The 115644-nt window shown below is 48.0% G+C and overlaps 29 protein-coding genes across 29 annotated transcripts; 12 read left to right on the top strand and 17 right to left on the bottom strand.

Moving 5' to 3' along the window:
* Positions 1-3893: 3893 nt before the first annotated feature.
* On the bottom strand, positions 3894-4376 carry N7508_007318 (uncharacterized protein; the record flags this gene model as incomplete). The annotated part of the gene is made up of 1 exon (XM_058465382.1): positions 3894-4376. One exon carries the CDS (start codon positions 4374-4376, stop codon positions 3894-3896), a length of 483 nt encoding a protein of 160 aa, XP_058317784.1.
* A 616-nt stretch (positions 4377-4992) lies between these two features.
* N7508_007317 (BCS1 and AAA domain-containing protein) lies at positions 4993-6406 on the top strand (the record flags this gene model as incomplete). The annotated part of the gene is made up of 2 exons (XM_058465381.1): positions 4993-5209; positions 5256-6406. The coding sequence occupies 2 exons, from the start codon at positions 4993-4995 to the stop codon at positions 6404-6406; spliced, it is 1368 nt and encodes a 455-aa protein (XP_058317783.1).
* A 286-nt stretch (positions 6407-6692) lies between these two features.
* Positions 6693-8948, bottom strand: N7508_007316 (uncharacterized protein; the record flags this gene model as incomplete). The annotated part of the gene is made up of 1 exon (XM_058465380.1): positions 6693-8948. The coding sequence occupies one exon, from the start codon at positions 8946-8948 to the stop codon at positions 6693-6695; it is 2256 nt and encodes a 751-aa protein (XP_058317782.1).
* A 1490-nt stretch (positions 8949-10438) lies between these two features.
* On the bottom strand, positions 10439-12325 carry N7508_007315 (uncharacterized protein; the record flags this gene model as incomplete). The annotated part of the gene is made up of 3 exons (XM_058465379.1): positions 10439-12078; positions 12130-12154; positions 12200-12325. The coding sequence occupies 3 exons, from the start codon at positions 12323-12325 to the stop codon at positions 10439-10441; spliced, it is 1791 nt and encodes a 596-aa protein (XP_058317781.1).
* A 1042-nt stretch (positions 12326-13367) lies between these two features.
* N7508_007314 (uncharacterized protein) lies at positions 13368-15182 on the bottom strand (the record flags this gene model as incomplete). The annotated part of the gene is made up of 1 exon (XM_058465378.1): positions 13368-15182. One exon carries the CDS (start codon positions 15180-15182, stop codon positions 13368-13370), a length of 1815 nt encoding a protein of 604 aa, XP_058317780.1.
* Positions 15183-22031: 6849 nt separating this feature from the next.
* On the top strand, positions 22032-22517 carry N7508_007313 (uncharacterized protein; the record flags this gene model as incomplete). The annotated part of the gene is made up of 1 exon (XM_058465377.1): positions 22032-22517. The coding sequence occupies one exon, from the start codon at positions 22032-22034 to the stop codon at positions 22515-22517; it is 486 nt and encodes a 161-aa protein (XP_058317779.1).
* Positions 22518-23414: 897 nt separating this feature from the next.
* N7508_007312 (tyrosinase family protein) lies at positions 23415-24667 on the bottom strand (the record flags this gene model as incomplete). Its single annotated transcript, XM_058465376.1, has 4 exons — positions 23415-23699; positions 23800-24121; positions 24179-24264; positions 24317-24667. The coding sequence occupies 4 exons, from the start codon at positions 24665-24667 to the stop codon at positions 23415-23417; spliced, it is 1044 nt and encodes a 347-aa protein (XP_058317778.1).
* A 2131-nt stretch (positions 24668-26798) lies between these two features.
* On the bottom strand, positions 26799-28211 carry N7508_007311 (HAT dimerization; the record flags this gene model as incomplete). Its single annotated transcript, XM_058465375.1, has 1 exon — positions 26799-28211. The coding sequence occupies one exon, from the start codon at positions 28209-28211 to the stop codon at positions 26799-26801; it is 1413 nt and encodes a 470-aa protein (XP_058317777.1).
* A 6316-nt stretch (positions 28212-34527) lies between these two features.
* N7508_007310 (uncharacterized protein) lies at positions 34528-36236 on the bottom strand (the record flags this gene model as incomplete). Its single annotated transcript, XM_058465374.1, has 5 exons — positions 34528-34614; positions 34688-35611; positions 35661-35787; positions 35838-35980; positions 36033-36236. 5 exons carry the CDS (start codon positions 36234-36236, stop codon positions 34528-34530), a joined length of 1485 nt encoding a protein of 494 aa, XP_058317776.1.
* A 2791-nt stretch (positions 36237-39027) lies between these two features.
* Positions 39028-40803, top strand: N7508_007309 (uncharacterized protein; the record flags this gene model as incomplete). Its single annotated transcript, XM_058465373.1, has 1 exon — positions 39028-40803. The coding sequence occupies one exon, from the start codon at positions 39028-39030 to the stop codon at positions 40801-40803; it is 1776 nt and encodes a 591-aa protein (XP_058317775.1).
* A 1555-nt stretch (positions 40804-42358) lies between these two features.
* N7508_007308 (uncharacterized protein) lies at positions 42359-42790 on the top strand (the record flags this gene model as incomplete). The annotated part of the gene is made up of 1 exon (XM_058465372.1): positions 42359-42790. One exon carries the CDS (start codon positions 42359-42361, stop codon positions 42788-42790), a length of 432 nt encoding a protein of 143 aa, XP_058317774.1.
* A 2053-nt stretch (positions 42791-44843) lies between these two features.
* Positions 44844-45824, top strand: N7508_007307 (PLP-dependent cysteine synthase family protein; the record flags this gene model as incomplete). Its single annotated transcript, XM_058465371.1, has 1 exon — positions 44844-45824. The coding sequence occupies one exon, from the start codon at positions 44844-44846 to the stop codon at positions 45822-45824; it is 981 nt and encodes a 326-aa protein (XP_058317773.1).
* Positions 45825-46746: 922 nt separating this feature from the next.
* On the bottom strand, positions 46747-48741 carry N7508_007306 (uncharacterized protein; the record flags this gene model as incomplete). The annotated part of the gene is made up of 1 exon (XM_058465370.1): positions 46747-48741. The coding sequence occupies one exon, from the start codon at positions 48739-48741 to the stop codon at positions 46747-46749; it is 1995 nt and encodes a 664-aa protein (XP_058317772.1).
* Positions 48742-53959: 5218 nt separating this feature from the next.
* On the bottom strand, positions 53960-55616 carry N7508_007305 (Clavaminate synthase-like protein; the record flags this gene model as incomplete). The annotated part of the gene is made up of 3 exons (XM_058465369.1): positions 53960-54708; positions 54762-55391; positions 55475-55616. The coding sequence occupies 3 exons, from the start codon at positions 55614-55616 to the stop codon at positions 53960-53962; spliced, it is 1521 nt and encodes a 506-aa protein (XP_058317771.1).
* Positions 55617-56280: 664 nt separating this feature from the next.
* On the top strand, positions 56281-57351 carry N7508_007304 (uncharacterized protein; the record flags this gene model as incomplete). The annotated part of the gene is made up of 5 exons (XM_058465368.1): positions 56281-56520; positions 56576-56654; positions 56713-56906; positions 56955-57012; positions 57071-57351. The coding sequence occupies 5 exons, from the start codon at positions 56281-56283 to the stop codon at positions 57349-57351; spliced, it is 852 nt and encodes a 283-aa protein (XP_058317770.1).
* A 2393-nt stretch (positions 57352-59744) lies between these two features.
* Positions 59745-60788, top strand: N7508_007303 (uncharacterized protein; the record flags this gene model as incomplete). The annotated part of the gene is made up of 1 exon (XM_058465367.1): positions 59745-60788. The coding sequence occupies one exon, from the start codon at positions 59745-59747 to the stop codon at positions 60786-60788; it is 1044 nt and encodes a 347-aa protein (XP_058317769.1).
* Positions 60789-66266: 5478 nt separating this feature from the next.
* Positions 66267-67034, bottom strand: N7508_007302 (C2H2-type zinc finger protein; the record flags this gene model as incomplete). Its single annotated transcript, XM_058465366.1, has 1 exon — positions 66267-67034. The coding sequence occupies one exon, from the start codon at positions 67032-67034 to the stop codon at positions 66267-66269; it is 768 nt and encodes a 255-aa protein (XP_058317768.1).
* Positions 67035-71259: 4225 nt separating this feature from the next.
* N7508_007301 (uncharacterized protein) lies at positions 71260-71655 on the bottom strand (the record flags this gene model as incomplete). Its single annotated transcript, XM_058465365.1, has 2 exons — positions 71260-71313; positions 71353-71655. The coding sequence occupies 2 exons, from the start codon at positions 71653-71655 to the stop codon at positions 71260-71262; spliced, it is 357 nt and encodes a 118-aa protein (XP_058317767.1).
* A 4827-nt stretch (positions 71656-76482) lies between these two features.
* On the top strand, positions 76483-76886 carry N7508_007300 (uncharacterized protein; the record flags this gene model as incomplete). Its single annotated transcript, XM_058465364.1, has 2 exons — positions 76483-76600; positions 76651-76886. 2 exons carry the CDS (start codon positions 76483-76485, stop codon positions 76884-76886), a joined length of 354 nt encoding a protein of 117 aa, XP_058317766.1.
* A 782-nt stretch (positions 76887-77668) lies between these two features.
* On the bottom strand, positions 77669-79458 carry N7508_007299 (Succinate--hydroxymethylglutarate CoA-transferase; the record flags this gene model as incomplete). Its single annotated transcript, XM_058465363.1, has 2 exons — positions 77669-78454; positions 78523-79458. 2 exons carry the CDS (start codon positions 79456-79458, stop codon positions 77669-77671), a joined length of 1722 nt encoding a protein of 573 aa, XP_058317765.1.
* Positions 79459-81647: 2189 nt separating this feature from the next.
* Positions 81648-82079, bottom strand: N7508_007298 (uncharacterized protein; the record flags this gene model as incomplete). The annotated part of the gene is made up of 1 exon (XM_058465362.1): positions 81648-82079. The coding sequence occupies one exon, from the start codon at positions 82077-82079 to the stop codon at positions 81648-81650; it is 432 nt and encodes a 143-aa protein (XP_058317764.1).
* Positions 82080-89634: 7555 nt separating this feature from the next.
* On the top strand, positions 89635-90080 carry N7508_007297 (uncharacterized protein; the record flags this gene model as incomplete). The annotated part of the gene is made up of 2 exons (XM_058465361.1): positions 89635-89742; positions 89778-90080. 2 exons carry the CDS (start codon positions 89635-89637, stop codon positions 90078-90080), a joined length of 411 nt encoding a protein of 136 aa, XP_058317763.1.
* A 291-nt stretch (positions 90081-90371) lies between these two features.
* Positions 90372-91576, bottom strand: N7508_007296 (zinc-binding alcohol dehydrogenase family protein; the record flags this gene model as incomplete). The annotated part of the gene is made up of 4 exons (XM_058465360.1): positions 90372-90753; positions 90807-91308; positions 91359-91426; positions 91476-91576. 4 exons carry the CDS (start codon positions 91574-91576, stop codon positions 90372-90374), a joined length of 1053 nt encoding a protein of 350 aa, XP_058317762.1.
* Positions 91577-92357: 781 nt separating this feature from the next.
* N7508_007295 (uncharacterized protein) lies at positions 92358-93712 on the top strand (the record flags this gene model as incomplete). The annotated part of the gene is made up of 4 exons (XM_058465359.1): positions 92358-92745; positions 92787-93051; positions 93107-93272; positions 93374-93712. 4 exons carry the CDS (start codon positions 92358-92360, stop codon positions 93710-93712), a joined length of 1158 nt encoding a protein of 385 aa, XP_058317761.1.
* A 456-nt stretch (positions 93713-94168) lies between these two features.
* Positions 94169-96090, bottom strand: N7508_007294 (exonuclease/endonuclease/phosphatase family protein; the record flags this gene model as incomplete). The annotated part of the gene is made up of 2 exons (XM_058465358.1): positions 94169-95914; positions 95962-96090. The coding sequence occupies 2 exons, from the start codon at positions 96088-96090 to the stop codon at positions 94169-94171; spliced, it is 1875 nt and encodes a 624-aa protein (XP_058317760.1).
* A 1304-nt stretch (positions 96091-97394) lies between these two features.
* Positions 97395-97681, top strand: N7508_007293 (uncharacterized protein; the record flags this gene model as incomplete). The annotated part of the gene is made up of 2 exons (XM_058465357.1): positions 97395-97527; positions 97599-97681. The coding sequence occupies 2 exons, from the start codon at positions 97395-97397 to the stop codon at positions 97679-97681; spliced, it is 216 nt and encodes a 71-aa protein (XP_058317759.1).
* A 7502-nt stretch (positions 97682-105183) lies between these two features.
* On the bottom strand, positions 105184-106889 carry N7508_007292 (uncharacterized protein; the record flags this gene model as incomplete). The annotated part of the gene is made up of 3 exons (XM_058465356.1): positions 105184-105378; positions 105442-105545; positions 105629-106889. The coding sequence occupies 3 exons, from the start codon at positions 106887-106889 to the stop codon at positions 105184-105186; spliced, it is 1560 nt and encodes a 519-aa protein (XP_058317758.1).
* Positions 106890-109616: 2727 nt separating this feature from the next.
* N7508_007291 (uncharacterized protein) lies at positions 109617-110417 on the top strand (the record flags this gene model as incomplete). Its single annotated transcript, XM_058465355.1, has 2 exons — positions 109617-109782; positions 109831-110417. The coding sequence occupies 2 exons, from the start codon at positions 109617-109619 to the stop codon at positions 110415-110417; spliced, it is 753 nt and encodes a 250-aa protein (XP_058317757.1).
* A 489-nt stretch (positions 110418-110906) lies between these two features.
* N7508_007290 (uncharacterized protein) lies at positions 110907-111213 on the bottom strand (the record flags this gene model as incomplete). The annotated part of the gene is made up of 2 exons (XM_058465354.1): positions 110907-111035; positions 111097-111213. The coding sequence occupies 2 exons, from the start codon at positions 111211-111213 to the stop codon at positions 110907-110909; spliced, it is 246 nt and encodes an 81-aa protein (XP_058317756.1).
* Positions 111214-115644: the final 4431 nt, after the last annotated feature.

Below are 115644 nucleotides of genomic sequence, written 5' to 3'. Positions count from 1 at the left end.
ATACGCTTGAGAGAAGCGGTTCAGAGAAGTGGTTTTCAACGATCAAGGTTTGAGAATCCAAATCCAATAGAGACCGTGCAGAGTAGGTAGTCTGTTGACCAGATATTATAGGAAACAAAGCCACGAGAGTGATTCTTGAGAAATTCAAGGGACAATCGTTACTTTCGCACTCTCTTTATACAACAAGAAAGCGGGGTAATAGACATGACAGGTCACCTGGGCATAACATCAGGCGAGTTCATTATATTAAGTGTAGTGTTGTGAGCATCAGATTGTTTCTGACGGGTCTATAATGCATATGGGATTACTGAGGCTGCCTCCCTGTAAACTCGAGGGTGACGGCCCCTACATTTGGCGCTAATTATGGCTCACGAGCACCAATCAATCGATATTACTGAGTGGCTTTGTTGATCATTAGGCTTCGGCGAAACCCAATCTGGGTCCAAGGCCCCTATCCGTGCGCTGTGGATGCGAAAAGCATGGATCAGCCCCACCGAGGGCGTTTCCTCCTTGTTCAGAGCATCTGTGAAGATGAATGGCAGCGTGCATGCGGCTGAGTGCGTCGAATCTCGTCAGTTGAAGAGGGGAACCCTGTCATTTACCAGGTCAGTGAGGTTCTTAACCTACTATGTATCACACTAGCTGACGTGGTTTCCAGCTTGCAGTTGAAAGTCCGTGGAGGAATGTGACTTAGAAATCTCATTAGCGCTGTGATAATTTATGCACTAGCCTATTTCCATCCGTTTCTGGAAGACCATCATCAGGGCTTGAAAACGCAGCAAACATGCGGTTGAGTGCATCAAAATCTGCTTAGTTGAAGAGGGGTACCCTGTCACTGGCTGTCATTTACTGGGTCTGTGCAGAGAATTCGAAGGGAGAAAAGGACGGATAGATGCGTCGCATTTTACGGACAGGGGGTCCTCGGGCAAAATACCTAACTTTCGAGCAACATTGACCAGAGCGGGTACATGGCGGGCGTCCAATAGATGGAGTTGCATACGACCCGGACGGCTGCACCGTGAAGGCATAAGCACATGAGGCCTTTGTTCTAGGTATTTTTTCAGAGGCAGCCTCAAAGTATAAAATGTGAGCAATTGGCTCTCCTACTTCTTTGCTGCATTTTAATAAGTGACGATAGTCTTGAATTTCTCTTATGTGACACAGACGTATCCTTTGTTGTAGACTTTCGCACGCTACTCTATATTCTGGTCTTATTGTTGAACGTGTCCATGCGAAAGTAAGACTTCCATACTGCGTTCCGGGGCTCGGAAGAGGTAGAATGAAACTGCCGCCTTTCTTAGGCTTATTGTAGCAATCTGGAGCTATGGAGCATGTAAGTAGCATATGATGATGAACTAGTCAAAGGCACGTACCGTCACAATCTGAGTCTGCAGGTTAGTTTTTATACAGGCAAGGATTGTCAAGCCTAATAAAACGAGAAGTAGGCCCATTGAACCAATGGAAGCTCCCCACAAGGCTCGTTGGTGCTTGGCAGTTTTGAGGTCCGGACTTCGCCAAAACAATTTGAAAATACTTGTTTGCATATGCCATGGCCTCAAGCAAATGACCCAGGCTCGAATGATTTGGGCATGGACGAAGCTGAGACTAGCCAAGCTGATGACCATATATGAAGAAAACAAAGCATTGTGGTGCTCCTGCATTTTTGGTCAATTAAGCACGCACGGTAGGAATTATCAGTCGAATCGCACCGGAAAATACAATGAAAGTGATAGAATAGTAATTGTTCCCATCAATAATAAGGCATATTATATAGGTTAACGAGGATTGCAAAGTAGAAACACTTAGGTACTGGAGAGGTCAGTGTCACTCTCTTTCAGATTCAATGCACTTACCTCATTTAAAATGAGGAGAAGAAATACACTGCCAATTTCCTGCTGTAGTATTGGCCAAGATAGGCCTGGAATAGAGTTAGGTACGATAGGAATTGAGAAAAGGGAGATTGGATTTTTACCCTTCGTCCACTTCAATTCAAACAATACGAGCGGAATAGATCCGATCAGCCCCAAAAAGGCGGCACTGCCTATAATAAGTTGGCTGGAGATGAGAAAATCTCTGCTCAATCTTGGTAGGCTGAAGGCCTTGATAGACAGGAGCCAAACAAGAAGACTCGTTCCACAACAGAAAGATGCTGTTGCGGATGTAGCCAGTTGGAAAATCACCTCGAAAGACATCTTTTCCTGAATTTTTGATATTTGCGTTGTTTCGAATAGGAAAAACCATACCTTTCTTTTCCTGAGCCTGGCTTAAGTAGGGATTTATACATTTGCTAGGCTTGCATTAATCACTTTGGCTCTGTCTTATTTAATTCAAGAGCCACCGAGGAGGAACAGGACAATGGGGTGGGTTACATGTTGCGGAGAAGGAAATTTTGGGGCAAAATGCCTAGCCTTCGAGGAAACTTGACTGGAGCGGCATACAAGATCCGCATAGCATTCTAGCTCATGCTCATGATGCATGCAGCCCTTGTCTCGGTCATTTTGCCATGGTTTTGGAGGAGTTCTGGCCATCAATTTCGGTCGTAATGCGAACTATCCTCTTTTACCGGATACCGCATTGTTGTTAGACTGCCGACATCCGCAGTTCCTACTCTTGCAGGCTTACGTATATCAGACCAGATAGAAACATTGACATCGAATGAAATGTCTCGCAGAGACATCTGACGGCTGATTTATGACTTAGCATTCTCTGGTTCAAGATGAAGCGCGAAGTATGGATGCCTAACTTGGGGCAGTAACGGGCAGTATCGGGCAGTCTTAGTAATCATGTCGTCTTCGACACTTTCTGCCCCTCAGTCAAGCCCAAACGACCAACGTCCTGATATTCTCGCCGCGGCCAGCCGACGACATCAATTTTAACGACATCTCACAATTACTAGCGACAATCCATACGTTTTTAGTGAACGCAGCCGGTCACCTTTATCCCCGAAGAACGCACGTTTCGACATTCGATCGTTTTGGGCAACCGCGCGGTGCACTAGTCTTGGTGCCCTGATTCTATCGGATGGCAAATGAAGCGAAGGTGACAAAGTCCGACTTGGTATGGCACATGTCCTTGTGTTTATGATACTCTTTCTGACCTGAGCAGGCGAGCCGCTGGCAAGATTTCACCACCGCCACATTTCAAGAGTCGGATAAGAGAGCCGCTCACCAGATCGATGCGTCCCTGACCGAAGAACAATTTTTTGCATGCGAATCTTGCGAGGAGATACTGTTTCAGGATGGGGATGGCTCGACCCTATTTCGAGCAGAGGGGAGTGGACAGATGAAGCTACCACCAGGCATACGGGTCAGGGCGAAGGGGGTTTCGGCGAAATCACGACCGGTAGATTGAATTTACAAAATTGTAACATGATGTCCAGCCAACCGTCAAACTGATCATCATGAGTTGTGCTGGATATATATCTGCCTTCACACACCTAGTCTCAATCTCCCCGGTTTCCTGACTCCAGGCTTGACTGCTTGTAATAGCTTCGAAAACATCATCTCCGAACGCCACAGCTATCTGATTCTTCACAGCGCAACCGACGGAAAACCGCTCTGCTCTAAGTCAGTACTAGCCAAGTGCGATCTGGAAGTCACTTACCAGCAGCCATTGTGTCGCTCTCTGCACAGCCGAATAGATTTTGAAGGAGGCTCTGATCAAACATAATCATTACTCTGATTAATCCATCCGTAGATCCCTCGGATGGGAGAAAAGTTGTGACGTAGCCGCGGACAGCTTTAATAAGCAACCGAGGGAATGCAGTCTGCATAGACTCCGGCTTGATGATCGTAGTATAGCACCAGGACGGTCCTCCGCAGAGAGAGTATTGAAGACTTGGGCGTATAGTGCCATTAACGATTCGTCTCAGACTGATATAATCTATGACCACGTTAGCTATGTGTTGCAAGATACGGACGATAGAACTTGCTTTTTAGAAAATCTTCGTCGGCCGATGAGCTCAGGACTACCTTGTTTATTTCATCACTCTTGGCGATAATCTTCACAGTTGTTTGAGAAGCGATCACAGCTTGTTCGAGCAAGATATCGAAGAGTTCTTTCCGCATAACCTCGATGGCTTTTTGGGTAAGACTCAGCCCACAAATGATCAAAGACACAGAGTCCAATTCCCTAAGAGCTGCCAGTTTCGGTTCGTGCTGCTTATCAGGCCTAAACACCAAATTCAGTAAATGAGATAGTCTCCCCAATGCAACACGACTGAAAGAGGTCTCCTTCGCAGGCAACAATAGTTTCGCAGCCTCCGTTTTCAGCAGCTGCTGCTTCAGAGATGTTAAAGTTGTCTCCAAATCTTCGGGGGCCAAAGCCTGAGGATCAAAGTCGTCCAAGGAGCTGATCATTCGAATGTAGGTATCCATGATATGCGAGGATTTGCTGCTGAAGACTGTTGGGAAAAAAGGACTGATCACTGGGAGGTACACCTAGTCGGGGTTATGTGGGCAAATTGCCCAGCTTTTAAGTCACTTTGGACCAGAGCGGGGTACTCAGCTGCTCCCAGTCAACAGGGGTGTGGATCCTGCAATGCAAGGCCACTGCATGGAGATGGGGCCAGAACTTGTGATGGGGCGCGTGTCTCGAGCATTTTGCCTCCCTTTTCAGGATATTTTGACATTGGTTTGATCTTACACCTCCTTCACACCGCAAGATTTGCGGGGACAGCACCTCGTTAGAGGCAACACTATCCGGATTCGAGATTGTGACTGTGATAGATCTTTCCCAAGATAGTTGGTGCAGCCATACGCACGTTGTTTTTTGTGAGAATGATGAATGAACGAGGGGCGAGGCGGTCGAGATTGGCGCTGTTGCATGTACAAGGTCTGTATAAGAGCCATTCATTCTTCCCTGATCCCCAACATATAAAGGAACCCGATACTGTCGAGTAACTTTGAGTTGAATATTTCGCAATCATCTTCTCAAGAAACGTTATAGCTGCACCTATATAATCATTCTCGGAAACTGTTGTCATTCTTTACAATGAACACCATCAACGGTGGTTCCTACCACAGCTCCTCCCAAATGTCTCCGATAGATATCATCTTTCCCGGTTTCAGTATGGTCTCTGCCTCCGCACGCCAGCTGCTTGCTGGCGACCCGGACAGCTACACACGACTTCTTTGTACTTTCGGGATTTTTATCCTCTTCGCCCGCTATGCAGTCCGCTATGTTTGGGAGATAGTGAGAAGTTACTTCAGTTCGTATACCTCCTGTCATTGTCGGATGGGACTGACAATTTGAAGCATCGACAATTTATGTCTCATATTACGACGAAGCATACGATATGCTAGTTGATTGGATAGCTGACCAACCATTTGTCCACAATGCCCACTCATTGATTGCTCGCGTAAGATCTCCACAGCGGGCAAACAACCAATGTTCGACAAAGAAAAAGCCGTTGACCTTTTCTCCTTGGGATGGATCTTTTTTGTTTTGGTATAAAGGGCATTTGCTTGTCCTTCGCTGCGCGGTCAAAGAGCATCGAGAAGATCTCTATATCTCTTCCATTGGTCTTAATGCAAATATTTTGAAGGATCTCATCGAAGAGTGTCGCGAGAAGTATCTCAAGGATACGCAGAGAAAAGTCTCTGTCTTTGAACACCGCGAGGGAGAGTGGAAGAAAGCCAGAGTGAGACCGGTCCGACCCATCTCCACAGTCATCATGGATAAGCAGGTAAAGGACGATGTTTTAAGAGACGTGGACGAGTTTCTCGACCAAGATATGCAAGACTGGTACGCAGAACGTGGCATTCCGTATAAACGAGGTTACCTTCTGTTTGGACCCCCTGGAACTGGAAAATCCAGCTTCAGTCTATCACTCGCGGGGAAGCACGAACTGGATATTTATATGCTTCAATTATCGAATATTTCGGACAGCAAGCTCATGAAGCTATTTGCTGAGCTTCCGCCGCGCTGTATTGTTCTCTTAGAGGACGTCGATACCGCTGGGGTGGGACGCAGGGACAGCGTTGACGCAGACCAAGAAACCGAGTCAAAGTCAGCAGTCACCCTATCCGGCCTTTTGAATGTGCTTGACGGTGTATCATCTCAAGAAGGCCGGATACTAATCATGACGACCAATCATATTGAACATCTGGACGAAGCACTTATTCGGCCTGGGCGCTCAGACAAGAAAGTGCATTTCAAGCTTGCCGATCAGAACATCTCGACTCAGCTCTTCCACACGGTCTTCAAGCAGTCGCCGAACCAAAAGCAATGCAATGAGGAATATGATGACAAGACGATCGAGGGACTTGCTCGTGACTTCGCCAGCAAGATGCCGGAGCAAGTATTCAGCCCAGCAGAAGTCCTATCGTTCCTTTTGGAGCGAAAGAAGTCACCTTCAGATGCTGTCTCTTGCGTGGAGAGCTGGGTGACGAAAGCAAGGTATTGAGGAGAAGGAGGAGAAGGAGGGGCCGGAACAACTGAAACGTGAAACGCTTAGGGAGAAGAGCGGTCGAGAAAGTCGTAGCAAGGAAAATATGTTTGACGTCGCCAAATAATTAGTCTTTTCAGAGCTTTCATCACATATATTCAGAATACCTTCCACAATTGGCGCAAATTGTTTTTATGACCAGTAACAGAACGTGCGATCACTTATCAAAACTTCCTTCCGACTCATTATCGGAAGCCGAGAACATGAATCGCCTCAAATGAGTTCTGGCCGTGGGCCTGGGGCGTCATGTGCAAACAGCGGTTGAGCTGGACAAGAACTTTTGCCCGGATTTTCCCACCTTCGCGCGATGACCATGCCGTGCATTCCCAGAAGTTGGTGCAAGGGTACGAGGGCGCTTCAACCATTTCATGTCCTCCAAGTCAATAACAATCAGACGGCTACCTAGGTCATCCCACAACATATTGCGCCACTCACTGTCGCCATGGACCACTCCATGCGACTGGAGCACGGTCAGAGCCTTGTCGCGCTCCTGTTGAAAGAATCCAAAATTCTCATCGTTGATGATATGCTGAAGCCGGGTTCCAGACCAGCTCAGTAGTATCATCTGCGCCATTAATTTGCCATGGTACCAATACGCAACGCGGGGTGTAAAGGCCCCAAGGCAGACGGGGATCTGGTGTCCCTGCAAGCTCCTGAGGTAGCGATAATTGTCCACTTCCGCTTGAAGGAGATGCTGCTTCTCCATCGTGGTAGCCTTAATGATCACAGTGTATCCGTGTAATAGAAGAGTAGCTTTGATGAGGTAACCCGTCCGACCACAGACATGGAGTTGTTCAAACCCGTGGTTTCGGTTTCGGACAAGTTGACGGTGAAGCTGACGTGTGAACTCCTGCGGTCCCATGGAGTGTCTCTGGCCACCGTGGAGTTTCCAGTTAGGGCATTCTTTATCCAGAGGGCCTCGGCTGACTATGCCGCGGATGCAGGAAATTGTGCAGTAGGGTCGTGTGGACTGCCCGTCTTTCCGAGAGGTCTGTTTGTTGTCCCGACCGGCTCCTGTGCTTTCGCTTTCCTTAGTTGATTTGTGCTTGTTGCCTCGGCCCCGGCTCGACCGGCTGCGCGCCGCTGCTGCGATGGATGGGGAATGCGATTCTGCATCACTGCCGCTGCCTTCAGTCGAAGAATGCTTCGGAGTAGACATGTTTGGTTGGCAACGAGCACGGGATCGTGTATTGTGTGTCTTCGGCTCTAGTTTCCAGTGCGAGGGTCGATAATTGGAGGCTGGGGGGTCTTTACGGAGCGTTTCTGGGATTTTTCTCAGCACGTCCAGGTATTCGACCTTCCAGGTCTTTAGCTCATCGCGTGCCGTATCATGCCACTCTTGAGACGGAGCTTCGGCGGCTAGCGCTTGAAGGGTGAATGCAAGCACCTGACCGATGGCGGTCCGGTGGAGGCGCCATTCATCGTCCGCCTGCACGTCCTGATTCGGGATACACAAGAAATATTGAGCAACTGTGGGATCATCCTTCGGGATATGGAGAAAAACAAAAGCCTCCCCTGTACAGATGTAACCGTATTGAACCCCACTGTCGATCATATATGAGAATATTTGAGTGACCACAGCGGCGACGAGGCAGGTGGCATAAAACTCAAACGTGTCACCTTCCTGGTCTATGACATCGCGAGCCAGATCTATCTGATGTAAACCCGCCACCAGCTCGGGGACTGTCACCTTGTGCGGCGCTTTGAACTCCACCGCATACACTGGGAGTTGTCGTTCGTCGGCCACAAGGTGCACGCAGAACTGGTCTGCACGACGATTGCGTCTTCGTGCAGTGCCATCCCTCTTCTTTCCCTGTGCCGCTCCTCTTCCCCTTCCTCTGCCTCTCCCAGGTCTAGTGTTCGCGAGTCGTTGGGGCGTTCGCACGTCCTGGAGATTCATTTGCTCCAAGCTGTCCTTCAGCGAAGTTTCCGATGGGTTTGCGCGGTCGTAAAAGGTGACCTGGCCCTGGATTCCAAGCTCACGTCGAAAGACTTCATCATCTCGCAACGCCTTGATAATCAATTCAACAAAATTATCCACCGTGTCACGCTCAAAATTTCGAAGGGACGCTTCCGAATAAATCGGCCTGTTCTGGATATTCGTAACGACATAATCTATTTGGGTATCAGAAGGGAAGAGGGGGCGCGAGGTAAAGGCAGCCGTGCGGTCGAATTTCCTCCAAACTTGCTCCTGGAGCTGGGGGAAGTCAAGCCAAGGGATTATGCGCTTGGGGTAAAGTCGGTTCACTGGGTCGGTCGCGTCGCCCTGAGTCGTGAGGGTCGCATCCGTCTCGATTCGGATCGCTTGAGACAGAGAGTCATGGCAGCGATCGAGAAGGCGAAATAGGGTGTTGGGTTGGAGACGCCGTTCTGCTTCTTCTCGCGCCCGTCTCTCTTCCTCCTCACGGCGCTCTGCTTCTTCTCGTGCCTGTCTCTCTTCCTCTCGTGCCTGTCTCTCCTCCTCAAGCTGACGTCGTAGCTCGGCGATTGTTTCTTCCATCGCTTGTTGAAATCAGTATTCAGCAAATAATCGAAGGATGCAAATCGAAGTCAACATGGTAGGGGGTTCGCTGTCTGGCGCGGGGGAGTGGCCCGTCAGGGCGGAATGCGTCCAGATGTTTACCAGCTTACTCACCCCCTAGGCACGAGTCAATTTCACGCCTCAGGCACCAAGGCATCAACACACTTGGCCATGATACGCTAGCGACCAGTGTCCTTTGTTTCCGGAATATACGTCGATTTGATGGTTTCGGGTTACTAGACTGGCCTCATCAGTAAATAGGTAAATTCAGTCCAACTTCATATTCCTCAGCAAGGACCGTGGCGAGGTCATTAGCTCGATCACATCACTCACGAGACCACCGTTTCCGTTCTTCAATTAAAGCCTCCTGCTGTGAAGGATATATTGTGTGATCTCCTGTGAGTAAGGCATTCGACAAAGCTTGTAATCAGCGAAAGTTCTTCTGATATAGAACGAATGGGCTAACCTTTCTCAATCCGTCTGTTCTGCGGAACACGGTTCTGTATGCCCTAATTTTGGGGATTAGACGTCACGCAGTCAATCGCCATATGGACCTCATGGAAAGCAAAGAGACGTACCTTTCCTATCTGGGCACTTGAATCTCTCGTCAAGAATAGTCTCTATGGGCGAGACAAATTGAACTGCCTTCACTGCCAGGAGAGCCGACGTCTGACGAGGTATTTATACGTGCGAGGCTTGCTTGATGACTGAATCGTCCGTTTTGAGCTGACATTGATGGAAAAATGGATGGGTAGAATCAAGCATCCCCGCAGAAAAAAAAGTTGGGCCCCGATGGGATAATCGCCCACATCAGAAAAAGTGCGGTCTAAAACGTATTTTGAACGGAGATATGTCTCATCTGGCAGATCAGCCCATCTCCTCAGCTTTCCCATGATCCGTCAACCCTGAAAAAATTGAGGTAACTAGCGTCTCATCATATGCCTCAACATTTCCTTGATGCGTTGACTATCTCGTTCTGCTGTTGACTACCGTTCACTAGATGCCCATGATAGTTTCGCTATGGCCTTATTCAGTTTACGACCATTGCCTTTTTTTCCGATGAATTCACGGAACTGTATCCTTCCTTGAGCAGAAGGAGACGCCGGTCTAGATGTCAACATTACCCTACGAATACTGCATGAAACCGGAGATACTATAGATCCGATGCCAAGGAATTAGTCATTATACTAGGCATAAATAGCTTCGTAATAGGGGTAATACAACTCAGAGTCATTGATATCTCCAATTGGTCGGATACAGTACAGGGATTCCGAAGATTCGACACTAGAACTTGGCCTGAGTGTCCTATTTCGGGAACAAGCTAGAATGCATGATTGGCCCTTACTTATATCTCCACTTCCAGGTGGCACTGTCCCCGGGCCAATTGCACCTATTTCAAATATGCGACCCATGTCAATGCCTAGCTACTGGAGACCTTTCCCCTCACATATTTATTGATTAGCTCCGAGTCATTCGGTACTTGGATGTCCATGCTTCATAAATCCCCTTTTGGCGTAAACTGCCGACTGATGCAAAAGGTATTGTTCTTTCCGGTGAGCAGCTCGAATGATCTCTTCGAATGATCTTATCGCCCGGACCGCCCGAACTGCCACTTTCCACATTAGACAGGATTTTTCTCCCTTTCGATCTTCAAACAGCTCCCAATCAAGGCGTACATTCGAATCATCCCCAGGGCGCGATACTCCCATAAGATTGAGGGTCCCAGTGACTGTAGAATAATCCAACCAAAGATTCTCCTTTGGTCCAGGAATACCATACGTATCGTTGCAGCGCCCCGAATAGCGAATCATTCCAGCAAAAGTTCCTAGGAAATCCCCTTCCTGGACTGCAATGATGGAGCAAACCGAAAAGAAAGCCTTCTCTTTGGGTAATATGGTAACAAAAATGGACTTGTTTCTCATTGTATCTGACCCCGGACGCAAGTCAAAATACCCACCAAGCTGTGCGGTGGACGGCTCATGCGGCCCACTGAATCGAAAAGCGATTGCCTCTTGATAAGAAAACCAGGGGTTGCCTGCATTGTTCCATGCAGCCATTGGAATATTTAGTCTCTCTGCCACATGCGGCTGTGTCAAACACAGTCTTCCAGCGAAGTCACCCATACTCTCCTGGATCACCCGACTTTCTAGCTGCTTGATTTGCATACCGTACTTGTCTTCCCAACGCCGAACTCTCTCTGAGAGGGGCATCTCTGCTTCTGACGGATAAGACTTGCAAAAGCGATCGAACTCTTTGGTCCGATACAAAAGAATCTTTTCAACGCCGGTTCTGCGCATTTCCCATAGTCTCTTCCAGAAAAGGCGGCACTGCCGCTGATTAGCAAGGCTGAGTCCATAACCAGCTTCTCTCATGAAACCCTCGGTTGCAATCTTCTCCGCCATTGTGAACTCATCGAGAGGCCCTTTAGGAATTGGAAGACTCTTCGGATCAAGTAGGTCTGCGCCTTTCTTGATGATATCCCAATAGACGGTTTCGTTACACCGGGTCTGTATACTTTTGCTCGTAGAAAAGGCGTTGTCTTGCTTGATTGCTCGAACCGCATCGGAGTATTGTAGCCGGACAATTCCATCCACAGAGCTTTGGATATCCTCGACCCTGATTGTAACAGCAGTCTGCTTTGATCGATTTCCGTACCTTCCAAGCGGATCGTTCAGCCGCACGCAGTTGATAAGTATATTCTCCATAATACTATCCGGCACTGTGTTCGAACCCGTTTCAATTCTGGAGGCGTCTGCAAGTTCGGAGACAGATTCAAGCTGAAGAGAGGGAGGAGCTGCCGCCTGTTCCTCAATGGTCGCGGGACGTGGGACAGTCTTATCGCTTTCCCGAATTGCCGCATCGTTATTGTTCTTTTGCACAACATCCTTGGCCGTATCATCACCCTTAGCTCTGTCTTTGCGTTTTCTTTTCCTCTTCGTGGACCGCCCATCTAGCCCCGTATAGTCCGCTCTGTCTCGTTTATCAGATGTCGACAGAAACCGGTATGAGCCACGTAATTCATTCGCCGCTGCGTCGGATTTCGGGCTGCCTCGGGGTGTAGGTGGAGGCGGTGGCGCTTTGATTCCTACCTGTAGCCTCGTTTCACGAACTTAAATGCGTTAGTAAACAATCTCTCCCAAACTTCGAGTCGACATCTCACCAAAGTTCGAAATGCCAAGGATGTGCTGTTTGATAGGCTCATTGTTACAGTCACCGATCCCGCAACTTACTAGCAGTTCATGGATTTTCCCGGCTGTCAAAGATTGAAAATCTTCCTCCATTGCTGCGTTGCGCGGTGGAAGTCGGGAAGGAACAGTCGTGGGGTACTGGGCTGACGCTATTTTTGTTGCGGACATTGCGCTAAGCCAGAACGGGTAAGACGGAGCCTAGAACCTGCCTCCCAGAACAAGATCGAAACAAAGCGAAACCCCATACTGTAGTTCAACACACAGAAGGAAGTAAATGGAATCAGCACGCTTACTCAAGCATAAATCAAATTCCGTTTACGTAATATCGCTGAAAATCTGAGATAATGCTATTGTTTAGATGTAGCGCGAGTAAGCCTAAGTAAGATATATCATCGAGCATATGATGTGTACTTGTGGACGGAAGCTGAGGTGGACCACGCAAGGCTAACAAGTGCGCAGACACAGAGCTGCCAGAGAGACCATTAGTAGGGTAATTGGCAGGAGCAGGTGAGGAAGTGATTCCCGGCATGATGTTTATCTTCCCAAAGCTAGAGCCTACAGTGCCAACGAAGACACAGTATTACCGGCGGCAACAAGGCGGATCTTAAGTATCTCCATTCTGAGATGGTCATTTGAGAAAGTTTAGTAAATCTAAAAGAGTGAAAAGCGCGCATCGATGGCCTTGTAATAGCTTCAGGAAAGAGACTTTGCTGGAGCTTTCCGTGTCTCGGGATGCTGCAGTACCCTTTATTGTGTACATTATCAACGGATTTTGTTAAGAATTGACAGAAGTCAGAACTAGCTTTAAATCTTCAAGACAATCCCAATCCTACAGTATTTTTATTTGTCTCTAAGTTGTCGGCGACGCGGCGACCATTGCATTCTCTACACGTCCCCTGTTACAAAGGGTGGAGTCACATTCATGCTGCGGTATTACAGTGTCGGAGATTTCATTCTTGATTAACACAGTCCGAGAAAGTGCAAAGGGAATGAAGAAATATATTTCAACAAATGTATTTGGTTTTTTTGGCAAAAAGAATTCAGGCTCAACAAATTGGCCAAGTAGACTAGCCCTCATCAATGACCAGGAGAACAAGAAAGAAAGAAAGATCAAAGTGCATGTCTTGATCAGATTGAAGCATTGTTTGCTCTTAAGAATTCAGCAGCTAACCCGCCCGCGGGTCAGTATCTTCTCAAATAACGATGTCAGTTAGGCCGTCTCTTCCATAGCACCGCCTTCTTCCATTTTTCGCTTATAGAGATCGTATTGCGCCAGTGCAAGAGTGCGCATTTCCATTTGTTTTTCCAGCCCAAGAATATTAAAATCATCAATCATACCCAAGATGTCGCTCAAAAACTTCTTTCGGTTAAAGGTTTGCTGAAGAGAGCTTTCGGATTTCTTTTCGTAGGCCACTGGGTTTTCATTCGAAAACTGAGGAGGATTCGTAGAACTTGTTGCATTGCCCTGGTTTTGGGTGCTTTTATTCCCACGGTTGTGGGCTTGGCTGTGCTCGCGTTCGCTGGTTTGGCTCCGGGTGCTCTGACTCTGGCTGTTCTCGTGTTCCATGCTTTGGCCTTGAGTTCTCTGGTCCTGGTAGCTTTCGCTTTTTTTGTTTTGGCCTTGGTGGTCCTGCCCACGAAGCAAAACCTGTTCTGTCTCTAATGTTTCTGGAAATGGAGTAGGGCTTTGTTCTAAGCCTAATCTTCTCTCTCCTGTCCACTTGTTGTCAAGTCGCTTTCCTGCCCAGTTCCTGTAGTTCTTCACTTGAACTAAAGCTACCGCGTAGATTCTTCGATCTGTTCTTAGACTTTCTTTTTTAGCTGAACTGCTGAGTCTCTTGTAGTTTGAGCGGCTAACCCAAAGAGGCGGCAGATTGACCCCCTGCTTCCAGTCAACAAGTACGGTAGTGAATGGGAACACATATTTTGGGTTTGTTTTCTTGACTTCAGGATTCAGCTCCTCCACCGACTCCAGTAAATCCAGCATCGTACTCCCTTCCCGCCTGGGTTGCCAGGCAACTTTCTTAATGTTGCGAATCATGCCCTTGTACAAGACCTTTCCGGTTTCATCTTCGAGCATAGCTTTGTTATGAGGATCACCTTTGAGGTACGTGCATCCTTGCACTTCATTAGAAGCCGCGCTCGAGCTCCAAATGGTCATCGCACTATTCAAGGGTCCATATGAATTAAGGTAATCAAATCCGCTCCGAGCGTTCTTCTTCAAAGTGACTGTGCCGTTCTCAAAGAGTTGCTCACTTGGGCCATCGTCGTTGTCCAAAGTCAGGTCAACAAAGATATAATCTTTATAATCTTTGGGTCTTTCGTATTTCTGTTGGCTTGCACCCTGGATCTCAGTAGGTGGCTCAGTCTGGCCAACAAACAATTCGCTGGAATTCACCTCGGCATCAGGGAGTGGCTGGCTATCAGGTGGGGGCTGCTGACTTGCCAAGTCATCGTGGCTGTTATTGGTGTCATTGATGTCCCTGTGTTTAGGGTCCGCGGTACCAGACAAGCTCGAACCATATGAAATTACGTCGGTTTCTGGTTGGTCTGCAAGTTCGGTTTGCTGATGTCGCTCTAAACTCCCATTGCTTTCATTTTCGTTATCTGGTCCATCCCTGCTGTTTTCATCTTCGGTGCCATCGACATCTATTGGCCCGCCTTGGTCAATTTTTTTAAGGTCTGTGTCAATGTCCATGATATCCGATTCGATGGCCGCCAAATTCCTTTTGATCTGGTCGTAGCTCGAGAGCAATTCTTTCAATAATACTTCAACCTGACCCTGTTTTTCCTCATCTTCTTCCTCATCCATGAGGGCTTTTGTCGTATTGATCTTTTTCTGGATATCCTTTAGCTGTTTTCTTTGCGAATCTCGATCTTGAGATTGAGCGGTCTTCTTCTGGTTCAATTGGTTCTTCCGCTCTATGGTCGCTTTTCTGCTAGTTGACTTGGAAACGCCATTTTCCTTTCGCTTTTCTTTTGCTTCTTTCTTGTTCGTGTCTCCTTTTGCCGCGTTTGGCGCCATATTTGGTCGTGGAATTCAGAATGGTGGATTGGCTTTGCTGCAGGTGATGCCCTTGTACTTGTGTCCGCAATCCTAGCGAAGAATATTTGTATAGGTTTCTGAATAGAAAGTACTTTGTATTGAACTCGAGAGGTTCTCAGGGTATGAAACCTAGATGAGGGAACCTTGATCAATTTATAGAACACAAGAAGCTGGTAAATCCAACCATGCTCTTCAAAGATACCAGCGGTTTCCTAATTTAATATAATAAGACCGCTCATTATTCAGAGGTTCAATACGTTGCTGGATAGATCCCAGGCAGAAAGTTGAGCTGAACGGCTTTTCAAGTCGTAAACCTTAAAATGCGCATCGCATCAGGCACTAAATGCCTCTCCGATATTCTGAATTTCCATACTTAGTTACAACCATCCTGATTAACATATGAGCCTTGTGGCCTATAATATGCGGGCAATATTCACTGGTGATTCAATGCATTAATGGTTAAAGCATGAAGGTCAACCGGCAAGAGAGTATTTGCAGCTGGTAATTAAATTATTGTGTTATCTCAGAATCCGACTACAGTATGGATGGATGGATGGATGGATGATTTCATTTACGCTGACCCCTCGCGAACGATATGCAGCCTACCACTACTATATATATCTTCCTATGTACATAGACCGTGTACCACTTCCTAAGCGAACTTTGAGCCTCGCCGAGGCCTGCCGTGGCCTCTGTGCCGTCATTATATTCATGCTGCCCTCATGGCGCGCGGCTTTGAAACCGTTGCGATGCTTCAGCAAAATCCAAGACGGCCTCCACTGTTTTGGACCGCGAAGCACTATCAATCTTACCTCTTCCTTCCTCACCAGGTCCTCCTAACAGAGTCGAGATGCTGTTAAACGCGTCACCAACCTTTTCTCGAAGCTTTTTCCTTAATCCTCCCAGTCCTGGTCCGACTACAGTATGTGTGTGTGTGTGTGTAATTCATTTACGCTGACCTCTCGTCGAACGATATGCAGCCTACCACTACTATATATATCTTCCTATGTACATAGACCGTGTACCACTTCCTAAGCGAACTATGAGCCTCGCCGAGGCCTGCCGTGGCCTCTGTGCCGTCATTATATTTATGCTGCCCTCATGGCGCGCGGCTTTGAAACCGTTGCGATGCTTCAGCAAAATCCAAGACGGCCTCCACCGTTTTGGACCGCGAAGCACTATCAATCTTACCTCTTCCTTCCTCACCAGGTCCTCCTAACAGAGTCGAGATGCTGTTAAACGCGTCACTAACCTTTTCTCGAAGCTTTCTCCTTAATCCTCCCAGTCCTGGACAATCCAACAACACGTGGTGGACACTCTCCCGTTCGCCACAGACGCACCGGTCATCATCTCGGAATCGGAACGCCTTGGCGTATGTTGACAACCAGCTGTGTCCAGTTCGCAGCTGTGTCAGCAGGTACGCTCGGTTTCTAGGCAGAGATCCGTAGAGCCGTCTGGTGTACTTGGCCGGCAGTGTGTTGTCGATCTGGCGGAGATGGATGCCGGTGCCTGACTCGCTCCATTCCTTCTTCCATTGGGTGTGGATCCCTTGCCTAATGCGTGCTCTCTCGCGTGACAGCAAGGAGCAGAATGGGTGTGTTTTTCCCGGTATAGCCGCCTCTTTGGCTAGCTGATCTGCAGTGTCGTTCCCAGGTATTTCGCAATGTCCGGGGATCCACTGTAGTCGAATCGATGTGCCGTGAGTCTTGGTGTTCCTGGCTGCTTGTAGAATGGCGTGGATGATCTGTTGTCCCGACTTGTTCCCGGGGTTCTGAACTGCTTGCAGGGCCGACTTGCTGTCACTGAGAATAGTGGCAATTCGCACCCGCGTATGGGAGGTCCTCCAGTGACGGAGAGCAATCTTGTTGATGATGTTGATGGCGTACAGGATCCCAATGAGCTCGGCGGCGTGAACCGACCATCGCTCCATAGGTCCAACCTGAACTTGCATGCTGTCGGTTGTTTCCAGCGATTCATCGAGCACGGTAGCTGCGGCACCTAGGTGACCTTCTCGTCCCGAGGCGTCCGAGTACACCACGATGTCCGCGGTTGACCGTGCAGCCTCGGCTCTTTCTAGCGCGGTCTCTCTGTCCGATTCAATCTCGATTTCTGAGAAGGCTTCTATTCGCCACGGTGGTAGCGGGGTTGGGTCAATCATTTCGATTTCCTTTAGTCTCTCCAGGTTCATTGTTTTTAAGGCTTCTGATAGTGGGAACCGGGCGAATGATCCACGATTGTTGCGTCTTCTCTGGGCCCGACGTAGGGCGCTCCATATAGGGTGTTTTTGTGGTAGGGTATGCAGTCTAGTGATGGTATTTTGTGCGCGGTAGCGCAGACGGAGATGAGTTGGCAGTACATGTGCTTCTACGTCGAGTGTGGTTGTTGCCACTGTTCGAAAGGCTGATAGGACCCGGATGAGAGCCGCTCGTTGCACGGTGCGGAGGTGACGTAGATGGGTCTTATCTCGAAGTGGATCATGCCAGACGGTTGAGGCGTAGTCGACAACCGGTGTGACGCACGCTTCGTAGAGCTGTCGCATCTGCTCTGGGCGGAGCTGTCGCAATCCGCCAAGCGCGATGTTGACCTTAGTGGCTCGTTTAACGGCTTGCTGTACGTGTTCCTTCCACCGAAGCTCATGATCGAAGATTACCCCTAAGAGCTTGGCCGTTGTAGATGGCTTGATGACATTGCCATTCATGATAAGCTGGCCCTGGCTCTGTTCTTTTCTTTTTCGGGTAATGTGAATGAGTTCGGTCTTTTCTGCAGCGAAGCAGGACCCAGTTCTCTGAGCCCAGGCTTCAATCCGGGGTATGTCTTCGGACTGGATTTTGGCCAGATTCTCTGCGGCACTCCAGCCAACTCGCCAGCGGAAGTAGTCATCGATGAAGGCAGATGCCCCACCGTGAAAATCGACCGGCTGGTCGACTAGATCGCAGTTGAAGAATGCAAAGAGGATAGGTGACAGCGGAGAGCCTTGTGCGAGCCCGGCATTTTCTAGCGGTACCACCTCGGTTTGGTAATCGTCGAACCCAATGCTAGCCTGGCGCCCGCTCATGAAGCTCGTGATCCACCTTCGGGCCACCGAGGGGATACCCTTGGACTGGAGGCGAATATCCAGGCTTGTCTTATTAACCCCATTAAAGGCTCCCTTCAGGTCAAAGGCCACCAGTGTGACGACCTTCTGCCTGTACCATGCCCGGTCGATTGCGTTAGCAAGCATCAGGAGGGCTTGCTCGGTTGTTCGTCCCGGGCGCCCTCCGAACTGGGTATCCGGTAGAAGCCCGTAATGCTCCGCGAAGAAGGACAGCCGCCGGGCCATCACTGCTTCCAGCAATTTTCCGAGTGTGTTAAGTAGCGAGATTGGGCGGTACGCTCCCGGTAGCGAGTAGTCTGGTTTCCCGGGCTTCCGCAGGACTACGATTCGCGCGCTTCTCCATCGCTGTGGGTGGTATCCTAGTTCGATCGACGCCGTGAAAATCCGAGTGATGATGTTTCCGAGGTATTTCCAGAGACGTTTCCAGATCAACGTGGGTAGACCGTCCTCGCCTGGCGCTGTTGTGCCTTTGGCAGCCTTGAGCGATCGGTAGACTTCAACCTCGGAGATTGGATGCCATCGGATCTCGGTTGGGGCGTGAGTGGGTGCTTCCTCTTGCGCAGGCGCCATCGAAGGGAAGAACGATCCCATGAACGCCTGAGCTTTCTCCGCGTTGTCAACTAGCTCCCTGTCGCCAACCTTGAGGGCGGGAATGCATCCCCAGGAGTCTCGTGGTTTCATGTACGTCGCTGCCTTCCACAGTTTCCCTTCACCTGCTTCGTCTAGGAACTGCTTCCAATGTGATGTCTTAGCCTTCTCAATGGTTCGAGTCCATGCCCGCCGTGACTGGCGCATGTCCTCGAACATGGCCATGGTGCGGGAGTCGGCTCGTCCGACTTCAGCGCAGCTCTCTTGCCACTTGCGTCGTAGGCGGTTCACATCATTCTGTTGGGCTTTAAGGTCGGCAGTGAACCACCGCTTGGAGTACGGGGACGGTCTCAGATCGGGCGTGTGCTTGTCAACTGCCCTTGCGGTCGTTCTTGTAAGTCTATCTACGACCGTGTCTAGCGCCTTGGTTGAGTCTAGCTCTCCGGGTCGCTCGAAGAGATCCTGGATTTCCTTTCCAATCTTCTCCCAGTCCGCTCGGTCGTACGCTTTTCTCGGTTTAGTGGTGAGGTTGCGCCGCGCTTGGAGGTACCATTCTGAATAAGTGCCTCGGTGGTCCGAGCCATAGTTGTCGTGGTAGAGATGGCATTTGATGAGTAGATCTGGTCTGTTTGTCACTGTCTGGTCGATCGTAGAATTTCTTCCCGGGTGGCTCAACGACCAGAAGGTCGCAGTTCCCCGAGGGAGACAGCTCTGGAGGCCATGATCATGAAAGAAATTGGTCAGTTCGCCGGCGTCCTCGATGAATCGAGGTTGAATGTGGTTGCTCCCCCACGCTGGGTGGTGGCGATTGAAGTCCCCGGCCAAAATAAGGCTAAAGGTTCTGCCATCGTCTCGTATGACGTCTTGAATCGTGTCGTGGATTGCCGATAAGGTAGCCTCCGCCGATGCCCCATCAGGCGTGTGCATCGGTACGGGCGGAATGTAGACTGAGAAGATCAGGATCTGGGAGTCGGCCGTCCAGATCTTGACCGCCGTCAGATCCGGGTGATTGCACCTCACTTGTCGGTGAGAGGAGGTTGAGAGTTTGCGATTGACATAGATAAGGCTACGGAATCGAACCGAATCGCTCTCTACTGTAGGTTGGTATAGTCGCCACGCGCTGTGGTTCACGTGTGTTCGGTAGGCAGTAATCGACGGTTCCTGGATTAGGAGCACGTCCAGTTTCTGGCTTTGATGGTCGTTGATGAGAGCTTCCATGCCCGCCTTCGACTTCATGGTGTTTAGTTGTAGAATTCGGAGGTTGTTCTCTAACATTGCGATGGGGGTGCCGTGGCTGGCGTCGGGCACAGCAAGTCTCCAGTCGGATGTTCCCCGCTGCATTCCAGGCAGCGCGCTCTGATTCCCGGAGGACATCTTTCTCGCTCATGTTGGCCGCCACAGTGGCCGCATCGAGGCGTCTCTTTGCACGACCACGCTAGATGGCCGAATCCTTGGCATCGGAAGCACCGTTTCTTTTTGATCTCACACTTTTCCACTCTTCCAATGTACCGTTGATCGATCAACAGGCCATTGTTCAGCATCCACTCTGCTGCCTCTAATGAATCAAACCAGATTCCCATCGAGGCGAACGTTCCCAACTCTTTGTCTCTTTTCTTCAGCCAGGCAATGTCCTCAATTCGGAAGCCGTGGTCTGTGAGGTCGTTCTCGTTTGCGATCTTTTCAATGGCTTCGGTTTTCCTGTTTTCGAGGTCCAACCCAAAGGTCGGGATATGGTGGACAGCTACTCCGAAACGTGGTTTCACCAATCTAGTGTCGTTGCCCAGCTCGGTCAGCCACTCAGTGTTGTTGCGGGCCATTTCGGCCGACGTCTGGTTTTTGAATCGGATCACATATCCGGTCTTGGTAGTACCAATCCCTGCAACCTATGCGTCCTGGGTAGATGGCGTCTTCAACAGTGCCGTCCTGATGTGGGTATTCGCAGCCGGGGTGGGGAGGTAGCGACCGAACGCGTCTCCGTTATTCTCTGCGCCCAGCGCTTCAGTGACAGATCGCTGAGTGCTGATTCGGACGCAATTCTTGTCTTTGTCAGTTTGTCGCCGGGTCTCCCGGGGTTGCGAGTTGTCTGTGGCGGCTGCAACGGCCGCCAATGATCGTGTCGGGGATGGTGTGTTCAGCCCGTCTACCTGCGACCGTAGCGCTAGGATCTCCTCCTGTAGCTTCTCATTCTGAGTTTGAAGCTCGTTCTGGTTATCTTTCACTTCTCTCAGTTCGCTCCGGGTGGCGTGAATGAGCGTGGTTTGTTCTTCAATGGTGTGTTGCAGGCGTACAATGATCTGCCAAATCTCTCTGGTTGTCACTCGTCCAGTGCCGGTTCCGGTATTGGTGAGCTCCACGGGTTCCGGGGCCGCGTGGGTCTGCTCGCTTTCCACTCGTGTATGTCTCCTGGTGCGGACCGTGGTCGTTGGTGTACGGTTTTCCGGTGCGTCGATCCCTGTGCCTCTTCGCGTGGTTGTGGTGGCAAGGGGCGCGGGAGCCCCCATGGGTGGGTCCGCCATCCGTCTGGTGTTAGTTCCCGCTCGGCACACAACACAATAATGTTATATCGCAGTGCTCAAGAAACAGTCCCAAAAAACAGTCCCCAAGTCAGTGAGTCGTACACTATATGGAGCACGGTATTAATTCCCGCTTTTCTTCTCGATTCAGACTTGAGCGAAGTTCCTCAAAGTACAGTGCCTACCGACAGCATTTGTCGGAATCAGTGGTCTCCGTAATAACAGGTCATCCAATAGAAAAATAGAATAACGGTTCTTCTCGTTTTCTACCACTTCCCCTACACAATTTATGGGGAAACTTTGTCGAACTGAGGGGTGGTATTTTACCACTAAGAACAGGGATATTCATCAAGTACCCATTCTGTCTCTGTCTCTGTATGGTAAACGGGGTACGCTCGGCATACCAGCGTCGTAACACGCTAGGAACGACTCCTGAGATCTGTGAACGCTTCAACAGCAAGATCCAGATAGAACAACATCAATGCATCTCAATGGGACACCTCAATACTAGCACATACCAGTATCTGTCAATCCGACAGCAGCACTGGTCTTTATGCCGCGGTAATGGGCGGTAACGGTATGCTAGCCGACGGCTGGCCAGGTATTGAACAAGGGGTTGACTCTTTTGAAGCCATGTTTCAGAATAACAAGGCCATCATGTCTGCCAGTTGCTCCCAATGGGGCTTACCCAATAACTCGGAAGATGAGATCAATATTATCAAAGATGCCATCCATCAAGTGGAGACATCGAGTGGCGTCGACGCACACTTCATCTTGTCGATAGTCATGCAAGAAAGCAAGAGATGCGTTCGTGTTCAGACCACTGACAGCGGTGTGATCAATCCTGGAATGATGCAAAGCCATGAGGGCTCTGGTTCCTGCAACAAGGATGGAAGCATCCAGAACCCTTGTCCCCAAAGCGAGATTCATCAAATGATCATGGCTGGCGTCGAGGGGTTCCCGGCCGGGCCTGGCCTGAAGGCACTGATAGCCCAGATGGTGGTTCAACAGATGTGGTTTCATTCTACAAGGCCGCCCGTGCTTACAATTCCGGCGCTGTTGCCTCAAGTGGCGACCTGGGTCAGCCAATCGCCTTTTGGGCTGGAGCAATGGCCCTAGCTTGTGCGCTCCTAATGTGATCGGCATGTTGTCTGCTGCGCATTGGGACGGCAAGAGTGTCAGTGCTTGCGGCGGCACTCCGACTACCACAAGTTCTCGATTTGCCATCCCATCGCACGTATACTGGTTGTCATCCAATACAAAATCAGGCTCGCTTCATTCACCGTCTATTCCGGCATTTGCCACTACAACTTCTAGGCTGCTCTCTCCTAGAACGGCCTCATGTGCTTGTAGCAGGAGGCGCCTTCAGTACACGCAAGCTCTTGGCAAATGAGGTATTTCAAATACAAACATTCGCCGTGGGCGCCTCGGAAATTCACATCTTGCTTTTGTAGCTCGATTGGTCCTTATTCGGGTTAGAGCGCGCCAACGAAGAAGGAAGGAAGGAAATACATTTTACGTAGCGAACGAGATCGGGTCCGATTGGCCCATCTAGTCAAGTCGGGACGTACAACTCCCAAAAAACACATTCTTGCACAGGAATGATCGACAAAGCGCCCAAAACACAGCTCGAATGATCATTTCGACTTATCTTCTCTGTTCTAAAAGAGTAAGAAGCTTGCCTTGCAGTTCCTTGTAATCCGCTTCTCCTTTTCTTCCCTTCCCTTCTGTTCGGCTTCTCACTTCCCTTCCCGTAGCTTTTGTTGTTCTAATTGAGCTAGGAGTTTCTCTTCTCTTTTCTTCTGCTCTGCTTCTCTTTCCTTCTGTTCCGCTTCTCGTTTCTCTTCCCTTAGTTTTTACTGTTCTAGCTCTGCGAGAAGTTTCTCTTCTTTTTCCTTCTGTTCCGCGTCGCGCTTCTCTTCTCTATCCTTCTGTTCTGCCAGCTGCTGTTTTAATGTTTGTACCATCATACTTAGCTCTGTAGACCACAACGTAATCTTGTGGCTTATTACCACATCACTCGGAATCATAGCCATAGCAGAGGTAACCCCCCTGAGGGTTCATCACTTTGCCAATGGTCGTATTCGGCATGATGTTGAAGGAAGAAAGCTCGTAGTGCAATGTGGCATTTTGCCAACCACCTGCAGGCTCTACGTTGGCAGTCTCGTTCACGGTAGGACCGCTAACATCGTAGAGTCGGTTGGCAGGATCCTGCTTCTGCCACAGCCACCAAACACGGTCAATGTACATGTGGTGCATGAAGAAAACGGGGTCTCCAGGGCTGCTCTTAATGTCTGACATCTGATGGGAACTCGGGGTTAGTTGGATCAGGACAGCGGTGAAGAGGAGAATGGTAGGCATATAAAGGGGAATCGCAGCCGTGAAAGGGGGTATCACTTACAACACCACCGATATATGTATGGACACCCTTGTGTGGAATGTTGGAAATGCAGTTCCACCAGGGGGAGTAGGTGTTGTAAGAGTTGCACATCTTTAGGACCGTGCTATTAGCGTTGGCGATCGCCTGCTCACTTTCGAATGCGCGTCGGAGGCAGTAATCGGTATCTTTATCTCCAGGTCCGATATGCAGAGAATAATTGGCAAAACGGCCATCCTGGACGCAGTTTCCAGATCCAGTTCCATTCCCTCCAAAGGCATCGGCCCCCCACATGGAAGACCCCCACATATCTCCACTGTCTGCGTCCTTCACTTCATCCCACCAGCTAAAGAAGTTTGAACGTCAGAATGATGAACTTACTCGGGCCGGGAGAATCTCTCACGGGATGGAACCTGTGTAGCCGCACTCGTCACGGAGAAGAGTCTCATAGATATGCATGTAGTAGCGGTGCCAGGGAAGAAATTGACCCTGGTTGATTTGTGTCAGTTTTGGTTACGAAGCACGACTAAACATGACCCACCACATGGTGAATGATGTCTGCATAAGCCGTGTTGGTCATTCCACGGTGGAGTGCCTGAAGATCGCTGAAGCGACTAGTAGTGGCAGTCAAACCCGACTTGGCGGGCTTGTCCATCAAACACTGAACGGCGTCGAGAAAATCGTTCTGTTGCACCTTAGACAGATGACGCCACTCCTTCCTGATAGTCATCTTGTCCTTTGTGCAACTGCCTGAGAAGTAGCCCGGAATAGCCTCTTCAGTACTCGCATGGCCGTTGGCAGTGCGTACATGATTGGAGTGAGGGTGAGGGAGCGACGAAGCCGCCGCACTAGCAACAAAGCTGAGTGCGGCCCCGAAAAGGGCGAGGCGCATGTTTATAAAAATGAACGAATGATCACAGAAAATTTTGTTGGAGTATGGCTTCTAAGGAGAGGGGAGTCCAATTCAGGAAACCAGAGAATTTGAACTTCAAAGGAATGAACTATCCGAGCCTTCAAGAAACCAAATGCTTTTATACTGGACTCTAATACCCGCCCCATCTTGCTTTCCAAGGTTGCCACCACGGAACACGCTGACCATACTACGTGGTGAAACGCAGTATCTAGTATCCATTTGCTCCACTGAGCCTTCGTCCTCCCGGCCGTGAATACTTTGGTATTCTAGAAAGGAGCCACGGCGTTCTATTTCTGGGTCCTGTCGTGCCGATCATGCATTATTCCAATTCCAGAAATAGCTTATTTCTTTGCCTAAAGATTTCGCAAGCTTCATCTTCCTCAGACACCTCTCTTTCTGAATTTGTGTTCCTAAAAAGGGCAGCTGTGGGCAGGCTGTCGTAGGGCATTTAGTTACATTCTAATGCTTTTTATTACATCAAACGGCAAGCCTGCGAAGCCGCGCAAATTATTTACTCGCAGGGTCATGTGAAATTAAATATATGCCAAGGTTTAATTATCGAGTCGGGTAGGGCTGACGTGGCAAGCGATTCCTGGATCGTATTTACAAATTTGACCTGGGCCTCGTGGAGTTGTGGCTTGTCGTGCCAGCGACTAGTGCTGGATGCTTCGAAAGCTGGATGACGCGGCCGCTTTCTTGTCCTTGGCAACAAAAAGCCCCCTTTCCAGCGGGGCCACGGCAGACTTTTTTCATAATGTTTATCTACGCCTAACCTGCGCATCTGTCTGGTATGCCTTTCCATCTGCGTTTTGTATCGCTCTGGAATACCAAGTGCTCTGTGCTTCTACCTCTTCTAATTGGCCCCACATCATCCCTTGGGGATTTAGCATGAGTAGTAATTCTGCAATATTTTGGTCCCATTTGCATGGGAAGCCCACAGGAATTTTAGCATGTTTCCATTTCAGCCGCCAACCCACATCTATTCCAACGCCACTTCCAAAAGAACGTGGATGGCAACCAAGCCTTGTCTATTAGGTTCTGGAAAGAAATAAATACAAAATATCACTTCTATACCTTCCCTTTTGGCTCTTGAGAAGATGGAATACAAGTACAAGTCACCGTCGTACTCAAGGGCGCCGCTCATCCTAGGCCGCATCGCTAAGTGGCCACCCCTGAGGTGTCAGCTGCCCACGGAAGCAAGGGTTGTAGATTGAACTTGTCTTGTCTAGGGTGGCCACATAGCGATTGCGTCCTCCATATCTTCCATGCATGGTGTGATGCGCGTTGAGGTTGTCGCTATGCGAGAAGCTGCGTTGACATCCAGGAACCCAGCAGACATGGAGCCGCTCCCCTATATGTTTTTCTAGATGACGATCGAGGTTCTTTTGGCGCTTGAAAAACGGTTTGCAAGCTGGATATTTGTATTTGAAAGATGGTTGAAGAATGTTGGTCGTTCCGGCACCGAGGCTCAATGTGGAGGGGTTCAACGTGTCGTCCAGTAGTCCGCGACATTGATCTTGGTCATTGCAGGACTTTGTGGCAAAAAGTTCTTGATCGGCGTGCTCTGGCCCTCTAGGGCACTGCAGGCAGGAGGTATCGGTGTTTTGTGGTAAGCAGCATCTAGCATTGGAAGTCGCATGCTCCGAGCAACCGGCAGATCCTCCTTGCAGAGCCCCTTCTAGAAGCTCTGCATTTGGGGCACATGTGAACCAGCAGATAACGGCCCAGCATTGGGAGGCATTGAAAAGTCGGCCCACAGCGCAACCTGGGTATTGGCAAGAATGACCTTGAAGCCCGCTCGTTATGCTCGGCATTGGATACCTTGGGTCTAGATACCGCTCCGCACGAATTTTCGAACTGTTCGAAGTTCGCGAATCTCGGCGAATCGAATCGAATTCGAACCTTGGTTTCGGGGCCTCGAATCTATGGCCGATTCGATTCGTCAAAATTCGCGAATTTCGAACAGGTTCGCGAACTAATATCTAGCCCTTTTAGGAAAAAGGGTTTGTGGAATGATTTTTCGAGATGCCCGGCCCCTACAAGAATACTTCTGCAAATAAGGTCTAGAATATCAAACACCTGTATGCCCAAAAAAACTATTACTGTATAACTATGAAGACTTCCAACGTGCAGCATCTTTCAGCCTTAATAAGGTCCCAAGGGTCTTACCTTTCATGGAGAAACGTCGAATCCCCAGCACATCTCTCCCACCATTGAACAATCTCTCGATATCTACCTCTGCTGCCGGTATAGCAAGGTGATCTTGTGCTACCTTTGCCATACAACTAAATTCAAACATGTTTGCCTTCCACCAGTTTCGTATAAACTCGGACTGGCTCTGGCTTACATCGAAACCAGTGCAGATTGTCGGAGTATCGAAATACTTGTCGATATCAGACTCAGCGACATTATACTGTGTAGGCTGAAAGGCTTCCAGAAATCGATATTCGAAGCTCTTCCAATTGGTGCTTGGAGTAGTCGATATAGGCTGTTTTGTAGTGGAATATGCTTTCTTCAGGAACCCCCGGATTCGGTCAATGATCTTCTCTCCATCTGGTAGCGTTTTGAGCCACTTGGTCTTGATTCGAGGATCCAGAACGCTTGCGATATAGTATATGTCGTTTTCTTTGACGCAGTCGTGGTACTTCTCCAGGAGTGAAATTCCATCGGAAATAGGAACAGTTATTGCTGGTGAGATCTTTTGCCACTCACCTCGTCGTTCTTTGATAGCGAGGAGTATAGAACGGAGCTCTCCAAACATACGCGCCGCCATATGAATTGATGGGCTATCCCGAGAGACGTACTCGGTATATTCGTTGAAGGGAGCCAGGATCTTCTTGATATCCGAGAGCTGTCTCCAGTCGTTAGGTGTCAGACGTAAGGCCTCGATATCTGGATCATCGTTGACTGTATCTTCGAGCTGACGGCGACACTCTTCAGCTCTCACAATCATAACAAAGGTAGAGTTCCACCGAGTATCAACATCGTAGTTGATAGCTTTTGTACAGCCAGGTCGATTGTCCCACTTCTGTATCCGCTGAGGAGATCGCGCAATCCAAAGGACAAGTAGTCGAAGCTTTGCAATAGGCGAAGTAGGAGCGTTGACCGTCTTCCAGCTCCTCTTAGCAACATCATCAAGGAGATCACAGGCTTCCTTATGCGAACTAGCGCGTAGAGACCTCAGTATAGTTTTCATAACCAAGTTCAAGATGTGAGCAAAGCAGCGGATTTGGGAGTTATGAGTAAATTTCATTGTCCCTTCTCGAATGATAGTCTCGGCCAGGTACTCATCGTACCGCTGAGACAGCTTTTGGTAGAGATATCGGTGTAGGGAATCGTTATTCGATGCGTTGTCAGCTGTTATTGTCATAACTTTATCAGATATATGAAACCTCTCGAGAACCGTCGCAACGATATTAGCAAGGTTCTCTCCAGAGTGGCTGCCTTCAATTTCAACGAACTCAATACAAGCTCGATATTGCTGGAAGGCAGAGGACATCCAGTGAGCATTAATGGCTAGCATTGGCAATGAATTCTGACTTGTCCAACCATCTAAAGATAGCGCAATTGAGGATGCTGAAGACATTAAGATTCGAAGCTCACTGTCAAGAGCATCAAGCCGAAGACATAATCGGCGCGACACAGTATCCGCACTTGGTACGGAGTCCTGAAAGCCTGCAGACCTCAACATAGCCTTAAATGAAGGCTGTTCAACGCATGTAAACGGTTGGCAGGTTGATACAATCCAATTCAAGACAGTTTCTTCGAATGGGAGCTTCTTTTCCGTAGAGATCCATGAGCTTAACGGACCTTGGCACCCTGAATGGCCGTCCTGGAAGAGCTTGTGGGTTTGCTGCAGGTGCTGTTTCAACGCTGTGGTTGAAGATCGCAGTTTCGATGCAAATCGAAAGAATCGGCAGGTGGATGGCGACACAATACACAGGTGTTTGAGCTCGGACCGCTCCTTATTTCCTAATCTCCAGGTACCAGATTCAGGTGTAGTAAGGTAGTGTTTCCAAACCCAGCTCCGTTCTTTCGACCTAGTTTCATCTTTCTGCTTGATTTCGACCCTATCTACCTCGCATTCGACCTGAGATATTGATTGTGAAGGACGTATATCCGTATCAAGATTCGATAAACCCATAGAGACATTGCTAGGAGCTGTAGGGGAGGTTGAAATCGGAGGAGTCGGTGACTTAACGGCGGACCGGACCGCCATCTTCTTTCGGGGAGGCGGAAGTGGTATATCCTCTGCGAGGAGGCCATATTTATTAAGCGCCGCATAATCGCGTTTATTTTTCCTAGTATTCGGACAGTCAAATGTTGTAGTAAGTGGAGAAGTCATCTGTAACGTTATATTAGTATGTCAAGCTTGCGTCTTGATCGATCGCTTACCCTCGGGCACCCTGGAGTGACGGTTTTTAGTAGCTTTCGAACCCAATTTGGATGTTGTTCTTGGTAAAAGCACGTATGCGCGAAGACACGTTCTTGTGGAGTCTCCGCTAACCCGATTAGACTATCTATCTACTCTTCATCAAATGCAATGTGCAGCTATTCATATTATGACTCTATATTGATATATTACGTGTATCTCAGTACGATCTATAGGCTAGTATAATTTGAAGCAAAAACAGACCATATATGAGATTATCGATTTGCGGAGAAACCTTAGGAGTCGAATGATATATATTTGGATGAAGGCTGTGACCGAAATTTGTATCTATTGGTACTGCCCTACAGATTCTTAATCTTAAGGCCAGATTGTTCAATTTTGAGATCAAACTGAATCTAGCTTACTTATCTCTGTATCCAACTATTAGTAACTAATTATTAGACTACCTGTATGAGGTGTTGATTGCTGGCTATCGTATTGAACAACAGGAGTGATTGACCGCCTTCCCAATGAAGCTTTAGAACAAAAAAGTTCGCGAACTTCGAATCGAATTCGAATCGTTCTTGAATTCGAATTCGTACGAATCATTATTTTCAATATTAATTCGAATCGAATCGAATCTGCCAAAAGTTCGATTCGATTCGATTCGTGCGGAGCGGTAGGTCTAGAGCATCAGTTCCACCCCCATCCCGGTCATTCTGTATGTGAATTGTGTCCAAATCTCTGGTACATTCAGTGTATGGGAGAGTGTGACTCGCCGCTGCCACCGTAGAGCATGTCTATGGCCTTTGAGAATAAAGCACTGTCATCGCATGTGTCTACCTCTGAGGATGCGGTTGGCTGATTGTAGCTCACTGACTGTGCAGCACATCCTAGCGGCATATTTCACGGGATAGGTTGCAACCTGAAATGGTTCTGTAGAAGTCCCTTGATCCCTATTACCTAGTCCAATGTAGTAGCGAACCACTTTATGTATATAAATAAAGTGAGCCCATAAAAAAAGTCGAATAAGTTATTAATTAAAAGATTCATAAACTGTAAGTTGTAATAAACTTCGTTATAATATGGAAATACTCTTTAAGATGACTTATAAGTTGTATAGGTGATTTTTTCTATTTATATCATGTAGGTAGCACAGCAAGCTCTCCTCTTTTGTGCAAGCTTAGAATTGCAAGCTTATATACGCGCGGATGACCACCTTGAAACCACTCGAAGCCAGTGACTTTGATGAGGAGCAGGTGTTGTCTAGGCCTCGTAATGGAACCTCAAGAACCGCGGTGCAGTTCTGATATTTTTGGACCCGAACCGCACCTCCGCGGTTCGAACCGCAGGTTCCACAAACAGGACAAACTCAAGAAATTCCATATTATGCATGTTTTGTGCATATTCTGACTGTGTTTTTGAGTATTTCGCTTACGGAAGGAATAGTTCAAAGGTCAAGGGTCAAATCAAAAATCTTTCATTCTAAATTCTAAATTCTACTAAGTCTATGGTCTTTCATACACAAAATCTTCATCTTGCCTTGCACGCTTTGAAAGCCGTCCTGACGAACGCCTCTGAGTACCGCCTGTGTGTGGATATTGTCAGGCAGAGGAGCTTCATACCCTTCATCTAATTCAATCACATGCTCTTGATCTTCTGTGGTGTTTTCTGCTGTTGGTCTTTTAACAAGCGCAGGCTCACTGGCCGTTTGGACGATTTGTGATACGACTGCTGAACGCTCATCCTCGCTGTCACTGATGAGATTAAATTCACACTCTGCGTTCCGAGCATCCTTTTCCTCCTTCGCTGTTTGCGTCTCTTGGGTGGTGAGATAATCATTCATCAAGGAAAGCTGTTCAGATTCCATGTTTAACTTTGTTGTACACATAAACAACATAAGATCCTGGATTGTTTTGGATTTCAGCGAGCCTCGACGGTAGTGACAAATATCACGAGCCGAGTTGAATAAACGTTCAACGCCAGAGCCACTAGCAGGGGTTGTGAGAACATCGCGTGCTAGGCTTGCGAGTATGGGAAACTCCTGCTGATGCTCCTTCCAGTAAATCCGTGGGTTCACTAGTTGGGTACCTATGATGATCAGCAAGAGATTTTTGAGACAAAAGGGTTGGTAGTATGGCGTACTACTTCCTAGATCACGCGAAAGCTCGTCATAAGCGTTCGTTTGTGGTCGGAGAGATGCGGTGGACGTCACGAGGATATCAACATCAGAGATCCCCCCTATGAAGGATTGGCTACTCGATATGGACTGTGTCTCTCAATATCGCTGTTGGTAGGGTACCAAATAATTTTCCAAGCTCTTGCGGTACTGGACACGCCAGTGGGGTTCCCAGTCCCTGCCAGAAAATAATTCCAGCTTATTTTGTGGCGCCAGGACCGTACCGATTGCATATAGATCACCATCAATATCATTGGTCAGCTTATAGTACTCCGAGAGCTTCAATGTCGCCGCGTGAATGCCACATAGCATCACTTTCTTCCAGTGAACCATCTTTCGCGCAAGTTGGGCTCTAGACTTCTCTAGATGAGAGAAAAGTGTGTTGTAGATTGCGAAGACACTGTGGATGGTGATTTCCTTGGTTTTGGAAAGGGATGTAGTGAAGGTAAAGAAAGGTTGCGTGATTGAAAGAAGATAGCCAATCTGTCCCCATTCATCAAGACTTGGTTGTAGCTCTTGGTTGTCGTATTGCGAGCAGAATTCGTTGAGAACAGACTGTAGGCGTTTTGCACGCCGGAGCATCAAGAATGTTGAATTCCAACGTGTCCGCACATCTTGTATTGGAACAAGCTTTGGCTCCTTGGTCTGAAGTTCTAAGAGATTCTCTCGGCGTTGGGGGCTTTTGTTGACAAGATCGCAATTCGCCGAATCTAGTGACTGGTTAGTAATGATACTATTAAAAAGCGTTTATACTTACCTTAGAGAGGGCCTGCACGATTCCACGGTTTTCTCGGCGCGTTCCATCATCTCTCTTAGTCCATTCCATCTCTTCTCTTTCGTTCTTGGATTTGCTTCCATCTGACCAAGCAGCTCCTTGAGACTGAGTTGAATGACGTGCGCGATGCATGGCATACGGATGATTGGCACATGATTAGGTAGCTCAAGTGATTGTAGTGTCCCCGGATGCTATCCACCAACGTTGAATTATTAGACGCATTATCTGTGGTTACCGTCAAGATCCTGTCTTGAAACTCATGCTTTTGCAGTAGTTCCAGCAGAACAGTGTTCAGATAAGATCCAGTATGCGCTCCATGCAGCGGTTCAAAGCCAAGTAATACCTCCCGATAATTCCAATCATTATCGAGGAAGTAGCCTGTCACTGCCATAATGGCCTGTCGAAAGGGCGAAGTCCAACAATCTAGTGCAATGGAAAGTTTAGCATCCATGGGAAGCATCCGAAGAAGAGTTTGTTGTCTTTCTTCAACTAATTCTTGAAGTTGACGGCGAACCATGTATGCAGATGGTATTTCCGGAAAAGACGGAGCAAGCCGGGCCATTTCAATCAGGGCGCGAATTTGTCGATTATCAACAAGCTGGAAAGGTAACCGTGAGGCAGTCATGAAAGTGATTATCCTCTCTATCCACGCTTGATGGGTAAAGATGCCTTTTTGAGGGGTGGTCTTAGCCTAGACAGATTGAATTGTTTTAGTACAGATCTAGAGAAACAGGAGACATAGATAGTTCAACGTACCCCATTATGTGTTACAGGGTGTGTGTGTGTGTGTGTGTGTGTTTCATTTGCCCTGAAACGAAGGAACGGAGTGAAAGGGGTCACAAACCGCGCGGCTGCGCGAGGCTGAGTTAACGCTGCTTAGAACACTGCGATTCACACAGCCTACGCCTCCCTATCATTGGTTGTTGGTTGGATTCATGATCACGTGTTCCTTCTCGTCTTTGTTATGCCTCCTTTGATGGGACTGGTCTCGAGTGGTCTCTCGGCCTGCCTGTTTCACAAGGAACATCCTAGTATGTTGTCCCTATCAACCCCTTCCTGTCCGCTGTTACGATAATCTGCCAACTTCCGTGTTACCATCTCGCCATATTATTGTTTCTCTGCACTCTTCTTCCTATTCGCCCCTTCCTTTCCCTTTATCCTTGCCGTTCTTTCCCCGCGCCCGCCCATCTAATACTTATACCAGTGCTTTCCCATGCGCTTATTATTATAATTGTGTTTTGCAGTATAAGGTGAACACTTTTGTCTATTCCCCAGGTTCTATCCAGACTACAACCGATGATGAAAATTGCATACTGTCCTCCACGCCTATAATTTGGACCGTCGGTTGTTTTATCTGCTAAAAAACCAATCTTCTACAATCTAGTCTTCCGGGCAATGAAGAAGATTCCGACACGTATTTCATGCACTTTCCCAAGGCTGCCCAGCCAATAGTGACATTACTCGGTGTCGCTATTGGTTAATTGAAGGGTGGGCCCACTCTTCTCTGCCGTCTCCAGACCACTGTTTACAACAATTCAACCCGAACCCATGACACCTTGCCTGTCACCGCAAACTCCAAAAATGGTCAGCGTTGGGCCAACTTTCCGCCACTGAGCGTAATCACCCATGATTCCTTGACCGGTCGTATTTTCGGCCTCACAAAAGAACATCGCCAGTTAGCTGTTGTTACGGATGATATACACTTTCTCCCAACACCAAATAACCATTTGCCCGCAACTACCCCTTCCTCGACTGGTAAGCGGAAGCGCGTGGACCGTTGGTCTCAGAGAGCCCGCTCACAAACGCCACCAAATCGGCTACAAGGTCACAGTAGAATCACTTCCTATGATACACCAGTCCCAGGAATCCCCTGGAGTTACTGCACCTGAGCACCTGGTGACGACGATGAGGAAGCCACGCAAATTACATGGCAGACACGCCCGACGAAACCAAGCCTCGCCGCGTCCCACCACGACAGTTCCAGAGGTACTCTAACAGACCACGAAAAAAATTATTTGCCGATATTCTTACACAAACGAATTACGATAGTTGATTAACAGATTACTGATTTCTCGGTTTTCCAAGATGTCAACAAAAGAGGGTCGCCAGTTGAATAGTGCGCCCGAGGAATATTCAGCACCCCCTCTGCCTGATGATCGTAAGGCTCTCAACGACCTTACTAAGCTCATCCCCTATTTATTCTGCACTTTCTATAGTATATAGAAAAAACACTCTCAAGTACTCAATTGGCTATGCCCGTACTAGTCCGTACTGTAACGACCACGTTCCGACATTATATCCTCTCGCGCACCCCAGATGACTAACTACACTGACTATCCGCGGAAAATTCCACCCAGTCCTTCTTTGTAGGAAAGCGCGTGTCGACCCAGAAGCGCAATGGGCTTGAAGGGTAGGAAAGAGATTAAATCCGTTTTAGGATCGGTATATTGCTGGATTGGACATCATTATCAGCTTCGTGGTCCGTTGAGTGAATGAGTCGTTCTTTGCCCTGTTCAGGATCTGAGTCCATTATCTGCACAAGTGAAGGCAGAAACAATACTATCTTCCTTGTAACTCGAAATAACGGATTCAACGGAAGCCTACGTACCATGATTAGTTGCCGAAATCATCAACCTGAATAAATGGGAATTGGAGAGGAGGATCAGAACTTACGTATGTTCCGGGGCCTAAAAAGAGAAGGCCAATCAAAATCACGCTAACGTTCAGAATGAACTCTACCCAGCCACGTAGGCCCCGTTTCTTGTAGAAGTTTGGCCCGTAATCGGAGTGGCTCATGCGAATATGGGCGACTCCCCAAAATATAAAGCCGAAGAATGAACCAAAAACCGCGCCTATGATTGACAGTAGACCAGTAAAAAAAGGAATGACCTCCGCGATGATCCAGGCCAAGATCCATAAACCAAGTAAAATCCCACTCCAAACAGCCCAACCCGCAACCGTATGATTGCTCTTGTGTCGGGTGCCTTCGAAGAGGCGGAAGAAAATAAAGCGGGCCGAGACTGAAGCATAAAGGACCCCCAAGAAGATAATTGTCGGTACCATAAAAGAGAAAGAAACTTTCATATAAAGCTCATTACCAATTGAACCAAAGGCAGGTGCAGTCATATACTGGTTCCCAGTATAGAGATAGATAATAGCACCAATAATCGTAAAGACGACGACTTCAGCTATAGTCACAGCGGTAAGAGATTTCCAGAATTCCTTTGGCTCCTTCATTTCCGCAATGAAGCTGGGAACAGTAATCTGGCCGATAAATGTAAAGCTGATGTTGAGAAAAGCATTGAGTCCCTGTACAAATGTGGTATCAGGTGAGGGGATTAAAAGAAAAATAGGGCTCCCTTTTTCTGCATCCCATTCATACGGATGCTCTTCAATACCAGCGAAGATAGTCGCAAGTATCACAGAGATGAAGGTAGCGAGGGCTGAAAAGGTTGCTAGTTTGGACAGCCCGCTGAAAGTCCGTGGCAACGAAAATAAAAGGGAAACCGCCGCCACAATAGCGGAGAATGCAACGGTGCAAATCGCGTGGTGAGACATCGTGTTTAGGTATTGGGAACCGATCAAGCAATGCAAAGACTAAGCCAGTGGTGAGGACGATGCTTCGATGTGAAAGCTGTATGCGTACCTGGATAAAGGTGTTGTTCAACAAGAACATCGCCGCGGTCAAATACCACGCTATTTTGGAGTTCCAAAATAGGTACTGCCCAATGTCACAAACATCGCGGACCTCGGGATGTCGCAAGCAGAATCGCCTATTGTCCGCTGTCAGTTATGCCAAATCTCCGGAGTCCAATGTAAATACCAAATAGTAAGGGATGTATAGAAGGCAATCATTGCCACCGTCACTGTTAAGATGACGCCTGGAATGAGACCAAGAACGGAGAATGACCAGGGAAACGACATGATAGCAAGGCAGATATACTCCGAAAAAAGCAATGCAGCGGTCTAAAAATCAGTGGATAATCGAGGATCGTGCTTGGAGACTGGAATTACCCACCTTTTGCCAGCTGCAGGTTCGATATTTGATGGTGTTGTGCGATTCGGTTTCGATCGCTAGGCCAACAGTACCACTGTTCAAAGAGTTTGTCTCGTCCACAGCGGGGGTTCTACACCCCTGGCCTTCGAGATCATGGTCAATTTTCTTCAAGTATATATCGGGGTCTCTGTGAAGAGACCCGGAAGAGTGGCCAGCTGTATCCATCGCGCGGTTCCAATAAATGCGGCTTTATTGAAAAGCAGTGGTGAAAATGGACTTGAAAAAACCGCCGTCGAGGATTTCGTTTGGTCTCTGGAGTAAAAGACGATGTTAGCGACGTGCGGTCAAAGGCAGCCTGTACTTCCATTAGAGGATGCCAGGCCATCCATTACCTCTTTCATTGTATGTAAATAGCTCACATACTTTAGTGAAGTAAATAACTCACTCTGGGTAGCGATTATGGTAGGGTGATCTGAATGTGCACATTACCTCAGGCGAGAATAAAAAGAAGAGAACTTTAAGCTCAGGATGTGTGGGAGGGAAGGAAGACATATATACTCAACATTTTTAGGGTGCTGATGGCCTTTCGACTATCAGCTATAGGTTTCCAAGTAGGTGGTTGTAGTAGGGCCACCTACAATAAACCCTAAATGGGTACACGACGACAGGCACTCTGAAGCAATGAATTCAACGTTGTTAGCGTGTACTTCTGTAATCGGTAAACCTTTCCCGTTGTGGACACTCTCGCTCATGGGCTACTTTTGGGGTTTTGATCTTTTGGTGCGGGGAAGCGTAAAGGTACGGTGTTGTCTCATCAGTCATCAGTCGAGCATCGTGTCTATGGTACATCGCCGGTATTTGTTCAGTAATTTACTAGCGCCGAATGATAATCAGGGCATGTCCAGAAGAAACCCTGAGTGTTGATTGTGTTAGTGGGTCTCAGTGAAATCTAGGAGTCTACTGAGTACATATGCATGAAGCAGATCCCAAATTGCAAGTAAAGTAATCGCTACATAGTTGTCTGTGCGAGTTGGTCACAGAGCGTCGCTGCCGAAGGCAAAACAGTGCAAGGGTTGTTATCGGTCAATATATGAATAGCCTTGTTAGCAAGATAGGTTGGCTTAGGCAAATAATGAGAAGGGGAGTCATCATGTGAAATTGGGCGAGCATAGCAAGGATCGTGAATTAGCACTCATGGATGTCCTTTCCTGGCTAATCCGATTTGCTTCCTAGAGTAACACTAGGAGAATTCAAACATCTTTACCTTCCAATTAGCCAATCATGACCAGAGAACCACATTTGAGAGGATCTGGATCGTCCTGGCCCTCGATTTCAATAATAAATGAATATTTCTGCATTCTCTACGGAGTACGCATTAACAAGTTGCATCCTGTGGAAAGTTTGAAAACTATGATGCATAGACAGCAACAGGTCGGGTAAAGAGTACTAATCAAGGCATATAGTACATGATGTGCTCTTTCATCCTAGCAAGGTACATATATCCTGGCAATGCGCCTTCCTGTATCCGGTGAAACGACCCCAAACGGTAATGCTGCAGACCTGGCTGTGTAGAGTACCCAGAGTGCAGTTCTAGGACAATGGGTTGCGGAGTTAACCAAATCGCAAGTCAGCCGTCGTGACCAACCCTCGGCCATTTCCGTGAACTGGAGGCAAAGGAGTCCCGTTAAGTCACGCGCACTCGAGAAACGGTAGTGTCTAGACCTGACCATCATCATCCATCCTCCTGAACACATTCAATAGTTTGAGGGTCTCTTACCAACTGGTTATCACTGCATGCAGGATCCTATGTTTTCGGACAAAAGACCTGTCGCGAGACCTGCATGATCGCCAACTGTACTGTAAAGCACCGAGTTCAGAGGAGAGTCGATATCTAAGACAGAAGATTGGGTGGTGAGTTAAGGAAATGGATGCAGAAATTAGTACCTTCACTAGCTGCAAATGAAACGGCACGGGGGATATCAAACTCTATTTCATTGGGTGCTATGGCCATGAATCACTCCGGTGGAGTATTAGGTTTTCTTGGGATTGTCACTAGGAATTTACACTGAACTTTCAAGATAATCATTCACTTTGATAACTTGATGCCTCCACCTGATAGCATCTGATAGCACAAGAAGCTTATGACTGTGTATCCGCTCAACAATCAAGCTTTAATTTGTTGAGTGAAGAATTTGAGGCAATCTGAACGTCGTAGGCGAAACGGTTGATTGTGTGGCCAAAATTACAGTTTTAGTGGGTAACGAATACGTGTGGACACGCGTACTGAAGCTTCGTAGAGCGCAACTCGGTTTGCCGCCTTAGGTCGCAATAAGCTTTGAAGATAATGGATTCAGTAACCAGCTCGAGCAACAGAATCCATTCTCTCTGGTCCTCATGGTGCTCTATGGCACGCACCGGGTTTGCCACTTAGTCTTCTTCAGTTCTATAACCCTATTCGTATACCGAGTGTTTGCGAGTAATTTTCTTCGATATAGTAAAGGTAATCTGAATACAGGCAGCTCTTATCAAACAGGAAACTCCATCACCCACCACATTTCTATTCACACACCATCGCGCGCCGCTGAATGCGCTGGACGCACGTCCTGTTGAGCCAAAACAGAATCTACGAAAAGCCGCTGATCAATTTTTAGTAGTACTGTTTATTGCTATAGCCTAATTAATCTTGGTATAGCGAGGGGATGATATGCTTTCTCGCATGGTCAGTACAGAAAGCGAGGCAGGGCCAGTATGATGTATGAGATACGGGATTATTACCCCGGTACTATTACTGTAAACCCCCCTTTATCTTTCCATAGGCCTACCCAGGTACTTGCTAGTCATTTTGTTACTCTATATTGTAGGTCGTCCCTTTCGCTCAATGTCTCGCCTGCATGTACCACACCATTCCTGACTTCAGTTATTTAAAAACCCCGCCACCCCCTCTTCGTTCACTCATTATTACTTCCACAATCCAGTGTTCCCATCTTTAAAGGTTAACTCTTTCATCGCAACCATTATGGCGGAAAAAAAGCCCAACATATTGTACATTATGGCCGACCAGATGGCGGCACCCTTGTTATCTTTGCACGACAGGGAATCCCCCATCAAAACTCCTAACCTGGACAGGTTGGCAGATGAGGGTGTTGTTTTTGACTCGGCCTACTGCAATGCTCCCCTATGTGCCCCTTCGCGTTTTGTCATGGTCAGTGGCCAGCTGCCCTCGAGAATTGGAGCCTACGACAACGCGGCGGATCTGCCCGCTGACGTCCCCACCTATGCCCATTATCTGCGCCGCGAGGGATACCACACGGCCCTCGCCGGTAAGATGCATTTCTGTGGGCCGGACCAGCTACACGGTTACGAGCAGCGTCTCACCAGCGATATATATCCTGGTGATTACGGTTGGTCCGTGAATTGGGACGAGCCCGAGGTTCGCCTTGACTTCTACCATAACATGTCCTCGGTCATGGAGGCCGGTCCTGTTGTCCGCACCAACCAGCTTGACTTCGATGAAGAGGTTATCTACAAATCTGAACAGTACTTATATGACCACGTGCGCTCTCGCACTAATCAACCTTTCTGTCTGACCGTGTCTATGACCCACCCCCACGACCCCTACGCCATGACCAAGGAATTCTGGGACATGTACGAGGATGTCGACATTCCTTTGCCTAAGAATGGCCCCATTCCCCATGACCAGCAGGACCCCCACTCTCAACGTGTGCTGCAGTGCATCGACCTCTGGGGTAAAGTAGTGCCCGAGGAGAACATCAAGAGAGCTCGCCGGGCATACTATGCCGCCTGCACATACGTCGACACCAACATCGGAAAGCTTCTAAAGGTCCTAAAGGACACTGGCCTCGATGAGGACACTATCATCGTCTTTAGCGGCGACCACGGTGACATGCTCGGTGAACGCGGTCTTTGGTACAAGATGACCTGGTTTGAAAACTCAGCTCGTGTGCCTATGCTCATACATGCTCCTAAACGCTTTTCTCCCAAGCGCATCTCCGAGAATGTTTCGACCATAGATCTGCTGCCCACTTTCGCGGAGATGGCCGGTGCTCAGCTAGTGAAGGAGCTTCCTCTCGACGGCGTTTCACTCGTGCCATACTTGACCGGCGGAGAAGGTCTCCGCACTGATACCGTGTACGGCGAGTACATGGGCGAGGGTACCCAGGCCCCTCTAGTCATGATCCGCCGCGGCCGCTGGAAGTTCGTGTACTCAACCATCGACCCTCCCATGCTTTTCGATCTTGTTGCCGATCCTGAGGAGAAGGTCAATCTGGTTGCCGGTCTCCCAGTCCCATCTATCAGAGGGAGCGCTGCTGTCAAGTCACCCGTCAACCGTCTGAATCTGCAGACCAATCTTCCCACTCCGAGTGACACTCCCAGTGGGTCTCCCACCCCGAAGTTCGCTGATGAGAAGGACTCTTACCCCTTCCCAAGCCCGAGTCCTCCCCGCAGCCCCAGCTCCAGCCGGGTCCCTCCACCCATGCCCGAGACCACTGACCCTGTCAAGCTGCTGGCCTGGTTCATCGATGAAACCAACAACTGCTGGGATCTCGAAAAGATTCGCGACGATGTTCTGCACTCCCAGCGCCGCCGCCGCTTGGTATACGCTGCCCTAATCCAGGGAACCACTCACGTGTGGGACTGGGAGCCCCGTGTGGACCCCAGTACTCAGTACGTGCGCAACCGGGGCAAGGGTGTCCTCGACGATGTCGAGCTCATCTCGCGTTGGCCCCGAGTGCTGATGCAGTCTTCCCTTGATAGCGGCATACAAGTTTAAACCTGATTCAGCTGCGAAATGCTACCTGAATATGAGAGCACACATGTGTTAGCGTTCCTCCAGCATGCAGGCGTTACTGAGTGTTGTGGCTTTCGTGTTCTGCGTCTCAGAACCATAGTGGCTTTCCCTCCTTAACTTTATCCAGGATACTTGTCCATTCTTTGCATGTACTCGGCGAAGTGCTATACTCGAATTCGTTCCATATTTGTATTCCAGTCCCTATTTGCATCGGCGGCGAACTTCGCTGTATCTTTTCTTGTAAAGACTTCGCTGAGGATTCTTTCTATTCCTGTGTGTCGCACAATGTCGTTGTATTTGCAGTGGGTAGGACTGAATATACTTTGCATAAGTAAAATGACTTCTATCTACCTTGGTATATGTCTTACTTATTAAATTCTGTCACAAGCAGCCCAACTATCCAATACTTAACAGACCTGTCAGTCGAATACAAAAGGGTGAATCATGATTCAAATCGTCTGGTATTGCTCAAAGTTGACTCATCTTTTCCCTCGGAATTGTGAGACACGCAAGTCTATCCTGTCCCCACTGAAGATTACATACTTACAACATACCTACAAGAAAAACATGGCTTGGCTAATCATCTCCTAAATACAGCAAACTTAGAGGGTAACTGGAATATTATGTCTATTTAATACATTCAACAAGCATTGCCACTTGAACCATCGCCAGCTGAACAATACGAAAGCAAGAATTGTTGGAAATCCAAAGGAAGGGCTCCAATACTGTACTAGCTCCCAGAGGCAACAGAACAGTTCTACCCGCTGACTAGTTATAACAGGGTTTGGCAGAGCGGGCTCAATGGGGCGAAGAAAATGAGCGAGAAGACCTAGAAGAAGCAGGGCATGGCGGCGGATAACAGGAGGGGTAGGTTGGGCAGCCCAGGGAACACTCGTCCCGCAAGCGAAACCGAGGATAGAGTCCTGCATGTAAATGTACGGAACTACTTACTTAAAACAAGAAACGCTAACTAAGTAATAATGCTCGGAGAGGTTTTGTACGGACTATATTTATTGGTGGCGTGCGCTAGCGTGGAACGGAGTGCTTGGCATTGCCAGTGATTGGTTAGGGTGTCCGTGGATCAAGATAGTTTCTGCCTTTTTTGTAGTTGCCTTGAGAGAATCATTTTGAGGGGGCAGTGGATCGTAACCCTAGAGCCCCTAAAATTTGCAGTACAAAATAGATGGAATAACGGGTATGCGCTGAGCTGCAAGACGCCTATCGTAGTTTGCCACCGCCCAATTCAGGCCAACGCGCCGTCGACCCTCGTCCATACAAATACCAATGATAAGCCTATTCAGGACTTATTAAATGTGTACGCATTTTGTAATTCTGCGCCTATTATTAAGCTTAGTTCTAGATCGGGAACGTTTTTCTGCTTCAGGAAACCAGTCCCTTCCCCGACACCGAATCCTGCCTACAACGGGGATCCAACCAGCCAATATCATCTCCAGTGGATCTTTGAAACAGCCTATAAGACTTTGATTCTCTTCGACCTCTTCTACATCTGACCAGTGCAAGAGCAAACTCAGTCGAAATGACGGCATCAATCAACGGAACCAAAGCTATCGTCATTCCTCCAGAGTATACATTGATCACACCCTCCGAATCTTTCACGGATGATTCTTACGGCGTTGTATCTTGGCACATCCTCTTCTCGCGATCTCGAACACCTAGCTCGGATCTGTGTGCTGGTATCGCAGTCTGTCCTCCGGCAAATGGACATCTTTGTGGCCATCGCCACGAGCAAGCCGAAATTTACTATATCATCGAGGGATATGGGGAGATGACTATTGACGGCGTGAAGAGTCATGTTGCAAAGGGTTGTTCTGTGTTTATTCCCCCCAATGCCGAGCATGGGATTGAGAACACAGGTATTGAGAATTTGAAGTGGTTTTATGTCTTTCCAACCAGTGCGTTTAGTGATGTTGTATATCGCTTCACCCAGGATGAGAAGCCGAGGTTCTGAATTCGCTACATTATTCTGCTGTCAAGATATCAATTAGTTTGCCACCTTGTCCTCAGATACATTATACAGTTTATAAAGCCTAGCCTGTACCGTGGGCTTTATATACGGCATTGTGCCATGTTCTATTTGCAGCTTCCTAAGAGATAGTGACCAGTACTTGGTCTATAACTTCCCACTAAGGGTTAGCAATGGCCCCTAGGAGTCCTCGATTACGCGGTTATCTAGCCCTCCACTTGTTGTGCTCACCACCAGACCTTAGGTTCGTTCGTTCCCTAATACCCTTCCACCCCCCAGGACCGCCACTTTATTTTTCCCACCTACTTCTGATATGATGCTCTGGGCTATGAGGACAATGACTTAAATACACCTTGCTTTGCCTGAAAGTATGGATGTGAGAACCTAGCGCCATTAGATCTCCACCTCTGTGATAATAACCGAGAAATCCCCATAACGTGGTTACGATAACTGGTGGTTCTCTAGGTAGCCGTACTATGATAGCAACCGGCGTGGGGGAAGGACATAATCAAATCAATACAATTACTTCAAGGAGCAATTTGGTAGCGACATGGCGAATCACCCCTGGACACACGAAGTAGACTGACAAACGGTCAGATACCATTAGGGCCCTTCGGCAGAGGCTTATTCATCGTTCACCCAACTCCCCTTAGTATTTGTACGGTATTCCGGGCACATTCGGAAGTACGGTGTTGTAACACGCCGACACTTTATTTTGAGACTTACAATCAATCATCAGAGTCTATTGAATATGTTCAGTACTAGCCTCATCTTGACATAAATGTTCCTAAAACAAAAGTGGAAAAGTAATAAGAGATTAGAGGATCTAACTTGTGATTGATTCCCGGCTTACTCCTTGCTCCACCTTGGAGAAACCCCACTCGGTCCACTCAGACCATTTAGTCTTCCTACGGAGTTGTCAGTGCTGCATTCATGAATACGGATTGAGAACCGGAATTATAGTAACTCCGAATGAGCGGATTACTAAGGATGAGCATAGCATAAATAGCAAGAAATAGCAAGTAATAAATGACAGAGATTTCAATGCCCTCATTGGCTGAGCAAGTTACGGAAGACAGCAAGTTCCGACAGGAGTTGACTGCCTGGTCTTCTCAAACCACTAACCACTTGGACCACTTAATCTCCCATCCTTCCGGGCGTAGTACCGCGGATGGCAAGAGGGTAGCCGGAAATGGTGTCCTCTTGGTAGAATTTCTATTGCTTTTTCGGGTTCTCGTGGGTATACCCACGACCCGCCAAGAACCCATGGGCGGGTATATTACGGAATTCACATGTAATACAGACAACACCACATATAGGGAAGAGTTTTATTGGGGTTGCCTCACGTGATGCCCGCACAGAGCCGACAGGCCTACGGAGGGGTTTCTTCCGTCCTGCAACTGCCTCACGGGAGTCAATTGCTCGCCTCTGCTGGTAGCTCGTCATCTCTCACGCAGTCAAGACTCGTTTTGTCCCTCCTACCTTCCCTCTGTACATAAAAACCATTGCAAATATACAGACACATTGCCTCCCTACAAGGAGCGCGGATGGGCTCTATCTGACGCTACGATCTAAGACCGCAGCGACAGGTGACCCATCACGGCCAAACTATACACGTTCCTGATCCCTCTTGACTGGGTGAGGTCACCAATAAAATAGTATGTAAAAATCACAATCGCAAGTACTTAATTGGCTATGCCCGTACTAGTACGTACTGTAACGACCACGTTCCGAAAATATCCACTCTATCTTTATTCCGTTTCAAAAATGACGTTCCGGGTTCGGGCTCTGAGATTCGGCCTTTGAGATTCGGCCTTTGAAGTTCAATCGCCGAAGATGTCTGTTTCATGACTCATGCTGCTGACTTCCTTTACAGTTATTACTCACTTTCTGCTGGCCCACTCACTTACCTACTGCTTTGGTATTGCACAATTTTGGTTTGCTTTTCTGGCATCCCTCCAGCACCAAGCCCCCCGAAGCCATCCTTCAGCCCAAATACCGAGTTTGAACTTCAAGCCAAATCAGCAAAGCTTACACCATGGCTTTACCCCCGTTGCCTGTTGACTCCGCATTGGATGCTATTGGAAATACGCCTGTCGTGCGTCTCCATCGCGTGGTTCCGGAAGGCCATGCTAAGGTCTTTCTGAAGCTAGAATACTTGAACCCGACCGGTTCGTATAAGGATCGTATGGCGAAGTCCATGATTGAGCAAGCCGAGAGAAAAGGGAAGCTTCAGCCAGGTATGACGGTTGTGGAAGCCAGTGGTGGCAGTACGGGCTCTTCTTTGGCATTCGTCTGTTCCATCAAGGGATACCAATTCAGAGTGGCTTCTTCCAATGCCTTTGCAGTCGAAAAGCTACGGACTATGCGTGCCCTGGGTGCCACTGTGGATATAATTCACAGTCCATCCGACTGCGTCACAGCAGACCTTATCCCCTCTATGATACGCCATGCACGAGGCGTTGCCAGCCAGGAAGGACACCTCCTCATCGACCAGTTCAATAATACAGATAGTCTTCCGGGGTATGACTTAATCGGCGAAGAACTGATTGAACAATTCCCAAATGGAATTGATGCCTTCTGTGGCACGTTTGGTGGGGCTGGCATGGTCACGGGGGTGTCTCGAGTGCTTAAATCGAGGTGGCCAGAGACACGGTTTATAGTGATAGAGCCGGAATCTTCACCCGTCCTCACGAAGGGTCATGCCGGCTCCCATAGTGTGGAGGGTGTTGGGGTGGGTTTTATCCCACCTCACCTCAATCGCAGCTTATATGATGAGGCATGGGGTATTTCAGAAGAGGAGGGGCGTACTATGTGTCGGCGACTTGCCCGGGAAGAGGGGCTGCTTGTGGGAACTTCCACGGGTCTCAATGTCGTCGCTGCCATTGCCCTAGCCAAGGAGCTAGGTCCTAACAAGACGGTGGTTACCGTTGCTGCTGACACCGGACTTAAATACATGAACGGAGACCTCTTCGCCGATAACGGAAAGAATCAGGATAGAATCTATGTACCAAATTGAACAAACACTTAAATCGTACCACTTCGGTTACTTGCTGTTGAAAACTTGTTCTTGCCCACGATACTTTAGCATTGGGCCGGCTTTCAATCATTGCCGTTAATTTCCATTTCTCTTATCGGCCCGATTCTTAATCTGCTCGAGTCTTTCGAGGTTGCATAGTTTGTATCACAAGGACACGATCAACCTTCCGCGCATGGTTAGATAGAATAGAATTTATCGGCGGGCTCCGTTCACTACTCCATTAGACAAGCCTAGAGTCAGGAGTTGACTACGCGGGATCCCGAATCCCGGCATTAGTCCAGCGACCAACGCAAGGACGAAATCCTCGACACATAAACCCGCGCCCGCTCGCTATTTCCACCTCCATCAATGAAGACTTGGGTGTCAGGTGTCTTCCACCTCTGTGTTACAAGGCTGGGAAACCGTCTCAAAACCCCCACGAACACTAAAGGTTAACTATTTATAATTCTGTCTCAAAATTACTAAGAACACATTATCCTTGGAGATATGAACGCGCATCACCCGAGATGGGGAGGACCGCCTACCAACACCAAATGGCGCCACCCTTATTTTATTCCGGCTGATTTCAGCTTAATGATCAAACATCGCCGGGCAAATCTATACAGACAAACTCGAGTACTTGCTGGCTCAAAATAGCACGATTGACGCGGGAGTCGATAGCCATTTAACCACCTTTTCATAGGCCCAGGTATTATTCTCGTCCACGACAAATGAATCTAACCCGGAAACCTCAACACTCTTGCCCAGCGAAGTTCACGCCACTAGTTTCCATTGGAACGAGCAAACAAAAAATTGGTTCATTGACAGGCAACCCTCTAGTTAAATTAGCATGCTAATGATAATATTTCAAGGGGAAAAGGCTCCCGGGCTCCTCAGTTGGACACCGATAGTTGAGCAAAATTTACCACAATGTTACTACTAGGCCTTTTTTGCGCATCATGTCCAACCAATGGACAATGCTGGAACTATCTGCGTTCCGGCTATCATACTCCTCCCATATGGCTTTCACAAATTGTAGCGTGTCGTCCATTCGTCGATGAGGCAGTGTCTGTTGGAGGCTACTGAGTCGCGTGAGGACAAGGTCTCTCGCCCTGGACGTTTCCAGAGTTGATCGCGGAATGACTGTATCCGTAGTATCTCTGATATCGAATGTGGAGGGACTAGTTATTTCGGGTACATTCAAAGTCGGTAGACCAGACGAAAATGGATCCATCCCGAGGGAACCCCACGTGGTGCCCGAGGATAGCCGCCCGGCTCCTTCGCCGTTCCCGTCGGAGATGTCCCCCGACTGAAAAAGGACTTCAAATTTGAGGCCCGTGGCTGCGGAAAGATATAATATCAAATGGATAGACCTTGAGCCCGATTGAGGAGGGATTTGCTCGAGTGTAGCAACAAGGTCTAGGGTCAGTGAAAGGAGATACTCTCTTCGAGACGCCCGATGCTCAGAAATATTGTCTATCGCTTCGGCAGGCAATCTTCCGGTCAAGCCTTGAGGCGCCCCTCGTGGCACCCTTTCAAGGTCACTAAAAGCGAGATGTAGCTGTAGCAAGGCTGCTTGACGGTATGCTTCGGCAGTTTGCACCAGATGAGCGATGGGGGTATTGTCGTCCTGCGTCTGCACGGGAAACCCTTGAATTTCATCCATGAGAACCAGGGTCTCGAAGTCCATGGCCAGTAGCTCTCTTTGAAGGTCGTGTGCCAGAGAAAAGTTGGAAAGTATTTCGCACGCTAGTAAGGTCGTGAAGCCTGCCGTATTCTTCCTTTGATGACTAACATTATAGCACAGGGCCAATACCTGCCCGGAAACATCTACAACCTCATTTGAAATGCCAGACCATGAGTTAGGCCTGGTCCCCAAAAGGCTCTGCCCCAGATCACATGGCAGTGACTCAATGGGAACCGCATTCGCATTGCACCCTGAAATTCCCATTGCCTGCCAAAGCCTCACATTGTAAGATTGTCGCCTTTTCTCCAACCTTGCAGGGATTGAACCACGCCCGGCTGCCGCCATTAGCATTTCCCAGTAGCCCAATGCTTGGCAGAAGTACGCATGGAGTGGCACGTTTGAAGTTGGTAGCTCCACTCCCCAGATTGAAAGTAACTCGCGAGCAGATTCCAGCCAACGATATTCTGAGCGAGACGCTAGCGTGCAATCCAACGAATTGCCCAACGTGAATACCGCGTAGACAAGGTCGGGCTGGACTTTTGGTGACTGCGAACGGCGTGCTAGGTAGATGGCTTCATCGATGGCTGCGACTGCTTGGGATCGCAAGGCTGCCTCGATGCCCCAGAGCCGGGGCGTACTGACCGAAAGGCGGGCGGCGGACATCGTTTGGATGGTATAAAAAACCGCCCTCGACGTGCTCCATGAACTCCAAGCCAGTTGACGATTGTAGCTGATCTCAGAATCATATGTGGACCACAGTGGGCAAATGTGGCCAAACCAGTGTTCAATCAGCATAGTTGGAAGATCGATAGGAGCCTGCAAAATCCTTGGGCTCAGTGGAGCATCCTCTTGATACTCTTCATACGCTTCTAAGAAGTCAGGCTCTATGGGGAAGGATGTCTTGCCCCACGTGTCACTGGAGTCTAGACACACGCTGGGATCAAGGGCCGTGGATTGCACCCTTATGGGAAAATCAGGCGGCCAGGGGGGACTAGTGCTCACGGCCACGTTGAGTCCATTACATGAGGTATCGGAGACGCTTGAAATATCAGTTTCGCGGTTTGTTCTGAAGCTGAGCTTATCATCATTCGGTTGGCCTTGGTATTGCAGAGTGTCAACCTCGTTTGACTGGCTGCTGGTTGTATCTGCCGAGGTTGTCTTCTGGGGCCGCTCGTATTTCGTTGACCAGCGCAATGTCTGCTGGAACCCGGGGCACTGATAACCAAGCATCCAGCAGTTTTGACAGGCCGGGTGGCTCTCATCGCATTTGATCTGTTGGCGTCAGGATTCCCAATCGGGCATTTCTCGCGCCCATGCCAGGACTCACCCGCCGGCTCTTGCATCTAGGCTGCGGCAAAACCGTGGTTTTGGGTATCATAGTCAAAACCACAACCGCAAGTTTGCGGTATTGGATATCAACTTGAAAACCGCAACCACAACCGCAGATTTGCGGTTTAACCGCGGTTATCCATGGACAACCGCAAGGAAACCGCACTAGCATAGCTCTCGCCTCATTAACCGATTCCAGCCTATCAGGTGATACTTATACAGTTTTCCAAACTCTTTAACCTAATTTTGAAGATACGCCTCTTCTCGTAAAACAGTACAACGCTATAGATTTTATTGCTCATGCCATCGGTTTATAAGAAATAATTACCTTCTTGTTCAATAAATGGCCGAATATTGATATATAGTCTCTTATCGCTTGACCAGTAAGCGATGGTTGTCTGGAATTTGCCAAAATATATATAGTATAGGGGGAGAACAAAATATACCTTCTACGTGAAATATAAAATATTTCGCAGTTGACGAAATCAAGCTAGGATAGATCTGATTCCTACTGAACAATACAGAATTTTCATTTGTATTTTAACTTATACTAAAACATTTACTCGGAAAGATTCAGAGAAAATCTGGGTTCGATTTCAAATTCCGCGGACTTAGTGAATTTTTCCTGTGTGGATATTCTGCGGTTTTGGTGTGGTTATCCAATGGATAACCGCACCAAAACCGCACTACCATCGCTAGTCATTCAATTAACATACAGGATGGGTTTTAAACAGGTCAAACCCCTGGTCGCGAGCCGTTTGTCTCCCAAAAAGTTCGGGAAATTTCTGTACATTCCTCTCTTCCGCCTTCTCTTGATATCTCTTCCTCACTTCTAGTTTCTAGTCTTTGGAGACTTACTATAATGCCTCAGTCCCAAGTGTCCTTTTACTCTGATTCCTTTATCGATCCCGATCTTCGTCAATCAGATGACCTTCCTGATTTACCAAGCAGTCAATCGACCGAGACTTCTAATTCTTTCACTCCCCTTCCCCAATTGTCATATGCGCCGAAATCACTTGAGCGCGTCGGATCTACACTTCGAAAATTCTGGATTCTCTACGCTAGTGAGCCCGAGATGGAAGACTCCCGGAAGCAGTTTGTGGAATGGTGGTTAAACACTTTGTTTGGATCAAACCCGCAATGCCGCGATAGCTTACACTGGGATGGGAAAAAAACCTCGGGTACTTTGGGAACAATTTGAACAGGTTGCAAACGAGAAGACTGGCGAGCCTAGGGTTATGTGTAAGCGGTGTTGTACAACCCTTACTCATCCAGGTCATAAGCGTACAGGGACCTCTGCGCTTAAAGCACATCTGAAAGGAGGTACCTGTCGCTTAGAGGAAAGGAAGCGAGGAATCGACCAATTATTCCGTAATTTAGTAGGTGTTTCATAGCTTCATGAAGAGATAGAGAGAAATCGCTAATGTCATTATGATCTAGCCGCGGGTACCAACAAAAGTCTTCACCAATGATTTTCTCCAGCGAAAAATTCTCAATTTTCTTACCACCGCCCGTCTCCCATTTCGGATCATTGAACACCCTGAGTTCAAAGACCTCCTTGAAGCTGCCCAGCTCTCTGAATCCCGGCTTGATATTCCTTCTGCGCGGACTATCAGACGGCTTTTAGACGACACTGTCCGGGAACAGCAAAAAAATGTGCTTAGTAAACTTCCAAAAGGAAGCCATCTCTCAATTGCACTTGACTGCTGGACATCTCCCTTTTCCCAGGCATTCATGGCAATAACTGGATATTTTCTTGATCAAGAATGGAATTACTGCGAGGTTCTTCTTGGGTTTGAGCATCTCCAAGGATCGCATACCGGTGCCCATCTAAGTCAGAAGGTGATTCAAATACTCCAGGAGCATAATATCAATGATCGGGTATTATCCATTACCACGGATAATGCATCGAATAACAACACCATGATGCTAGGTGTCCAAGAGATGGTTCAATCGCATGTTCTCAGTGAGACGTCTGTCTTCCGGATTCCATGTATTGCGCATGTTATCCAGCTGAGCCTAAAGGATCTACTTGGAAAGATAAAAGCGCATCCAACCAATAAGGAAGCGGAGTCTGAGTGGCCTGATGCACGTATGCAGTCACTACAGACTAACTCCCGGCGGCCAATAAGAGATATTGTGATAACCTTAAAGAAGGTGAGTATATCGCCGCACTCTCTCTATGATGATACTAACAGATTATCGTTAGATTCGAGAGCTCGCTGTCTTTATCAATGCTAGTCCGCAGCGCAGAGAAGCTTTTCTTACTCTTCAGACTACTGAGCCTAAGCTTGTTCCGATCCAGGATGTTCGCACACGCTGGAATTCCACCTTCCTCATGCTCAATCGTGCCAGGGAATTACAATCCGTCTTCGATCGGTACTGCATAGCATATCAGCACGTTCAGTTCAAGCTTGATCAAGAGGAATGGCGCCAAGTCGAATATTTGCTTCTGGTCACTAAGCCTTTCTATGATTTTACTAGTGTATTATCAAAGACCAGAGACGTTACTGTTCACCATGTCTTCAGTATCTACAATCGGCTGTTTACCCATCTTGATGACGCTGAGAAGAAACTGAAACGTAAAGCTGTCCCATGGAAAATGAGAATGCTTCAGGCGCTTCGATCGGCAAAGAGAAAGCTCTTAAAATACTACACTGCAACGGACTATGAGTCATATGGCATAGTCTATGCGATTGCAACTATCCTTTGTCCGTCAAAAAAGCTTCGATACTTTGAAAGTGCGGATTGGAGGGGGAACAATTGGAAAGGGGAGGAAGTCGATTTTACGAAGCATTACCGGGAGGTTCTACAGAAGGAGTTCAAGCGATATCAGCAGCAATTTAGCCAGCAAACAGTACCGGCTGATAGCCAAGAAACTGTGGATGCCGCTCAAAATGAGCTTGAGCTATTATGTGAACCAGAGACTGCGCTCCGAGCTGAAGTGGATCGGCGGGAAGATGAGTTGACACGTTATTTGGCGAAAGGCAAATATTCTCCCATTACTTATACCGTGCGAAAGCTAATTGATGCTACAGGGCTCACAAAGGGTAACCCTCGGCTCTTCTGGAAGGAACATGAGCACGAGTATCCGATCCTTGCAAAGATTGCACGAGATATCCTCTCAGTTCCTGCGAGCGGTGCTGGTGTCGAGCGACTCTTTAATTGTGCTCGGGATGTCTGTCACTATCGTCGGGGACAGTTGAAGCCAGACACAATAAAAGGCCTAATGCTTCATCTCTTCTCATCCAAATTTGATCTTGAACAAACCGAACTAGAGATGATCAAAGGTTATTTGTCGGTCGGAGAGGTTGCAATGCTTGATCAGACAAGGAAATCTATTCCGCCGCTCAATGAAGTCGAACCGATCAGTGACAACGAAGACGAGGGTTGCGAAGCAGAGAGTACATTTGAGGATGACACAGATGAATCTGATAATGAGGCAGAAGAGGAGTCATCTGCCACGCAGTCCGTAGCTCAAACGAGGCAGATACAGCGGAAGCGGCGTCGAAGTAAGACCTCTGAGGCTCTAGATGATGCTGATAATGGTCTCCCACTTCCGGTGATTCCAATTGAGGAGAAGACGCAGGCTAGGCCAGGAAGGGTTCGGAAGAAACCTAAGCTACCGGAGGGATTTGAGATTGATAAGTTGTAATATTCGAAACTCATAAAAGAGATCGAAATTTGGTTCAAATATTTATTCTAGAGATTTTATATGAGGATACGCCAAAATACTACGAAAAGTTCACGATCTATGCAGTCAGAGATAAACCACAATGTTTAAATATCCATGGATAACCGCAAAAACCGCGGTTTTCCAAAGTGAAAACCACAGCCGCCCGCAGTGCGGTTTGCGGTTTTCAGATCAGGTCCAAAACCGCAAATTTGCGGTTGCGGTTTTGGTTATCCGCGGTTACCTATGGTTTTGCCGCAGCCTACTTGCATCGCGAACAGCCCTTTCGAGATTTCGGCGCTTTCCTCCGAGTTCGCTCGCTTGTGCGGTTCATGGGGACTCTGTCGCCCACAGACTGGCCCAGGGACGCCCTTGTCGTGCTGATATCGGAGACGCTGTGCGGCTTATGAACCCCGCATTATCTCACTTCCCCAACCCACAACGGGAGGCACCACGTGACGAGGGAATGAGTGCACATAGGCCGCGCCAAAACCCGCCCAAAACCCCAACCTGTTGATTATAAGTGATGCTTCAGTGTTCATATTTCTAAGGAGAGTTAATTATGTGTTATGTTGCATGTTGTCTAAGATACAAGTAGGCTGGTGAACAGGTATATATGTATGCACGTGATCCCAGCCTCATTATTGTCTCAGCGACCGGGATATTTTGTCAAGTATAGTGGACCACATTCTTACTAGTGCGCTTGGAGATATTCAGCTATCATGTATGCCTGATTTGTGCCTGTGTTTGTGAGGCTAGTAAGCCCCAAACCCCTTTTATTCTGCACCTACTATAGTATCAAGTATCACACTCTCAAGTACTTTGCTGTACTAGTCCGTACTGTCCCGCTCGAAGTTCGACATATTTCAACAGGGTTTATAAAGACCAAAACCCCCGGTGGGTTACCCATGGGCGGGTAAAGAAATTGTAAACCCGACCCAAACCCGCGCATAGCGAGGTCTAAGTGCAGATAAGGCCGACAGCTACCAAAAGGACGAAGTGTTGTTGTTCAGAGGAATGGATTGACTTATTCTTCCAGAGGGATACATGAGCCTATATATACAGCAATGAGCCTAGTTGATTGGAAATCAACTTGGGTTGTCCATATTGATACCTCGGACTTAATTCCGACGGTGCGGCTTGGTTCCTGATCTGCACCAGCCTCATGTCGCAACACGATGAAAAGATCAATGAAGACACCCATCATGCCTCTCAGATTGTGGGCACCCGGGTCCCGCTGTGTACAGGTAATTTCAGGATTCTCTCGAATTGGCTGGGGGAAATCCGTCAATTCGGCCAAGGTCGAGCGTACCATCAGAGCATAGATATACTACATAGTTAGCTCCTACAATACCAACTGTCCCTAATAGCAAGTCAAAAGATCTTATGCTACGCTCTGGATCAATTCTTTACAGACTTCGTTATCGTTGCTCTAATCCCTTCCCACTACCGAAACTGGTTCTGTAACACACGCAGCTTGCTCAGATAGGGATCTTTGTCCACGTAGGTTCCCCTCAACCATCTGGGCACTCCCACATCTGCCATGTCGAAGGCTCGTCGCGAGTGCAGTGTCCGTGTATTGTCAAACAACACACACTCCCCGGGGTTCATCTTGCGCTCATACAAATACTCTGGTCGTTGTAAGAGAGCATTGAATTTCGACGCGGCCCAGTGCCATTCGTCAGCTTTGCTGTTTAACGCCGAGAGAGCGGAATTTCCCGGATCCATTGGAGATTCGTGGTTGGAAAAGGGTGCGAGGAATGGAGGGCCCCAATTGACTTTCTGCAGACTTTCAACTAGCTCGGCTGTCTGCCATTCAACCCCCGCGTCTCCGGCATGGAGGGATTTCATCGCATTCAGATAATCCTGAAACCGGGTGTAAACGGTATCTCCGATACGAAGGGGACTCAGATCAATGACTGGTTTGGTCGTGTGATACACATTTGAATCCGGATGGTTGTAATGGTAGTTCACAGGGACAGTGGCCAGGGTATTGAAGGCGTCCGTGTCCGAGTGAAACAGGTCGACCGCTGCCTTGAACGCATCAGCGAATACGCTGGCTCCGCCTGAAGAGGCAGACTGGATGCAGTGCAGAAGTTGGATATGCGGGGGGTGCTGGAAATACAGCAAATCCGTGTGGAAATCCAAATCGTGCGAGGTGTAAGCGGCATTGATTGCTGCCGGAACTGTTCGGACTGTGTCAAACGCATTAGATGAGGATCAAGGATGTCGGTGTCAAGAGGCGTACCATCCCAAGTTTGGCCATAGAAGGTATCCTTGATCGGTCCAATCCGAGTCGCAATGGTAGCGAGAGATTCCTCCCGACCAGGGATACTGGTCACAAAGGCCAGGCCTTCGGTGCGTAGCTGTCTGATGAGTTGATACAGCATATGATCATCTTTCATGTACGCGTCGTAGTCGTAGTCTGGCAGATTAAGAGGCTCTTGGCTCCACAAAACCGGAGGCAGGAACGAGTCTTGGTGGGACCCAGGAGCCTGGCCCGACTGCACTATACCCCGAAGAGCTTCCATGCTCAGCTCCGTAACGTGCTCCTTACTATGTCCTGGAACATCGTTCTCCCATGTGATCGACGCAGATTCCGATGAAGCGTCGACCTCCACTGCTCGGGCATGAACATTAGAGGGTATGTCCGCAGTAGAAAATAGCCTCTGCTTGGTAGACTCGTGCACGCATGCTGGGCAGGAGCATGCGTCACGCAGCAGTACAGCTGAAAATTCAACAGACTCCCCGTCTAAAGGGATGGATACCCGTGAAGGTAGTCTTTCTGCCAAGGACGCCTTCTCAGTTGGTAAATTTCCATCAGCAACCTTTCTGGTATGTGTTACAGAATAAGGCTGACGGAAGTGGTTGCCCCCCACTGAGCCTGTCACTCGGGACAATGGCTTTCTCAGAGCCTGTCAGTCTTGGTCTAAGCCGGTAAATGCGAATCCAAGCACTCACTCACATTCAGGGAGTCCGGTCTATGGTTCCTTGCGTTCAGGAGCTGAAACGGTGATACATACTGGGATCTTGAGAATCGGCGACACAATGGTGTTCCCAGTACCAAAACTTTCACGGCTTGGAGTTTGCGAGCGGCTTGCATTTTGGGGAAGCACGTCAGTACGGCTACTACCAAAAACAAGGATACCGGAAGATATTGGAGCTACGACACTTGAAAGAGGCGATCCATTTTATAAATGGACAATGATGTGCCTCGACATTGATATAGATGCATCTCACAACCGCGAATGGATGATGGCTCTAACCTATTTAGGAAAACGTGTACGAGCCGCAGCAAATACATCATCGACCTCACAATTTATGCACGTTCTGAGGGTTCTCGGGGTGTGTGGGTCATGGAGTGCATCAGCTGGGCTGTTTACAGCACTGTGGACATTGGCTATGGATGATGTTCTTCGTACGGACTTGCCGAATGGGGATTTTACAGCGGGGGGGGGGCTTCATTGATAGCCGCTGGAGCTAAACTGCTTTTGGAATAACAATACGCTTTTCTTGGCAAGCAAAATGCAGCCTGACGCCGATTGGCGCACGGCCCACATTTGCATCGCAGCGTTGGTATAATTCACGTGCTTCACGCAGGGATTGGGTCTGGCAACAAGCTGAATTCAGAATATTTGAGGAGCCATGTACGCAATCTTCTGGACAGTTGTTAGGACGACTGATCTGCCTCAACTTCGTCTTCAAGGACGTTGTGCTATCGCAGAACCTGGGAAAGAATGTCCGGCATCCAAACTAGAACGTTGAATATGGCCTCGAACACGAAGCAAGAGTCCCCCGAGAATGCCGCGCAGACCCCTCTGCAATTGATCTCTCAGGGAGTTTGCCTTCCAGGAATTCCTCAGCATCCAACTTTCACTGCCCAAAGGCAATGGATCCTGGAGCAGATGGCACTTGCCTTTCGCGTCTTCGCACGAAAGGATTATACGGACGGTATGGCCGGCCACATTTCGGTTCGGGACCCAGAGAACCCGCACACATTTTGGACAGTAAGAAACACTTCAGCCGACCAAGACCAATGAGTAGGCCATCTAAAATTCTCAGAACCCACTAGCAGTGCACTTTGGGGTATTGAAGGCGAGTGACATGATCCTGGTCAACTATGAGGGCATGCCGATCGGTGGTAAGACGCCTTTTCCCAGACCTGGTACTATCAATCCTAAATCAACACTTTTTTTTAGGAAACACGAGACGGCCAGCAAACGCTGCGGGGTTTATAATCCACAGTGCTGTACACAAGGCTCGACCGGATGTCGAAGCTGCCTGTCACACTCATAGTCCGCATGGAATGGCATGGAGCGCTTTCGGAAGACCTCTGGAAATGTTGACCCAAGACGCTGCGTACCTCTATGGCGACGCACAAGCCGTCTATCAGGTATTGTCCTTGCCCCAATTCCATATGTTCTTAGCTGACGAATTGTAGGATTTCGGAGGTGTTGTACTCACCGAGGAAGAAGGCAATCGGATTGGTGCTGCTCTAGGTACATCGGCCGTTAACTGAATTTATGTCGTGTGTACTGACACACGTCGAATCTATAGGCGCAAAGGGCAAGGGCATGGTACTACAAAATCATGGCCTTTTGACGGTTGGCTCGACCGTCTCGGAGGCATGCTTCTTGATGACCTTGATGGAGCGCGCCTGTCAGTGTCAGTTACTCGCTGAGGCGGCGGCAGCGAATGGGCTGCCAAAGGTCTTTATACCAGACGAGAGCGCAAAGTATACATTTGAGAACTCGAGCGACCCTGAAACGCTCTTTTGGGAGGGGCAGCCAGACTTAGAATTCGAGGCATACATGTGCAAAGGCGAGCATCGAAATTGATATACTTGGCCAGTCGCTATGGATATTTGAGCAAAGCTTTTATTAAACATGAATGCGGTTTCAATTTGTACCTATTGCAGCAAGCTAATACAGGATGGCATTGTATAGAGAGGGAATTAGGCATAGTACGTCCTATAGAAGAGCCCCAGCGATATAGAAGGGAAAACGTCATATGAGCTGGCTCTTGCTACTACTCCTCTCCTAGCCCAATTATTCTAGGTTTAATTCAGTCTCAGGATAGTCTAGAGGCGACTAGGAAATGGCACGACGGTTCTGAGCCAGATACCCACGCTGTCCCAGTAAGGACTGTTGTAATTGGCTTATCGGCTGAAGGGCGGGCCCACGCAGTGGCCCTTCCAGGCGGCGATCGAGGATGGCACTAACACTATATTTATGACACTCGGCGACGATCTGGTTGTGAGTGAAGAGGCGGTGGATTCGATCACACGATCACTCAAAAGTCGATAGTGATCATGGTCGGCCGATAAGACGCCGGCAGTAGGTGATGAATAATGCACTTAAGACCTAGATCATAATACCTGTGACCTATATATGCATGGAGACGCCAGTTGGCAGCCAGATGGCTTGTCAGGACCATGGGCCATAGTCGAACGACCCATGAGCCCCAGGAAGAAGATGTGGGGCTGCGGGAGCGCCGATCGAGCTCCCGGAACCAACCACAGCCCAGGAACGCCAGACGCGCTCCTAGGTAGGGATCAAGTGATCCCAGAAACACCTCAAGAACAAAGTGTCCTCTAGGAACTCTAAGTTTGATCCCCAGCAGCTACCAAGAGCGTGCCTAGGAACCATACTATAGATCCTAGAATGGAGTCCTAGTAACTGGGTCTAGGATATATACCTATAAGCAATTTTAGAAATACAAATTTTAGAACGCCGGCAATAAGAGCGGCAACAGAAAGAAGGGCTAATCGTTGAATATTTTTAGCCAAGCGGCACGCACTGAAATCATCTCGGGAAGGACTGACTAGGGTACTCGACGGCTGGAACCACCCTTCCAGAACTCAACCTGACAGAGACCCCGGACATTGCAAGAAAAGGATGAGGGTTTGCCTATTCCGTGCTCTCCTGTTCGTCTTTCCTGTAAACACAGGTACTACAATTGGTATCTCAATCCAAGGAATATATTCCATGTAAAGCAACCTCTACGGTTAAGTCCGAGTACTTTTGATAATAAGCGTATAGGATAGTCACCGGTTCAAGTTTAACATGTTCCCTAAGCGTTGGCCAACACTTCCGCGTGTTTAAATTAACGTTATTTGTAATTACCGGATATATTATGTACAAAATTCAGTGTGTACAGGGATAGCGTTGGGGGCACCGCAGTTAGCGAAGAATGACTCGAGAGACACAAATATGGGAGAGATTCTGTACGAGGCCAAAGATACGGCCGCAAGCTAGTGCTTGTTGCACTGGCAGCATGCCAGGTGGCTGTGTCTAGCAGCTGTCTGCGTATCCGACAGAGATTTCCCAGGGCCGTTTCAACCCGCGGCAGGAAGAACAGTTCCTCCGATATAGTCTCACCAGATACCCGGACAAATTGTACAAATCGTAACTCCATCCAGTGCACCTCTTTAGGGAAAAGGAGCGCTAGCATGTGGAGAAAAACGTCGCTAGCCTAAGTAGCGTTGGACAGCGGATCCGGACCTGTCCACTATGCAGTTCCTGAATGGCTCACCTTTCTCCAGGGTCAGCTTTTGTGGTGTTTACCAAAACCAAGGTTGGTGGATATTTACACAGAGCAGATCGTCAATCCTTACTGATCTTTTGTATTGAGCCACACAAGCATGAGCGTTAATATTGGGAATATTGCCCCAGGCGCAGGTTGAATTATGATGATGTTTCAATTATTGCAGATGTAGAGACGCCAACGACAAAATATTCTGCGGCATTCATGATCATCCAGGCGGCACCACCAGCAAAAAGCGGAATTTGGACTTTCAGCCCCAGGTCTAGGTCCATATTTGTGCTGGTTTTGAATAGTACACAATATTTACGACGAAGCGATGATTAAACAATCCTCTGTCCTTCAACTACTGTAGGCAGGTTTGGTTTTTTCTCGCACGTTTCTTGTGTGGTCAACGCCGCCTCAGATTTCGGTGGCTATGCAAACCTGGAACACACCTTCTGGACTCAAGATTCTACCTCTTTGAAAACGAATGTCAACGCCATAGGATAAGAACATATTCTAGAAAGACCAAAAAAATATTATAGAGGCACTTGGACCAAGCCGCAAAATACCTCCTTCAGCAGGGGAACATAGTTGGACTCCGCTGACATTTCGGCATATAAATATCTCGAAGTATCTCTATCAGAACATGAATAACTTGCACCTTGTTAATATTTCACAAAGACCCTCATAGAAGATCCACGTTATGGTCTCCAATGCTGGTGTGAAGAAAATTCCCAAGACTGAGCGCAGGGCTACAAAACATCGCCAGGAAACGCTGGAAAATCTTCTTGGAGAAGTACAAACAGAGGAAAACTCCAACGGAGAGGGTCCAGGTGCTGGCGAACAAGGTGCTGCTGCACCAGGACCCGTGGACGACCGACCATCCGCCGACAGGGAGCAGCCAGATCAACCAAACTCAAGTCAACGTTCTGATATTTCTGGAGACCCACACGATGAAAGAGGGCCTGCAGATGAGACCCCGGTGAGGGACGAGGAAATGTCGGACGCTGAACCTAAACTCACCGACGAGTCAACCTCTGATAGCACGGCGGGAGCACAAACACGTGGAATGAATGATTCAAGCGTTGGCCCGCAACTCTTTGTGGACTTCGAGAAGTTGAACATAAATGAATGCCGTCGTGAAAAGAAAGAACGCCACGAAGACCCCCAACCAGGCGACATAGCCTGGCTTGGCGGCACAGGGAAAAGTCGGTTCTTCATTTTTCGGGTTGGTCCCGCCCAATCCCCTAGGCACGTGTTTCGAAGAACAAGCGCGTATAGCACCGAAGGTTTCGAAAATTTGTCCCACAATCGGATTTCCCTGCTTAGATACAATGCCCCAAACGGGGATCGACATTGGCAATATACGAGAAGAAATATGGCCGGTTTTAGAGGCATCGCCATTGATGAAACGGAGAGCAACCTTAAGTGTCCACGAACATGGATCAATGTCGAATGGAAGGGTATCAAGGAAGAGCACCGGTACTTGTTGGTTGACGAATGCAACTGGACCCCTAGGACGGATGTGATTCGGTTGTCGGGCAGGAAGGTGGCCAGCATTGGAATCCGCGCAATCTGGAACTTGCAAGAGACTCTGCATATTAAGGCGATCAAAAAAGAGGGTATACGGATTTCACATTTGCCATTTGCTTTTGCTACCTTCGAGGTGGAGAAAATCAAGCCAGAAAGATCTCGCACACCGGCTCAATTGGGGTCTTTTTTCATCGAACCCAAAGAGCCGATCTAGCATCTCAGGAGAAACATGGCTAATGTTTTCAAACAAGAGCAAGAGCAGGAGACAAGTAGTGTCGAGTAGTCCCGTTCCGCCACTCAGAACGCTCCTGGATCGAATGTTGTCGAAGTCGAAAGCGGTGGGAGCAGCCAAAGCAAGAACTAGGCGCCTAAAAAATTAAATGTTCTAGCTAACATGGCAATTGTGGAAAAGACGGGGAAGTGGAACGCCATGAGCAAAGGCGAGAGCGAAAAGAGATACAGAATAGCCATGGCAAATTACGATCACTACAAGGAGGCTGAACAAGGGTGATGTGGAGGTTGAGGAAGAACTTTGAGGCGAAAGTGAAGAAGCTAGAAATCAATTCCCGCATTAAAGGTGTTATAGACTTGGTTCTTTTGCTTTTCTTTTCTTCTCTTTTGGCAAAGCTTTGACTATCTATATATCAAGAAACCAGATGTTATCTTGGAATTACCGTCTTTGCCACTGAATAATCGACATTTCTAAAATGTGTTTCCTTGGTTATTATGTCTGACCAGATTGTTAAATTCAGACCATTTTTGTTTTTAGTCAGATAATTTTACCATTGTAGATCTTACCAGTAGCTTGCCATACCTTGGTTCCTGTCACAACCGAATCAAACTGATCATGTTGGATCCCCTGGTACTTTATCTTGGGAAAAGTCCCTCTGCATTAATCAACCGCCACATATCGCGGGTCAATTCCAATGTTTCTTCATCCCAGCTGCCTTTTGAATGGCTGGAGTTCTGCTACGTCTGTAAGCCACATAGAAGCAGCAGGAACGACAAGATCCCCCGAATCACCAGTGGCAGGATGGCGACGAAGGGCAAAATGAATATTGCGCCTCAATTGTTTGGTTTGGAAATTTGATTGATGTGCTGGCTGGCGCCCAGCCCTCGTTACTGCCAAGGACCTAGAATCTAGTGCCTCCTGGGCTAGAGTTCATGTGAGTGTCAATCTGATGATCGAATTCTGCCAACTCTATATCTAGCAGACATGATGGTATAAGCAAATAAAGATATTTGTGACCAGTGAAAGAGTTACAAGTAATCACTGACTACCTACAAGCTGCAGGGCATCCTCTCGTCGCAACCACATTTTTATGACCGTCGCAACAAGACTGACAGTGCTAAAGGTGAGAATTGTAATATTGACTGTCCTATGTACGCGCTTTCCACAGAATCGATTAATATGATGCATTCTCCGTTGGAACGATTTATTGTGATATAACGACAACGAATTTGTACTGCGGATAGGTAAAGGCTGGGCTGGATTCTAGCAAACAAATGCTGGAGAAGAATGATCACACACCCTGCTAGATCACTGTCATCTGCCGGAGAATCTTCTTCGAAGGCTATCTTTCTTGTCAAGAACATGGGGGGTATTCTCAAAACAGGCGTTATTTCGTTGCCATCTGACGGGTCGACTCAAACATTGACGTGTGATATTGGGCGCACATTTTTAACAGTTTCCCCTTCTGGGGAGCCTGTGATGTTTTCGATATACCGCCGAAGGCAGATCTGAATGGCCTGTACTGTGCCAGTAACCCCAACAAAAATGTGGGGGGACAGGTGCCGGAAAGTAGTATGGTAGGCCTTGGCTTCGTGACGCAACCATTCACGGTGGCGCTCGAACGCCTGGACCTCCACTTCGAGGCGCGCTTCAATGGCTCGCAGCCTCACCGCCCCGTTGAGGTGGGCTCCACCAAGGGGTGGATATCCGCCGTAATAGGTTTGGCGAATAGACAATCGGGACGCTGAAGGTCGCCCGACACTACGTCCCAGACCTGCCTTGCTTTGAGATAGGAGGTCATGAGGCGTTTCCAGGTTGCGAAATTGTCGCTATCTGTCAGAGGCTCGATGGCCGTGACCGCTCAGTCAGGCGAGTCATGGACCAGAGCAGACATAGTAAAGATAATGAAAGCGGGGTAGATATATAATCAAGATAGTCAAGATGATTCTCAGATGAGTAGAAACGGCACCCGAGTGTTTGCTCCCGGGCTGATAACCTGTTGTAGTTCAGAGGTACATTTTGTATTTTTTTCTAGAGGGAAAGATGAGGCTATATATACAACACGGAGCCAAGTAGATTGTAAATCAACTTGGTTGTCTGTATAGACATTTCGGAGCTAATCCCGATGGTGCGGCTACCTTCCTGATCTGCACTAGCCTCATATCACAACAATTATCGTTATCAATATCATGGAATTTTGGCGGAGGTTTAACGTGGTTCCCGGCGGGTTCGTCATCCCTGCCGGTCCGTCACCCCATCAAATCTTCAAATTTTGTACATTTTTCAAACGCCATTCAAACAACCAAAACACCATTAAATTGACGATTTAAAACTTCTGCAGGCATGTAGTAAACCTATGCCCTTTTCCTCCGCATTTAGAACATGTATTTTGCCGACGTACAGGGGGCAAAATAGGAAGTGTAGGTTCAACCTGGGATTCTAGAGTAGGTGTATGATCAGATATATATCTTACACCAACACCTCCCTCACCACCAACATTGGTAGTAGGATCCAAAACCTCTGTTAAACTACCTATATTAGGCATTCGCTTCTTCGATCTCTCCCTCTTTTTCGTCTGTTTTCTATTTCCCTCCCGTAAACGCTTGATTTCATCCCGCATTAAGATGTGCTCGTGAACTAGCTTAACCGACATATCGTAGAACTGTTGAAGATCACGTTTTGTAGGGGAAGAGATCTTATCAGCAGCTGAACTAAGACCAGAATTGAGCCTAGATTTGCGTTTTTCTAGCTGCTTAGTCGTCCTAGGGATGCCGGTAGAGATATTACTGCCTGATGTTGAACCTTGTGAAACTGGTCGCTCTTGTAGAGGCGGAGATTGAAGACGAATGTTGAGCTTTGATAACACTCGATCGGGGTCTAATGGTACTAAACCAGTAGCTGCGAAGGCATTCTGAACGATAAACTCTTTGAATGAGTCGTCACGAGCCGCTGGAAAGATATCAAGGAAGTCATCTTTTTCGATAGAATCGATGCCTAATCGGGTATATTCCGCAACCCGCGTTCCGTAAGAGCGCTTTAACACAGCAAAACAACCAACATCAAGAGGCTGTAAAAGATGAGAGGCATGCGGAGGCATACAGATTGGTATAATGTTGTTCTCCTGACAAATCTTATCGAATGTTGCTGTAAGATGACTGTCGTGGCCATCGAGGACCAAAAGACGATGTTTCCCTTTAGTCTGACTTATTGTATGCGGAATAAAGTGTTTTTGGAGCCAATCAACGCCAATTTCATTGCTTGTCCAGCCGTTCGGACTAACGTTAAGAGCCCAATGCTTTGGAAGGTCGTCAAACCATCGTACCATAAAGTGTTTCCCTTTAAAGATAACGTATGGTGGGAGCGCCCGTCCGGAGGCACAAATTGATTCAATAACAGTCACCCATTCACGATTGCCAGGTTGTAAAACGCCCCTCCGACCGGTGTAAAATGACTGCGTAATAACCTTCGTCGTCGCACTGATTCCCATTGCAAACCCCGATTCATCAAAGTTATAGATATCATCCGAAGTGATACCATATTGAGCAATCGTTTTTTCGACAAGGTTAAACCACTCAATAATAGTATTTGGGTCTTCCATTAGGGCGCGTTTGTAGTCATATTTGCGAGAGAATCGAGTAGTGAGCTCAGGATGTCGTTTAATATATTGTGTTGGCCAATTTTTGCCAACGGTCTGGGGGGCATTGTCTCCGCGGTGCTCAAGCAGTAAATTAGCCATATCTCTCAACATCGCGATTGTAAGCGCGGCGCCTCTCTGATCCATAGAGATTAACCAATCCTGAATTGATTCCTCTTCTAGTTGCGTGAATTTATGGCCTGTACCCCTTGCTTCATACAGATTAGGAATGCCTTTCATCCGATCTGCAAGAGTTGTACGGGGGACATCAAAAGAGCGAGCAGCAGCAGCGATCGTGGTAATTCTGCCATTCTGAATAGCCTTGATAGCTAGCGAGATCCTGCCTTCCTGCTCGATGGATTTTTGAGCTTTTTGACTTCGTTTGGGGGGCATAATAGGCGTTTAAAGATCGGTGGTTGGGTAGGGGCAGAAGATTTGAGGTGGGATGACGGATCGGCAGGGATGACGAACCCGCTGGGAACCACGTTAGCGACCAGCGCAATATTATGTAATTAGGGGGTATGGAGCTGGTGTTCTAAAATTTTTTGCGTAGTCACTGTATGATCATGCATGGAGATTTATAAACATTTGCGAATATGACTATGTTGTGATAAGTGATTGTATTGTGTTTATGTTGGGGTAACTATCAGAAGTGGGAACCCTATTTATTTAAACGTCCATCGCTAGTCCCGCCAAAGGCAATACGGCCGCCGTCATTTAACGGAGGTATTGACAAGCCCAAGAGGACTTAGACCTTCATTATGACGCGAATAGATAAAGTCGTTAACTATTTTATCAATAGTTCATCATATTATATCGGTAAAGCCAATCAATGTTCGGGTTTGAGCGCAGTATGCTGTATATATAACTGAGAAACTTGGCAGTGGCCGAGAGTGATAGAAAGTGCATAGATTCATGCATTCATAGAGGAGAACTACAAAGTTCGAGATGAAGCAGCTGTATATGAACTTGAGAATAAACGATACGCCAATGATGTACAAAAGAGCAGCCGAAGTAATGTTTCCAAAGCGGATATAGCCCCTCGAATGATCGGCTGCACCTATGTTGTGTATCAGGTATCAAATATTACCCCTGACGTCATCCCGCATCCTTGGTGTCATGAAATTTTAAATCACCCAGCCCGCAAATGCAGATGATTATGATTCTTCATTATTTTACATCTACTTTCCTCCAAAAGATGCACACAGACAGACAAATATCCAAAACTGCCCGGGATTAAGATTTATGGAAAGTAAAAAATGGCTCTACGGATACCCTTCGGGGTTTCCCAGTCGCTCACGATTCGACCAACACGGTGCTCGGGATCTCATTGGATGCAGAACTGGTTGCACATAATTTCCCATGACAATTTCCCATGAGAATCCCCGAAGAGAAGCTGGGCAGTATTGGCTATAGGACACAGCGCCTCTGACAATGTATCCACCATCACACGTGATACGAGAATCTTAACATGGGTACACGACGGGTATAAAACAAGAAAACAATAAAGACATATAGTAACACCCGTAGTAGGCCTAGGTGTCTCGACATTTGCAGGCTGCAAATGATCGATGAGGTATGAAAAGAAAAGAACACAAATTGAGGGTCAGGATTGACAGTCAAATAGAAGATAAAAAGGGACAAGATGGACAGAACCAAATCGCACCGCATGCAGTGGCCAACCAGCTGAGCATTGGAAGGAAGTGGTGTAACCAACAAAAAATAGAGTGGACGACCGGAGGCCAGGCTGGGGCCCCTTAGGGCAACTGAGGACCAGCCCCTGAAACAGGCCGTATACCTGCCTCCATAGGTTGACTGATATTGTGCTAGTGGGAAGCCGAGGCATATGGCGAGCCGGGATGAGCCATCTCCCATCCGGCACCAGACTCTGGCTCCGAAGTGGAGCGCATCTCATCCGAGTGCGTGCGGTGAGTCCGGATGTGCTGTTTCATATTGTCTTTCCTAGTAAAGGCTTTATTACAAATTGGACAGAACGCACTTTTTTCGCCAGTGTGTCTCTTTCCGTGGCGCGCAGCATGGCCCGAAGTCGTAAAGTTGGAAGAGCATCCATGGCTCACGGCATAGGGACACGGGTACTTATTCTTTCGCCCTGTGCCGCGTGTCGCTCCAGTCTGAGAAGAAGCCTTTTCGGATGTGCTTGAACGTGTCTCAGGTGGTATTCGGGGAGCTGCTGGACCACGAGCAGGGAATCGGTATGGTTCCCGTCGCGGATCCTGTCGGGCATACGGGTGATAAGGTGATGGCTGACTGGTGATATAGTCATAAGCTGATCCGTCGGATGACCCGGGCGAAACGGGCTGGGCGACTTCCGACATCGCGTCCGAGTGATGCCTAGTCCCCTGTGGCGATGATGCTGGAGATTCGGATGAAGCTTGGGGACGGGTGTACTGTGGGTCGCTAATGGTCGGGGGTAGTGTCTCTGAATGATGTGGATAAAATGATGGTGATGTGTGATTCCGACTAAGTCGAGGAGCGGAACGGACCGCAAAAGATGGGTTATCATCATTATTCAGAATGGACACAATGTTCATTCTACAGCTGGACATCCCCTCAATGCCCCGATGTGCGGCCATTGGGGCTAGAAGACTATACTAGAAGGCAGAATCCAAGTTAGTCTAAACTGTTGGCAACCGGCTCAGCTGGCCTCTGGATGCTCCTAGGAACTCGAGAGATTAGCGATATAAGGGGATAAAGGGGAGGAAGGTGTTGAAGAAAACAAAAAACCTCTCGCTCATTTCTTGCCCCCCAGAGGACACGAAAACGCACCAGCGGCTCTGGAAAGATGTTTTGTCTTCTGTCTCGTGTAACACGTCGACAACATTAGACCCTAAATCGGCCCTCGCCTGCAGACGTGAATAGAGACCCGATGACTCGAGCTTGTGCCGGGCTCCGTATGTACTTTTTGAGGTGAGGTTCACGAAAAAGTACCCAAAGCTTGCTGAATACTGGAGATAGGACAAGGTGAGGTCTGACAAATCTCCTTCCGTCACAGTAGACTTGTACCGATGCTCAAATATTTTTTTTTTCTTTTTTCTTTTTTTTTTAATTCTTTCCCTGGGATTCCTTTTTTCCCTTGGGCGTGGGGTACAAAGTTGCAAACTGGCCTGGGGATGTTGCAGAATGTTGAGATTCAACGCCGGTTGTCTAACCGCGCAAAGCAACAATTCGTCCAGATAAGTGCTAGGCCGTCTGAGAATATGTAGAAATGGAATGCACTCTGCGCGTGTCCGTGGTAGAGGTCGGAGTGAAAGTGGTGGAAATGGATAAGATTGCGAGGGGGAATTGACAAGAATGAGGTGAGAAATATGGTGAGATAAGAACTCAAATATGAATAAAGACCAAGTAGAAAGGGAGAGAAACCGAGCCAACCATGGTAGTTGGTAATTACTTGTACTTGAAAAGAGCAAAAGAAGCTAAGCTCCGGGTCTGCCGAGGCTCAGTACACCCCTGTGAGCACGCTAATTAGTTTAGTGGAGAATCAAAAAGAAGAAAAAGATAATGTAAAAATTCTTCAAAAGCAGAAAGGTAAGACACGATGCAATACATACCGAGACCCCTAATCCACCTGGACCTGTTTTACTCCTTTTCTTTCGACTCCGGAGTGGAGGTCAGTGGAGGCCTGTAGTTTTGTAGGTTATTTTGTTGTTTTCCAGTATTTTTTTTTTTTTTTGATATGAAAAAAAAAAGGGTCGGACGCAGTGCCCTCTTACTATTATGATGAGACTTGTTAGGCGTTCCCAATTGCATAGCTTCGTTATGATCATTACCCTAATTTACCACCGCACCCGCCGCTTTCTTTGGGCCACGCGGCCTTTTATATGCTTACGTGTTTCAACCCTCTCACGGAGTACGAATTATAGAGGCGTAAAAATTGAACCGAGTAACTACCATGGATTTATTGAATGCCTCAAGTCGGAGGTTCTATGCCCTATGTCCGATAAAAAACCCAGGTCAATCCTCCCGCCCAGCTCCACCATCAATGGCATTCATCTTCTCATCTTCGAATCAGCAAATGATTGTCGGCATTCAGCCACGATTCCATTAAACTGTCGCGGTTGGTTTTCGGACGCTGAGTAACATACCCAGCCCCACCCCACTTCCCTCAGCAGATCTTCAGCCAAGCCGGGTGATACTTTAGCCGGAACGCCTCCACAGGCCTCACGAGGGAGGGCCTCCTAGGCAGTTGGTTCACCCGAAATCTAGCAACACTTAAATTGCCCAATTTCATAAGGGATACAGACAACTCCACTATGCCCTGATCGAGTCCTTCATTGGTTCGACTCCCAAAGTGTATGATCCAGTTTGACGATGCCAGGGCCTTGCTTCCGTGAAAAGTCTGGCGCGTCCGAAGCAGCAGAGGCGTAATTCTTCCTGGCTGATTCAAACGACACCAATCCTTTTCTCGATTCGAAATGCCTGATATTATGCCTGGTCCGTGTCGGCTCAGGAGCTGCCACAGGGCCAGGGCCAGGGCCTACAACTTCTGTGTCGCATGGAGCAATGTACACGAAGCGGTCAATGCCATGAATTCCCCCCGCCAATCTTTGTCGCTAATGACCCGCAACTACCTGCCAACTCATATTACAGAAAGCAATGCATACCGGCAAAGGCTTGTCGCCGATTGGAGTTATGTTTTCAAGCTATGCAACATCACTCTGCCTATCAGGCATTGCTTATGACGACAAGCTGCAGTGATTCAAGTTCCGATCCTCCATATCACACCATGTGTGCATCAAGGATCTGAAAGGTTTAGTACTCTGTCGAAAATCTGTGGGCAGCATCACAGCTATACAAGTCGAAATTGGACAAAATTGGAGTCAGCGGTATGGACAGCCGCAAAGTGCCTGCAGTGATGTCGAACTGGAATGAGAAAGTCAGAACAAGATGTTAATCATACTGATATGAGTTCTGGAGAACTTCAAGTTGGCTATGCCTGACCTTGATAGATATCATCTTGGAGAATTTCAGATGTCGGTGCCAAATAGCATTACCACAGATCAACTAGCTTTGACTGAGTGGACGGCGACCACTAATGTAGTCTCATTCATCGCCGGCCTGGATCATAAGTACTAATGGGTACTGTAACTCGGCAGCGAAAATGAGTATGGATTACTTCAAGCGGCAATATCAGCTAGTGGCGCAAAATATATCCGGCAAGGTTCCTTCCTTCCTCTTTTGTACAGTGTTTTCTGTGTCGTGTGTGTGCCCTGGGACAAAGGACCGGAGTGAAATGTCTTAGAAGTTGAGTCCGAGTCCCCCTCAGGAATATTGTCTCTCGTCGTAACGAGGAAATATGGGCGACAATAAATTATCTTAAGGTTGCTCTAACATCTTAATCCCTTGATTATTGATCGCACACCAGTCACCAGTCTTCTCATTTCAATAATGACGCTTATATGGTATACTGACACCGTTGGCTTTATATGCTTCCTTGTTAAAACTGGGGTGTTTGTTTCTCTAAAGCTCGGAAGCCTACGTGAGAACACTATGGTGTGTCATCTAATGGGACATTGCGTAAGTGGTCAGCGAATTTAGAGCGTGAAGAACAGAGAGGTGCATGCTAATTCCATGTGCTCAGTGAAATCGTCAGTCGTTGGCACAAAGGACGAAAGCAAAGCATTGGACCGCCAGACGAGAACGCGACTCACGTGTCGAGGAGATGAGAGGGATGAACTCAGACATGCATGCGGCTTGTTTGTATTTTTAAAAGCCAAAAACTTCAGGCCAAATTTCCTGTCAGCTTTAGTTACAAGCCCAGTTTTTTTACCAACTCCTCTTCGATCAGATACAAATGCATGATTCCTCAGCGCCAATCAAGTATTGGATTAGAAAGCGACCTTGTCATTTCATGACCAATTACAACCTAGACGCTTCTATCCGACCTTCGCAGGTATAACCGTCGACTATACCACGGGTATACAGATTCGAAGTAGCCTTGCCAGAACACGGTCGATCTCCCACGCGAAAGGTACATTGGATCCATATAGAAAATTTGAGGAAACAGAGATAGTCCTCAGTAAACGCTGCCGTAGATCAAAGGGAAATAGAATTGATATTATTATATGACAGGGAACAAATGAGGCTATATACAACGAGAATATCAGGTTGATTTAAAACCAACTTTATTTTCCGTAAAGACGATGGAAGAATTATTTCCGCTGGGGCGGCTTGGTTCGTGACCTGCACCAGCCTCATATTATAAGAAAACCTTCTTCGGAAGGGCCCGAGCAAGTGGGGTCCCGGAAGTCTATTTTCAAAGCACCCAGCACATCTTTACCATGACTCTGACCACAGATCATATTTTTAATACGGTCTGGTCTCTTACAATATCCTATACCTCAAAAGGCCGCCCGCAAGGGTTATATGAATAGTATGGATGGATGGATTATATCATTTAACCTGGCCTCTCGCTTTTAGTTGATTTTGTTGTGACATGAGGCTGGTGCAGATCAGGAACCAAGCCGCACCGTCGGAATTAAGTCCGAGGTATCAATATGGACAACCCAAGTTGATTTCCAATCAACTAGGCTCATTGCCGTATATATAGGCTCATGTATCCCTCTGGAAGAATAAGTCAATCCATTCCTCTGAACTACAACAATGGGTAATGCGGTACGTCAGTGGCTCTGCGGTCGTGGCTAGTGATGGTGGAAAAAACGGTACTTGGGTAGAATCTGAGGCCTCCAGGATAGGCTTCAAGTGGTGCGGTACTTCTTTGGCGCTTGTGCTGTTATTTCCGTCGGTCATGGGCCGATAAGTATGAAGGGCTTGCCTCATCTGAGGAATGGCAGTATGTAATCAGCTCAGTTCCACAATGGGACAATCGTATTGGTAAAACAGTAAACGACTTACCTGTGAAAGGGTCCATGGGCTGCTATCACCATCCTTCACAGCTAAGCCCTCCATGGCGTAGAGGACTGTCGGTGGCAGGACGATACCGTCAAAGCTCCCCTTACGCTTAAGTATCTGCAAGTAGGCAAGTCGGTCGCTATGGACCTGTACCTGGCGCTCGAACATCTTGCGATTGACCCTGCGTACATTCATCTTTCTGAATTTTTCAATGGACATACACAAGATCTCAACTGCGTTTTGATAAACTTTGATTGCCTGGTCATATTCTCCCTCGCGTTCGAGTATGAAGGGACGTGCAGTGAGTCTGTATATGTCATTGCTGGTGTCGATATTTCCGGCCATGACGAGATATGCTTGGAGATGCTTTCACAACGCAAGTGTAGATTAGACCATGTGGGTAGAAACCTGGCGGAGTGTAAAGATATTCGATCTTTCCGATCGTATTGAACGGTTTCTGAGCGCTTTATACTTCTACCTTTGTAAGTGATAATATGCCCAACCAATAACTTTCGTCGCCAACCCAGCCACGCCGGAAGCTGCCTTGCCAAGAAACAAGTCAACTAGTGAAGAAAGTCCAAAATCTGCTCTAACAGATGTTTTCAGATTAAACCATCTCGTTCGCCTTTCGCTGTCGTTTACCGCCGTGCCGGTGTTGTGGTGGCTTGGTCTCTGAGACATCAAATTTAGCGAGAGAATCGCTTAGCTTTACTCTTTAGGATATAGTCTAGCCAACCTAAAAAGAGGTACTTGACCTCCCATACTTCAGGCACGATTTTATGGCCTGGACTTTCAGATCGTCTACCAGATAATTATACTAAAACCTCGCACGTTTCAACACGCTAGTATATACACGCTGTAAATCAGCTTTCGGCAGAACGTGATTGAGGTTTTGCATGGTAAATCAACATTAGTATAGACGAAAGACCCTCTCAAAAGAGGCCTAACAGTTCAATCAATAGATTTATATGGTAACCCCAATACCAGCGCCTGCGGGTTTCCTGCGATGACTCAATCGCCTCGATAATCGCCTCTTGTTCGCATGATTCATGTACTTCAGCATGACCTCGTATCTGCCGGACCCAAGCAAAGCCACAATTTCATTGACCCCCTAAGTAAATTGCCAAGGAAACTTAGCTCCGAGGCGTGAAGCTATAAGCGTGAACTATACCTAGCAGAGTTAACCTTAGCTCATGTGTCTTGGTAGTGATTTTATCATGTACTGCAACACGAAAATGCGAAGATCCAAGCCTGTATCAATGCACGAAGTCGAAGAATGCGACTTGGTGCTGAGAGCGCTCTAGTGTGCGTATCACAAGATGGACAAATATCGTCTCAGATATTTTGATCCGTTATCAGAGACGCACCTGCTCTTTCTTTGAGACTTGATATAATTTCTTTCCCACTTTATTATTGCGAGAATTGAAATTATAATTTCCACAAGAGCTTACACATGTTCTTATTGCATCACCTTGAGCGCAATAATGCAAGTTTCCTTTTACCATGAGGAACTTCAAAGGGCTAAAGGCAACTCTTTCTTGGCAGATGGCCAAGGTAGGGATCCGAAAGGAATATGATTGTTCATATTTATTCATATTATAAGATAAATCCATCAACCACACTCATATACTCTGTTCCATAGCGAATTACATGCCAGTCTTTGATTTTGAAGTAATGGCGAGAAATTAGCGCCGAGCCGCGCCGGCTTACTTATACGGCAGCACATTATCCGATGGAGGACCTGCAGCGTGCCTTTCAAACTAACCCGGCGAGGAATATGGAAGTGCGACTTATCTCGAGAACAGGTTACAAAAGCCTCACCCCAGATCATGTGCGAAGGTCGCTTTCCCCAAACGCTCAAAAGGGGCCGTTGATTGATGCCTCATTTGTGAGCAGCCGTTCTCCACAATGTAACGCTCGCATTGCCTCAAAGGACGACAAGCGGGACGATGAGTAGGTAATCATGCAATCACTCCACATGATGACCCCGGCCGTCTTTTCAAGAGTCCCACCGTTGATTTCGATTTGTCCACAAGCCCGACTTCTCGTCGACATCACCTCCTGATCAAAAATCGTGTCGATAATTGGTTGTCGCTGCCCTCGGCTTCTCCAAGCCTCAACAAAGGGAAGAATATGAGCTCGCCAATAACACCTGCCCACATCTCCATGGATCGCATGCAGCATATCCGAGGAAGCCAGCAATGTCATCGGTCACAACAACGACAACAAATTTCCCCGAACAAGCAACACATTTTCCCTTCACTGCCCCACGACGGCCTTCATTCGCAGGCCTGCGAATACCATGCTGGGATGATCCTCGATATCTTTGTTGGTGCATCTAGCCAGCCGAATCCTTTCTCCAATTGGGAACCCGAATAATTTTGTGTGCGACAAATGGGCAGACTTGCATCCTTCAAATTATGTCTCTATTGCCGGTTCAGACGATGGTCCCTCGGATGACATGCAAAAAGTCAATTTCCTTGATTCCAATTTCAATCATTTCAATTTCAGCGAATTCGGCATTCTAGGTTCCGGATTATCCAGCTCCTCAGCTCCTCACATAGACCCATTTCATATGGGCACCAAAAACAAGTTGGGTGGTCAAGAGCATGCCAGCCAACAGGCAATCTCCTCACCTATGGCTAGCCTGAAGTGTATTGAAGTCTTTCCCAATTTTTGACCAATTATGTTCTATGTTCTGCTTGAGATTTCAATCCCCTGTATGATTTGCTGTTGGCTCATTATCAACATGAGATAGGCAAATCCGTTGAGTCGACTCAGCTAGATGTTGGCTCATAAAAAGGTTCACTTTGGTCTCGAGTGTCATTTAGCCACCACGTCTTATAAATCCAGGCAGTGTTCTCGTCTACCTACAGATGAATCTTACTCAAAAAAATAGATACCGGAGCCAACTCGAGCGGTATGTTCCCCATCGGCTTTTTCTGTGACAATTTAAAAAAAGAACATAAATCTCGCAGAAAAAAAACTTTTCCTCTATTGATGCGGAGTATCCGGTTCTAACACTTGTTATTTGTTGTTACTATATGTGTGAACGCGAAGGCAATTTCATAGTAGTCCCTTTGTCAACAGAAGAGAGTGTCTCCTGTTGGACAGATGGTTGGTCTATTTGATTTCTAACCACGCTGTTTCCTATCCAAGCCCGAGCAACATGTACAAAGACCAATTACCCTGAAGGTCACTGCAGCTGCAAATCAGTTAAGCCCAGCACATTTATTGTTTTCTCACTGAAATCGTCTTCTAGCGTATCGCGCAAGCAGCTCTTGCTAGGAATGACCGGATTTTCTTCATCCCCTACGTCGAATGTCCTGGGTCATCAACTATTTGTTAGACACACCGCGCTCTGGACGACATGTTGCATATCATTGTTCGGACTGATTCACACCAGGTGACATTGCTGTCCCTGACAAAACCACCCAGAGCCGGCCTGCTGTGCGACCTCTTTGACTATCTACGACAACCTATACTGAAAATCTCTACCCATTATCGACGCTCATGCCATGCTTGCCTTTGGAGGAATGGCTTCAACGCATGTCTGCTACGATTACAAGCCAAATAAAGTACCAATTGCGATGATCTCTCCTCACGAAAGTTGGTCGTCCATGTTGGCGGAGTCGTCTTTGCGAGATCTGTTCAACGTGGCGCTTGCTAGACCTCGATCCGACTGCAACCGTGTTCCCTCGTCAGTAGAGCATGCTTGATCGCATGGGCTCGGGCACTACGCCCAAAAGCAGGGATCGCCCATTTGAGTACAGTGTGGTTACTCCATGGGTGATGGACTCGCAATATAAATCGTAGTTGCTTACGGGCTTATTCACGGGGTTGCGACGGCTTCCATGTAGAAGCAGCCAGTCGTACATTTTCGAGCTAAATCTCTCAATTTCTTGGTCATCGTTGTTGCCAATTCACTTTGACTCTCGCGACCGTTGTGGATGTAGGCATTCTACAGTAGAGTAGGAGTGAGTGACCGAGGCTGTGTGCGAACTTGTCTGGGTAACCACCAGGGGACCATCGTGGTCATTGATGCCAAATGCCGCAGAATTAAACAACAAAACTGATATCTCTGTGGGGAATTAGCTAGCTTTCGGCATGAAATTGAATCTTATAAGCCTACAGATGAGGAGTTTCACTGATGAAAGTGTCATACTTGAACAGGGAGATACACCAACTTATGTCCATATGAAATATATATATCTCTATGTGCTGACGCTCTCTAATCCTCTAAGTGAGGGTATAGTAAAGAATCCTGGTCAAATTAGTCTTTTTCTTGGTAATACCTATGCAGTTAGGTCTATACTGTAGCCATTATTTTCCATGACTTTTATTACCAGGTCGTTGCCGTTGGATCTTGATATCTTGCTTCTGGGAGTAGTTGAACCCCCGGATGAGGCCGGGGAAAACGTCGGGCCGAGATCTGGGCTTACAGACTAACTAGAACATGCATAAAAAACAGACATTAATCAGCAGGGTTATGAATGCCAATGTAGTTGTGTGCATAGAAATGGGCTTGGTTGGGCTTTGCTGAAGTCTAGTGACCATCACTCAACTCCACCGCCTGGCCATATACCACATAGACCTGGCCGGAGGGTCCAAGGTCCGGACCCTCCACCCGCCAAGGGACCCTTTTTCATAAGGGTGTATAAAACACCATCTATAAGCAGAACATTGACTATTTAGGCCTATTTATGCCTCAGAATATTACCTAAGAGTGTCCAGGGTCAAAATTTGGACCCTCCTTGGCGTCTTGGCGGGTCTAAATTGAGGGTGAGTGCCAGGTCTAATACTGTTGAGATAGGTAGTTGTAATGTTCTTATTAGGGTTTCTATCAAAAGTGGGAAACCCGTCTATTTAAATGTACATCGCTAGTCTCGCCACACAAGCTTTGACCACCGTGATACTCAACAGTAAGCAGGAATATCCAGATTATTCGAATTCGAAATTCAATTATTTTCGAATATTCGACTATTCGATATTCGAAATCCACCCCTAATCGACAAGGCTGCAATATTCTACACCCAAGGCAAGACCTAGCTAACAATACGAAATCCTTGTCCGTCGAATCACCTCGGTCATCCTTCCCATTCTTCAACCCAAAAGGTGCATAGAAACCTGTGATCAATCTATTGAATAGCTTTCCTTTCCACATCAGTCAAAATGGCAGCCGTTATTCAATTTGCAAACAAAGTTGTCATTGTGACAGATGCCGGCAGTGGTACTGGTGCTGATACTGCTCTTCTTCTTGCCGAAGGAGGAGCGAAAGTTGTCATCGTTGGTGAAGAAAGGCCCCGCTCCGATCGGTCGAAATAAAAATCAAGGATGTAGGCGCGGAATTACTTGTCGCCGTGGCGGATGTCTCAGAAATGCACATGGTGGAAAAACGGGCGTACGGCACCGTGAACAAGTTCTGGGCATTTCACTATGCCGTCAACAACGCTGGTATCTCGGGTGCAAATTACGACCTGCCTAACCTACCCGAAAATGTTTGGGACGAGACAATCGCACTCAACCTCTCATCCGTCTTCTACTACACGAAGGAACAGCTTGCAGCTATCAACTAAGCCGGTGGTGGAGCAATTGTCAATGATTCCGAATATCTTGGCTCATCATGGCCTGTTCATGCGAGCTGCTTATACGGCAAGCAAGCGCGGCATAATGGGCCTTATATGCGTTGCCGCATTGTCTGAGCGACTCGAAATCAACGCATTTCAACAAGGGGCTATTGGAATTTCAACGGCAGAGACAAGCCTGGATAAAACTGCGCAGGTCGCAGCATTGGTTCGAAACGGCTTACAGTACCGAGGGTAGAGAGTGCGCCACGGCCATTGCATTCCTTCTTCCTCACAATTTTTCTTCCGTTATATGCGCACATCTCACCGTGGACGAAGGATTTCTCACCTGATCTCTAAACTGGAAAACTCCTCGCATTTCTGGTTGCCTCGGTATCTTATGCTGCATTTCGGTCTAGATAATGAACAGACTGAATTAAAGGACAGAGTCAAGCATGTCCTTAGATGTCAGATTGCTAAACTGTTTGGACAGGACCACCCCAGATTCTGCCTGTTAGACTTCCACCAATAAAAGGCCGACTATACTTGTGTATAACTACTCAAAAGCGAAAATTTGTAGTGGAACGGGTGTCCAAACTTTTGCTATGTGACTGTATATGCTTGAGCTCTACCAATTTCGCAGGCATCCGTACATGGGAGATAAGGTCATTCAACAACAACTACTGTCCATTGTTAGTTGCAACTTTTCTCAAAGACAAAAGATAGAATTAAACCATTACATTGTTATCAAGGCCAAATGACTGATGACTCGCAATGTGACATATTTGTTTATCTCACAGCCAGGATGTGGTTTTCGCATCGAAGTAACAGTGGGGAACTGGGGCTGTTATCCATTCCGGCGAGACCTTGTCATTTGCCAGCTTGACCACTGGTTTAAGTAAGTCAAATGTGCCCCATTCTCCTCTCAGCTTGGTCGTAAACTGTGATTCAGGAGAATACAAGTCGGGCCAAACTTTGTTCCAACCATCCAGTACAACCTGCAAAAGCTCTAGTACAAACATGGATGAGTCCATTGGGCCCCATTGAAACTTCTCATCGACTTTTTGTACCATTTCAGGAGAGTACAAGCCGACTTCGGGGCTCAAAGGATACGCTGCGGCGGCAGCAAGTGATGCAAAGACATGGTACGAGCCCCCCTTTCGTGCACGGTCACGAAGACCCATCATAGCTCCGAGCGTTCCGATGAGCCCAGTCATCATATCTGGGATAGGAAGCGAAGGGAGAACACTTGTGCCATCTGTGTGGCCCATCGAGCGCCCAGTCACATGGGAGCATCCTGAAGCAGCATCTCCAGTTTGCTGCCAACCTGGTCGACTAGAGAATGGTCCGTCTGGTCCGTAGCAGTTCTCCTCGACGTAAATAATACCTTTGTTTCTTCTACCCGCCATTTCTAGAAGATTAGAGATGCTTAATCCCTTGCTGGAAATCGCACCAGGGCGATAACCTTGAACAAAGACGTCGGCGTCATTGATGAGACCCGAGAGAACCGCAAGGTCGTCTTCTCTTGTGAGATCAATATCGATAGTCCGAACCCCTGCATTTAACGTGAGTTGAAGAGACTAGTTTTTTTTGGATTAGTGCTATCCAAAACGTGAAGTCAGTGAAAGGCAGAGCTTGGGACACTTACGTTGAAATCGGGCAGGCGGCTGCAATTCACGCGAATTACATCTGCTCCAAAGGCAGCTAAGGTGGTCCCGACAACGGGTCCAGCAATGACTCGAACCAGCTCAATCACTTTGACACCCGCCAATGGACGCTTGTCGGTAGAAGTATTAGGAATGGGTGTAGGCGGTGTCGGCATTGCATGGGCCTGGAACTTGTAGTTAATCAATGGATGTCGTGAGAGCTGCTTGCCCATTTGAGTAGCCCGCCACCCTTCTGGGGTATAACAAGTATTTCCACAGAGACCAAGCTTGATGTTTTTCATTTCGAGCTCATCCGCGGTGAACTGCTGGACGTGTTTGCTGATAAGTTCATAGGCGTCTTTTGATGTCTGGCACGGCGTTTCGGGATCTATTCCAATTACCTGGAGGACCGGGTCTGCATTCAGAGACCCATGGAGCTGATACCAAATGTTAGGGTCTTTTGTGGGATAATTTCCGGTGACGCGCATTCGAAGCGGTGTTGCAAATGCTCCCTTTTCGAAATCGGTTTTGTAAAGGTCACCGAGCTTTCCCTCATTCGCAATCTCGGTAAGGCTCATTCCGTTCCATTTGACAAAGCCGATAGTACCTAGCCAAAAAGCAGCATGATCGATGTTGATAACCACACGACGCTCGGGCCACTTTCCGTCTCTTTCATCCAGCAGTTCATTGGCGACAATCCCGCACATCGCATGCAAAGCAGCAGCAAAGGGCGGAGCCTTAATTGGTCCTGGTACTATCGGTTCCGCGCCACCTTCAAAGGTCACTTGGTCGGAAAGATCTGGGTCCGCGGTGAATCCTGGGGTAGTCTGCGCTAAAAGCTTGAATATGCGGCGAGCATCGTCAGGAATCGCTAGAAATTCACGATCCATGAAAGATCCGGGACCGTATATCTCTGCGCTAGGGACAGTCTGATGCATTTTGAGTCCCCTTCCGAGTTAGAACGTGTAAAAAGACAGAGCCCGAATAGGACAAGTGCACCTTTGTCTTAGGAACCGCGCTTACAATCGACAGGTGTTTGTACAGACTTATAAGACTCAGTGAAAAGAATCAAAACCCGGTGACCTTTGGAATTAAAACGGCTATGTGTGCTGTTCTTAGTTTCACATTACCTAGATAGGTAAACAAATACGGAAATAGCCCCGTGGGAAAGTGATACATAATACAGACCTTTCATTTGGAAGGTATTAACCCGGAATGTATTATTGAGCTTTCCGGGTAAGTTTACTGAAAAGGGGGCGGGTTAGAGCGGGCTTAGTATATTTTTCTTTTTTGGACTTTCTTGACATGACGGCGTTCTAGGCTGTCTGTGACATCATCCTTAGATATCCTCTAAGAAGACCTTTCATGATCTGAAAGGAAGGCTACCCCGGCCAGGGAATGGCTAAAAGTAAACTAGAATTTTTTTAAAAAAAAAAAAAAAAAGAATTTAAGCCAAGGAAGAAAATGACATTGGAAACGCCTTCCCGGCTTATTCTGATGGTGACGAAGCCACCTGTACGTGGTAAGATCACGAATTATCGCTATATACACATGCTTTGTCGAGTTTCCAAGCCTCTGGAGGCTTTGGTCTGAGGATAAGGTGTGTATCGATCCGGAGGATTCATTACTTTCCTTTACCTCTTCATGTATTGCCTCTTGCGGTTACTATCAATACAATTGACTGGTAACGACACAAATCATCTGCCGTAATTTTCTCTCCGGCCCTATTCACGAAATGCATGTCAAACATGGAAGCTAGTGATTGTTTAGCGGGACTTCGGAGTATATTTTTGCTGTGTTACAGACACTAGTCACCAACGAGGTACAGGGCCGCAACTATCTGATGAGCCACCGAGGACAATATGCCATCAACCACGTGCAACATCCAATACCCAGACATCTCCAGGGGAAAGCGAAACTACGATCATGGTTAGGGAGCAGGAGCATAACCCACCATGAGTTGGTCAATTCCCCGCTGTATACAACTTACGTGGCTCAACGCACTAGAGAAGTGCCACCACGGGTACGCCATTTCCGGTTACCCCTTTGCCGTCTACTATACTACGCCAAAAGAATGGGAGATTAAGTGGTCTAAGTGGATAGTAGTTTGGGAAGACTAGGCAGTCTACTCCGTAGGAAGACTGAGTGGTCGGATTGGACCGAGTGGGGCTTCTCCAAAGTGGAGCAAGTACATGTAGCGAACCAATAAAATCTTAGATTATCTGATATTTTTATCACTTCCCCGCTTCTGCTTTTTAAACGTTTAAACGTTTACTTCGTGCGTCCACAGGTGACTCCCCAGGTCGCTACTAAATTGCTCCTTGAAGTCATTGTATTAATTTGTTAATGCACCTTTCCACCACCCCCCGCCGTCTGTTACTATAGTATGACTGCCTAGAGAATTACCATTTATAGTAACTACCTTATGGAGATTCCTCGGTTATCATCACGGCGGTGGAGAGCTAAAGGCGCTAGCTTCTCACATCCATACTTTCAGGCAAAGCAAGGTATAATTAAATCATTATGTCGAACTGAGGGGTGGTATTTTACCACTAAGGACAGGGTTATTCATCAAGTACCCATTCCCTCTTTGTCTCTGTATGGTAAACGGGGTACGCTCGGCATACCAGCGTCGTAGCACGCTAGGAACGACTCCTGAGATCTGATAACACTTCAACAGCAAGATCCAGATAGAACAACAATCAAGGCACCTCAATGGGACACCTCAATACTAGCACATACCAGTATCCGTCAATCCGACACATTATCCTCATAACCCAGAACATAGTATTAGTAGTAGGACGGATAAAAAAGGTAAAGAACTTGCGTGGGTGTAAGGGTACTCGGAAACGCACGGACCTAAGTTCTGATGGTGAGTACAACAAGCGGAGGGCTAGATAACCGCTTAATTGAGAAACTCCTAGCGGCTATTGGTTACCCTTTACCGACAGTTATACATGAATCAAGTAGTGGTTACCGTCTCTGGGAAAGCTTCAAATAGAATATGATGTGTATCATAAAGCCCACGGTATAGGCTAGGCCCTATAAGCTGGACAATGAATTTGATTACAAGGTTGCAGACAAACTAATATTGTATGTCTCGATAAACGAAATATTACAGTGAAAGTCAGAGCCTTGTCTTTTCGTCTTTGGTGAAACGATATACAACATCACCAAACGCACTGGTTGGAAAGACATAAAACCACCTTAGATCCTCAGTACCTGTGTTTGCAACCCCATGGTCGGCATTCGGGGGAATAAACACGGAGCTACCCTTTGCAACGTGACTCTTCACGCCGTCAATAGTGATCTCCCCATATCCCTCAATGATATAGTAAATTTCGGCTTGCTCGTGGCGATGGCCACACAGATGTCCACTTTCCGGAGGACAGACTGCGATACCGGCACACAGATCCGAGGTAGATGTCTGAGGTTGTGAGAAGAGGGTGTGCCAAAATACGACGCCGTAAGAGTCATCTGTGAAAGATTCGGAGGGTGTGATCGATGTATACTTTGAAGGAATGACGATCGCTTTGGTTCCGTTAATTGACGACGACATTTCAATTGATTTTCCACTCGCACTGGTCAAATATAGAACAGGTCCAAGGCAACCACAGTCTTATAGTCTTACTTCAGGGATCCACTGAAGATAGAATTCGTTGATTGGGCCGATGGATCCCCGTTATAGGCAGGATTCGGTGCCGGGGAAGGGATTGGTTTCCTAAAGCAGAAAGATGTTCCCGACTACGACTGAGCTTAGCAGTAGGTACAGAACACGTACACGTTTAATACGTCCTGAAAAATGCCTTATTTATAATTGACGGACGTGAGTCGACGCCGCGTTGGCCCGATTTGAGGGTGACGTAAATTACGATAGGCGTCGTCTTACAGCTCAGCCAATACCCGTTACCCCATCTGTTTGTATTGCATATTGTAGCTCCACTAGGGTTACGATCCCATTGCCCCTCCAAACGATACTCAAAGGCAACTACAATATAGGCTAGCTTAGCACAGGACCTCTCTTGATTCACGGACATCCTAACCAATCACTGGCAATGCCAAGCACTCCAGCAGTTCCCCGCTAGTGCACGCCACCAATAAACATAGACCGTTTAAATACTCTCCCAATATTATACATCCATACTGTACACTACGGGATTTCGAACATTACTGTAAAGTTGCGGGGAAGTACTGTACACTACCAGGACGTACTGTATCGCTGCGAACAGAGGTGGTGACACCGATTTCCGGAAGTACTGTATTATTTGCATCCAAAAACGGGGAGGAGAGACTGTACTCAGAAGAAAAATTGTTGTTGTGTACCGAGCGGAAAGAATGGCGGACCCACATGCGGGAGCTCCCGAGCCCCCTGGCACAACCACGCAAGGAACGGCAACGACCGACGCGTTGGAAAACCCTGATTCGACAGCCGCGCCCCGGACCAGAAGACAGGCTCGGCTTAGCGATGGCCACTCTAACGCATCTCGCTCAATCACCAACAACACGAGCTCCGGAGACAACAGTGGGCGCGTCACGACTCGGGAGATCTGGCGGATGATTGACGGCTTGAAAGAAATAATCGCCTACCAAACCGAGCTTATCCAATCCACCAAAAACGAACTGCTTGAAGTAAAGCACGACCAGAACGTCCTCCAAACGCAGAATGAGAATCTCCACAAGGAAGTCCGAGCCCTGCGAGCACAAATTGACGCACTCCCAACCACACCCGGGGCAAAATCGTGGGCCGCAGTGGCAGCAAACCACCCGCCTCTCCAACCAACCCCCCAACGCACAGACAAGGATCGAAACTGCGTCCGAATCAGTACTCAGCGGTCCTTTGTGGATCCAAGAGACAACGACAAGAATGACCAAAACACCTTTGGACGATATCTCCCAACAGAGACCGCAAACACCTATATCCGAACGGCGTTGTCGAACACAGCGACCACACAAGACGCCCAGGTAGCCGGGGTTGGCACCACTAAAACTGGATATGTCATTCGGTTTAAGGACACAGTGTCGGCAGAAGCGGCCCGCAACAACATGGAATGGCTGCACGAGCTAGGAAACAACACAAAACTAGTCAAGGCGCGGTTTGGCGTCGTGGTACACCGGACCCCGACAGAGGACTTTGATCTAGAAAACGCGAACGCACAGGCGATCGAGAAAATCATGAAAGAGAATGACCTAAACGAGCCAGGACTCCGGATCGAGGAGGTGGCTTGGCTTAAGAAAAAAGACAAGGCGCTAGGGAAGTTTGCCTCCCTCGGCATCTGGTTCGACACCGCGGAAGGGGCCGACCTTTTGCTAGACAAGGGCTTCCTCGTCAGTAGGAGATTCATTGGCAGCGTGGAACGCTGCGAACTGAAAAGAAAGAGATGCTTCCGGTGCCAACGTTTCGGGCACTTCGCGTGGTCATGCAAGGAAACGCCTCGATGCGGACATTGCGCTGGCCAACACGAGCGGGAACGGTGCCCCCCGGGCGTGAGAGCCCGCTGCCTCGACTGTGGTGGTGAACACCCAACCAGTGACCGCCAGTGCCTAACACCAGCAATCTCTAACACCCAATGTTAGAGACAAACCTACGCATACTCCAGTTAAACATCATGAAATCGGGACCTAGAATGGAAGCGCTCATCAACGACCACCGCAGCCAGGATCTGGATATACTCCTGATTCAAGAACCATCCATCACTACCTATCAAACACACGTCAATCATAGCGCCTGGCGGATGTACCGACCGACTACCGAGACTGACGCAGGTCGGTTTCGCAGTCTAATCTACGTCAACCGAAAAGTCTCAACCTCTTCCCACCGACAGATCGCCTGCGACCACCCGGACGTCACAGCAATCAAGATCTGGACAGCCGACTCTCAATTTCTCATCTTTTCAATTTACCTCTCATGCGTTCCACTACTCACGCCGAGCGAGGCGTCGGCAGAACCAGTACTCACGGCAATCCAGAACACACTCACAGCCAACACCCAAGACGGCCAAAAAACAACAAGTGTCACCTTGTCTGGTGATTTCAACCGCCATCACCCGATGTGGGGCGGAAACCATATCCAACCGCGATTCATCGAAGACGCAAGCGAATTGATCAACTTCTTTCAATCGCATGGCCTACATAGCTGCCTACCACGGGGGACAGCGACATTCTGGCCCTTCAACGACCCAGGGAAGAACACCACTATCGACCAGACGGTAACGAACCGCCCGGACCTGCTCGTCAAATGCCATCTCTACCACGAAAACTACGGGTCAGACCACCGCGCAACGTACTCTGAATGGGACTTAAGATCTCAGCGGCAACCCGTTGCTAAGACAAAGAAGGCCTACGACCGAGCGGATTGGTGCAAGATCGCCCAAGACGTCCGTCGACAACTGGGCCCATGGAAGGAGGTGAAAACGAGGCCGGCGCTAGATGAGATAGTCGAAAGGCTCACAGAGGTGACTGCTATAGCGGTGGATAGATACACTCCCGACCTACGACCAACACCATACTCTAAACGCTGGTTCACCCCAGCCCTCAAAATTCAGCAGACCGAGGTCAACCAGCTACGCCGGACGTGGCAAGAGAGCTGTGCGGAGCTCGGGCGACACGACGTCCGCTCCATGACCCTCTTTCAAGAGATGCAGCACAAACGACGATTGTGGACCCGGACTATTGAGAAGGTGAAGGCGTCACATTGGAAACAGTTCCTTGACGAAGCCGGGGAAGGGAAGCTCTGGAAAGCAGCCACCTATATGAAACCACGAGAGGCCTGGGGATGTGTGCCGGCACTACACGTCGACACCAACGAGCTCATACAGAACGAGGACAAAGCGCAGGCCTTCCTAGACGCTTTCTTCCCACAGATGGACGAACCTCACGAGGACCTCCCTACCCAGGCACCCCTAGAACTCCCGTGGCAACCTATAACTGAGCTTGAGATTCAACGATCTCTCAAGGCTGCAAAAGGATCTACCGCACCTGGTGAAGACGGCTTGCCGACACTGGTGTGGAAACAGCTATGGATGCACCTCAAAGTCTACATCACGGGTATTTTCACCGCGTCGGTTAGCCTAGGATACCACCCAAAGCGATGGCGGAGCGCGAAAATTGTGGTGCTACGGAAACCCAAGAAACCAGACTACTCGGTCCCTGGGGCCTATCGCCCAATCTCACTGCTTAACACGCTAGGCAAACTTCTCGAAGCGGTGATGGCGCGACGACTGTCGTATCTCGCCGAAAAACACGGTCTGCTACCGGACACCCAGTTTGGAGGACGTCCAGGCAGAACCACCGAACAGGCCCTTTTGGTCCTCTCCAATGCGATTGACCGGGCGTGGTACACACACAAAGTCGTGACGCTGGTGGCGTTTGACTTGAAAGGTGCTTTCAATGGGGTCAACAAAGTGAGCCTAGACGCCTGTCTACGGGCAAGAAGAATCCCAACCACGGCGAGAAAATGGATCGCGAGCTTCATGAGCGATCGTCACGCTAGCATAGGATTTGATGACTTCCGCACCGAGACCACGCCACTGGCGAACGCGGGACTAGCACAGGGCTCGCCTCTCTCCCCCATCTTGTTTGCATTCTTCAACTCCGACCTAGTCGACCAGCCTGTCAACGCTCACGGCGGAGCATCCGCCTTCATCGATGACTACTTCCGCTGGCGAGTAGGCCACTCGGCCGAAGAGAACCTAGCCAAGATCCAATCGGAAGACATTCCCCGTATTGAGGCATGGGCCCGTCGAACGGGGTCTTGCTTTGCAGCCGAGAAAACCAAACTGGTTCACATCACCAGGAAAAGACGCGAACAGCTTCAGGGTCAAGTGATTATGAACGGGAAGGCAGTCGAACCGTCACCCTCAGCCAAACTGCTGGGGGTGGTGTTCGACCAGGAGCTTCGCTGGAAGGAACATGTCCAGCAAGCGATCAAACGTGCAATCAAGGTCAGCATTGCTTTGGGCGGGCTGCGGCATCTACGCCCAGAACAGATGCGACAGCTCTACCAAGCCTGCGTGACGCCGGTCATGGACTACGCGTCGACGGTCTGGCACGATCCTTTGCGAGACAAGACCCACCTACGACACTTGAATACAGTCCAGAGAACCACATTGATCCGCATCCTATCAGCTTTCAGGACAGTGGCCACCACGACTCTGGAAGTAGAAGCACATATTTTGCCAACACATCTCCGACTCCGCCACCGAGCGCAGAACACCATCGCAAACCTTCACACTCTGCCGCGCGACCATCCGATTTGGGATACACTCCGGCGAGCCCAGAAACGTAGGAACAACATCGGGTCGCACGCTCGGTTCCCACTGGCGGAAGCCCTGAAGACTATGAACCTAGAAAGATTAGATGAAATAGAGACGATCGATCCACGACCGCTGCCACCGTGGCGAGCCGAGTCTTTCACGGATATTGAGTTCCGGTCAGACCGAGAGTCGGCAAGACAACAGGCGGATATGGTGCGGTCCACATCCGCCATCGTGGTCTACTCGGATGCCTCGGGACGTGAAGGACACCTAGGCGCTGCAGTCGTTGCACTCGACAACAACCTAGGGGTCATCGAGTCCCAGCAGGTCCAGGTGGGACCGATGGACCGGTGGTCGGTTCACGTAGCTGAGCTGATAGGTATTTTCTACGCTGTCAGTACAGTGTTCAAGATTAGCCACCAACGGCCTAGAACGGAACATAATGGAACAACAACGGCAACGATCCTCTGCGACAGCAAGTCAGCGTTGCAGGCGATCGAAAACCCAGGAAACAAATCAGGACAACGCACCATCCACGCGATCCTCCAGGCGGCCGCAGAGGTTCAAGCAAAGGGAATCGCGCTCCGCCTCCAATGGATACCCGGACACTGCGACGATCCAGGGAACGACGCAGCAGATCGGTTGGCCAAAGACGCGGCAAGCCCGGGCAAAACACACCCCTTCCGCCCTTTGCTGACAAGGAAGAGAGCGCTTATCCGGGACAAGATCCGCGCTCAATGGGAGCGGGAATGGAAAGCATCCACCAAAGGCGGTCACCTGCGAAAAATCGATAACACTCTACCGGCGACCTACACCAGGAAGCTGTACGGGAATTTGCCCAGGGGCCGGGCGTACCTGTTGACACAGCTACGCACGGGCCACAATTGGCTATCCACCTATGCCAAGACCTTCGGCTTCCGCGACGATGATCAGTGCGTGTGCGGCGCGCAAGAAACAGTCACCCACGTGCTGGTGGACTGCCCAAATTTGATGGAAATCCGAAGGGAGCTAAGACGTGAAGCTGGGGACGCGTTCAACGACGTGTCGAGTCTGCTGGGAGGCTCAACCGAAGGTAGGAGAGGTAAGCCAGACATCGTGTCGCGGGCTAGGACGGTCAAGGCCGTACTAGACTTCGCTGAGGCGTCACAAAGATTCAAAAGTCGCGCGCCATGAGGGCAGCCTAATAACTTAAACGGCACCTGGGCCACGATAGGCCTTGACGAGGCTCCAAGTTCGTTTTCAGGAAGTGGGACATTACACGTGTACATACAAGGATATATATAGTTGTTGTATCCTGTATATCGCCAAAAGCGAGAGGTCAGGGTAAATGATATCATCCATCCATCCATCCCAATATTATAAGCGTTACATGTTTTAAGTAGTTCCGTACCTTTATTTGCAAGACTTTATCCTCAATGTCTCTTGCGGGACGAGCGTCCCCTGGGCTGCCCAACTTACCCGTCCTGCTATCATCCGCCATGCCTGCTTCTTCTACGTTTTGCGCTCAGATTCATCGCACCATTGAGCCCGCTCTGCCAGTCCCTGTTATAGTTAGCTGGCAGGATGCTCTGTTGCTTTTGAGAAATAGTTCAACTTTGGAGGCCTCTCTTAGGTTACCCACAATTCTTGCTTGCCAATTATTCAGCTGGCGGTGGTCTGCCCAAGTGGAGATGCTAATTCGATTCATTAAATATATATAAGCTTTCAATTAAACCCTAAGTTTATTGTACTAGGGGACAATTGGCCAAGTCATATTTACCTCGTAGATAGGTAATCATGTAATCTTCTGTGGGGATTGGAAAGATGAGTCAATTTTTGAGCAATATCAGACGATTTGAATCATGGCCCACCTTGTATTCTACGGATTGGTCTGTTATATATTGCGATAGTTTTATTGGTTGTGGAGGATTGAATAGATATTACATACTTAAAGTAGACAGAAGTAATTTTACTTATGCAGGTTATATTCGGTCCCACCCTCTGCAAATACAACGGCAATATGCGACATGCAGGAGTGGAAAGAAATAGCGAAGACACTACAAGAAAGCGTAGTAAAGTTCGCCGCCGATGCAAATAGGGATTAGAATACAAATATGGAAAGAATTCGAGTATAGCACTTTGCCGGGCGCATGCAAACGAATGGACAAATATCCTAGATAACTTTAAAGAGAGAACATCACTAAAGTTCTGTGTAATGATGTTGTTTCAGCCTTGGAAGCGAGCGATCTTCAAGCCTACTCTGTCGATGAGCCTGAGCCTTGGTAAAGTGTCCATGTGGTAGAGCGTCTATGGGGGGAAGAATGACATTTGTTTTTCTGCTATCTATTTCTGTCTTCCCTAAGGAGATATAAGGCCTATACTGCCAGTGAACTCTCGTTAGGTTAGTGACGAGGGCTAACGGTGCACGCTGTTGATACATTCAACGCATTTGATAACTTAGCATGTGGTTATAAATTCCCCTAGTTTGTCCTCACTCTGTGTAATAAGAGAGTAATAAAAACTGCTCGTCTCCAGCTTTCCATCCCTCCCAACCCACGTAAAATCGCTGCTGTACACACCTCCATATTCTCCCTACAGCGTTCGACGTTCACCGATGCAGGTTTTAGTCACTTAATGATTCACGTATCTTGCAACCAGTCGCACTAGACATCGACGGCCAATCAAACCTCAAGTTCACCACCAACTCTTCTATCTTGGCGCAGGGAGCACATTTCGGTTTCAAGGCAATCTTTCCGTGCTGGGGCGCGGGTGTGGGGGGATGGCACTACTACCATGAAGTATAAGAACAATTTATGTGCCCTTGGATACCGACAAAGTTCCTCTAATAAAATAAAGGCACTGAGGGAGAGGACATTATTGGCTATGTGCTTAAACTGGCCGCATTCAAAGACATCGGAGAAGGGAACAACCATTCCTGCGACCTATGTGACGACGGAGCCGGTGGAGTCTTTTGTTGGCCGCGAAAATGATGTGAATTGGCATACCCTCTTGTCCCATCCCCATAGGTGTCACCAACTTCCGATCTTTCTGTCGGTATTGCAACATGCCCTCCTGCTACGGGTTATCTACGCGCCCATCGTCATACGCAGAGCGAAGTCTACCACATCTTGGAAGGGGAGGGGAAAGTCACAATTGACCACAAGTCTAGTATTGTGAGCAAGGGTGCTACCGTTTACATCCCTACGAATGCTGAGCACGAGATTATCAACACTGGGAAGGGAGAACTCAATTGGCTCTATGTACTCCCGACAAGTTTGTTCAGTGATATGGTCTACCGTTTCTCAGAAGATGAAAAAGCGAAACTTTAAGCAAAATACGGAGGATTTATCTCGTCCATTTCAGACAAAAAAATCAAACTCCCTGCTTTTGTTGCAGAACCTTGACATCGCTATCTATGTTGAGTGTCTTCCCAGCCTGCCAATCACGATGGCCCGTTCGCTTCCAAATTTGTTCAGCCCCTAGTAAGATAGAATCGCCTTCAAGGGCCTTCTTAATGTATAAGTATAAATAGAGATTACGGCTAGTAAAAGCTACCAGCCGGGAGCCTCAAATGACATGAAAGAAGTTATCTGGGTGAAGAACTATATCTTAGAATTGTTTTACTTGAAAGATTCAGCGCCTCGAATATCACCGATTGACAAACCAGTCTTTCCAATATTTCCCCCACTCTCGACAGAACGGTGAGCTTCTCGAACACCATCTAGGGTCAGCCCAAGTCGACGTGTTAGGTGACAACGAATTTTTCCAGAGTTCAACAACTGGCCCAGTTCTTCCAGAATCCGGTGGTGAGACTCCACATCCGTTCCATATACAGGCTTGGTACCAATCAAGCACCATATGAATGACAAAGATTTTGCCATGAACTCTGTGCCGTACATTTTGGCCTGACCTTGTACAATCGAGCATACCTTGCCGAATGGGGCACAAACTTTGGCACATGTGTCCATATATTGGTCGGTAGAATGCGTGATGAAAATATACCTAAAAATATGAGTCAGTCGTATTCTACAATGAACAGTAAGATAAACGCTTACTTCACAGGAACATCAAGATTGAGGTTCTGGATTTGCTTCACCACATCTTCCCTATGATTGATGACATGCGTTGCGCCCATTTTCTTCGTGTAGTCAACACTCTCCGGGCGGGAAGCGGTCGTAATCACAACTGGTATCTCAAGGTAGTGGCGTGCTATTTGACTAGCCATGGCCCCAACGCCTCCTGCTCCGTTGATGATGAGCACTGCTGCATTCTCCCGCTTCTGAATTTCCATTTGTGCGACGAGTGCTTGATATGCCGTGATATACGTAAGAGGCAGCGCTGCGGCTTCGGTCATGTCCAAACCTTTTGGTTTATGGCCCACAGCGCGCTCGTCCACCAACTGAAGTTCTGCATTGGATCCGTGTCTGACTGGACTACCGGAAAAGAAAACCTCGTCACCCTCACTGAAGAGTGAGCAGTCGGGACCCTTTTTTTCCACAATTCCCGCGCCATCAAATCCACAAATTTGATATGGGCGGGGAACATGCGAATAGTAGTCTAGTTCTGGTTAACGTCAAATATAACTGACCATGCGCTTCGATACATACCGGGGTAATCATCATATTTACCAGCGCGCACCTTCATATCAATGGGATTGACAGAACATGCCTCGATCCTAGTTTTATCAGAATTTGATGGTTTGCCGCATCAACCGCCATACATACCTTACTAACAAATCACGGCCCTTGGGTTCCCCGGGATCAGGAACGCTTCGAGCTTTTAGATTCTCGATTGGCCCATATTCGTCAACAACGATAGCCTTCATGGCGAATGGAAGACTTCCGTTCAAATAAAAATTGCTAATCGAACCTGATGATGTAATCTTGCGTGTCCTTGAAAGGAGTTATAGAAGTGAAAGGTGCAATTAGAAGTTAGACCCATTTATATATACCGAAGCTTTGATAGTAACTGCTAGCCAATATCATAATCATGTTCTAATGTGAACGTCATGACTATATCTTCACTACTTGGTGTTTTGGAGCTCAAGCAAGTTTTACCATACTCAACACAGCGTTATCACTGGTGAATACACGAGTACTTATGTCATGGTCTCATGTTGTGCTTATGTCATGGTCTCATGAAACGTCATAATCCCTGCTTAGTTTACCTGATAGAAACCAATTACAACCTACATATGATTCATGGGCCCACTTTTCTTAGTACTGCCGTACTGCCTAAACCATCCATCCAATCATATCGATTACACGTCCGTCTTATTTTGGTAATTTCCTAGAAAGGAAACTTACTTAAAGAGGTAACTTACCCGAAAAGGTTAAATTTATCTACAATGTGATTGAGAACTACTGGCACTAACTATAGAACAGCTCCAGATGGTAAAAAGAGGCCTATTAGAGTTTCCAAACTGGGGAAACTGTCTATCTCGCAGATCTCAGTGCGCTCAACAATGGAGAAATCTACTGGCTATATGTTTTTACCCCGTGTTCTGTCTGCTATAAAGATCGGGGTCCCTAGCGGTTGAATGTTGCCTTCAACTTTATTCAGAATTCATTACGAACTGGCCGCAATCGAACTTTTTACTTTTCAATATGACACATATTGCTCCAAGCCCCGAAATATATGGCCCTGGGTCCTTCACTGATGAAAGTCCCCTGCCCGTCCCGGACGATGCTCGGCGAATTGTCAACATGCCGGCTCAAGCAACACCAGGGTTCACTCAAGACTCGTATAAATGGGAGTCTGTGATCTTTGACGGAACTGCAGACCCAATCGTTCCGGGTCCTCTCAAATCACCAGCTATGGCAGCTGCTCTGCATGGCATGTGTGGTGTCGTGGCGAATGAAACTATCCAAGACCATGATAATAAAACAAACCAGGCCCAGGCGCAGATCATTACTCACCATGCTTCTTTGTGGCTGGGTACGGTCGATTTTGTCAAGTGGAACCGAATTGATATGGCCGAGCTGGGCAAATCCGGTAAACTCACTGAGTTGTATATAACGGCAAATTTTGAAAAGGGGGCTTTCTCAACTTCACTTCGCGTCCGAACCACGGGTCACTATTTGACCAAGATGCCTGGGGTCTGGTATCACTGCACGGATCTCTTAATGCCTACCCAGTTCTTCAGGCTATTGGATTGGATCCCGTTTCACCTTGCTTTTCCTCGCAAGAGGCTTACGATTTGATCAGCAAGCATGTCCAACAGTTCAGCGCGGATGAGCTTGAGATGAAAATTATCAAGATTGGACTCTGCGGGAATATTGTGTACACTCCCAAAGGACGGTGGGAAACAGAGATGAGCAAACAGCTTTCACGCCATCCCCTGGTCAACTACAAGCCCCAAATTCATGCCATCCCGACTCTCCCCCCCCCCTACTGCTGTTCCCAAGGTAGCTTGGGACAAGCGCCCTCTTGCTGGAGTTGAGGTAGTTGAGCTGGTTCGGATCATCGCTGGTCCTACAATTGGAACAACACTGGCAGCCTTTGGGGCCGATGTCATTCGTGTAAACTGCAGCCGACTTCCGGATATCAACCTAAGACCTGCCTCTCGGAAAACGCTCCATTTATCTGCCTAGGGGTAACCTCTTGAGTTTGAATTGAGTAGTCGCTTCAGCTCACCCTGAATGCGGGGATCCGTACTATTGACATTGATCTGACAAAGAATGGAGATCGAGAACATTTAATGAGATTGATTCGTGATGCCGACGTCTTCGTCCAGGGTTACCGACCCGGTGTTATCGGCAAGAATGGGCTCAGTCTATCCCACCTCTTGGAAATGACCGGGAATAGGGGCAAGGGCATTGTCTATGTCGAAGAAAACTGCTATGGACCGAATGGCAACAAGTTGGAGATGCTGGGTCAGGTGCATCTTACGTCACAGCAAAATCAATGGGGTGCCCCGATGGCACCGGCATCCTTCCTGCTATGCCTATTCCTGACATGATGCCCGGGCTTATAGGCGCATTGGGGACATTGATGTCCATTCGTAATCGAGCACGTACCGGGGGTTCATATCACGTTTTCGCGTCCCCTGTTGCAGCTGCGGCATACCTTCTGGATCCCAGTGTCAGCTTGTATCCTCCACAAACTGTTGAAAAAGTCAGCCAAAGATTCAATTGGGAGCGGACGGACCCTTCCATGTTTGTCTGAGAGCTTTTGGAGACTGAGTTGAGGGTTTGGAAAAAGGAATACCAAGATCTCTACTCTCACGATTAGTCGTTTACTACGACTCTAACCGGAGACTGGGCAGAGTTTGATCTGCTTGAACCTGTGGTCAGTCTGGGCGATGCGAAAGCCAGCCCACAATGGCTGACGGCTCCTGTTCCAAACTATAGGACAGATATCGAGTGCCATAAAGCCAGCCATGTAGTAGATCTGTGGAATCGTGTCCAGGCGGGCTTCAAGTCTGGAGATATGGGTCCGTGGTTGAGGAGCTGTGGCCACGAGACTTTAGATCTAGGCCCCGTGATCTGGAACAGTTGACTAGAGGCCGAGTACTGTGTTGAGTATCACGGTGGCTGAACCTTACGTCAGGGATTGGAAGTGATATAACCGCGTCCGAGACCGCGGACATTAGTCGATCGGCTTTCTGCTGTACTGTGCCCTCTGACGGAGTGGCGGCCAGGGTGCTCGCAATTCTAGCATTAATCTCGTTCCACGGCGCGTTTTTCAGAAGAAGTCGTTCCTGATGCTCCGGGGCTGACCACGATGCATCGAACACAGTCTCGATCGTCCTGTGATCCGAGCCATGTTCAGTCCCGTGTATTACACATTTGGTCATTAGGTCTGTCAAATTGTCAGAGGCTAGGACGAGGTCGATGGTCGACTCGCAGTCCCCGCTCTGTCCCCCACCGTGCCATGTTTTTGTACATCGTTTGAGCAAGCTGCTAAGAGCAAATTCGATCATGAGGTCAATGATTGGGTCCGCTTCGCCCTGTCTTCCCAGGGACACCTCGTCTCCGCCCCAGAGTTGGTCATGGCGGTTGAAGTCTCCCATGATCATGATATCCACCACAGCGCCCGTGTCTCGTCGCACCTTTAAGATTGCCTTTCTTAGGTGATCGCATGCGTCTTCTAGCGCCGAGGCCTCTCCGCCTTCGACGTAGACCGATGCCATGAAGATCAGCCGTTCGGGTAGCCGGACGATCGCCGCTGTCAGATCCGGGGATTCTATAGCCACTTGCTCCGCTTCTATGTCTTTATTCACCCAAAGCATGCTTCGGATCGCCCATCTGCCTTCCCTCCAAGTGGAGGGGACCATCTTCGTCCATCTGTGGTGTCCCATCGGGGTGGTCAAGAGCCGGCCCTGGATCCTCCTCGCCTGGGGTTCCTGAATCGCTAACGCCACTGCGCCCTTGGTTTCTTCGTCGTTCATCAAGCTTTCAAGGACTGCACCCTGCTTCCTCACATTCAATTGGATCATTCGAAGTGGTTTATTCATGACGTGATGGGTAGAGCTTCCGGCAGTTCTTGCTAAACGATTCATGTGGCCCACCGCACGGAACGCACTTTGGAACCCCTTGGTCGCAGCGACTGTAGTGATGGCCCTCCGTGGCGCATTTTGCGCACTTTTGGATCTTCTTGCATTGGAATGCCTTGTGACCAATCTCTTGGCAGTTGTAGCATTGCACCGGTCGTGGTCGATATTCAAAGACGCTGGTTGTCCCAATTCCCCTCCAACGTGGAAGTATCCGTCGGCCAGGAGCCTTCGCGCGTCAGTGCCTTTGGTGAGGTACACGACCATTGATCCATATGGCTTCGCAGCCTCCTTGCTGCTAAGCCATGTCATCTTGGCGACAGTAGTTTCATTCTCCTCACCAAGGGCGGCCGCTGCTCCTGTCAGAATGTCATGGTTTTCACCCAGTACCGCAGCCCTCTTGACGCTGTCGACCTTGATCGGGTAGAGCTCGTCCCGGAGCACCCGGGCTCCCCTCCCGATCTTTGCTTCCGCCACTTCCTTGACCAGCTGGTGCTCGGCTTCATCGCGACACGCGATCCTGATCCGGTTGGGGTCTCTTGGACTGACAGTAACCGCGCGACAGCGCCAGTGAGTGTGATCATCCATCGTTCGGATCTCTTTCTCGATTGTGGCCCTGATTGAGCCTGCCCATTTCTTCTCGTTTTCACTTTCGGTCACAGTGACATCCTAGTAAAAGTCAGTAGCCAAACTTGACATTCCGGTATTCCATTCACCGTCCAGTAATTTCGAGGAAAGGAGGATTGGAAAATCCGTCGGTCGCCTTGACGAGAGTGGCGGACAACAGCAATGTGTACTACCTCTAGTCCCACCCTCTTTAGGATTCTTGATAGGAGTGTAGGCATGGTCTCGCGAGTAAAGAAAGGACTGCAGATACAATAGAACTGAAATGATATTTAGTAAGCTATCCGTGCCTGGGAACAGCTGTGTGCGCTATGATAAACTAACAATCGCTGCTCTATAGACTTATATGTATATTGGCATGAGCAAAATTATGGTCATCTGCGCCATCGGTAATCTCGCCGTGGCTTTTTCTCGTGTCTCCGTGACGATCACTTCGCCAAGTCGACCTGTTATTTAGCCTTGCACGGGAAGACAACAGCGTTTTCTTTTTCGGTTTCGTCCAGCGATCAGGTCTTCAACGTAAAGGCCACCCTGGCCCGCAGAAACCAACGTCTGTGTACAACCCAGCACCACCTTTGTCGCGTGGTCGACTAAGGCAGTATATAAAAGATATGACTGTGTTGGTTCGCTTGCCCTCTAGATAAACTAAGACTACAGAACTCGAATCATTCGGCCACCATAGTTCTAGGACGTATCTGACAAAACCCATTTCTCCCTGGGCTCAATCAGCCAAGTCATGGATGCTCCTGTAAGTACAATACCACTACAGTATCTCTGACAAGACTCTCCTAACTCCGACAGGAAATACTTTGTATTCTTGCCGCACTTAATTCGCGGGAAATTTGCGCAGAGAAAAGCCAGGGAAAGCTCGACCAAGACCTGACCACTACGCGGAAGGCCCTGACGCAGGTCACCGACGAGCTAGAGCAAGTGAGCAAATTGGCTGATCTTATTTAGAGGTCAGCCAGCGGATGGGAGCTGTAACGGACTATCTTCTGAAAGAACACAGTATCCAATAAGTTCCCGAGGCTCAGAGTCATTTGAGGTCATACTCAACAGCGTGGTCGAGAAAACAGACAGAGGCACAGAAGCCCAAAAAGGATACAGAAACGGTGAACGTCGGCTCGAGAAGCAATGTTCCAGGACCCGCAGAAGTAGGCAGCTAAGTTATACTTGGATAACGGTCAGCCAATGTGTAAATATTACCTACATGCTAGCCGTTGGGTTCCCTGCGGGCGCGCGCGGTTAACCCGTTCTGTCAACGAGATCGCACTCTGCACTACATAGCATGACAAGACAACTCGCTTTATTCCTTCGATTAAGGAAGCATAAAAGAAAGCTAATCCTGTTCTGTTGCTTGTTCCTGGAAGTCAATCATCTCGGTGTATGGCATAGTACAATACACCCTCCTTTGGTAGTGATGAAAGATCGAAAGCATTTTTCCCGTGCCCGGGCACTTACGCGAGAGTTAGAGCGGGCACTGGATAAATTCGAACCAGCCCTTGCCCCAACCACATCGCAAGCCATGCCGGCGGCTGGTATCCTTGGACCCGCGTTCGAATGTGACCGTGCGCGGAGGTCGACTGCCCCATCTCCAGAGATGATGCCCACTCAAAATCTCAATCAAGGCAAGGGTGGTTTAGAGTATTCAAAGGCTGGTAGGTCAATCCGGCAAGCATTGTGCATCGTTTCAATATGTATACATTTTGACCATTCTTCTTGAAAACAGGTGCACGGGATGGTGGACAACCCTCGTTGGCGGATTCTGTCGACGAGGCCGCGGAATGGCTCGACCAACTCTGTCATGTGTAATTGGTGAAGGATTGAGCTGTGCCGATGGGGTAATGAGGATGATTCACTTTTGTTGTGATATGAGGCTGGTGCAGATCAGGAACCAAGCCGCACCGTCGGAATTAGCTCCGAAGTCTCTATACAGACGACCAAACTGATTGGAAATCAACTTGGCTCATTGTTGTATATATAGGCTCATGTATCCCTCTGAAATAACAAGCCAATTGGTACCTCTGAGCTACAATACTATATATCTGTGAGTCTGCGGGACATTCAGCCGTTCGATTCATTTAAAAGAACTAGCAATACCAAGTGGCTTGATTGACTTTATTTGATCTGTTTACTGCTTCAGACAAATTCCTGTTACCCATTATTTCCTACCTTGACCACCGTAAGGTAGCGTGACCATGAAATCCGTATTACCGCCACACCCAGTCAGTCCTGAGCGGGCAAAGCACCTCGAGCGCAACCGCATCGCCGCCAACAAATGCCGCGAAAGAAAAAAGAGAGAGAAAAAGCAAATCGAGCGCCGACTCAACGAGAAAACCGTATAAAAAGAAGACCTCCTGACACAACTGAACTGTCCACGAGAAGAAGTCTGGGACTTGAAAAACATCATCTTCCAACACGCCGAATGCGAAGACCACCAATCAACACTCAACTACGAAGAATGACCCAAACCATCTCACATAACCAATTTTCTTCCAATTTGGTCGCTACGGAGATGAGCCCATCGCCGACAGGTTCAACGAAAACGTGGTCGAATGAGTCGGTCGCAGACGAGGGAAACTTGAATATCAATATGATCGACCCGGGCGCATATGATCAGAATGGTTTGACGATCTTGCCTAAAGGTATGAACGACGTGTTATACGATAATAATGGTCGGCAGATTCGATTTTCGACAACTTTATTGAGGACAGCCTGTACACGTAGGAAGCTGAGGGGGCGTTTTGTTATTTAGCGATGATGTGTACAGTATACAAATGGGCTCTTAGAGCTGAAACTCATGCCTTGAAGGAACGAATCTACGAATCGAACAATTTTTCTGCAAGGATACTGTTTCCAGATCTCATGTTCCCGTCTTCCCCCCAAAGTAAGAGTGACCAAAGGTCAAATGAGAATTTCGGGACTCCACGGAAGTCTTTCACATTACGATGAAACGTATATTGTTCCGGAATGCTAAGAAAAACCTCATAATGGGTACTTGAACGCGTGTCACAGGGAAAAGGAATAGTGGAGGATCACCTGTTGCGCGACGCGAGAAACATCCGTCTACTAAGCTCCAGATTTATAAGCCTTAAGTCAACAAGTGGCATTGTGTGGAACATGCAAGATTGTTAGCCCTGCGAATCCTGGGATCTCTGAAAAAGTATTCACCACGCTTGTGATGTCACCGCGATCGCCCGTACAACTATCCAAGTGTTGCTCTGTGATTCTCTTTTTATCTTCATTTTCTTTCCAATTATTTTCTTTTGTTAAAACCCTTTATTGTTTTTTGTATTATGGCATTTCTGTTATTTACTTATCCTGATGATGCCCGCGGCCCTTCCTACGTCTCCCTAGCTGGCTTCTATAAACAAATAATGGCAACGTCATCTCTTTTGTGAGGCTCCAAATTTTGCGCTCCTAGGAGTCGGCCGCACAACTTCCCAAAAGCCCACCAAATCCATAAGTATTTCGAGGCTCGCGAAAGCTATGTTGGTTGCGCCAATTTCTCAATCGCTCATATCTGTGAGGGTTTCACGTATACGTAGATGGGGATTGCGTTTCGTAGATGAATAATCAATATAAAGGAAAGCTATAGTCGACTCTAGATACAAGACGTAGCGCGAGGAAGCAAAAGAAAGGTAGCTTCCTCGCGTTCAGGGGAACCCATATACACCATGTGGGTCCCGCGCAGATCATTTCTCCATGCTTCATGTATATCTCTGACAATATCTACTCACATTCCCAGAAACTCTAAGAGTTTACACTAATATTGCTGCCTGAAGACATACCAATGATAAGTAAGTGGTGCCACTCCAAATGGATAAATAGTTAAATCTCCATCCGTTTAGAAACAATCAACTACCTCACTTTCGATTATTCATCCGTCTGTCCTAATTCGCAAACTACACCTCTGTACTATAATAATTTCTCAATCGGAGTTTCGTGTTTTGAGAAACGTCAACTACAGTAATCCTAATTTAGATTTTCACCTACAACGACTGAACCCAATAAGTATCAATACTCCCACTGCACAATTCGGGAAAACAGCACAGTGCAGCGTCCTTGCCTTTTCAAATATAATCTCGGGAAGACGGCAAATGAATGAGGAATCAAACCTATGGATTCGCTCATCGTGATTGTCCTGGACAATGAACACCAATGACCCTTGGCATAGCATAGACTCACACACACACACACACACTCACACACACACACACACTCCTGCCGGTACCAGTGAGTTATTCTAGAATCAATAACTACAGGGATACTGATGAAGACCATAGAAACGGTGATTCCAGTGTTTGGTTCGAGACCCCCAGATGCTGGGCCAAGGACCAGGATAAGCCTCGAGGATGCCGTATGTGACTCTCCTAGCCTCTATGTAACACGGGCAAAGACTTATGCTGACCTATATATTAGGTGGTTCAAGCAGTCGATGCAATTAAATTCCTACGAAAGGACTTTCTTGTGCCTGACAGGGAAAGGGGATAGCTATGAAAGCCCCCACTTTGCAATTCAAAAACGGTATTTCGATTTCTAAGAAAAAAAGAAAACATGATTAATTGCAAATTATGTTTTTGTTCATCCCAGTAGTTTTTGTTATTGTTCCAATCAGAAAATACCACTAAAAACCCTGACCTGAATCACCGGGGCACATAACATAGCTTCATCGAATACAGAAAAGTACAGAAAAGTACAGAAAAGCGAGGTTTCGCAAAACACAAAGGCAAAACCTGTTGATATCCGCTTGAGGGAGAAAATTGGTTTTTATTTGAAATGTTTTGTACAAACCAACCACCCATTTTGGAGATGGATATAATTTAAACGCCCCGGGTTACAGGACATTAGACCCTGGGAACATTTGGGATGACTCCAGGTGCTGCTTTACTCCCAAGAAATAGGAATAGCGCTTCAACCTTATATTTCTCCATCAAGATAAAAGTATGCGGATTGCTACTATGGAAGTAGCATTTAAAGAGATATCTGGCGGCGCTTACTATCGGCTGCGTTGTTCTTTGTGAGGACAGCCCGTGTGTGTGAATAGCACATAGAACATAACTTCATGGTGCCTAGGGATATTGACACGCTTCATATAACTGCCGCCATCCTTTACTTTGTGCAGTCTTCCCCTCAATCGAAACTTATATCACCTTGTTGCAATTAATTTAACTGATATTACAGAACAAATAGACTTTGAATACTGCCAGGCCGTAATTCGGATGCGTCTAATCCTTATCTCAATTAATATTAAGTGACTAGCCTTGGGGTCGGTTGGGCCACTACCTGCTTTATGACAAGCTCTTCCACCTGACCAGAAAAAAGGAGAGAGCACTCAGGAGGAAATATTACCTTCGATGGAACCGACGACAAGCCGTCACTAACTGTTAAATCCGGAAGTAGTGTTTGACCAGGGATTACGTTGGAAGGAAAAGGCCCAGCAAGCCACCAAACGCGCCACCAAGGCGACGTCGCCTTGGGTGGCTTACGTCACTTGCGCTCAGAGCAAATGGGCCAGCTTTACCAAACATGCGTCACGCCCATCGTGGATTATGCGTCGACGGTCTGGCATGACCCGCTTCAAGACAAACCTCACTTGCGCCATTATACGGTTCAAGGAACCGTGTTGAGTCGGATACTGTCGCCTTTCCGAGCAGTAGAAACAACAGTGCTGAAAGCGGAAGCGCTCATACTTCCCACGCATCTCCGCCTTCGCCACCGAGCGCAGCGCACCATCGCGAGACTACACTCTCTACCTCGGGACCATCCCATTTGGAGTGCTCTATCAGGAGTCTGGAACAGTACAAACAATGTGGGATCATACGCCAGTTTCCCCCTAGCAGAAGCGCTGAAGACCATGGACGTCGGCAGGCTCAATCAGCGGGAAACGACTGACCCACCAGGGACATATTGAAACGGCGCGCTGCCCCACGAACACTGGATACACAGTATCACCCGTGATCTTGGAAGCCTGATTTGAGTGCTTTCAAAATGCCGTCAAATAGCTATCTCTTGATGCTCGACTTCATCTGTTGATCGCTTTAAATCACTCAATTGTATACAGAACTGAATGACAGGTAAAGCTTTGAAACAAGTAATTACAGAATTATCACAATCATCACCCCATGATAGTCTGCCAAGCCAAGAAAAACGAGCGAGACCAGCAGCTCAGTAAACCATACGAAGCTTCTCATTAGGTAAATGAAACGAATCGGGTTCAATGCTTTTGCAGACCGTGGCAGTTCTTTTCCCCTCCACAACAGGGAGCAGAAACAACAAAGCAGGCAATTCTTACTAAAGGCGCTGGCGGGGTAATTGTTCATCAAATACCACATGTTTCCGCAATAAGCTATTGCTAGACGTTATGGCCCAATTTGCCAACAGTAAACTGAGTCCTCGATTTCTTTCGTGAAATTGCTCCAAGTAATACCTTCATCTCGCAATGTTTTGGCTCTCTGTAATTGGATTTCCTCCACAAACAATGATTGGAGAAGACAAAATTTCCGAAACCGGGACTTCAGCTCCAGTGGATAAAGTCGCAACCACCTGAACTCGGACCCTGAATGTTTTCTGAAATTTTCTTTGCATGTTGTTCTGTGTATTTGCTCGAGAAAAACCTAGTTGCTTCCAAACGAAGTGGTACTCCACCATGCCGTTGCTTTTGTTCCAAATTTGTGGATCACTCACCACGGTCAGATGGGGTGGCAGGCCTGGAAGTTGTATCTGATGGAGCGAAAGTATTGATTTGACCGGCTCGCCCACTTCATCCTCAATTGCAGACAAGTTGACTTTATTCGCAATTATCGGAATCCGATCGCCCTCACCAGTCCTAATGTGACATTTTCCCAACGGCAGCCTGACACTACCCGCAACATGAAAAACATCGCGACGGTGACAAATGACATCTTCATCCGTGTTCGGCGAAAACTTTTTCGGATCGCCTGCGTGGTGTGAAGGTCGAAGCAGATAAAAATTTCCGAAAAGGCAGGCTGAAATTTCAAACCAAGATTGCCGCATCGAAGAATCAAGCAGTATGCCGAGATGGATCGGATGAGTGAATTTTAGCAACGCCCTGTGACCGATTTTATATTTGTAGGCTGCATTTTTAGGCCGCAGGATTTGTACATGGTCTCTGTGTGTCGTTCGGACCTTTGCGACGGAACGAATTAATTCGGAAGAAGTTCTTGGTCTTGAACCTTGCTCGGGCCTACATCAAGCGGACGGATTGAACGTAGTTAGTGTCGACAACAAAGGTTAAGTGGGATATTCAAGGCCGGCGCCCATACTCACACGAAGATAGTTTGATCGTTAGGCTCACAGTAACAAATCTGGTGCATGATGATGGACAACAATAGCGGGCTTAGGTTTGTCGAGAATTAAAACGACTCAGGCTCAAATAAGGCATATTTAAATGATCAAGTCAACATTCCGTGAACAAGGGTGGCCGCTTCAGGAAGTTGCGACAAGTGCGGAAATCAGATAGATCAAAGTGGGGTAATAGTTAAACTCCGTCGAAATGCAGACGATGATGAACCCATTTGCCCGATGTAGCTCGCTCTGTATATATGTTGTATGCGGGGTGCTGTTAGGCCGGCCGCTGAAAAGATCACGCCGGTTTACTGGCTAGTCTTGTGGAACGCAGGGAGATGCAAACCAGCGCAACGAATGAGCGCAAACGTGACAAACACACGGAAAGCCAGGACGAACAGTCACGTGAGCATGCTCCCTCGCCCTTGCCAGATAATTGAGAAGTCCAACCGCCGGAAAATGTGAGAACTTGACCATATGCTTTGACTACTATGATACGGGTGGATGGATGGATGAATGATTTCATTTCCCTGACCCCTGGCTTTAGTTGAATGGACTAAGGTACAAGTGAGATCAATGGTATATAATAGAGAGATCCTGCTATTTGTAGTTGCAGCAGCTCATCTCCCTTCGGCCTAGGGGAGGGTCTGCCTAACAGGCAGCCACCCCACCTTGAACACATCAGATAAACCAAACAATGGGCCAAGTAATTACCACAAGATGACTTAAAAGGGTAGACGATTCTCTCAAGATTTCTCCGGTCAGTTAAAGTGCTGCTGTTTCTGGAATAGATGGATATTGGAAGCTGTCAACAAAAGAGGGTCGCACTGTTACTAGTGCGCCCGAGGAATATTCAGCACCCCCTCTGCCTGATGATCGTAAGGCTCTCAACGACCTTACTAAGCTCATCCCCTATTTATTCTGCACTTTCTATAGTATATAGAAAACACACTCTCAAGTACTCAATTGGCTATGCCCTTACTAGTCCGTACTGTAACGACCACGTTCCGACATAGAATTCTGACAGCATTCCTTACAATGGAAGCCATTAGCAAATTGGCAGATCACCCCAATATGTGGTTGTGGCAGCGAATATCAAGTCCCGCCAATAACCCAAATGTCTCCGCTCGCACAGATATTGCCAAGAAACGCTAACGCTCTGGCTTTAGCTGACGCGTCTTCATCCTTCATCACATGGCGGAGCGCTGGCCTAGGAAGACGTCGGCATCTGCGGGCTGAATATTTTCCGAGGCTATCTCAAAGCCGTGATGATTCTTCCTCGTACCTGCATCTGCCAAGGCGTCTCGGAATATACACATGATGAGACGGGATCACTGGGATTAATTGGCCATTGATGGCGTTCTGTTTAGCAATTCTCCGTAAGAGCTTGGCAAAAGATGCTGGTAGTTTCAGATCCCCAAGGTTCCCAGGGTTAGTTTGGATGATGAAATTGACCGGTGCTGGAAACGAAGAATAATTTTGAAGGCTTTCCAAACGCGAGCACCGCAACCTTCTGATACTGGCATCAAATCCAGACGACAAAAAGCTGGTGATATTTGCGGTAGCACTTGAATTATGATGCCTTGATTTGTAACTCCGGGAATTCCAAGATGCTCTGCACAGGCCTTAGCTTGTCGGGGGGCGTGTCTCCTTGCAGACGTCGATCATCGCCCTCCGCTGTCTTGGCGTTGGTAGCTGCATTTCCAGCCTACGCACGCCTTCGAATATCCACCAAAGAGCGCCTTGAGAGAAAAATTACGGATCAGGGCTTCGAGAAAACCGCAGCGAAAATGGTATAGTCAGGCTTCCAGGGGCCAGAGGGTGCGTGGCCCGCTTACTTCACCACCTTGGCGACGATGTTCGAGACCAATAGCTGATGGTAGTTTACGCAGCAGTAGAAACCAGGGTAGAGCACTCGTCGTCAGCAACCGCCGTTTCTGGAAAGAATGTCCATTCAACCTTGTAGGCATCTGTGAGAATCATATTGCGAGCTTTCAAATTCGCGCCTAGTACCACAGAGCCTTGTTCCAGTAGGTGCTCTTGACGTTGGCTAAGTCATCGGTCTGAGTGTACATGGTGGTGTTGAAGACCAGCTCAGTGGCATCGCTGCCATACTTGGGCCAGTGGAGCTTGTCGCTGGACCACTTGGTGTTGGGGTTGCCGGTCAGGACAAATGACAAGAGGTACTTCTGCATCTTGCGCTGTAGGTGGAAACATAAATTAGTGGTGTTTCTCCTCACAAGAAAAAGAAAAGGGGCACATACAGCAACGGTGGAGCTGACGGAGGAGCTACCGCTGATAGCGACACCAGCGCCGGAGTCGGCGCTGCTGGAGGAGCTGGAAGAGGAAAGGGAGTAGGTGCTGTACCCTGTTTTATGTAAAGATGATTAGTCTCAGTCATTCAGGAATTTCTCGGGAGCGAGAAAACAGGGATTCAGCAGGATGTCTTACAGTAGTAGCTCTGGTCAGTACCGTGGGTAGCCTGCTCGAGAGCAACCATGGCGTTCCAGGTGTTGTTGTCAAGGGCGCGGGTCAGGGCGTAGTCGTGGGCAGTGAGATCAAAGGACTGTCTCATATCGGCGAAGCGGTAGCCGGGGCTAGAGTAGTCAGATGCAGGGAAAGCCTCCATGATTTCATCGACAACATCGTCGGTAATGGCGGGGAAGAAGGCACGGAGCTCAGCCTCCACCTCGGCGACGGTGCTGACGCCGTCAGTCGGCGAGCCGTTATTCTCGTGCTGCTCGTGAGTGATGACCAGAGGACCGTCGAAGTTGAAGCGGCCCTGGTAGAGCTGCGACTCGTAGGTATCAGCAACGAAATCACCGTCCACACGGGGCTGGAACTGGTATCCGTAGATGTCGTGGACATCGGTCGCAGCATCAGTGAGGTTGGTGAAGGAGACAGCACGCATGCAAGACAAGTCACCACCAGTGCAGCCAACTGCAGTGGAGACGTTCTGGTAGAACATGTCGCCCTGGTGATGGCCGGCTCCGGGGACGTAGCCAGGAGAAGTAATGTAAGCCTTGTTGAAGAGCTGCTCGTTGTGACCACCGTAACGAGTCATCATGAACAAGGGCATACTGGCACCGGCAGAGAATCCGAAAGCAGTGACGTCGTCGGGGTTACCACCGAACTTGCTGATGTACTTCTTCACCCACTTGTACGCATGCTCAACATCGTACAGGGCCACATTCTCGGTGGCACCCTGGTGAGTGAGAGAAATCGAGTTGGCAATACCGGTAATTCCGAGACGGTAGTTGAACGAGACAAAGATGAACTCCTTGGACAGATCGAAGAGACCCTCGGGGGTGTTCTCCGACTTGGAGCCACCAGTGAAGCCACCACCGTAGGTCCACACCATGACGGGCAGCTTCTTGCCGCTAGCATTGGCTGGCGCCCACACGTCCATGTACAGACAGTCTTCCTTCGAGGAACAGTCGACATCGGCATTGGCATAGGTGGTGCCGTTGTTGATGCCCGATTCAGTCGAAGGCCATTGGGGCTTGGCGAAGCGAAGGTCACCGGTGGGAACGGCAGCAAAACGAATGTTCTGGTATTTGTAGTATCCAAGAGTCTCGTTTCCAGCAACCGCTTGAAGGGTGGTGTAGTCGAGGGTCACCGTTGGCTTGTCGGATGTGGACGACTTGCTGGAGCTGGGAAGCGCCGAGACAAGGGTAGCTGCCACGGGCAGCAAAAGAGTGGAGAATCGCATGTTTCCCAAGCGTAACTCAAGGAGAGGTTAAAGGAACGACAATAAAAAGTTTGAGTTGATCGCAAGGACATCCTGGATTCGGACTCGGTATCTCTGATAAATCAATGTCATTGATGGTAATGTGATTGGCATTGTCAAGACAGTGACGCGGAATCTTCACGCTACTTCAGCCACGGGGCATTGGTTAAACAAGGCCCCCGGGATCTAATCCCAGAATGAGGCAAGTTTAAGAGGGGATCAACGTTTGCCAAGTGCCAAGAGATCCAAATATACGACCAGAGTGACGCGGCATCGATGCGTTCGGAGGTGCGGCGGAATTCCGTGATTCCAATAGTTATATCCACTTGGGCACTCAGTGCATCCGAAAGGATGCTGGAGTTCGGGCTTTTACAAGAGGAAAGCGAACAAAGGAGACCATCCGCCCAGCCCACGTGTTGGAAGGTGCAGATCAGGGAGCATAGATAAGGAAATTCGTCAACATGCATGCTGTACTACTCTTCTGCTTTGGAAATCCGTTACTCGCCGATTCTGGTAATATGTCTAAGACCATTTAGGGTGACGAACATCCCCCATGTATCTGCGCGGCCTTATTTCACATAACCCAATGAAGGCGCTATGTTCAAGGGTAAAAGTGGAGACGCTGTCCGTTTTAGGGCTGACCGGTTCAACTCATAACCGGAAGGCGAGACTTGAGAAATACCCGGAAATAAACTAAACTAGGCTGCCACTTGCGCTAACCCAAATCAAACATCAGTGGCATCTGTCGGATTGACAGATACTGGTATGTGCTAGTATTGAGGTGTCCCATTGAGATGCATTGATGTTGTTCTATCTGGATCTTGCTGTTGAAGCGTTCACAGATCTCAGGAGTCGTTCCTAGCGTGTTACGACGCTGGTATGCCGAGCGTACCCCATTTACCATACAGAGACAGAGACAGAATGGGTACTTGATGAATATCCCTGTTCTTAGTGGTAAAATACCACCCCTCAGTTCGACATATGATCTTCAACGCGTTCATATCTGCTCGAGATGTTGAGAATATTGGGACGAATTCTTATTGTAAGAAGGTCTTTCAGATGCTGTTGACACTATTTTCATCAGTAGCATCATTAGCATAGCCGGTATTGAAGCACTTTTTGCATCTTTCCCACTCGCATCATTGAATGTCAAGAAAGCCAATGCCGAGTAATTCATTCACAATCACCGTTCTTTGCACACTCGTGGTGACCGGTGACCCCCGTTTACTCCGGAAACTAAGGCTCAAAAACTTCCTGTCGTCAATATATTTGCGACAGCGCCAGTTGTTCTACACGCTACCTGAACCGGAAAATATGTATTTGGAACATAAAAAGTTTTCGCGTCCGCTATTTCCAGCTCCGCCTTAACTGTAATTTCATGCTGATCCGCATCTCTCAATCGTCAAGCCGCGGACTCCAACTGCCACTCCTTTACATCATATGGACTCACACGTCCTGCCAAGCTAGCCCGAACCTGGTCAGAGCAAATGAGGGGGATAATTGCATTGATGCTGAAGCGCTGCAACGTGATACTGGGTAGAGCATAGGGTCATCCAAGTATACTACAGCCCCCCCCCCCCACCCGGTTTTTTAATGATCATACACGGATGCTGCTAAGGGACCAAGTATTAACAGCCACCACAACTCCCATGAAGCAGACCACCCGCTTGAGACGGCCTCAGTACTTTGTGTGCCACCACTGAGACTATGTCTGGTGAGCCGAATTGAGTCAGCTACACCTCAATCCTTGAGTTGTACAGAAAACCATGCCGCGGCTTCTGGATCCTGCTATATCCCCTCTGGTCCTGGTATCTCCTCTGCTCGGTTGCTTGACCCGCAAAAAGAGAACACCGAGGAAATCAATAATACTATAGTTTGTATGGACGACCCTTCACTGCTTGGCTGTCACGTCTATTGCAAAGAGCTCCGGCATGAACTGGATGTTGAGGACCCTCAATTGCACACAATCATTGGCTGCAGAAGGGGTTTCAAGCGTCAGGACCACCTCGAGCGCCATATAAATAGCCACCCAAAAGAAAGGCCCCATCTCTGTTGGGTGCCTGGGTGCCTCCGGGCCTTTTCACGGCATGACAACCTCAATCATACGACACACGAAGCCCGTTATGTTGCTACCCTCGACGAGACGAGCCCCTAATATGATCTAGAATCTCGAGGCCAGCTATCATTTGATGGTCTCCCACTTAGGTTTCCAGCACCTAGTAACCCCTATTCTGAATCTAAGCCTTAACAACCATAAGTTTGGACAAAATTCAAGGTCAGATTCTTCCCGATAACAAGCGAACGAAATTAATTAACTTCGATAGTCTCCCTTCGTCCCAACTCGTCTTCTTGCAGTAAAGCTCGTTATACGGTAGAGCATCCTGCTTCCATGACAATATCTAAGCTTCTTGATACTTGCTTTTCCCTATCGGAATGCTTTGTCGCCAAACTTGCCTAAGATCTACGACAAAGGAAACTCAACGACAGCTTCAAAAGTCAATTGATAGATGCTTGGTGGGAAAAATATCCCCCTGCAGTATTTCAATAAATAGGCGCTGGTGTTATGGGATGGTAGACGGAGAACCTCAACGTGAAGACTCGGTGAGGCGGCCGTACGACCGACGGTGAAATTTAGTTGATTCCTGTGACGAAGTACAAGCACTTCACACTATTTAGTACATTGCCAGTCTTTCCATTTCTGAGTAATTCATGTCTGGTTTGCTTTTCTATCTGCCGCATTGGAAACAACTATTGGCATCCGGCAGTATATCTAAACCTCCAGCTAGCCTTGCACCACCAGTTCAAACACTGTTGTCACCTCCCTACAGCAGTGCCGGCAGCCAGTTGAACGAGATGTCGGAATTTGGTCAGAATGGTTCGTACAACTTGATTTTACGGTCGTTCTGTGCTCACAGCAGGCTAGATAGCGACTTCGATCTCAACATCCACGGAATCCGCCGAGAGTCTTCTCCTATATCGGCGCCGGTTTTATCTCTTTCTGCAGATAACGAAGATGTTGGGCTGGATTTACCAAATGTAGCAGAGGCTGGGGCCCATAAGGCTCAAGGACCGCTCTCGGTCGAATGCTTCCTCCACTGCAATCACGAGGACCAGTCGGGCTTCAAGTGGACTGGTCCACATCCTCTCTCCACCTCTACTCTAGCTGATGATCTCTTCCTTTACATTTCAGCATTCTTTCCTTTCGATGAGGTGTACTGGGTAGAGCCCCTACTCACACGACTTGATCAATCAACCGGCAAGGCAGTGGGAGAGCATCTATTCTTCCTGCCAAGGGTTGAAACCACAATGGGAAACTTGCACTGGATGCGTGAGCAGATGCTAGATATCATATCCCCTGCTGCTTTTGAAGCCACAGCCCCCTGTCTTCAATTGTTTTTGTGGCCGAGCACGGAACCTCTGCCGTATTCCAGTCACTCGACTTTCTCCTCGCTAGCAACACTACCCATGATGCCATCTCTGGATCCGACATTTTGCGTAAAGTCATGTTAAATTATTGGTTAATGTAGCGTGGCTGTGCTCGAAGCGCTTGGTGATTTCTCTGAGGCTTTTCAGTGGCAACGCGTATTCAAAGTCTACTCTACGTTGAAATACACGAGATACGCGAAGTTGAAACTAGGTTTGAATAGGACATTTTTGAAATTCACGATTTCTGACGATTATCGATATATCCCTTGACTATCACGTACGACATGTCACTTATCCGCTGGCAACTCCTCACGCGCGTCTTTTGATATCCATCAACAGGACCAGATCACTTCTCGAGCATTGATTCCAGTCTTTGAGAACTCCGATCAGTGGTTTTCGGGTCTATTCCAAAGCCTGTTCAAAGGAATACAGACGAGATATCTTCCCATCGGAACGAAGCTGGAGCCCGTCTCGCTCGTTACTTAATTTGATGGTAGCTTCCTCCGAAGTTTTCTCAATTTGGTCCGGTGTCTCGCCTTCGAGGTGTTTCAGCGCACACGAGGCCCATAGACGTCAAAATAGTCCCACAGATCGAGCCGCTTGAAAGGCAAGTTTCGGGTCATCGCGATCGAGATCTGCCAGTGTCTCCAATATGGGTTGAAATTGCTCGATTGCCAAAACTTTCTTTGAGCTTGTTTCCTGCTGGTTCGAGAGAATGGAGTAATTAGCCAGAGTTTAGAGCGAGTCATCACACGTATCTTACCGTTGGGGATCCATAATCGGAAACAACCTTTGGATAGGCCTTATCACTTTGGATAGGCACGTCAATCGGCTGGCGGTCTGCCCTATCTTGGTCCGCTAGTTGTTCTGGGGCATCCATCGTTTCCACTTGAAAACCTTTACCGTCAAAAGATATACTTTCCATCTGGCACTGGCCTCTCTTATAGTCTGTTTAGAGTCAAACATTTAGTTCAACGCTGTTAACTAGAAAGTACGCATCTTTCAAAGCAACTAGATGACCCAACCCATCCTCAAGACATCGTTGAGCCTCTACTTTCAACGTATGAACTTGCGACCATCGATTAATTTCTTTGGTTGATTTGGCTATTCTTGTACTGAATATATTTGTACCTTCTGCTCAACATTCGACGTGAAATCTGGGGGACCAATAAAAAAGAAGCCCGAAGAAGAACTGCTATGTTGATACTATGGTGACCGTGGGGACAGTGAACAACGGTCGATGTCATTACCAGCGTCCTCATTTTGCTACTGTTGATCAACAATAGGCTCCGGTATTGCACAGTCGTTGAAGGGAACATACTGTGTATGTGTTTTCCGTTTTCCGACCATGCCTACCTTTTCCCGGCCTATTTGCGCTGCCTAGCGACCTCGTCTACGAAGAAACTGCCTCTTGTTTTACGCCAACTTGACCGCAGTCCATCTTTTGGTGCTTTGAGGTGTGGTCGTTGAGTCAACGTTGGGCCCTCCAGTCGGTCAACGTTTCTATATTAACGTCTCTTTTCGGTCACCCACCAGAATGCGATTTGAACGTATCATTTAAGCCAGTAGAATGAAATTCAGATATTTTAACAGGCCTTGTTTTACTAGCAATCCTCCCAACTGTCCTCGAACGTTTGAAACCAACCAGAAGCATGCAAGTGACAAGACAAGCGAAAGTCAAAAAATACCTCTTCTGCCCGCGGGCTTCCGCCCAACAAGACAACTGCATGACTGTTCAACGCGGCTTATATATCCAAAGCGGAATAAACTCATTCCAAATAGGTAAACCGTGGGCATCTTCTGTACTTACGAAGATAGAATACATCGTGGATGTACGAGTCAGTATCATTTTTTTGTATGTAAATCTTGTATTAATATCTATTTATGGTAATAAATAAACTAAGTTTAAAACAGAAAAAGTGATAATATGTCTCGTCTCGTACGACAGTCAAACCACGAGTGCGTCGTTTTGTGGTAATGGAGTTCGGTGTTTCCGTATATCAGGTTTAGGATCAAGGGTTTTCACGTGGTATCTCGCAAATTCGCGCTTTGCTTATTAATCGTACCCTTTGGTCCTATTTGACTTTATCGAATAAAATCTTGCGGGAGCTACAAAATTAATATTTAAGTCTAAAGTTAGTACAAGTATCTCAGTCAGCTAGCAAATTAAGAGACAGCCTGATCTTCTCGTATAGCGACACCTGTCCAGATATCGAATTTTGCAGTAGAAAGAAATACGAAATACCACTAGAATACTATCAAGACGACATTCTTTTGCCGCGAGTCTTCGGGGGCTTGGCTGGTATCAATATATCTGAAGACTTCATCGAGCAGGTTTTCGTAAATGACCGGTTCCCGAATCGTCTCGAGGACAGCTGGAGGAAGGTGAATGAGATGAATGGAGCACGTTAGTCTGTCTCAATTGCGTATATTGCCAAAGAAATTCTTGTCCACGGCCTTCATTGGCTGATCAGTCGGGGCCTCATATGTATAAAATCAACACATGGATAGTCTATCATATTATATCTGTACAGAACCCCTCTAAATGGGTGCGGTCCTATCGTATGTACTAAAGTAGCTGCTATTGAATCATTATCCTTTCACTACCAGAACTAACTCGCGCTTGTCCTATAAATAATTCCAATCATTTTTGCGACGAAGCCTTTGTCAACTTTGACACGCTGCTTTCAGCAATATCCACCTTGTTAATTGTCTGCACGACTATGCCCTCCGCTGGAGGTGCCGAAGCGAAGCCCGCCTTCTCCTAGTACCCAGTCCCCTTCCATCACTGTTTAAGCGCTCCGCAGGTAGCAAGTATGCATTTGAAGGTCATCAGGAGGCCTGGCAAAGTTCAGCGGTCTCTTCAAACTACTATCTCCCAGTCGCGTGACTGGCCGGGCCTAGCGCTCCGATGCCGATAAGTGGAACTTCGGCGCGTCTAATCTCCAAGAATGATAGTTTGTTCAAATGAGTTTCGGATGTCCTGGCTCACTATCCACGATGAGCGAAGCGCTTATAGCCCCTTATCGCATGTATATTCGTTGTATTGTTTTGAAGTTGTGTGGATCACAATCCAATAATGTAGATACTGGTGGAACCCTAATGCATGAGTAGGGAGTATCAGGATGGCAGGCCAGTGCCATCAAAAACTGGGACTCCATCAGCGGTCTACACATATCCCCGCATGACGAGTGCCTAGGTGAAACCCTACCATGAAGTCACCGAATCCATTTTTCTTGTCGACGTTTTCTTTTATGACATCTTTGAGCGCAATCTAGAGACCCCTCGCCCTGTACAGTACATAATCACCTCAACTGTCTCGTCACCCGGTCGTTGGCTCTGTTACCTCCAGCTTGCGTTGCGTTTCAAGGGTGTCCTCAATGTCGATTAGAACGGGTTCCAGACAGATCACGTCCCATTTCCACTTGCAGGATTGTTCGTCCGTTCCTTCAACCAGTCTTTCTCAAGGTTCAAAACCCTCTACGAGCTGCAGGTTGTTGACGCGGATCATTTGCCAGACGCGAAATCTCTTTTCTGCGAGTAGTAAACAAAAACCCCAGTCGCTAATTGTCGCGTAGTTCAAACATGTGAAAATGCCGCAAGCGAAAGGCAAAGTATCTTTTTACCAGCCCAGTGACCAAAGCAATGTCGATGCCGCAGCAATTGCGAAATAAAACTGAATTAAAATGCTGCCCTACGCATATACATGTGCCACATTCACAAAGTTGTCAAACATGGAATCAGGATATACCTCCAAATTGGGGGTCACCAGACCATCGGAGATATTGGAAAAAAGAGTCCAATCATTTTTATTGTTTGTATCAGCGGTGATCGCATCGGGTTGCTGATCACTAACAGCTGAATCATCCGACAACGTTCCACATGAAATTGCTGGCAATGAGTCTGCTTCATAGATCGGTAAAGCGCCCTTGCTGGGATCGTTCAAGATATTCCGCATCATCCTGGCGAGTTGTAGATCGATTTGTTAATTTTCGCACCCAGCGTGTTGAAACACCATGTTTTTGAGTTCCCAGGCCTCTTCTCTTAGACAGTTTAGCTGTGCTAGAAGTACTTCTTTCCTTTCAATTTCATCGCTTAATCGGCGCTCAATTTGTTGATGTTCTCTCTTCCTCCTTTGACGGCACTTGTTTGCAGCAATGCGGTTTCGTTCACGAATTATGGTCCGTTCTGGTTCACTAGCCGAGCTTCGTCGTCGCTGAGATACTGATCTCTTTGTGGTGCGGTTGTTCATGGCCCTGTCCGCTTTTATACCTGGTCAGGCATTCAATATATTGTAACAACAGTCTTCGGCTAGAAAATATCTTCGAACTCTCGATCACAGATAGTGACTGTGGCAAATTGTAATTGGATCAATCGGTCGAATAGTCCGTGGTCAATCCTAAAATCAAGCAGCATATAGTTGTGCGATCTTTACTTTATCAAGAGAAGGGTCTACGAAAATCGATGACGTCATCAAGCGCCAGGGGTGATAACGTAATTCCCGTACGAGCCGCCCACCCATCGAAAAACGCGTCAATAATGCAACTGAGATAATTTCAACCACCCACCATGCCACCCATGCGCAATCAGAATCGCCAAAAGTTAGCACAGCAGGAGGGTCCCCTATTATTAGCTATTAGAGCTATAGAAAAGGGCGAAATAAAGTCAATTTGTGAGGCTGCGCGCATCTTTAATGTCCCCCGCTGCACTCTCCGCGGACGCGTCAACGGCCAGACGTTTCGCCCTGATACGCGCGCAAATAACCATATATTGACCGTACAAGAGGAGGAATCCCTTGTCAAGTGGATATTTGACCTTGACTATCGCGGGCAGGCCCCTCAGCAATGTATGGTGCGAGAAATGGCCGATATACTGCTCGCCGAGCGCGTATCGAAGGCATCATCAAAGCGACCAGCGCAAGTCGGCAAAAATTGGGTAACCGGCTTCGTTCGACGCCAACCAAAGCTCCAAAGCCGCTTTTCACGCAAATATAACTACCAGCGAGCCCAAAACGAAGATCCAGAGGTTATTCGAGCGTGGTTTGACAAGGTCCACCAGACGATTTGCCGGTACGGCATCACCGACGCCGATATCTACAATTTTGATGAGACTGGCTTCGCGATAGGCGTTACAGCGACTAGTAAAGTCGTCACTCGGTCGGAATACTACGGCAAGCGAGCCGTTGCAGAGCCAGGGAACCGCGAGTGGGTGACGGCGATCGAATGTATTGGCTCCGGATTCGCGCTTGATCCATATATCATCTTTAAAGGCCGTGTTTTCATCCAAGGATGGTTCGAATACCTTCCGAAGG

Source organism: Penicillium antarcticum, assembly GCF_028974205.1.
Source record: "Penicillium antarcticum strain IBT 31339 chromosome Unknown utg000007l_segment0_segment0, whole genome shotgun sequence".
NCBI lineage: Eukaryota > Fungi > Ascomycota > Eurotiomycetes > Eurotiales > Aspergillaceae > Penicillium > Penicillium antarcticum.
Note: the sequence above shows the minus strand (reverse complement) of the source record. Positions and strands in the feature narration are given on the sequence as shown.